The 144,179-nt window shown below is 40.0% G+C and overlaps 2 protein-coding genes across 5 annotated transcripts; one reads left to right on the top strand and one right to left on the bottom strand.

Moving 5' to 3' along the window:
* Positions 1–30,211: 30,211 nt before the first annotated feature.
* Positions 30,212–61,580, top strand: SACS (sacsin molecular chaperone). Of its 2 annotated transcripts, XM_014061077.2 has the most exons (9): positions 30,212–30,370; positions 35,472–35,622; positions 36,945–37,032; positions 38,468–38,553; positions 40,078–40,189; positions 41,454–41,600; positions 42,782–44,264; positions 46,219–46,310; positions 48,489–61,580. In XM_014061077.2, coding segments are annotated over exons 1-9 (13,716 nt in total). In that variant the 5' UTR covers positions 30,212–30,368; the 3' UTR covers positions 60,044–61,580. The 2 variants fall into 2 exon arrangements, with proteins under 2 accessions (XP_013916552.2, XP_087577347.1); XM_087721221.1 differs by lacking the exons at positions 30,212–30,370; positions 35,472–35,622; positions 36,945–37,032; ... (1 more) ...; positions 40,078–40,189; positions 41,454–41,600 and having other exon boundaries at positions 44,253–44,264; positions 46,233–46,310.
* A 5,323-nt stretch (positions 61,581–66,903) lies between these two features.
* SGCG (sarcoglycan gamma) lies at positions 66,904–95,021 on the bottom strand. 3 transcript variants are annotated; one of them, XM_087721219.1, is made up of 8 exons: positions 95,002–95,021; positions 85,194–85,391; positions 83,147–83,248; positions 78,586–78,673; positions 77,637–77,762; positions 73,197–73,281; positions 68,748–68,871; positions 66,904–67,094 (listed from the first exon to the last, which is right to left on the bottom strand). In XM_087721219.1, the coding sequence occupies exons 2-8, from the start codon at positions 85,386–85,388 to the stop codon at positions 66,924–66,926; spliced, it is 891 nt and encodes a 296-aa protein (XP_087577345.1). In that variant the 5' UTR covers positions 85,389–85,391; positions 95,002–95,021; the 3' UTR covers positions 66,904–66,923. The 3 variants fall into 3 exon arrangements, with proteins under 3 accessions (XP_087577345.1, XP_087577344.1, XP_087577346.1); XM_087721218.1 differs by lacking the exon at positions 95,002–95,021 and adding an exon at positions 88,233–88,372; XM_087721220.1 differs by lacking the exons at positions 68,748–68,871; positions 95,002–95,021 and adding an exon at positions 88,233–88,372.
* Between the last annotated feature and the right edge of the window lie 49,158 nt (positions 95,022–144,179).

Genomic DNA, 144,179 nt, shown 5'->3' with positions numbered 1-144,179 from the left:
TCAATCGGCTCGTCACAAGAGTCCATCATGACAGAAACCCCACCCAGCTCTATATAATTACCCCACCCAGCTCTACCCACAACTCCACCCAGATAACACCCACCCACCATCCCCAATCACCATGACCCACACCCTCAGCCACACCCCCACTCAATGTCATCATAGCCTCTTTCCTGGTTAGCCCCATCCGAGCAAAAGAGTTACATCAGAGTAGGCAGTTGCACCCGAGTAGAAGAGTTACATCAGACTAGGCAGTTGCACTCGAGTAGAAGAGCCACAGGCAGCTACAGGCTCAATCGACATCAGAGAGGCAACATCAACATGGCAGCATTAGTGGCATGTAAGCATGGCCGAGGGACATGGTGATGGACAGGTTCCCCCTGGATGGCAGCCTGAGGGCTGACAGTTGCCCCCTGTGTTGGGTGTGAATTCTAGGACCTTTGTCAGTCCTTTCAAGTGGTCCAGCAAATGAGTACTAACATTATTTTTATTTTATTTAGTAACAGAATCTTGCAAACCTGAAAACATTTCTTCTCTTCCTTTACTTTTCCCAGAAAAGAAGGGCGGGTCCCTTCTAAAATGCTTTCTGTGCTCGTTTTGCTTCTGTGAGCTGAGATATCTTCTACATGACAGTTACCTAATCTATGGCTCTTCCTCCTGTCTCCCAAGGTCAATCTTACATATCACTATATTTGTTGACCTAACACATCAAACACTCAACAGCTTAATGAGTTCAGCTGATGCTGGCATCTTGTCCTTGCCCTTACATTCCCCTCTGGGTGCCAGGTTTCCTGGATTAACTGTATGTCTTAATTATTACATTAAAAAAAGATAATTATAACAAGGAAGCTACATTGCTCAAGAACTATGAGAGCACTAATGACTTGTTTTCAAATTTTGAAATGTGTAGCAACAACATTTGCATACGTACACCAGGCAATCAATTCATTTAGCATATAATCTTAAAGCCTAATGTGGATGTTCCAGATTTATTTCTTAAGTTGAATGTAATAACCTATGGATGATGATCCAGTGTGTATACAAAGTAATCATTAAAATGATAGCATAAAGTAAAACTAGTACTGAAAGAGCCCATATATGTATGTACACTACACTGGTACATGCAGTATGAACATCAATGTAATTACACAAGCAGAGTTAGCATCCTATAACCTTGTGGAAACATACCTTTCTGCCGTGTACAGATCACAAAATATAGTTTTCAAAGAAGGAAAAATTATCATAAAAATCAAAAATTATGTGCTAGATTTTTTCTCTCCATTATTTCTTATTTCTATAAATGCATAGCTTTTGCTTGTTAAACAAAGCACCAGTTCAGAGCTGAGGTGGCACAGTGGTTAAATGCAGCACTGCAGGCTACTTCAGCTGACTGCAGTTCTGCAGTTCGGCTGTTCAAATCTCACCGGCTCAGGGTTGACTCAGCCTTCCATCCTTCCGAGGTGGGTAAAATGAGAACCCGGATTGTTGTTGGGGGCAATATGCTGACTCTGTAAACTGCTTAGAGAGGGCTGAAAGCCCTATGAAGCGGTATATAAGTCTAACTGCTATTGCTATTGCTAATTAAATCATCATGCAAACTTGTCACTTGTTTTTGATGTATCCACTGTTTGAATTCAATTTACAATAGTGTTATGTACACATCTATACCTGAAGGATAATATGTATTCATATCAAACTTAGGAATTCCTAATTGCAAATAGATGGTAATTGTTCATAAAATGTTGGAGAAGTTATTTGAGTACTTTAAGTACGATATGTAGCAAAACTGTTTTGGAGCCTGGATAGCTACAGTAAATATTTGTTTACATTCTAGCTTTTTTCAGTATATATCCTACAAAAATATTAAAAACTAGATTCAGTCCAAAGCCAATGATTTCATTACCATTTTCTATGAAAAAAATGTAATAGAATATATTGGGAGAAGAAAGATTCTAAATTTAATCAAAAGTTATTGCACAGCTTAACTTCATTATTATAAAAGATGGAAACCATTAGGATAACTATGTATTGGGAATTTGAACAATTTTTTTGTATGTTGTAAGCATGACTGTGGTTAATTTTGATTTTGCAAACTAGACCTCACTTTTCTAGAAGGTTCAGAGCTGGAAGGATTCCACATTTAAATAAACTTAGTAGCCTTTAAATGCAATATTCAGTAAGCTTTTGGGTGGTTAAAAATAAAATTAAAAGGAAGCATTATAATGCAAACATAACATTAGTGCATTAAATTTCAGAAACAGTAACTAGTTCTAGATTAAATATTTCTATATATACATCATTTCCTTTGGACTGAATAGTGATTAAATAGAAGAGAAATCTCTGATCGGGAAAACTCTCTTTTTGCATGTATTAATAATATGTTTTTAAACAGGGGGCAAAATGCATATGGAAGGGGGAACCATCCAAATTACAGTTCAATACATGAAATAATCAAATAGATCAGTGTTTTTCATTCAAGGTAACACTGGTCACATAAATATACCAGAAATAATTATCTCAGTTTTTCCTTCACCCTTCCAATTATAGTTCTACTGACTTCAATGGACAAAAGAAAATTGGAAAAAAAGAGAGAGATGGCAACATGAAGACAGCTGGAGTCAAATGAACATCTTGCTGCCAAAGCGCTCACATCTTAAACACAAATTACCCAAAGCTAAAAATATATTGCAAATAAAAAACTCAGAGTGAGGCCTTATTGCAGTCAAAGTTTAAAACTTTTTTAAAAAAAACATAGCAAAGACTCAGCTGCTGACATTTATAACATCTGTTACTCAGGTTGCCATTCTTGGGTTGATGCTTGAAAAGAGATGAAATCTTATTTCTGAGCCCCCACCCTGCCCCCATATGCTTCTGAAGTATGCAGGAAAATCATGACCCTAATCTTCCCTCTTCAGTTGTGCTACAGATACATTTTCAGCATTGCAGAGGTTTCAGATAGCACATGGAACTGATACCTCAAACAGAAAGCACTACTCAGCTAAATAAACTTGCTCTGGGGTCATGTTTCTTGCATGCCACTTATATCAGCAAATAATGTACAGCTGGGAATCTCCTGGGCCCCATGATAAAAAGCATATCTGCTGCCTATTGTGCATGAATATTTAAGCAATTCAGCCTCTGCGTCTTAAAACCTTCTGAAAAGCAATTCCCTCCCGCCCTCTGGGAAGGGGAAAATAAAAATCTATATGGAATCACTGCAAGGTTTTAAGTTCAGGAAAAAGTGGGCAAAGAAGAATGTGGCTAATGAAGAAATCAAGTTGGTGTCCATTTATTTTCTTTGATAGTTAATACAACTACAGCGACATGCAAAATAAATCTTGCCAATTTCATAACAGGGCATTAATGCAGATTCTACCAAACTTTGCTGAAGGGGGGAAAAGCCAGCAATGTTTGCAAATTACTTGTATCGCTTCCAGTATCAATGATTTGTCTAGATCTGTGATGGCGAACCTATAGTACGCCTCTACGGGCACGCCAGCCGTCACCCCAGCCTAGCTCCACCTCATATGTGCGTGTGCCTTCTGCCGGCCAGATAGTCTTTGGGTCTCTGCCGTGCATGCGTGGGGGTAGGGCACATGCACGGGGGGCACTCACATTGCATTTTGGGGATATGCACATATGCCCCCCCTGCACCCTATTTTGGACCTGGAAGGATTCCTGCACCAATCTGGAAGCCAAAGCAGGGTGTGGTGTAAGCCCCCACGCCCCATTTTGGGGCTGGAAAGCCTCCTGCACCAACCTGGAAGCCAAAAATGGGTGAGGGGGGATGCATGGGGATGGGGCCCATGCGCAGGGTTTGGGGGTTTTCGTGCATGCGTGCTTTGGGCACTCGGCACCAAAAAGGTTACCCATCACTGGCCTAGATTCTTTTGTAGTCTGGTTAAAAAAAAAAGAGCAGTTCTTCTCCCGTCTGCATTGTTCCTCTTTTATCTTTTTCGGTCATGGAGAAAATCTATGTGGTGGCTAAAAGTCAGCAATGACTTGCTGCCACGTAATTAATCAATCCTAACTCTCTACATTAGACCTTATTAGAGAGTTCTCCTTTCAGGATCAGAAAAGTCTCTGGCCATTGCCCCACCTCTTGTCATCACTGAGACCTTCTGTAATGAATGTATAAAACTGAACAGATCACCACTGTCAATTTTTCCTACTGCACAAACAAAACCAGCGAATGTATGTTCTAAGGAGCTGGATACAATTGTTTCTATGGTTTCCCATCACAATGATGTAAAATCAGAGAGCAATACAGCTGTGTGATGATATATTTGTCAGCTCAACATAATCAAGGTGGAGGAAGGGAATTTACCCTGTTTCCCGAAAATAAGACCTCCCCGGATAATAAGCCCAATTGAGCTTTTGAGTGCATGTGCTAAAATAAGCCCTCCCCTGAAAATAAGCCCTCCCCAAAATATTGCATCACAGCAGCAGCCATGAGGTGACCACGCTCGCCACCTCTGCACTTCAAAAATAAGACCTCCCTGAAAATAAGGCCAAGTGCTTATTTCGGGGGTCAAAAGAAAATAAGCCATTGTCTTATTTTTGGGAAAACATGGTAACTCAAAGGAAATTTAATTCAAAAGTGAAGCTTTTCTCTCTCTCCAAACCAGGCCTGTTAAACTGGTGGCCCATGGGCCCGATGCGTCACGGGCACCCCAGCTCCTCAAAGGCAAAAAAAATATCATGATATGCCATGATACGTCATTGACACGGTCAAGGTTGACACCTGTGTGCCAAACCATCTACTTCTGGTATAAAATATAACTGATCCACCTTTCCCCCCTGCAACTTAGTTTAGTTTAGTTTTATTGAACTTGTATGCCGCCCTATTCCCCGAGGGGACTCAGGCGGCTAACAAACTAAATAGGGAAAAAGGGGAAGTACAAACAACGAAAAGACAGACAAATACAAAACAGATTAAGAACTCATCAAAAGCCGCAACAATTCGAGTGGGGCTGGGAACTCATCAGCCCCCCCAGGCCTGCCAGAACAGCCAGGTTTTAACGGCTTTGCGGAAAGCCTGAAGGGTGGCAAGGGTCCGAATCTCCATGGGGAGATCGTTCCAGAGGGCCGGCGCAGCCACAGAGAAGGCCCTCCCCCGGGGGGTCGACAATCGACACTGGCTAGTTGATGGAATCCGGATGGAACTTCTCCCTGTAGTACTCAAAAAAAGCACTCCAAGATGAAATTCACTATAGCTAATGTGCAGTAGGCAAACTCAAATTCAATGTCTTCTATGACAGATCCGAAAGGGAACCCACCCACTTTTCTGTTCCGTAGGAGAGAAGCCATCGTGCAAACTAACTGGCTACACAGATCGTATCACACTCGTGTTAGAAGTACCAAGGCATTTCAAGGTTGGAAGGATTAGCCGGTAACATCACCATTGCCTGGGGATGCCTAGTTGGGGTTCCATTCATGCCCCCAGCAGGAATTGGAGCAAAGGTTGGGAGCTCATCCTGTCCCATCCCAGTGGCTGGGTCTCGAATGCGGGCTTGCTAACTTCCTACCCAGATCTTAACCACGTGAGCCACTGTGTTACTAGGTTTCATAGATGAAGGAACTGGACCGTGCCTCCAGAAACAAGAGCATCTATTCTTCATGCAATGTGTTTAGGTCTCAAAGTGATGGGAAAGACTTCTGTCTAAGTTCTTTTTTAAAAACACTCTCCAGTAGATCATATTTGTCCAAATAATCTCATGTGGTATACAGATGTCTATGCAGTACAATCTGTACTTCTTGAAAAATACCAACTAGGACTTCCGGGGAGGAACTTAGCCGTCGGCAGTGGCTTAATTGAGCCGCTCCCAGATTTCTGGTTCGTTATCTAATTAAACACCCTTTAGATAACTCAAACTTCAGATAAGAAGATTGTAGTGAGCGTCTCAGCTGGTAAGAACTTTTCCTTGCAGTTTGTGGCTTTTTTTTTCTGCTGCAAACGAGGGGGGGGGGGTTTGTTTTTTTTAAGCTGAGTCATCTCCGGCCAGATTTCTCTGCTGTATTAACGGCACAAGGCCAAGACCCCCCCTTAGGACAAATTAATGAAATTATTTTTTTTCTTATGAAATTAATACAAGCAGAGCTCATATTTGAGAACTTTACGTCTGTTTTTTTAGAAACTCAAGCTTCAGTGTCAATTTTTTTTTTTAAAGATGGCGATTCTCCAGCCTTTGTATTTGCAATGATGATACATTCCAGCAGCTTTTCTAATCAGCTTTTCTAATTATTTCCTTTGAAGAGACTTCCTTATCTAATTAAAAGTTTTCAAAGGCCCTTTGTTGACCCAGAGACATTCCAAACAGGGCTTTTCTCTGTTTTTTGTTTTGTTTTGTTGAACTCTTTTGGCGTAATGCCAGCTCTTTGAAATCCTCCGTAAAATTCTTGGCAAAAAAGGGATAATTTTTTTTTCTCTTCTTGGCATAGTGATTTGTTAAGTGCTTGAAGCAAAGATATTATGGCTTCCAAGTCCAATCCTGCGAAATTACCTCCTAAATCTGCTTCTCCCATACCTGGCACAAAGTCACAGCCCCCACCTTCTATGCCCCCTAGTGGAGATGTAGTAACAAAAGAATTTTTGTTGGAAATGTTTAGAGAATCAAGGGAACAGAATTTGGAAGCTCTTAGAGAGTTCAGAGAAGAAATAAGGAAAGAGATAAGCAATGAGATAAAAGTCTCATATGATAAATTTGATACCAAGATTACCAAAATAAATGATGATATGTTGGGAATCGTAAACGTACTTACAGAATATATTTCTGGAATGGAAGAGAACTTAGAAACTCTCAATGAAGCCAAAATTAATTTGACATCTAAAACCGAAGAGGTGGAACGAAAAGTTGAAAATGCTGAAAAACAAATGATTATGATACAGTATAACCAGATGGAACTTGCATTAAGAGTTAGGGGGCTGCGTGAAGAGAGACAGGAGAACTTAAAGCAGATGTTTTCTGAGGCCTTTGACTGTCTGGTGGGAAGACCGGGATCCTATCTTAATTGGCAGATTGATAAAATTTTTCGCATCAACTCCTGGGCGGCAAAACAAAAGCAACTCCCCCGAGACGTGGTAATATATTTTGTTACAAGAGAATCCAGAAATAAGATATTACAAGAGTCCTACAATACCAAGCTTCAAATTGGCGGACAGGATTTGATGGTTTTGAAAGAGATACCACCTCAAATGCTAAGAGCCAGAAGAGATTATGCTTTTTTGGTGGAAGAGCTCAGAAAGCGCCAGATACAGTACAGATGGGATGCCCCGTTTGGCATCATAGTTACATTTGATAAGCAAAGATATCGTCTCAACTCTGTATGGAAAGCTCGAGATTTATATCATAAGATTTTGAAAGTGGGGCACCCTGAACCATCGGGATATGGAGAAAAACCACAAGCAGGACAAGAGAAACAGCAAACTACACAATCACCAGACAAAACGTATCATCTCCCCCTCCCAGAAGGGCAAGGGGTTAAGGAACAAAGATCTAACCATATGACCACCAGACAAACAGAAAAACAAGCCATAACGCAACAATCTTTACAATTTTCGGCCATTGACCAAGGAGCTACAGCAACAAGCTCAGAAGCTGTGGGAGGAGCTAGACCCAAGGTGAGACAGGCCATGCGGGAGGCTCTAAAAAAGCTTCAGGCAACCAAAAATGACAACTAAGATTCTGACATGGAATGTTAATGGACTGAACTCTCCACAGAAGAGAAAGAAAATATTTCATTATCTTAAACAATCTAAGAATGATATAATTTGTTTGCAGGAAACTCATATCAAAATAACCGATCAAAAATATCTGTCCAATCCCAAACTTGGTCAACACTTTGTGACCTCTGCTACGGAAAAAAAAATGGTATAGTAGTATACTTAAGGAAAGACATTAAAGCTGAGTTAATCGAAGCAGATCCCTTTGGAAGATATATCGCATTAGATTTAATCTTAGAAGGGAAAAAGACACTGCTTTTGGGAATCTATGCTCCTAATCAACAACAAGATGGATTTTATAGAAATCTCCATGCTAAATTAGTACAGTGGGACTTTAAGTCGTGCATACTATTGGGTGATTGGAATGGCGTGATTGACACCAAAAGAGATAAGAAGACATCTCGCCCGAATACTAAATTCCGAGCCAAACTACCCAAATCCTTTTTTGACATGATAGACGACTTCGAACTGCGAGACGTTTGGCGTGAAAGGCATGCAGAAGAATATGACTTTACCTTCTTCTCCGACAGACATCAATCTTTTTCAAGGATCGACTTTATATTAATTACTAATGATTTACTTTCTAGGGTGAAGAAGACAAAGATTACGGCCAGAGTCCTTTCGGATCATAACCCAGTTTGGATGGAGCTGAGAAGGGTAGTTCAGGCTACAAGGTCCTGGAGGCTGAATGAAAATTTATTCAGATATGAAAAGTATGTTAATGATTGTAAAAAATTGTTATCTGAATACTTTGTTTTTAACATGAATAAGGGTACACCTATGGAATATGTATGGGATGCAAGCAAAGCCTATATGAGAGGAGTATTGATAAATATAAATAAAATACATAGACATAAACAAGGGCAAAAACGTAAAGAATTGGAAGAGGAAATTAAAGGGAAAGAGCAGGAATTAATATTGAACCCAGGTGATACAAAGACTAAAGAAGCAATTTCCATATTAAAATCTCAATTTGATATGCTGATTTCTGACCAGGTAGCCACCAGTTTATTATATGCTAAACATAATACTTTCTGTAATGCAAATAAACCCGGTAGATGGTTGGCTTATCAGATCAGGAAAAAAAGGAAAATTCGAAATGTATCCAAATTGTGTTACAGAGGGAAGGAAGTGTTTCAGCAGGAAGAGATCCAAAAGGGATTTCGAGAATTTTTTACAGAGTTGTATAAAGGGGATAAAATTAGGGACTTAGATATAAATAAATACTTAGATAAAGAGAAAATCCCCCTAGTTAGCGAAGAACATAGGTATAGGTTGAACCAACCAATAACCTCTGGGGAAATCCTGCAGGTAATCAAACAATTAAAGCTAGGGAAAGCACCAGGTACAGATGGCTTAACAGCCGTTTATTATAAAAACTTACAGTTAGAAATGGTAGAACCTCTTAGAGAATTATTTAATAAAATTCAATCGGAAGGTAAAGTGCCCCCCTCATGGAAGACAGCGTTTATATCGTTGATACCCAAAGAAGACCAAGATCTTACTCAGCCGAAAAATTATAGACCTATTTCACTACTTAATGTAGATTATAAAAATTTTACCAAAATATTAGCAAATAGGTTAATGGTGGTTATCCAACAACTGATACATACTGACCAAACAGGTTTTATACAGGGCAGACAGATGAAGAGCAATGTCAGGTTAATTACTAATGCATTAGAATACTTGGGAAAGAATAATCAAATCCCTGCCGCATTCATATTTTTGGACGCTGAGAAAGCCTTTGATCGAGTCAATTGGCAATTCTTGTTGAAGATACTGCAAAAAATGCAGATAGGAGATGGCTTTTTAAGGTCAATTGGTGCAATATATCAGCAGCAAAAAGCCCAAATTATAGTTAATGGAAGTTTAACAGATTCCTTTCAAATAGAAAAAGGTACAAGACAGGGTTGTCCTTTGTCCCCACTATTGTTTATTATAACTTTGGAAGTATTGCTGAATAAGATACGGGCTTTGGATGCTTTAAAAGGGATCAAGATCAGACAGCAAGAATACAGAGTCCGCGCTTTTGCGGACGACTTGGTTATAATATTGAAACAACCGCAGGAATCCAGTAAGGTTTTAATGAATACGATTAATCAATATGGTCAAGTCTCTGGATTTAAAATTAATTTAGGAAAAACCAAAATATTAGCAATGAATATGAATACCAAACAGAAGGAAGAATTGGGAGTGATGTTAGGATGTGAGGTTGTTAAAAAAGTCAAATATCTTGGAGTTAATATTTTAACTTCAAATGGGAAATTATACAAGCATAATTATGAACCACTCTGGCATAGTATACAAATGGAGATGAAAAGGTGGGAGAAACTGCATTTATCTTTGTTGGGAAGGATAGCGGCAGTGAAAATGAATATTTTACCAAAATTTTTATTTTTGTTTCAAATGTTACCAATACTTAAAAGAGATGCGAACCTTTTAGAATGGCAGAAGGGTATCAACAAATTTGTATGGGCAGGAAAGAAGCCGAGGGTTAAGATGAAAATAATGCAAGATGTACGTGAAAGAGGAGGATTGAAATTATCAAATTTAAAATTATATTATGATGCAGTGGCTTTATCTGCAATTAGTGATTGGATCCATTTAACCAATGACAGAATATTGAATATTGAGGGACACGATTTGGTATATGGTTGGCATGCTTACTTGTTATTCAACAAAAAACTGGATAAGAATTTCAAAAATCATATTTTAAGAAATGCCTTATTGCGGGTTTGGAAAAAATATCAACATAAACTAAATGACAAATTGCCCATGTGGGCAATTCCTAGACATGCAATTGAAAATATGAATATAGAACAAAAACACGATAGAACCACTTATAGACAACTTCTTAATACAGAAAGAGGGGTGCTGCAATTAAAATCCTTAGAGGTACTTAAAAAAGAGAAGGTAGTTCAAACGTGGTTTCAGTATGGCCAATTACAGGCCAGGTGGAAAATAGACCAAAAAATAGGTTTTGTAATAGCTGAGGATAACTTGTTTAAACAAATAAGAGATCAAAGTTTAATGCACATAAAGAGGATATATAATGTATTAGTACAGATGGACTCAGAAACCGAAATGGTTAAAGATTGTATGATAAAATGGGCTCAGAATATTGAAGAACCTATAATGCTGGACACATGGGAAAAAATATGGGTAAGAAATGTAAAATTTACACAAGCACAAAATTTGAGAGAAAATTTTTATAAGATGTTTTATAGATGGCACTTAGATCCCAAAAAGCTTGCTTCTATGTATTCAAATGTTCAGCCTAAATGTTGGAGATGTGGTTCTTTCGATGCTACATATTTTCATATATGGTGGACATGTCGTAATGTTAAGGCATTTTGGATAAAAATTTGGTGGATCCTGCAAAATATCTTCAAAAAAAGGATAAAATTCACTCCCAAACTGTTTTTACTAGGTATATGTACTGACTTCGTAGCAGTAGAGATTAATTTGGTTCTGTACTTAATAACGGCAGCAAGACTCTTGGTGGCGCAATACTGGAAGAAGAAAGACCTGCCTACAATTCAAGAATGGACTTTAAAGGTTACAAACTTAGCCGAAATGGCAAAAATTTCAGCATATCTTAAAGAACATTCAAATGAGAAGTATAAACGAGACTGGAAAAAATGGATTGATTATATACAAAGCAAATACGGGACTAGGAAATTCCAGATAGCTTATGCTTAAAATTAGTAATAACGTAAATTGTTAAAAATTTGGGTAACAGCAAGAAGCTGAGTTCAATGTAGAGATATTTTAGACTGTGATTGTCAAAAGTTATACCATGTATGGGCTCTGGGAAGTCGGGGGGAGGGAAGGGAGGCGGGGATTTAGGGGGAGGGGGGAGGGGGGAAATATAATATGTGTTAAATTTTAAAGCATGATTGCACTTGTATACTGTGGTTTTTATTAATGTTAGTGTCAAAACAGAACAAACTGAATATATCGGAAAGTAAGAGATACCGAAGGGAGGAGCTGAATGAAAGAAGAAGGAGAGTAGAGAGAGTGAGAGAGAGGAGGAGGAGAAGGAAGGGAGGGAATGGATTAAGAGAGGGAGTGATAGGGTTAGGGTTAGATAGAGGGGGAAAAAAAAACTGAAAAAAAAAATACCAAACTTAGCCATCCAATATAATTATGAAGATTATTGAGCTTTAGCTGCAGGAAATCATCCTGTTTATAGGTCTGTTATAGGCTTTAAAACAAACTGAAAAATGAAGGATGGAGAACTTATCCTTATCTTATCTTCCCCCGAGCCTCAAGAAGCCTTTGATTTGTTTTTCCTCTTACAAATTCCTGCAGAAAAATATGTCTTTTATTTTCTTGTAAAGTCTCATGTTTTGTATATTCATTAATGGCCAGTTCCTTTTGATGCATACTATAAAAAAGGGGAGGGGTTGGGAATAATTAAACTTTTGGCTTCAGGCTGATTGGCTGATGTCCAGGTCATTATGAGAAAGAAAGATTGAGAAGAAATTCACCAACTGGCGAATGAATGGGATATTCATTGACGTTGGCAACTCTGTGAGCCTGAGATTTTTTGGGAATGACCCAGGGGTTCTGACACAACTAATTTCAGTAAACGAACAGATTCTTAGCATAATAATTGCCAAGACCATTTTTTTAAAGATAAAAAAATGATCTTGCAAGTAAACAAACCATATTAGGATAATTGTACATACCAATGCAATAAACCGTTTTCAAGAACTTAATAGGTCACTCACACAGGTCTTATAATTATTGATTCTTCTGAACAGAGGAAAATACATGTGAAAATGTTGACAGGGGAAACAATTTGATATACCGTTTTTAAAAAAAAACTTTGCACGCTTTTTAGAAACCCGTGCCCTTCCCATAAACATGACATAGATTAAACTGAAGAATATGCTTTTTTTTAAGATATATTTTTATTCTTTTTAAACAAAACAACACATACAAAACAAAGCAAGAGAAGAAAAAAGAACAACTTTCCTCCATTTCATCAAGCATGTTGTTTGGTTACCAGTTTTTGTGCATCAATTCTTAAGATTAGGATTAACATCACTGGTTTACGTTAAACATAATTGAATGTTTCACTGTCATTGAGCATTATGTGTTCAAGTTACTTTAAAGTATTATAGTTTCACCTATCTCTAAGGAGGAAAAGCGAAGATTAGAACAAAGAATTCCCATTAATTTATAATATACATTCATATTTTCAATTGACCATAATGTCACCAATCATCCAGAATTCCAAGAATAGTTTCCCATTATTAATTATTAATCCATATAGTGGTTATGTTTTTTTGTTATACAATTATTTTACTAACTTTTAAATCTGTTCAGGAACAATGGAAAATTAAATATATAAACTCTCAGATGAAATTTAAATTCCTAAATAGTCATCTAGTTGGGATGTTGGTTCCAAACTGGATCAAGCAGCAATTTAAGTCACACTTTTCATGCTTCTTCTCCTTTGTTGTTGTTGTTAGTTGTGAAGTCGTGTCCAACCCAACACAACCCCATGGACAACATTCCTCCAGGCCTTCCTGTCCTCTACCATCCTCTGAAGTCCATTCAAGCTCATGCCTACTGCTTTGATGACTCCATCCAGCTACCTCATTCTCTGTTTTCCCCTTCTTGAGGTTCTTCTCCAGTGAGTCCTTCTTTCTCATTAGGTGGCCAAAGTATATGAGTTTCATCTTCAGGATCTGGCCTTCTAAGGAGCAGTCATGGTTGATCTCCTCTAGGACTGACCTGTTTGATCACCTTGCAGTCCAAGGCTTCTTCTGCTACTCCTTTTTAAATGGACCAACCTCCAGTTTTTATGAAGCAAGCTATGAGTATAGTTTCATGAGAAAAAGTCAACAATAATGATCACATCTTAAATCTAGCTCATATTCATCCGTGGCTTTTTTACATTCTATTTTTTTTGTTGTTGAAAACTTGAGTCATATGAAGTGATCCAAGGCTATTGTTTCCTTAGACAATAGCTATTTCATATATTGGTTTTGTTTTGGAAAACTCATTGATTTTTGTAGACACTTAATTGTTTTGAATTTTAAATGTTCTGAATATGAAGAGAAATGGACATTTTGTCCTTTTAGGATTGTAGAACAATTGATTTAGCAAGATTGACAGACTGCTATTTTCTTCCTAGTGCATGATGAACTGAAGAATTCAGATTGCTTTTAGCAGCTGTTATTACTTCCAGGAGTATTACTTTCAGGGCTGTTCAGAAATCTGGAGTATATATATATATAACTGTTTATATGCTTACTTTTCTATTTTTTAGTTATAGTATCTGACTTAACATTTTTGAAATATTTTTCAAATCACACAAGATTTGAACCCCCGCACCCATTTTATATGATCTGGTTATAAGATGGAGGGGAGGAAAAGTGCAATCAGAGTTGCATTATCCTGCTACTATAGCCTCGCTCAATAAACGTTAGTCTTCCTATGTAGTTGATTTCCAGATTTGGTCTATTTTGTAGGGCTGACATTTTGCAAGAATTCACGTAAGAAAGTAAAAATGCACAACATTTGGCAATCAAGAACTTTTGATTGTTCCTAATGATTTAATTAATCAATTATATGATCAAAATTATATTTACTTTTGAAGATTCACAGAATCTTCCTATGAGTTTTTTTTTTTTTTGCAACAACTTTGATTCCCGCAGAATGCATGTCCTATATAGCATTAGCAATAGTACTTAGTCTTATATACCACTTCACAGTGCTTTATAGCTCTAAGCGGTTTACAGAGTCAGCATATTTTCCTGAACAATCTGGGTTCTCATTTTACTGACCTCAGAAGGATGGAAGGCTGAGTCAACCTTGAGCCTGGTGAGATTCGAACTGCCAAATTGCAGTCAGCCGGCAGTCAGCAGAAATATTCTGCAGTACTGCATTCTAACTACTGCAGCTACTACTCGGCTCTTTATATAATTACCTGAAAGTAATGAATTAAAAAAGAATGAAAATGATCAAAAGGTTACATAAAAGTCACTTGAATTTTATGGCTAGTAGTTTGCAACCCATTTTCTTTCCTATAAGTAAAAATATTAATTCATACAAAGGAATGCTGCTATACTCTTATAATTCATCCAGAGAGCAAAACATTATAAGAATCTAATAACTGGACTTCAGCTTTTCCAATTCCTTCCACTGGCCATTTCAATTAGCACTCTTAGGATGCCCAAAACATCTGAATGGCACTAAGTTTCTGTCCTGGACTAATAAACTATCATTTTAGACTGGGCTGTCAAACTCGATTTCATTGAGGGCCACATCAGGATTGTATTTGACCTTGAAGGGGTTGGGGAGGGTGTGGCCAGCATGACATCACTCATGTCGGAGTGTGTGCCTGTGGTGACCCAAGGGCTGCGCCAGTGAAAACGGGCTTCCAAGGACCATTTTTGGCTGGGATGGTCTCCTGCAACCCTCTGCCAGTGAAAATGGAGCTTGGGAGACCCCCACATGGCCCTCACAAGCTCCATTTTCACTGGCAAAGGCACTGTAGGCCAGTCCTTCTCTGTTTCTAGGGCAGCTCCATGGGCCAGATCTAAGCACTTTATGGGCCAGATCTGGGCCCCAGGCCTTGAGTTTGGCACAAACATATTTTAAACAATGAAAACTACCCTTAAACTAATACAGATATGTTTAAGAAGAATCCAATTGTCCTGCAGATTCATTGAAGGAAGGGAGTACATGTAGCTTACATTATCCATGGGGTGAAATTGGAAAGAAAACAATGTGCAAAGGAACTTATAATTAGAAATATGACTCACGTTAGTCAGCTACGTTTTCAGAGTTAATGACTTTCCCAAACCTTCAGTGCCTTCGCTTCAACTTCTGCCTTACTCATTTTCTTTTTTTATCCTTTAGGAGCAAGCTATGATATCAAGCTTATTATCAGACTGAGGGAGGAAAGCAGAATGGATTCAGTCTCTGCCTTCATCTTTAAGCTCTCAGGAGGCAGGAGAACAATAACATCTACATTCCAATTTATTCTCAAGCAAGGGACACATAAACCTAAATAAAAGAGAACACAGTATGATTTTTATTTCAAGTTGCAATACAAATCCATATATTTTCCCATTACAGTCTCCTTCTCTACGGACTGAAACTGAAACTAATCCTCTGAACAGAATGATTTGGAAGAAGCAAGAGAAAAAACATCAGTGAAAAATTATTCAGTTTTAGAAATATATTTTGAGATGATAGACTAACTAACCATTAAAGTTATTTAAAAATTGCTGCATTTATGTTTGCTTTATATTGCTAGTGAAGAACAATCATGCCTGCTGAAAGAAAAGAAAAAACCCCAGGATGTCAGGTAAATTATCTAGCCACTATTGAATATCAGGGTATATCTGAATTTATAAAAATAATCTAATGCTACTTCCTTCTTTGCAAATTCAGTTCAATTGATTTCTCTATAAAATCAAGCTATGCTTCTTGTATTGTTTGAAGAAGCTTTGTGCTATGTATTCCTGATAATATTCTCTCCAGAAATATGTAATAAAGCATTTCATTCATTCATTCATTCATTCATTCATTCATTCATTCATTCATTCAATGATTGATTGATTAGTTGATTGATTGGTTGATTGATTGATTGATTCATTCATTCATTTACATTTCTACCTGCTCATCTTACCTAAATGATTCTGGGTGGTTGAACAAGAAAGGTCTTTAAAAAATGGTGTATTATTACTAAAATAGGTCAAAAAGGTGTTTACATAATCACCAGAAGTCAAACCTGATTTGATTTTTTATTAAATTAATGCAGTTATCTTGATTCCATAACAAAGACCTTTTTTTCTCTAGCAGGTTTAATTTATGTTGCATAAATGTTTTATTATACAGTGGGATCACAATTTAGTAGGGATTGATTATATTATTGAATTGAATTATTGAATATTGACTATATTCAGCGGACCATCTTGCTGCAGTGATTGGTATAATTGGTATTATACCTTTTTTGGTGTGAATAGAACATATAGAACATAAACGGCTTCATCGGTGTTATTATTCAACTTATACAAATAGCTGTAACGACAAATTGCATATGTAATAGACATATAAGACACCATTGTTCCCAGCTAGTCTGCTAAAAAGAAGATGGAATGTATTATAAATATATCAATCATTTTAGGCCTCTCCATGTTGAAGAAATGATGTAATATTTATTCTTCTTCACCTAAAGTCATTTATAAACCTTTGAAAGTCATGTGTAACTGGAAGGGGAGCAAATGATATCATGCACATTAAGGTATTGTACAGCAATATATGAGCATTTTACATATATAATTTATGTCACTTTGTCACTATGGCTTCTATCTGGATCCTATGTTGATAAAATAGTGCTTTTCATTTTCATATAATAAATGTAAATAATTCCATTCCCAAGCAAATATTTGTATTTCAGAACACAGTATGTTTATTTGATGTATAAACTTATACATTGGGGTGTTGTGTGTATATATTAAAGAGAAACAACCTATTTTGGGATAAGTCCAACTGCTTATCATTAGTTATGTCCAAAGATTCAATTAAAAACCGATGTATCATTTGAGGGGATAGTTTTGTCCAAAAGAATTAAATAATAAAACCAAGGGTCCTTATTACACTAATTCATATTATGTTAACTGATGAATACATGGATTCACAGTGAACCTCCAAAATGTGCATTTATTAACACTTTTGTTCTTTCCGAGAATTGAGCATTCATATTATTCAGATAAGCCATGATTGTAGTGGAGTATGGCCAATTGGCCAGAATAGTACAGTAGTCTTTTTTGGCCCCAAACAACAAAGAATATCCTGAAGAAATTTTGGTTTGGAAAAGTAAGCTTGTTCCAACATACAATTCTGATCAAAATGCCATTCCTCGTGGCTGCATATCCTTAAAATATAAGTAAGGTAATCACAGATTTTCTATACAACAGAAAATTGAACAGCTTAAAATAGAAATTGGCCAAGGTAACTCAAATTTATTATGTAGGATCAATAGGGGTAGAAAACAGGGCTATCAGTGGACATTCTTCCATTCTTATGGTCACTCTTCTTTTCTATACAGGTACAAGCAATGGGCTCTCATTCTCCAATTTAACAACTAGAAATGTATGGTGATAAAACTGAAGTTACCCTAATATTATGGGGATGAATATTTCATCATTTTTTGGATTAGTCAAAAAATAATGTCTTAAAACTCATCATGGCTGGTTTTATTCTGCGCACTGAGTCAAAATCAAACTATGTAATAATTTACAATACATGAACCAAAGTAGGATTTAACCTTTTATCTTTGAGTTATCCATAATATACAATAAACACTTGATTCAACACAACACTAACAGTAAGATGTCAGATCAGAATTTGTCATTTATAATAATTTATATCACTTCCATATTTACATAATTAACACAAATTATTTGCAATAAATCCTCAATTTACAAACCTTAGTTAAATGGACAAAACCATGAATTAATGTATATTAAGTCTATCAACTGCAAGTAAAGCCAGTGGTAGTCAACCTGGTCCCTACCACCCACTTGTGGGCGTTCCAGCTTTCATGGTGAATGGTAGGGGTTTTGTCCGATTTATTTATTTATTTATTTATTTATTTATTTATTTATTTATTTATTTATTTATTTATTTAATTTATTTATTTATTTATTTATTTATTTGTATGCCGCCCAGTGTCAGAGAGACTCAGGGCGGCTTACAAGTAAAAAAGGGGAAGGGAAGGACACACAAAAACAAGACAACATTAAAAAAAGCACAACATTCACAACTTAGGATGGGGCTGGACAAATTCAACAGCCCCAGGCCTGCCGGAACAGCCAGGTCTTGATCGCTTTGCGGAAGGCCGGAAGGTTAGTAAGGGTCCGGATCTCCACGGGGAGATCGTTCCATAGGGCCGGAGCAGCAACAGAGAAGGACGTCCCCCGGGGGGTCGCCAGCTGACATTGACCGGCAGATGGAATCCGGAGGAGGCCTAATCTGTGGGATCTTATAGGCCTCAGGGAGGTAATTGGCAGGAGGCGGTCTCTCAAGTAACCAGGTCCGATACCATGTAGGGCTTTAAAAGTAACAACTAGCACTTTGAAGCGTGTCCGGAGACCAATGGGTAGCCAGTGCAGCTCGCGGAGGATAGGTGTGACGTGGGTGTACCTAGGTACACCCACAATTGCTCGCACGGCTGCGTTCTGGACTAACTGGAGTCTTCGAACACTCTTCAAGGGTAGCCCCACGTAGAGATACTGAAGTGCCTTCCTTTTTTTAATTCAATTGACTTCCCTACTTTATAAATCACCATTATTGTGGAACTAGTGGGCAGTTAAATTTTTTTACTACTAACAGAGATACAAAAGTGGGCGGTAGGTATAAAAAGGTTGACTAGCCCTGGCCTAAACAAAAATTATCCCACATTTCTAATGAACATAGTGTTCATTAGAATTGGTCCAAAATGAATCTTAATCCAGCATTTTATAAGGCATACTTAACAACCAAATTCTCCTGGGATGCTTGCAAACACCTCCACTATTTTTGCTCTGCACTCAGAAGTGCCCACAGAATGGAGGACTTTCATCAAGATGACAAAGTGACATGTTACACAGTGTGATGCAAGGACTATTTCTTTTGTATATCTGTGCGTGTAATATCATGACCTATATATAGAAGTACTGTATTGGTGCTGGCATGACTTCAGTGCAATTCTCCTTTCTCCTTCCCCACATTCTTTCTACTTTCCTCTCCCTACATTTAGAGACATGCTATCACCAAAGTAATGCATATGTATTATTTACGGCAATGCTTTCTACTCATAATGCACAACTAACAATATAACGCTTCTGTATGGCACCAAGAAATGGAATATTTAGACCAGAAGCAACATTTTTATGTGGAATAAAAAGTGACTATAAGTTTTCAATTTGATTATATTTCAAAACCCTCCATACAGCATGTTTCAACTGTGCATCAGAATTTAGCTATCATTTATGCCCTTCTTTTAATAGGAGAACTAACATTTGATTTCAAAAGCTGTTCAAGAGAAGCTCAAGAAGCATAATACATTTGTACAGGTTACAGGTCTTGCAGATTAATTGTGGACATCTTAACTTTTCAACATGGGAGACCACCTCTGAAGCCATAATCCCCACTTCCCTTTTAGCAGATGCCAGCACTCTACTTAAATCTTTGGTTTTGGTTTCCTGCCATCTTGAGATTCAGAAAATAGTAAAAATTATTCTGAGTTTGAGGTAGGCTGAACACTGAACACTGCCGTTTGCTCAGGGACATGCTTCGGGCGGTGCATGCTTGATGTGAGTTACATGCGCATGCGAAGTACTGAAAAAATTGCTTCTGCGAATGAACAGAAGCAAAAAACAAGATAGAAATAGAACCAATTCATATGCATGGACGGCCAAATTGCTACCTACTCGGCCAAATTGGTCCGAACCAGTGGGAACCCACCTTTGCTACAAACCCCTCCTCCACCACACTACCCCCAAAGAAAATCCAGCCAGCCCTTGTGAAGGATGCAGACCAGGGGTGGTACTGATTTACCTTCCCTACTGGTTCGCAAATGTGATTGTGCATGTGTTCAGCCTTCCACGCATGTGCTTTGGCTAAAAAAAGTGCCTAAATGGGATGCCATAGAGCCGGGGTGGGTGGGCGGGGCCAGCCACAATTTCTGCTACTGGTTCAGGGGAACCAGTCCAAACTGGCAGAATACCACCTCTGATTCAGACCCATCATTACTTTGTCCACTGTTCTTAAACTCCCCCAAAACATTAATTGCAACCACCAAAAGGAAGCCATATACCTGTAATATAGAGAGTAGCAAAACCTTTTGCTTCACCTCCTAGAAAGCAGAGGTGATAGGCCTATAAGAATAAGAATTCTAGGAGATGATCCAACACATCTGGAGGGCATCAGGTTAGACAAGCACAGGAAGCAAGCAAGGAGGAAAATCTGCCTTTGCTTGAAAGCACGCTCACTCTGTCAGTACCAAGACAAGCTAGCATTAGACATGTGTCAGAACAATAAAATCTGTCTACTCATGGTAATACTAGAATGGATGGATACCAGATTTTTCCTCTCTTCCTTGAACTTTAGAGAGTCCTTTACAAAGAAATTAATTTTCCATCCTGTATTTTATATTATCAAATCAGCAATGAACAACTTCTATATTCTCAGTGGTCTGCTAATATGTATTATGTTGCACAGATTGACTCAATATATATATATACCTCATTGTATAATATCTCTGATCTTAGACATAATTGTAGCATTAGGTACAAAACCAAAGAGAATACTAGCTTACCTTGTATTATAACTAATACAATTCTGTTGTATTTATTTTGTACAATGACAATAAAGATTATACTATACTTACCTCATTCTTTTAAAGATCAACAAAGTAGGCTCTATCCATATCTTTTCATTTTTTTTGAATATTTTTAAATGTTGTTATCACTCTCTGCAGTATTCAGAGGCAGATACAGTCTTCACAATTGGCTGGAAATTGTCCAAGGAAAAAGGTTGGCACAGAATATTATCTCAAACAAGAAGAATCTTGAAGTTCAATTTCTTTTTGGGGCAGCAGCTCTTCAATTCCAGGATGAGATGGTGGAAGAAACAGTTTTCAGAGATGAGAAGGGTGACCCAAGCTTTCTTGTTAGGAAGTGAGGTCTTTGAGAAGTTCTTGAGGGTTCCACCACAAAACCGCACTCGACTAAACCGCGTCCGACTAAACCGCGTAGCTGACGTCATCAACAGGGCGACAACAGCGCGGAGACAGAAGCACGCTGTAAACCCTAAACCTAAAATTAACCCCTAAACCTAAACCTAACCCCCCTAAACCTAACCCTAATCCTAACCCTTAACCTAACCCTAACCCTAACCCTAACCCTAACCCTAACCCTAACCCTTAACCTAACCCTAAAGCGAACCCTAACCCTTAACCTAACCCTAAAGCTAACCCTAAACCTAACCCTTACCTTAAGTTGAATCGGCTTGCTTTCAAAGCGCTATTTAAAGCGCCCTTCTTTCTCCGCGCTGGCTGTTGTCACCCTGTTGATGACGTCAGCGACGCGGTTTAATCGGGCGCGGCTTAGTCGAGCGCGGTTTTGACGCGTCACGGTTCTTGAGAATTCACAGGTTCTTGTAGTAGTAGACTAGCAGCTGTTTTAGGCTCAGGTCATCCAAAAGCATTGCCACTTAGCAGCACAAGTAGCCTATCCTTTGCAGCTTTGAAGCCTAGCTTTATCTCCTCCTCCTAGTTGATATAGGTCCGTGATGACGAACTTGTGGCAAGTGGAGCCATTTCTTGCCCTGTCAGCTCCAGCTAATTTTGGCCTTCATTTCTGGCTTCAGGGAAGCCTCCTGAAGCCTCCGGAGGGAGAAAAAAGGCCTGATGGGCAACCCAGAAGTCAGAAAATGGGCTGTTTCTGTCCTTTGGAGGGCCTCCGGGTGAGCCGGGGAGGCTGTTTTTACCCTCCCCAGGCTCCTAAAAAGCCCCTGGAGCCTGGGGAGGGTGAAAAATGGACCTACCAGGCCAACCGGAAGTTGGAAAATGGGCCTTTTTCAGCCTCCGGAGGGGTGGACGGAGGCTGTTTTCGCCCTCCCCAGGCTCTAAGAAAGCCATGTGAGCATGCGCGGGTGAGCGGCTGTGTGTGTGTCCATGCGTGCATGCACAGGGGGCATGATGTGGGGGGGGTGTCATTAAGTTATGGGGTGGGCAAGCGTGTGTAATAGCACGCATGCTCGTGCTTTTGGCATCCGAGGCAAAAACGGTTCACCATCACTGATGTAGGTTGCTTGTCATGTTATTACAATATTTCATCTGAATATTTGTGAAGCAAATAATCACCTTCTTTAATGATGTACTTGAAGGTTCCAGGAACTCACTAGCTGCATTAGTGTCTGCATTTTCTGCCTTGTCACTCACTTCCATGACATGCAGATTTGTATGAGCCTTAAAATGCAGGAATCACCCATGATTTGCAACAAATGTGTCTTTAGGAGTACCTTACCAGGCTTCTGGTGCAAATCATGGAATTAGCTCTTAGCCTTCTTCTTGATCAGCATTAGGCTAAGTGGCACACACCACTGATTCAATCCATAAGATGAACACCGTCTTCATATTTTCCATTGTTTTTTCTCTCCTCTTGTTTATTACTATGAATTGCATAAGTACCAAATTTTTAACATATTCCATGATTTATTCTTTGCTCTTAATGATCTACCGTTGATGGAAAAATGTGACATTCAGGGTCTTTCCTCCTTCTCTATTTTATTCAATATCTCCATCTTTGTTTGCATTGTGATGGATTGGTACACCTTCTTCATCATCACACTTGATCCTAACTGCAAACATTTGCAGTTGCTACAGACAACACACAACTAAACAGTATAACACCAAACAGTATATGAGTGGATATGTGAATGGTATAAGAGCTGAAGTTGAAAGAATTCAGGAAAGGAAGGAAAGAGAAGATAGGAAAAAATGGGAAAGGGTTAGTGTTCAGCATGCCACTTATGTATTTGACACGCTGGAAATGAGCTTTACCATTTTCTCCCAACTTCCAGAACTTCCTCATATAGATGGAACACTGGGCTCTATTTAACAAAATGAAATTCAGTGTAAAGTAAGGTTTTACACTTAGGCAAGAAAAAACAAACGTACAGTTACAGATTAGGTCGGGGGTGTCAAACTCCCAGCCCATGAGTTGGATGCGTCACATGTTGGCCACGCCCCCACCCAATTTAGCAAAGGAGGAAAAAGTCCAGATATGATACCACCGCAAGTTTGATAGCTCTGCATTAGATGAAACCTGGCTCAATAGTATCTGTGAGAGGGATCTTGCAGTCCTAGTGGACAATCACTTAAATATGAGCCAGCAATATGCAGCAGCATCCCAAAAAACAACAACAACAACAACAACAAAGTGCAATCCTAGGTTGCATTAATAGAAAGATAGAATCAAGATCACATGAAGTATTAGTACCACTTTAAAAAGCCTTAGTAAGGCCACACTTACTAAGTGCAGGGGGCTGGAGGATAAAGCATATGAAGAACGGTTGCTGGAATTGGGTATGTCTAGTGAAAAAAAGGACTAGAGATGACATGATAGCATTGTTCCAGTATTTAAGGGGCTGCTACAAAAAAGAGGGGTTTAAAGCACCAGAAGGCAGAACAAGAAACAATGGATAGACACTAATCAAGGAGAAAAGCAACCTAGAACTAAAGAGAAATTTCCTAATAGTAAGAACAATTAACCAGTAGAATGCCTTGCCTTCAGAAGTTTTGAGTGCTCCATCACTGGAGGATTTTAAGAAGAGACTGGGTGGCCACTTAAATGGAATGTTACAAGGTTTCCTGCACCAGTAGTGGAAGAAGACTTCCAAGGTCCCTATTACTCTGTTAAGCTTCCATGTTGGAGTGTCAGACAGATTTGTTTTGGCAAAAGGTCGTAATTTGAAAGTTCCTAAATAATGTTTATATATCCAGAATATTAAAAATTACTGATGAATGTCAATCTTGGCCCATTTGTATTTAATCTAGCACATGTACAGAAGCTAACGGAATGGTTCTGTGACTCCATAACCAGAGTCCTGAAGATAATTATTTGTTGTTCTCCAGCTGATAGTATTCAGCAAAGCAGTTTTCTTAGATCTGAAAGCTATTTCAATCTATGATAGAATACTGAATAATATATAGATACTGTGGATTTAAATAGCAATTTAAATCATCATCACTACTCTCTATTTCTGCATGAAATATTTAAAATAATGGCATTAAAAATCCATTAAGGGGGCATAAAAACTTGGATTGGATAGAAACAACTGAAAGACGGACATTACTCACTATAGTATGAAAAGTTCCATAATAGCATTGCATTATTTCACATTCAAATGTGGTTGCTGAGTCATTGGCATTTTCCTGCCAACACTGCAGAATCTTAACTGCTGCAGCTGTAAGTCCTTTGCTGCAGTACAGTTGCCAGCATAAGTAAACCCCAATTATTTGTTCAGGTTTATTAGACCTTCTCCTGTCTCTTTCTAACCTGATTCTTTATAGTTTTGCCCAATAACACCTGCTGATGATTACTCTGTGAGGTGATTCCAATTAAAAAACCTAAACAAACAAGCAGCCCCAGCCATTCAGAATCAAAGTGATTGCAAACGCCTTAAAAAAAAGGCCATCGGTTCCTTTGGTTTTATGCTAAAACCCACAAAATTGTACTGTACTTGGCTGCAGTTCTTGGTAGGGGTTCAAGATAGTGATTCAACACAGGTTTTTTCCACCATACTGGTCATACATGCTAATTTAAACCAGTCTTAAAGTAGCAACTCATCAGATGAATGTTGGAGTGAAATGCTATGCTTGGGGGTGGGGGGGGGGAGATCTATCAAAATGGCATGAAGGATTAGGAAAGAGGAAAAGTAATTTTTCTTTTTTAAATTCTAGAGTAAGCAATTCAAACTTTCTGTGGCTGCACCTATTGCAGTAAGCCATGGTTTATAAACCACAATAATTAGCTTGAGGGAGACTTTTACACTCCAACTAAATAAATCACAATTGATCCCATCCTGTTGTAGCAGCACTGGGAATGGCTAATATTTTAGCATTAAACTCCTGAACTTTGCTAGCTGTCCTGATGGTGGAATTTTGGCATACAACTTTCATTCCACAATTTTCACCTGTCGAAATGCTGCTATGCAACTATTAAATAAAACAGGAGCTCCAAAAAGATGAGCTATTGGTTTGCTTTCCAGGCAATCACTCAAAGTAGATGACTCAGGCTATAAAACTTATCTTCATATGGATGCGGATAAAGAAACAGCCAAACTATCATTGTATAATAGTTCTTACTGCAAAAATGTCAAACCTAATAAGTCAGGGCTTGAGATACAATCCCAAATTAATATATGTTGCATTTCATTTAATCAATCAATCAATCAGCTCAATACTGGTTTGAATCTGAAATTTAATTTTAAACAGCATTCTTTCATAATTGTTGACTCTGGTAATGTTACTATTATCTGGGATTTGTATATGTACAACTACTTGGAAGTATCTTGTCCCTGAGAGAAGAGTAGTACAGGGATTAATGTTTTAGCACTGTTTAGCACTTCCAAAACTTACGAAGCCAGACAGGCATTTCTTATATCTACTGTATCAAAGTACTACTTTAAACATGAATTGATCTGCCGCATTAACTAAGCTCTAATGCAGCTCGTATGGTTTTGGCTGGGAATCAGAGGTGATATTCAGCAGGTTCTGACCAGTTCTGGAGAACCGGTAGCAGAAATTTTGAGTAGTTCAGGGAACCGGTAAATACCACCTCTGACTGGTCCTGCCCCCATCTATTCTCTGCCTCCTGAGTCCCAGTTGATTGGGAGGAAATGGGGATTTTGCAGTAACCTTCCTCTGGAGTGGAGAGGGAATGGAGATTTTATGGTACACTCCCCCCTGCCATGCCCACAGAACTGGTAGTAAAAAATTTTGAATCGCATCACTGCTGGGAATACGATTCAAGCTGGGAATGCGATTCAACGAGGAGCCGAGGTGGTGCAATGGTTAAATGCAGCACTGCAGGCTACTTCAGCTGACTGCAGTTCAGCAGTTCGGCTGTTCAAATCTCACTCAGGGTTGACTCAGCCTTCCATCCTTCTGAGGTGGGTAAAATGAGGACCCGGATTGTTGGGGGCAATATGCTGAGTCTGTAAACCGCTTAGAGAGGGCTGAAAGCCCTATGAAGCGGTATATAAGTCTAACTGGTATTGCTATTGCTAAATCTTGTAGTTTCAAAAGCATGCTTTATTGACTAGGTTAGTAAACCCTGCAAACTGTGATTTATTTCACAAACCAGGGTTTCACACAATGCGTGAATCCATTTGTTAAATGATTTCCAGATTTAATGAACAGTTGCCATACGTTCTATCAAGATTGATCATGGCTGGATGCAGATTTTATTCTAAGGATGCTCAGGTACCATCTACCAATAATTGGTGCTGTTATCTCCAAACTGTCAATGAAAAGTAAAAACAGATGCTCAAACCAGGTATCATAAATATCTTTGTTTCTTGCAAAACAGTTCATTCATAATTTACATCTCAGGTCAGAGGGAGATGTGGAAGAACAGATAACACAGGTACCAGTTCTTACTATGTTTAGAACTTTTGCATAGGAAATTGTGACACTTTCACTATCTCAGCCACTGAGATAGTGACTGAGCTAAAGGAGAAGTGGCTTATTCATTCCTGATTGGGGAAGTTATCCTGAACAGCTTGGCTAGAGCTATCAAACAGTATTTCCTTGTCTAAATAGAAAACAAAGCATAAGCAACGCAGCCATTTTCTAGGCCTACTTCATTTCCTTACCATTGAGAGTGTGTGGTTAGGAACGGAAGATTAGGTAATAATATTTTCATAAAGCAGAAGCTCTAAAATTTCATTTATTTAAGGGAAGCATGAAATGCATGGTGACTTGTGCTACTAATAAATCTCAGTGCAGTTTTCAAGAATGTTTCTGATTTGAAAAAAAAAATCCACCTTAGAAAATACAATTCCTTTTCCTTAAATTCCCTTGTGTATATTTGTATTAAGATCATTATGTCATTGTTGTGAGGAAACTGTTTTATTGGAAGAAGTTTGAACTATAACAATATAAATCTTTCTTAATTAAAAATAGGTAGGCTATAACTATTCTTGTTTTTGCAAAAATAATGCCAAATAAAATGTTATAATTTTTTATTTGATTTGGACACAAATGTTAAACATATTACAGACTTTTGATACTTTCATATTGAATGGATACACTTACTGAAATGCCACTTTCATCTCTGCTTCTATTGATAATTTAACATTCTTTACATTCTATTCCAGATTACAAATAAAAGATACAGCTTTTTATTATAGCATACAAATCAGTTTTAAGAAATCTTTACCTAAGCAATGTTTCAATTTTCCTTTTGGAAATGCTAGGTACTATTTGAGATCAGGTACTATTTAAAATTATGAAGCCTCAATGTTTTTTTTAAGACATGACTAGATATGTATGTACTGTCAGTAAGTCCAATACATGCTTAGAAATAATACTAAAAGTAAGAGATCAAATATTATTCATTCATTGAGTAACATAACCAAGGTACAGTAGGTGATGAACTATTTGGTTTGTTTGCAATCTTAATTCTTGTATGAATTACGATATAAAGTGACATTTTATTTATTCTTCCATTTCTTTCCTTTTGTGTTTTGACTGTCTAGATTTTAAGTTGACTAGTAACTGTTTTTCTGTAAGACTCAAAATAGTGAAAAATATAACAATAAGATAGAGCAGTGTTGCTGGGGAATTCTGGGAATTGAGGTTTACACACCTTAAAGTTGTCAAAATTGAGAAACACTGCAGTAGAAACTCAGTTTCTGTTGTCATATGTTGAAATCAAAACATTAGGGAATAAGCAGTTCACCGCAACCTTCCCACTTAGAATGCGCGGGGGTGCTCTCATTGCATTTTGGGGGGTTTGCGCATCTGCACTTTGGCCACTCAGCACCAAAAAGGTTAGCAATCACTGACCTAGGTTTTTAGGTGCTCCAAATATGAAATGAAGTATAGCTCTAATATGTGTGTGTGTGTTTGTGTGTGTGTGTTGCATTTGTGCTGATAAATAAATAAATAAATAAATAAAATAAATCAGCACAAATGCAACACAAATGTAACAAGGCAACATTAAAAAAAAAGGCTTTCTGTCTGGATGGCTCCCAGAGTGGGTCAATAGACAGAAAAGGGAAGCAATATGCTCCCTCCCATATTTGGGCATACCAGGAGTTGTGACACAATATATACACACACACACATATACATACATACATACATATGCTTTCAGAGGTAGGCTTAGGCTTGTTTTCTGATCTATGTACACTGCAGATATGATAGAACTGAACATAAATTCAAAGCTGTTCCTTTAAAAGCACATAGCAAGGGGAAGCTCACTGAAAATAGTAACACTTCTAAGTAGACTTACAGGAGCAACTGATTTTTGCATACTACACTGCATTTTTAATTGACATGGTTCTGAAAATGCATTCCCCAAGTGACATTATACTTGGCAGATTCTAAAAGCAAAAATAAAGGAAGTGGTTTTACACCTGTAGACTTTGGTTAACCCCGCACTTGCCAAGAAAGAGCCCTCTTTTGTACTGGGAATAAAGTTAAGGTTAGCTCTCAGAAGAATTTAGCTTCCCCATGCCTATTATGAAAATGCAGGCAGTCCTTTGCATTTTCTGGAAGCTGAACAAATACAATGCGGTGTGGAGATGGGGTCGTTTATGTATGTGGCTCAGCAACCCTTGTGACCTCTAGGCTGGAGTACTGCAAAGTGCTCTACATGGGGCTGCCCTTGAAGAGTATTCGGCGACTTCAGCTTGTCCAGAATGCAGCCGCACGAGCGATCGTGGGTGCGCCTCGATTCACCCACGTAACACCTATCCTCCGCGAGCTGCACTGGCTGCCTGTTGGTCTCCGGATTCGCTTCAAGGTGCTAGTTGTCACCTACAAAGCCCTTCATGGTATTGGATCTGGGTACTTGAGAGACCGCCTACTGCCAATTACCTCCACTAGACCAATAAGATCCCACAGACTAGGCCTCCTCCGAATTCCATCAGCCGCCCAGTGTCCACTGGCGACTACCCGGAGGAGGGCCTTCTCTGTGGCTGCTCCGACCCTGTGGAACGAACTCCCCGTGGAGATTCGTACCCTCACCACCCTCCAGGCCTTCCGCATAGCCCTTAAAACCTGGCTGTTCTGACAGGCCTGGGGCTAAAGACTTGTAACCCCACTCCGAATGGTATGATTGTTGTGTTTTTTAATTGTGTATGGTTTTTTATGTTCTGTAATTTTGTTTGTTTTTTTCCCCTCCTTTGAACTGTGAGCTGCCCTGAGTCCCTTTCAGGGAAAGGGGCAGCATACAAATAAAGTAAATTCAAATTCAAATTCAAACAATAAAGAAACTCAATAAATACCCTTTTGTCATTTAGAAAACAACGGCCGTACAAGATAAGGGCATTTGTGTACGTACCCTCTGTGGTCAGGAGTCACACAGTGGTGGAGGGGAAATGAGTAACTGGCAAACCGTATGGAGGCGCTCTGTCTATGTGTGTGTGTGTGTGTGTGTATGTGTGTGTGAAGTGTGATACACCGGGGTCAGGATTCCTCCACGTTTCGCACCCAGCGAGCTGAGTGCTATAAACCCTGCAGCTGTCGCAGCCCGAAGGCAACGCCATCTGCTCCCCTTTCCTTTGCCCTAGCCGCCCTCCGTTTGACCCTTTACTACTCAGGCCCTCCCCTCCACCGGCTCCCACCTCCCTCCTGCAGAGACTCTCCTCCCTCCCTCCCTCCGGCCTCCCTCCGTCCGTCCTCTTAGGGCGGTCCCTCCTTTTCCCCCATGTGCGGAACCGGCGGCGCGGCGCGGCGCTGGGTGGAGGAAAGCGCGAGGCCTGTCTTGATGCTGCGGCTAGTGGATTTTTAGCCTGCCTCCGGATAGGCGGGCGCCGCGGTGACTTTCAACAGCCTGCCCGTCACGGAAAGGAGGCTCGGCCCGCGAAGGAGGCCGGCGAGGAAGCTTGGAAGGGCATGTGAGTGAAGCTGGGGGGCGCGCACTTGGGGTGCCGCTTTGGAGAGCCGCCGGAGCCCCCGGCGCGTTCCAGGCGCCCCTGGCTGGAGCTGGTCTCTCGCCCCCGAGGATGGCGCTGCGGCTCTCGGCTGAATGGGGCGGGGAGTGGCTCCTGCTGCAGCAGCTTGGGAATGGCCGTTACCCGGCTACAATGGGAGCCGCGTTTCCTCGAGAGGATGATGTCCTGGGTCGGAAATATACCGTCGCTTGCTTCATAGCCCCGGGCTCTCCGTTTTCCTGCGGCAGGATCCCCAAACCGGGGCGCCGCCTCTGGTTGGCGACGTGACACATTGGGTGACAGTGGATCTTTATTGCCCAGCTTGCTATTGTAACCGTTGCTAAACTCGTGCTCTTCGGCTGTTTTGGAATTAAACCTGTCCTAATGCTGTCCGGGAATTATCTGGAAGAAGCACTTTAGAGGGTGGGATATATGTTTGTATCTGCATTGAACATTTCCATCTTGAGGTGTAGATTCAAGCCCCCAAACACACCCCAATATACATATACTGGATTTTAGGGTGGCCCAGGAGGTCTTCTCATAATTCTGTGTTTTGTTTCCCTGGGATCTTTAATGCTTAGTATAGTAGGGTTAAAGGAATATATGTGGATCTGTCTGTCTGTCTGTCTGTCTAATCTATCTAATCTATATATCATATATCATATCATATAGAGCCGAGGTGGCGCAGTGGTTAAATGCAGCACTGCAGGCTACTGCTAGATCAGCAGTTCAGCGGTTCAAATCTCACCGGCTCAGGGTTGACTCAGCCTTCCATCCTTCCGAGGTGGGTAAAATGAGGACCCGGATTGTTGGGGGCAATATGCTAACTCTCTGTAAACCGCTTAGAGAGGACTGAAAGCCCTATGAAGCGGTATATAAGTCTACTGCTATTGCTATTGCTATTGCATATCATATCATATCTATCTATCTATCTATCTATCTATCTATCTATCTATCTATCTATCTATCTATCTATCTATCCATATCCATCCATCTATCATCTACCTACCTACCTACCTACCTACCTACCTACCTACCTACCTACCTACCTACCTACCTACCTACCTACCTTGTAACGTCTGGTGTGAAAGGCCCACACCCACCTCTGCATTGTTATTCAGCTGATAGTGCTACTCCTGGCACTCTACCACTCCCTCCTAATGATGCTTCTGCGGATTGGAGTAAAGAATAAATGCACACTCCTGGAGAATAAGAGACAAGAGATAATCCCCCTAGAACGGAAAGGGCGCTAGAGAGGTTTGAGAGAAATTCCTCTCACGTTTGTAAGGGCGAAGAAACTTGGATTGAATGAGAAATGCTTGAAAGATGAAAAAATTGTATTGTATAAGCTGAAAGCTGATAGTTATACACAGCCATACAGCAGGAGATGATCTATCTGATGCCTTTATATCCCATTTTCCTAGGAGTGTTTAAGGCAATAAGTAACTTTTAATAGGTAAGCACACCAGTGTGCCTACCGTCCCTGTCCTACTGTCCTCATTTATTCATCCCCATTTCCTGTGTTCATGTCCATGTTTATACTTATACCTGTTATCTTTTACATGTTTGACGAACTAACTAACTAAATAATAAATAAACAAACATCCCCCCCCCCCTCAAAAACCTCTGAAAATAGATCTGTGCAGTGCAAAGGCAATTCTGTAAAGCAGTTGTGTCAGTTTGGTAGCTGCCAAATTGTCCTGGGAAAAGATACGGTTGCTTTAAATCAGTGTTTCTCAACCTTGGCAACTTGAAGATGTCCGGACTTCAACTCCCAGAATTCCCCAGCCAGCATTCGCTGGCTGGGGAATTCTGGGAGTTGAAGTCCCGGACATCTTCAAGTTGCCAAGGTTGAGAAACACTGCTTTAAATGGTTTCAGACAGGTACTATGTATGAGCCCCAGGCGCTGAAAAGCATCTTCATGGAACAGAATCTGAACACATTTATGTTAAGCAGAGAAATACACCTGACCCAAAGTATAGGCCTCAAAGGCTGAGAGTAAACTTATACTTGGTTCGCTGTGCCACACTGATAGCTTGCAGTTGAATTTCCCATGTAAATATATTACAGTAGGCCTTCATTTAATAACCATTAGTTTACTAACTCTTCAAATCTACAACAGCCCTGAAAAAAGTTCTCACACACTCTGAGAACTGTGCATCCCCACAGTCACATGATGAAAAATTTGGCAGCCCTCCATGTGTTTACGATAGTTGTAGCATCCCATGTGGGCCATGTGGTTGCCATTTGCTGCCTTCCCAGCTAGCTTTTGACAAGCCAAGTCAATGGGAGAGACTGGATTTGCTTAACAACTGCAATACTCAACAGCTGCAGTGATTCATTTATCAACTGTGGCAAAAAAGATCATCAAATCAGGTATGACTCACTTAACAACCACCTTGCTTAGCAATGGAAATTCTGATGCCAATTGTGGTCCTGAGTCAAGATACAATTTTCTGTGTTTTCAATACATATTTCCCATACACATGTATGTTTTTATCATCATTTTTATGTATGCCTTGATGTTGCAAGTTTTGGGAACAGTCGAAAGTTGAGGCAAATGTGCTGACAATCTATGAAACAAACAAAAACACAGTATATAAAGCTGGGCTGCCTTGATTCCTATTTTCTGTAGTTGTGACATAAATGTGAAATATGTTCTGTTCAAATATAGTAAGGCTCCTCAAAATATTTTCTTAGTAATCTAATCCTTATTGATTGGTAGTCTTTCACTGCTACTGCAGTGGTTTATTTTCACCTTTTTATTGTGCTTTTCATCAGAATACAGTAAACAATGGGCTTTTCTTTATTATTATTCTGACTGGCTGAAGATTTATAGTTACATTGCATACTTTCAAATGCTATAATTTCAACACGTTGCCAATTTTTAGTAGCTTGTTGAGGTGTTTTAAGAAAAACACTTGGTTCTTATCTCCTGCAATTGTTTGCTTCATTTCTTACATTGTTGGGCATGGAAATTAATGTTTTCCTTTCCAAGGCCACTTAAGACATTTCTGTGTTAGGTGGAGAACACAACCATTCTATTTTTCTGTTAAGTCTATTCAGTTATCTGCACATTAATGCCTTGTTACCTATAGCTGCAGGCAAATTATTAAGTTCAATGTTTCCTTACTAACCCATACTGTTTAAACTTTTGTAAAGAGTTAGGAAAAGATCTTTTAGCTGTAGTTCAGTTTATAGAAAATTGAGGGGAAATAAATAGAATAAACAGAGTGTTGTGTATACATTTTGCAATATTTTATCAGAATAGAATAGAATAGGCTGGAAGGGACCTTGGAGATCTTTTAGTCCAGCCCTCTACTCACGCCTTTTAAATATTGTGAGCTTTCCACAGTTATTGTGGTAAGATGAACAGTCAATAAATTGAATGAATAAATGAAGGAAGGAATAGGAGATAGGAAATTTTGAATTTTGAAACAGCAAACACCATGATTATTTAGAACAGTGTTTTTCAACCTTTTTTGTGCAAAGGCACACTTTTTTCATGAAAAAAATCACGAGGCACACCACCATTAGAAAATGTTAAAAAAAATTAACTCTGTGCCTATATTGACTATATATAAAGTAATTTTCCCACGGCACACCTTACACTATGTCACGGCACACTAGTGTGCCACGGCACAGTGGTTGAAAAACACTGATTTAGAATATATCCTTGGTGTGCTATATTTAAAATTATGGGATATGGCTCTGTGTGTGTGTGTGTGTCAATGTCATATGCGTGCGTGCGCACACACACGCACACACACACACACACCTAAAACTGTTCTCATAATTTTTACCTGAGTGAAATGATGCATCATAGGGCAACATTTTTTTTAAGAAAGGTACCTCAAATGGGTTAATGTACAGAATGCATCCAAAATCTGGCATTCATGACTCTCAGGGGAATGAAATTAAGGGAAATTGTAACTGCTTTATTGCTACTGGACTGCAGCTGCAATGACACAATCATTTTCAACTTTCTGTGACAGTTTCCCAGCCACTCTCTCAATTCCTTGCTCATTACCTCACCCAGCAGCAGCCACACCTGCCTAATGGGAAGGGGGAAGAAAGGGAGGGAGAGAGGAAGGAAAGAAGGAAGGAAGGAAGGAAGGAAGGAAGGAAGGAAGGAAGGAAGGAAGGAAGGAAGGAAGGAAGGAAGGAAGATTTCCTTACTAATTTCCCACAAGGAAATTCCCACTCCGACTGTGTTGATTTTTTTGCCTATTCTCTTTCTCTGTTTTTGGTTATTCTCTTTCTCTGTTTAGGTTAGGAAATATTTATGAAAAGACCCAATGGAGTATTGATTGTCTAATCACTGTTATACATTGGCATATTATTAATTGCCCTGGTTTAGAAATGATTGAACTGAAGGACATACGGAATGGAAAAATATGGTTACAATAGATTTGGAATACAGTTCTTTCAAAGAAAATTAAAAGATGCAGAGAGTATTTAACAAAAAAATGCAAATACAGATGTCTCAACAAATATTAAATTATTTATTACAAAAGTAGAAATAGAGAAATATTTTATTTGGGTTAAGAAGATAAATCTTACAATTATTGATAAGTTCTGAGAAAGAGTACTGAAAAAAGCACTTATCTCGAAGCAGAGATAGCCATTTTATAAAATGACATAATAAAAGGAACATGGTCTTATTTAACATTTTGTCAGTTGCTCTGCTCTCTCAAATCTCTGAAAGCACACATGATAAATTTGTATTACCTTATAAACTTAAAGTTTTAATTAAGTTATAATTAACTTAATTATCTCATAAAGTTAAAATGGATGATTGCATGCAATTGACTTCAAAACAGAGGAAAAAAGTACTTTTAAAGACATAGCTCGTATCTAAAATTTATAGTAACTAGAACTGGATATCATGTTAGTTTCCATGGATATTAATATAAAAGAATTATGCATTGAGGGTTAAATGGCAGAAACCCAATTTACAAACTTTGCAAAGACTTTGGGAAGCTTATAAATGTGATTTGCTCACAGTGCTGTATTCGATGAGCCTTTAATCTGATAGTATTTATTTCTTCCTTGTTAATTAAGGTCCATCACAGTGATTGTTCTTCATGATTATGTGGGTTGCAGAACCTTTGAGGTACCTTATTCAACACATCTGGGAGCCATAAAAGAGTTAATTTATCTTGAAACGGGTTTTCCAGTAGCTGAGCAGTCTCTGTTCTACCAGGGAAGAGAGGTAAGGAAGAAGTTCCAATGGACACTCTCCCACTGCAGTCAGAGGTTGGTTCCTACTGGTTCGGACCGGTTTGCCCGAACCGGTAATGGTTTGACAGCCTGGGTCGCTGGAACCCGCAGTGACCCAGGCCTTCTACACTCCCGAACCTGTTCTCCTACAGTGCCGCCATCTTGATTTTCAGTTCTGCCAATGTGCAGAACAATTGTAATTGCACAAATGTAATTTTTCTTTTTTTAATGTTTTGCACATGTGCAAACCTATTTTTGTGCAAATGCACATGTGCACGTAGTTTGTATCTGGCAAGCATGCGAGCGAAGGGAGCGCACGCGCGCAAAACTTTTCACGCACCGAACCAGCAGTAATACTGGGAGCAACCCACCCATGCCTGAAGTCACATGTCTGTCCTTGGCACCATTGTCACATCTATGGCTGTTTGCAGCATCCCTTCACCTTGTTTTGTGATGGTTTTGCTGAAAACCACCCAGTTTTTGGCAAAAGCACATCATAGTGAACAGTGGATTTGCTTAACAACTGTGGTGTTTCTACTTATAACGGCAGCTTTTGCTTAACAACTGTCGTAAAAAAAGGTAAAATGAGGTCGGTCACGTGATCAGCTCATGATCATTACAACTTATGACTGTAATGGTGATGCTGCATTAGGGTCACAACTGAATGTGAAACAACTAGTCCTCAACTTGCAACCATTTGTTTAGTGACTGTTCAAAGTTACAACGGCACTTGAAAATGTGACTTACGACCGTTTTTTAAAGTTATGACCATTACAACATCCTCATGGTCACATGACAAAAAACTGGATGCTTGGCAACTGGCATATATTTATGATGATTGCAGTGTCCTGTGATCACCTTTTGGGAGTTTCTGACAAGCAAAGTTAATGGGAAGCCAGATTCATAAGTTAGTGTTACTAACTTAGCAACTGCAGTGATTCACTTAACTGTGTCTAGAAAGGTTGTAAAATGAGGCAAAATTCAAGTAGTCTTCAATAATTTGTGCCAAAAGTTCTGTTGTGAAGCAAGAAGTTGTTAAACTTCTTGCTTCACAACAGAACTTTTGGCTCAGTTATGATTATAAGTTGAAGACTACTTGTGTGGATATTTCTATCCTATTAACGGGCTTGTTGCTTCACAACATAAGCAATAAAAGTACTTTTTATCAGCATATAATATTCTATATCTCAATGATTATTTTAAAGGTGGCATTTGGTAACTGTAGCTATTTATTGATCGGTATCATATAAAGTAATTAATTGTTGATGCTTATTTAGGAACACAGAACGTGAAATAATGTTCTTTTTCTTGTAGTTGTTCAATTGGGCCACGGTTGGGAACCTTCAGTCTTCCCAGAATCAAGTATTTCTAAATCTTTTGTCCAAGGGCCTAAAAGGAGGAGGTATAGTAAATTATAATATGCTATCCATTCATTTCTTTACCTATTCATCTTTCCTTATTCATGTTTTTGTAGTTTTAAAAATTGAAATATTCTAATGAAAAAATGCAGTAGACAGTCTTGTGTACTGTAAATAAAATTTATTTATTAGTAATTTGATATAGAAATAAATATCTCAAATTCTAGCAAAAGCTTTAGCCTGTTTCATGAGCGTGTGTTTAGTTTGATATTGCTGTTCAAATGTAACATCTTACCAATTTTTTTTTTTTGCCATAACCATTATTAAATTTTTAGGTGCCCATGCAAAAGTACTTGTCCTATACGTGCTTATGAGATTGGATTTGTACATCACATAAACCATAATATACATGATTCATTTTAGGATAGTAAACTAGTTTGAGGTCATAGTTATATTGGCTTTTGTATTGCTCCTATAGCAGTGATGGCGAACCTGTTCGGCATCGAGTGCCCAAACTGGAATGCATGCGCATGCAAGCGCCCCGGAGCACCGGAAACCCAAAGACCAGCTGGCCAGCGTGTGCATGCCTGTTTTTTGGCTGTTTATTGCCGTTTTGGGGGCTGTTTTCACGCTGAAAAGAGAAGAGCAGCTGGTGATGGCACGCGTGCCCACAGAGAGGGCTTTGCGTGCCACAGGTTTGCCATCATGGTCCTATAGCAAAGCAATTTATACGAATATGGACACTTAGATTTCTGATTTTCCAACTTATTCCTCCTTTGTTTTTATTGTACGCCAAGACCTTTATAATCAACCCTAAGAAGTATAAATGCAATTTCCATTTATATATATATCTATATAAAAATAATTAAGTCACTACTTGACAAAATAAGCTACAGATACTTTATTCATCTTTAATATTGGCTGTTTCTGGTGTTTTTAAGAAACCATGGCTTTACAGGGTGTAGCTTTCTGTAATGAGCGCGGATGTTATTGTGTACTATTTTTATGCAGGTTTCAACATTGGATTTCTCTAGGGAAATGTTTGCCCCGGATTTCCTTTTTAAAATATATCTGGGTTTGATCCCACTATTTTTAATCTCCACAAAACAGCTCATACAGTAGTGCCTCTGGAGCAATATGAAAAATTAAGATGAGGCCTATCCATTCACTTGGCTTTGATTCATAAGTGTTCATGAGAGCTACAATCTGGTTCCCTATTATGAGCAACACTACTCATGTTGCTCATAATAGGGAACCAGATTTGGGATTTAAAGGGTTATTTCTTTTTTCACTTTTGTTTATACGTTTTATTTTAATTCTCTGATTGTTATTACTATTTACCTGATTTTTAACCAGTCTTTTCACAGAACAGCTTCCAGTAAGTGAGATTGAGCTGTTACTGAGATTCTTCCTATAAACATCTGAGATCAATTCTGTATTTCAAATGCAGGAGTACCAGTTTTATTTTATTTTATTTAGGTCGCTTTGGGCAAACTACTCCTCCACTTGTTGATTTTCTTAAAGATATTCTAAGAAGATACCCAGAAGGAGGGCAAATTCTCAAGGTAATTAAAAGTATTGTACCTATCTAATGTTGTTGTTTGTTAGTTATGTAATGTTGTTTGTCAGTTCAATCTTTTTACTATTTCCAAAAAATTGTAGCGAAATGGGCATAGACATTAAAGCAGTGGTTCCCAAACTTTCTCAGTCCACCGGTCCCCTTGGTGCTACAAACTGATCCTCAGTGCCCCTTACCCAGTGGTGGAATTCAATTTATTTTACTACTGGTTCTGTGGGCGTGGCTTGGGGAGGTCATGTGACTAGGCAGTTTGCACGAGGGAAGGAAGATAGTAACAGTAAAATTCAAAACTGTAACAATTAATTGCACATTTATTCAAAATCCAATTTAAAAACCTTTTTAGTTAATGTTAATTCAACAACATTGTTGAACATGATCCAGTGATACCAGGTTTTCAAAATCTGATAGTCATTTATAAAGAACCTTAGTCACTAGTAACTTAGTGAACGCAGTAAAATTTAGTAACTACTTCACTGTTCAGTAAATTCTTAATATGATGGATGCGCTTGATGAAGTGATACCAGAAAAAAATGTCTTTTCAAAGGAAGTGGCCATGCAGGAAGGCGTCTGCCGTTGCATCACTAGGTCTCCCTGCAGCCCCCTTTGCGTGCTCGCCTTCCCTCAAAACCTGCTCCGCCTCACCTTTGGCCTGCTCTGCGCTTAATGAAACCGGCGGGGCCTGGGCCGAAGCAGCCGGGATGCTGCAGGCTTGACATGCGGTGGGTGGGTGGGAGAGAAATAGAGGCTCTAACGGCGGGATGGGCGGCGCCCTTCTTCCGTGCTGCAAGCTGGCAAGGGCTGCTGCTTCAGCGCAGACCGGCAGGGAAAGAGAGGCAGCCCGTCTTCTGCCTCCTCTTGCAAAGAGACTCCGCAGCCCTCCAGGACCCTCCTCTCTCTCTCTCTCTCTCTCTCTCTCTCTCTCTCTCCCTCCCTCCCTCCCTCCCTCCCTCCCTCTCTCTCTCTCTCTCCCTCCCTCCCTCCCTCCCCCTCCCTCCCTCCCTCCCTCCTGGGCTTAGGAACCCGCCTCTCCGCTCTCCCACTTCCGGGCTGCAAAGCAGACGGGAGGGCCAATACGCTCGGGCTTTAGCCTCAACTCGCCGAAGGAAGCTCGGCTCCTATGTTGACCCTGAATCGCTTTTTTCAATCCGGGTTTTTAAAAAATAAATAAATCAGGGAGGAGGGGCAGAAAACGGAATAGCCAGGCAAAGCCCTTGCTTCGTGGGTAAGGATTACAAGAGGAGCTCCCAAGCAGGAAGAAGGAGCCTTGGGAAAGAAACGAGTTGGCTTCTCTGCTTTGATTTTAAATGCATAGGTGTGCGTTTCTCTGTTTTCTTCCCTATCGCTGGTATGAGGCTCTCGCTGGAGGCTGGATGGCCTTTCTGGGGCTTGTTATTTACACACAACACACTCTATCCCCTTCTATGGCCCTGTCAGTACTCTAATCAATTGAGCTTTGGATTAATATGAATTAGAATGTTTTAATGTAATATTTGATTCATTCTGTTTCCAGGAATTAATTCAGAATGCAGAAGATGCTGGGGCTACAGAAGTTAGGTTGCTCTATGATGAAACTCAATATGGAACAGAGAGCCTCTGGTCTAAAGACATGGCTCAATACCAGGGTAAGATCTCTTTTTCAATTCTATTTTCATGTCTGAATTATTTGTTTTCTTACATCACCATGAAAATATGAAACAGCTGCCAAAGAAGCCAACACAGTTCTAGGCTACATAAACAGAGGGATAGAATTAAGATCATGTGAAGTTTTAATATCACTTTATAATGCCTTGGTAAGGTCACACTTAGAATACTGCATCCAGTTTTGGTCGCCATGATGTAAAAAAGATGTGAAGACTCTAGAAAGAGTGCAGAGAAGAGCAACAAAGATGATTAGGCGACTGGAGGCTAAAAAATATGAAGAACGGTTGCAGGAACTGTATATATCTAATTTAATGAAAAGAAGGACTAGGGGAGATATGATAGCAATGTTCCAATATCTCAGAGGTTGCCACAAAGAAGAGGGAGTCAAACTATTCTCCAAGGCACCTGAGTGTAGAACAAGAAGCAATGGGTGGAAATAATCAAGGAGAGAAGCAACTTAGAACAAAGGAGAAATTTCCTGGCAGTTAGAACAATAGCAATAGCAGTTAGACTTATATACCATTTCATAGGGCTTTCAGCCCTCTCTAAGCGGTTTACAGAGTCAGCATATCGCCCCCACAGTCTGGGTCCTCATTTCACCCACCTTGGAAGGATGGAAGGCTGAGTCAACCTTGAGCCGGTGAGATTTGAACCACTGAACTGCAGATAACAGTCAGCTGAAGTGGCCTGCAGTACTGCACCCTAACTACTTGCCTCCAGAAGTTTTTAAGACACAGGGAGTTGGACTAGAAGACCTCGAAGGTCCCTTCCAACTCTGTTATTCTATTCTATCATAGCAAATTGTAAAATTCCTTATGTGGGAGGGCTCTGCCCGTAAAGATAGCAAGCGTAGCTCCTTGAGGATGTGCTCCAGCACAAATCCAAAAACTTGGAAGACAAAACCTCTAGTTCCAGTGACCAACCCAGATTGGATCCTGCAACATTAATCTGGGACATATATTCACCTTCATTCGTGAAAGATAGTAATATTGAAACAGAAGCTCATAGACAATTGTACTATAATTCCCTTTGAGATATACATAGTTATACTTCTCCTAACCCCATTTCTGGTCTGATGGAAGAATCTTACATTGGGATTTTACTAGCAGGTAAGGAGCCCAAAATAACGCTTGCCATTGCAAAATTCATTTTCACAGCTTGTAAAATTTGCACATTGTTAAAATACCTTATGCTGCATTGGTAACCTAACATTTTTGAGTGTACGTTGCTCTTTTCCCTCTCTAGGTCCTGCACTTTATGTGTACAACAATGCTGTTTTCACTCCCGAGGACTGGCATGGTATTCAGGAGATAGCAAGGAGCAGGAAAAAAGATGATCCCCTCAAAGTGGGGAGATTTGGAATTGGTTTTAATTCAGTTTACCACATTACTGGTATTTGCGATTATGTTTTTGAATGCTTTAGAATTAACATTAAGCCGTATTATCTCTGTATGCACTGGGATTTGCGCTGGTTTTTTTAGAAGTTTATTTTAACATGAATATAGTAAGAAAAAAAATGTCTACCAGAAGATCTCTTTAAAAACAAGAATGAATAGAAGATGTCTAAAGTATTGGAAGACTTGAGAGATTAGGAATAGACCTTCACGAAGAAAAGCTCTCTGTGTGGTTGCCAGTTGTGACACATAGTTAAAAAAAAAAGGGAGGGGGATATGGCTTCTGAATTGTTTTGTCATTCTTAATGGGGTTAGAGCCAGTATGGTCTAATGCTGTGAGGGTGAACCCATGGCACGTGTGCCCAAAGCGGTATGTGAAGCCATGTCTCCTGGCACACACGGTCTTGCCTGTTTGTCTTCTGGGTTTTTGGTGCGCATGCATGCACGATGATCAGCTGTCCTTCGTGCACTTGGCAGTGCCGAAAACTGGTGTGTGCATGCATGCTGGCCAGCTGATTGTTGGGTGCTCATGCACGCTAGAAGCCAGAAGTTTGGTTTTCTGGAGCGTGATCCCTTCGCGCAAGTGGCAGTGCTGAAAACCTGCCTGTGCATGCACACCGGCCAGCTGATCATCAGGCGTGCATGCGTGCTAGAACCCGGAAGTTTGACATTTCCAGAGCGCGATCCCTTCATGCACGTGGCGGTGCTGAAAACCTGCCTGTGCATTCATACACACTGGCCAGCTGATCGTCAGGTGTGCATGCGCGCTAGAACCTGGAAGTTCGGCTTTTCTGTAGCGTAGACTTGGTGAGCATGTGTGTGTGAGTGCAATGTTTCTGCGCAACCTTTTTGGCACTCGATGCCGAAAAGGTTTGCCATCACTGGTCTAATGGTTAAGGTACCAGGCTAGAAAGCAAGAGGTTATGAATTCAAGTCCTACCTTAGTTATGAAAGAAAGCCAGCTGGGTGACCTTGGGCTAGTCACTTTCTCAGTTTATCTCGCTTCACAGAACAGTTGGTTTGGGAAAAATAGAAGAAGGAAGGTGTGTTGGATAAGAGAAGAAAGAGAAGGAGGGAGGAGGGAGGAAGAGAGAGAGAGGAGAGAGAGAAGGCTTCAAAGTGTTTATTTTTGTACTTAATGCAGACATCAAAGTACATATTTCTGCTTTTATCTTGTAGATGTTCCTAGTATATTCAGTGGTGACCAAATTGGAGTGTTGGATCCTCATCAAAAACTTTTTGGACCTTCTGAGTCAGGCCAGTGTTGGAACTTGAAAGATGACCTCAAAGAAATCAATGAACTAACCGACCAATTTACACCATTTGTTGGTGTGTTTGGAAGCACAAAGGAAACCTTCAAAAGCGGACATTTCCCTGGGACCTTCTTTCGTTTTCCTCTTCGCCAGCAGCCTTCCCAGCTGAGTAGCAATCTATACAACAAGGATAAAATCCTAGAATTGTTTGATTCATTCAGAGCGGACGCTGATACAGTTCTTCTATTCCTTAAAAGTGTGCAAGATGTGTCCTTACATGTTAGAGAAGCTGATGGAACCGAGCGGCTTATTTTTAGAGTTACAGCCAGTGAAAACAAGGCTTTGAAGCATGAAAGACCCAACTCTATCAAAATTTTGGGAGGTGCAATAAACCAGTATTGTAAAGGCATTCCAAGTAATAGTATAACATGCGTGACGTACCATATAAACATAGTTTTAGAAGATGAGAGCATTAAAGATGCACAGAAGACATCTTGGTTGGTATGTAACAGTGTTGGCGGACGAGGCATATGTAGCGAATTGGACTGCTTGGCGGATGACTTGAAATATATCCCAACTATCGGTATAGCCATGTCTTTATCAAGCAGCGGAGAAGAAAAAGGAGCCGAGGCCCAATTATCAGGAAGGGCATTTTGTTTCCTTCCGTTACCTCCTGGTGAGGAAAGTAAGACTGGCTTGCCGGTTCATGTTAGTGGGTTTTTTGGTCTAACAGACAACAGAAGAAGTATAAAATGGCGAGAACTTGATCAGTGGCGAGATCCAGCGGCCTTGTGGAATGAACTTCTTGTAGCCAATGTTGTCCCGGAAGCCTATGCAACTTTGATACTGGAAGCCATTAAGCAAATGGAAACAGAAAAAAATTCAGATTTTCCTTTGTCAGCTGAGCTAATTTACAGATTGTGGCCCCAAAAAAACACAACAAAAGTTCATTGGCAGCCAATTATAGAACCTCTTCTGAAAAAGTTATTCCAGGAAAAAGTTATTCATTCCATCAGTGGCAACTGGGTAAAGGTAGAGGAGGTATATTTTTCAGAAATGGACGAGAGTTTGGAATCTACTCAAGCTGTGTTAAACTACCTCCAGGAATCGGGAAAAGAGGTTGCTAAAGTGCCAGATAATATTGCCAGTGCAATCAATCTTGTGATTTCGGGTATAAAAGCTGTCAAGAAAGTGACTCCAGGAACAGTACGACACGTGGTAAGGAAATCTGAACACAAGGGATCTGCCGATGAGAAACTTTGTCTCCTAGAGTTTGTGCTTGGCGATGGAAATTATAGCGAACTTATTGGATTGGAGCTCCTGCCGTTACAAAATGGGAATTTTATTTCATTCTCTTCGTCGGCATCAGCTCAGGATGCAGTCTATATCACTTCAGAAACTTACCCAAGGTACAACCTGTTTTATAAATGGTGTTAATAATAGTTTCATTGAAATATTGATAGTACTACAGGCAGTCGTCAGCTTACGATCACAATTGAGCCCAAAATTTCTGTTCTGTCAAACGCTTGTTAAGTGAATTTTGCCACATTTTATATCCCTTCTTGTTGTTAAGTAAATCACTGCAGTGGTCAAGTTAGAGACACTGTTAAGTGAGTCTTGCTTCCCCATTGGCTTTGCTTGTCAGAAGGTTACAAAAAGTGGGTAGTGAACGCTGGCACATTGCACCCATCGTAAATATGAGTCAGTTACCAAGCGTATGAATTTTGATTCTGAAGCAGTTGTGTGAAAAACAGTCATAAGTCACTTTTTTCAGTGTTGTGTAACTTAGAATGGGCACTAAATGAACTGTTGTAAGTCGAGGACTACCTGTATTTAATTATAATGTTTAATAGTTTAGTCTGCTTTTACCAGCAACATTTACTTGTGCAGACTGAGAAGAAAGCTTGCCCTGTGCTTTCAAGTGGCCCACTTGCCCCCAAGTGTTACTTGTTACCTGCAGTAGAGACGAGATTGATTTGTATAAGACCTTCGGCTTGCATTCAGGGATGTCAAACTGAAGGCCCGGGGCCCAGATCTGGCCTGTGGGGTACTTAGATCTGGCCCGTGTGGCCGCCCTGGAAACAGCAAAGGACTGGCCTGCAGTGCTTATGCCAGCAAAAATGGGCTCTCAACCTCCGTTTTCAGCCGCCATAGCCTCCTGCAACCCCCTGCCAGTAAAAACTAAGCTTGGGAGGGCCAAACTCGAGCTCCCTTTCCACTCGCAGAGGGTTGCAGGAGGCTATGGCAACCGAAAATGGAGCTCAGGAGCCCGTTTTCGCTGGCAGAGCACTTGGGCCACTATAGGCGTCCCTAACAGGAGTGATGTCAAGCTGGCTATGCCCACCCTGGCCCCTCCACCCCGCCCCCCTGAGGTCAAACACGACCCTGATGCAGCCCTCAGTGAAATGGAGTTTGACACCCCTGGCTTAGATGGAAGGAGTAAGTCCCATCACACTGCACACAAGCTATTATCTTCACTAGCGCCTGAAATATTCTATAGCAAGAAATCACAAGCTAGAACTGTCGGTACGAAGCTATTGGCTGAAATATAATCCTGTTTGCGAACTACCGGCAAAGTTGTGACTTATATTAGTGCCTGCTGCCAATTACCTCCACCAGACCGATTAGATCCCACAGACTAGGCCTCCTCCGAATTCCATCCGCTGGCCAGTGTCGACTGGCGACTACCCGGAGGAGAGCCTTCTCTGTGGCTGCTCCGACCCTCTGGAACGAACTCCCCATGGAGATTCGCACCCTCACCACCCTCCAGGCCTTCCGCAAAGCCCTTAAAACCTGGCTGTTCCGACAGGCCTGGGGCTAAAGAACCGTGCCCCTATCTCGAATGGTATGATTGTTGCACTTTTAAATTATGTATTGTTTTGTGTTGTTGTCAAATTGTCTGTATCCCCCCTTCCCTTGTTTTGAGTTGTGAGCTGCCCTGAGTCCCCCTCGGGGGGAAAAGGGTGGCATACAAATGAAATAAACATAAACATTTAGAACTATCTTTCGTTGATCCTGAAAAAGGTATGTAGAGTAAGGGCTAGTTGGTATTTTTATGGGAGCCCATCAAGCCCTTCCCAAATCTGTAGGCGATATTGGGAAATTAAAAAATAAATAAAGAAAAAAATAGTGTTATATGATTTTCATCTTTTCTGTAAAAACATACTCAGAAATTGAGTTAACTAGAGGAAGTAGTTTATGGAGGCTGAAAAAAATTACCTGGTTCATTGAGGGAGTTGGCAGGTATTGTGAAAAGGAGCAAACCTTTTTATTTACTCAGATTCTATGAAGAATCCCGATATTATTACATGACTAATATAAATTATCAAGTTGATCAATACTCTGTTTTTAATGACTTACTAGGTCCCTCTTCCCAGGTCTTGAAGGAAGATTACTTGCTGATAACCTGAAGCCTCAAGTTTTATCTGCTTTAAAAGAAGCTTCAAAAAGTAGAGGTAATATATGTCTATCTTGTAATTTTTTTTAAAAAAATGCAGCAAACTGAAGTAGTATTATTCGGTTACAAAGAACATTACAAAAAAGATAGAATTCAAAAAGGAATGTAAGTAAAAGGAAATCACTTTATGTATCCATGTCAGTTGATTATCAACTATTCTTGTTCACAATAGCAATTTAATTGGTTTATAATGAAATGAAAAACACATTCTGTCTGTAAAAATGAAATCAACAAGAGAGTGAGGGTGACAGAAACCCCAGCATGAATTGGTTAAAGGCAAAACAGTATAAAGTGCAATTGAACCGGAGAAAGTCTGATTACATAATCTATTTAAATTACCAATTCAAATTTGTGGTTTCGATGATTCCTTAATAAAAATGCTATATTTTTTTTGATACAGAAGTTGAAAGATTCTGATAATTAGCATTGTTTGGACAGTCACCTGGGAAGCATTTCTGTGTATTCTGGTTCATACAAATTCATATATTGTAGGAGTGAAGAATCCCCAAATAAATCATATTTCCATAATGCCAAAACAGTATACGGATTAATATCACTTGGATTTGTTTGGCACTTCAGAACCATTAGATACCCCCAGTCAGTATATGGCATTATTATAACTCCAAATAACAAATGAAACTTTCCCCCCCCTGAAAATGCATTTTATTGTATTTTAGCCCAACAACTTCTTTGGGGAGTTAAAGGTAGGATGGTTGTCTGAATGAATTGCTGACTGCTGAATTGAAATCTAACATTTGTATGTGTTGGTTTACTGAATATTCTGCTCGTATTGAATGTCAGATTCATATTCCTTTCCATGCTGGTTGACTTGTGCTTTTCAAATTTAATTGACTAACTCTACTTAAAGCATATTTGAGAAATAATTGATACCATTAACTTGTCATGCTTATAATAGTATTCAGAATTGCATTATTAAATATATGATTCATGTTTTATGTACATTCATAATGAGCAAAATTGGACTAATAATTAGTCTGGGACTTTATAAGATAGATGGACAGAAATTTAGCTAATAAAATTGAGGATTTCATCTTAACATTTTAGAAGAGATGCAGATGAAACTAAAGAAAAGTGAAATGTGTGTATGTGTATGTATGAGTGTCTTTGTCATATACATTTCAGGTTTTGTAGGAAACATATGATATCTTGATATTCAGAGGTCAGCAGTATAAAAAGTACCATGATTTTATTCATGAGCCCTTATTATAAATGATTTAAATATGGCACTTAAAAATTAGTCATAAATAGGTTTGATATTGCTGTTTACAATTCTTTCATTTTGAAAGTTAGATTTGCACTAAAAATATACCTGCAGAGTTTTTTGTAGTGTTGGTAATAATGAAAAATAATAGTTTACACAAGTATGAATCACTGTTTATAGCATTAATCAGATTTTTAAGCTTTACATTGAAAATCATGGTGCAGTTGTGCAGATACGTTCATTTGCTTCCTTGGATTTAATAGTTGTACGAGTATATCTAAATAATCACAATATCACATAGACATTAGTTCTGCTGTGAATGGAAGCCGTCCCTCAAGACATGAAACCTAATTAGGATATATTGCTGAGATGCATATCTAGGTAAACATTGATAGAATTCCATTACTTAAAATTTGCATTCTGTTAAACTTTCCAGATTAATGTAAGAGCACAATAGGCAGATCAAGGAAGAACAATAAAAACTTGGAAAGTGCAGTGGCAGAAAAAGGTATCTTACACACTCTGTTATCTGTTAACTTGAACAAAATACAATGAATTTTGATAGCCTCAAGAGTCTGCATATGCCAGCGGTTGCCATTTTTCATGCTATGAAAAGGTACATGACTGAAGAGCAAGTGATCTGCTTGATGAAAAAGGAGCATGAAAATTTTGTTAGAGCCAAGCACATCATTACATGCCATTTTGTGGGTTACAATAACTACTGATCTCTCTTGGGTTTCTAGCATGCAAGATATAATCAGATAGTATACTTCTGCCTAGTATAGAATTAGAAGGCTACCCGGGTGCTGTTTTTGTCATTTGTTTGCTTTTTTTGTGAGGGGGGGAAAACACAAAGAAAGAACGTTCTTTGATTTATTTTTCTAAAAGATTTTCCAAACTACTTTTCAGTATTACTAGCCTTTTTTGTTTGTTTGTTTGTTTGTTTCATTTCAGGAAGACAGTGTACTCAGTTGCAACTTCTAAATCCTGAACGATTTGCACGGCTCGTCAAAGAGGTTATGAATACTTTATGGCCCAGTTCAGAGATTACAGTGCAATGGTTTCCTACTTCTGATAAGAATCACCCACCTGTTTCATGGCTCAAAATGGTATGGAAGAATTTGTATATACATTTCTCTGAAGACTTGTCTCTATTTGATGACCTACCACTTATTCCGAAGACATTACTAGACGAAGAAGATGCAGTAGATCTTATAAGATTAAGGGCCCCATCGCCAATTATTCTAGATGATGGATCTGAAACGCAGCTCCCAGAATGTTTACCTGAGATAATTGAGCAACTTGGTGGGATTGTTCTTAAGAAACTTGACCCTTCTATTCAACATCCACTTTTAAAGAAATATATACACCCCCCGTCTCCACATATAGTTTTACAGATAGCGGAAAAACTTCCCTTACAGAAATCGGTAAATCAGGTTACCTCGTTGCCAACGTCACACAAAAATGCACTCAGAAGCTTCCTTGCTAGTTTGACTGATGTTACTGAAAAAGAGAAGAGAGTCATGAATGAGCTAATGATATTTAGGAAAATTGAGCAACCTCTTGATGAAGGCAGTGCTTTCACTGCTCTGAAAGTTTGTAAGGTACTGCATCACAATGCCAAACTTCCACCAGATGTAAAATTCTCTGTTTCACTGGTTGACAGCAGTGATGAAGCCACTATTCGTTTAGCAAACATACTGAAAGCAGAACTGTTGAGAACCACGGACTGCATAAAGTTTATTTTAAAAGATATGCAGAATGATTTTTATTCTACTGACGAAGCAATAAAAATTATGCTATGGATTCTAGAAAATTTGACTTTCCTCAAAAATGAAAATACGGAGGTGCTGGATTGGTTGAAACCATTGAAATTTATTAGAATTTCAGAGGAAAAAATGGTGTCTGCCAGTGAACTTTTTGATCCCGAGGTGGAAGTATTACAAGACCTGTTTTATGGGGAAGAAGAGCTCTGTTTCCCCCCTGCAGTTTTTAAAACTTCTCCAGATATTCTACACGCTCTGAGATTAATAGGCCTAAAATCTGAGAACAGCTTAGAAGAGAAAGATATTTTATGTGTAGCCCATAAAATTGAGAAGTTGAAGGACTCTACTAGTACAAGTCAGGATTCACTGATAAAAAAAGCGAGAACTTTGTTAATGGTTTTGAACAGACGTTCATTACTGCATTCACTTGAAACAAAAGCCACATTGAAAAAAATTAAATGGGTTCCAGCTTGCAAACAAAGGCCTCCAAATTACCCAAGTTCATTAATTTGGAAAGGTGATCATTGCTATTTGTGTTCACCACCAGAAATGTGTGATATATCCCAAGCTACTTTAATAGGTTCTTCTGTTCCCCTTGTAGAAAGTGTCCAGCCGAGTATTGAAAAAGCACTAGGGATCACCATCAAACCTAATGTCAGGTCAGTGTTAAAACACTTCAAAGTGGTAGTGGACTGGCACAGTTCCAAGAAGTTTACTGACGAAGATTACTATCAGTTTCAGCAAATCTTACTTGAGATTTATGGTTTTATGCATGATCATTTAAGTGAGGGAAAAGAAGCTTTTAAGGCCTTGAAATTTCCTTGGGTCTGGACTGGTAAAACGTTTTGCTTACTATCTCAGGCAGTAATAAAATCCCCACCCGATCTTGATCTCCAACCATATCTTCATAGCGTGCCAAAAACCATGGCTAAGTTCCATCAGTTGTTCATCAGTTGTGGGTCAATTGAAGAACTGACCCCAGATCATGTCTCCATGGTAATTCAGAAAATATATCTCAAAAGCGAACAGTCTCTTACTGAAGAAAAGAGTAAGCAAAATCTTCACATTATGTTGAATATTATAAGGTGGCTGTACAGTAGCCAGATTCCAGCCAGTTTAAATACGCCGGTTCCACTATATTGTAGCAAAAAACCTTTTAAACTTACGATGAAGCCAATCCACGAATGCTGCTACTGTGATATCAAAGTGGATGACTTAAATGATTTGCTTGATGATGCTATGGAGCCAATAATTTTGGTTCATGAAGATATTCCCATGAAAACTGCAGAATGGTTAAATGTGCCATGTCTCAGTACTAGGTTGATTAATCCAGAAAATATGGGGTTTGAACAATCAGGCCAACGAGAACCGCTCACAGTAAGAATTAAAAACATTTTGGAGGAATATCCGTCTGTGTCTGATATCTTCAAAGAGCTGCTTCAGAATGCCGATGATGCCGATGCAACACAGTGCAATTTTTTGATTGACATGAGAAGAAATAATGACATAAGGGAAAACCTTTTGGACCCAGGAATGGCGGCTTGTCATGGACCAGCCTTGTGGTCTTTCAACAATTCTGAATTTTCCGACTCAGACTTTCTAAATATAACACGGTTAGGCGAGTCCCTAAAAAGAGCAGAGATTGACAAAGTTGGAAAGTTTGGTTTGGGATTTAACTCCGTTTATCATATCACGGACATTCCCATCATTATGAGCAGAGAATTTATGATCATGTTTGATCCAAACATCAACCATCTCAGTAAACATATACGAGATAAATCTAATCCTGGGATCAAGATAAATTGGAAAAAACAGCAGAAGAGACTTCGAAAGTTTCCTAATCAGTTTAAGCCATTCATCGGTGTATTTGATTGCCAGCTACCTTTGACTGTGGAGGCACCTTACAGTTATAAAGGAACCCTTTTCAGGCTCTCCTTTAGAACTCAGCAGGAAGCTAAAGTAAGTGAAGTCAGCACCACCAGTTACAACACTGCAGATATTTATTCTCTTGTGGACGAGTTTAGCATTTGTGGGCATAGGCTGATCATCTTTACTCAGTGCGTAAACTCAATGGTCTTGAAATATTTGAAAGCTGAAGAAGCCAACCCTGAGGTGGCTCAAGACACTGTGACTATTAAAAAAAAACTATGTCCATCCAAAGCAATTACTACCCCCTTTACAAGCGTTCTAAAGGAAGCTGCTAAACTCATGAAAACTTGCAGTATCAGCACAAAAAAGCTTCCCACTGAATCGCCAAAGTCTTCATGCATACTACAAATAACCGTAGAAGAGTTTCACCATATCTTTAGACGTATTGCTGATTTGCACTCCCCGGTTTTTAGAGGGCCGGAAGACGACACTGTTTCGTTCTTTGAAATGGCTAAAACGGGACAAACCAAAAGGCCCACGGATGAACTGCCTCAGAAAACAGTAGATTCTACCACATGGCTTCTGTGTGCTTGCATGGATACCGGAGAAGCCTTAAAATTCTCATTACATGAAAGTGGACGAAGACTAGGATTTGTCCCGTGTGGCTCAGTAGGAGTTATGTTGTGTGAAAGACAGGATCAAAAATGGACCGTGAAATCCAATTTCTGCAACTTGGGAGAAGTATTTTGCTATTTACCTCTTCGAATTAAAACAGGCCTACCTGTTCACATCAACGGTTCCTTTGCCATTACGTCAAATCGAAAAGAAATCTGGAAAACTGACACAAAAGGAAGGTGGAACACTGTATTTATGCGACACGTTGTAGTAAAGGCCTATTTGGAAGCGGTGGTAGTTTTACGCAACATGGCTATGTCTGGTGAGCTAGAAGATTACAATTGCTTTGCAGTGTGGCCTGATCCGGATTCAGTGCATGATGATTTTTCAGTTATATGTCAGGGATTTTATGAAGAAATAGCCCACCCAAAAGGCAAAGAAGGAATCAGAGTGTTTTCTGATGGCTCATCTTGGGTGTCAGTGAAGAATGTCCGGTTCTTGGATGACTCGTTGTTGAAACGACCTGACATAGGAACTGCGGCTTTCAAGATTTTTCTTAAATACCTTAAAAAAACAGGTTCAAAGAATCTTTGTGCTGTGGATCTTCCTTCTTGGGTCAAAACAGGCTTTGAAGAAGCAGGGTGTAAGCAAGTGTTACTAGAGAATACTTTTTCAGAGAAACAATTTTTTTCTGAGGTATTTTTTCCCAATATTCAAGAAATTGAGGCAGAACTTCGTGATCCTTTAATGCACTATGTACTGAATGAGAAAATTAGGGAATTTTCAGAAATACTTTGCGTTACTCCATGCATTCCGTGTTCTCTGACTGAACATCCTTTGATGGTACCTTCCAGACTGATCCACCCTGAAGGTCGAGTTGCAAAGCTTTATGTTAAAAAAGATGGAAGGTTTCCACACGGAACTAGCCAAGATTATCTTAATCCAATAATTCTGGTCAAATTAGTTCAGTTAGGCATGGCTAAAGAAGATATTTCGTGGGAAGACTTGTTAGAACGTGCAAATTCTGTGGCAGAAATCAACAGGACTGATCATGCGGGAGCCTGCTTGAGAAGCAGTATACTATTAAATCTCATAGATGAAAAACTTAAAAACAAAGATCCAAGAGCTAAAGATTTTGCTGAAAAATTTCAAACGATACCATTTCTCCCGTTCCTCACAAAACCCGTAGGCTTCTCCTTACAGTGGAAGGGCTCCGAGTTTGAACCTGAAACTATGTTTCCTGCAGTGGACCTCTACACAGTTGATTACCAAGATATACTTTGTCTACTGAAACCCATACTTAATGAAAATTCTCATTCCTTTAAAGGATGTGGGACTATCCCCTTGGCTGTCAAAGAATTTTTAGGATTGCTTAAGAAACCAACTGTGTCTATGGTTATAAAACAATTAAAAGAAGTCGCAAAATGCTTCGATGGAATTACTTTGTATCAGGAAAATATCACCAATGCTTGCTATAAATATCTCCATGAGGCCCTACTGCAGAATGGAACCACAAAAGCAACCATTGTTGAGGAATTGAAAAATTACAGTTTCATTCTAGTTGAGAATGGTTACGTTGACTCCACAAAGGTAGCTTTTCACCTTAATTTTGAGGCAGCACCACATCTTCACCAGCTGCCTAATAAATATAGAAATAATTTCCGCGAGCTCTTTGAAAGTGTAGGAGTACGTCATGCTTTTATGGTGGAAGATTTTGCTCTAGTTCTTGAAGCAGTTGATCAGGAAAGAGGAGGGAATCCACTCACAGAAGGGAATTTTCAACTTTGTAGGAGAATCATCAGTGAAGGAATATGGAGCCTTATTAGGGAGAAGAAGCAGGAATTCTGTGAAAAAAAGTATGGAGAAATTTTGTTACCGGATACTCGCCTTGCCCTTCTACCAGCCAATTCTTTGTGCTACAATGACTGTCCTTGGATAAAAGTGAAAGATACAAAGGTAAAATATTGCCACGCGGACATTCCTAGAGAAGTAGCAGTAAAGCTTGGGACAATACCTAAACGACACAAAGCCTTAGAACGCTACGCATCAAATATCTGCTTCACTGCTCCTGGAACTGAGTTTGGACAGAAAGAAAAATTGACCAGCAGAATTAAAAGTATTCTTAACGCATATCCATCCGAGAAAGAAATGCTGAAAGAGCTTCTTCAGAACGCCGATGATGCAAAAGCTACGGAAGTCTGCTTTGTGTTTGATCCTCGGCAGCACCCAGTCGATAGAATATTTGATGAAAAATGGTCCCCCCTTCAGGGCCCGGCTTTGTGTGTCTTCAACAATCAGCCCTTTACTGAAGATGACGTTAGAGGGATCCAGAATCTTGGTAAAGGCACTAAAGAAGGTAATCCATGTAAAACTGGTCAATATGGAATAGGGTTCAATTCTGTGTATCATATAACTGATTGTCCTTCTTTCATTTCTGGAAACGATATTCTTTGTATCTTTGACCCTCATGCGAGATATGCTCCAGGGGCAACATCTATTAGTCCCGGACGCATGTTTCGGGACTTGGATGCGGATTTCAGGACCCAGTTCTCTGACGTGTTGGATCTTTATTTAGGAGACCACTTTAAACTAGACAACTGTACAATGTTTAGATTTCCACTTAGAAATGGAGACATGGCAAAGGTTTCTGAAATTTCTACTGTGCCGTGCTCTGACAGGATGGTACAGAATCTTCTAGACAAGCTGCGTACGGATGGTGCAGAACTTCTGATGTTTTTGAATCACATGGAGAAAATTTCTATCTGTGAAATAGAGAAAACAACGGGCGCCCTTAATGTTTTATACTCTGTCACTGGCAAAGTAACCGATGGGGATAGACTGAAACGAAAGCAGTTCCATGCTTCTGTAATTGACAGTGTAACAAAGAAGAAACAGCTGGATGAGATACCTGTGCAGCAGATCACGTACACTATGGTTACGGAAGACTCCGAAGGCAACCTTACAACTTGGCTGATCTGCAATAGGTCAGGTTTCTCAGCCATCGACAAAGTTTCAAAGAGTGTGGTATCAGCACATAAGAACGAGGATATTACGCTTTTCCCTCGAGGGGGAGTTGCAGCATGTATTACTCACAACTATAAAAAACCACATCGGGCATTTTGTTTCTTACCTTTGTCTTTAGAAACTGGGCTTCCTTTTCACGTGAATGGACACTTTGCTCTGGATTCTGCCCGGCGAAACCTGTGGCGTGATGACAACGGAGTTGGTGTCCGAAGTGACTGGAATAATAGTTTAATGACGGCACTGATAGCACCGGCCTACGTTGAACTCCTAATCCAACTGAAAAAGCGTTACTTCCAGGGAACTGATCCAACCATGTCAGTTTTACAAAACGCGTCTGTCCACACTATGAAAGACACTTTGAAAAAATTTCTATTATTCTTCCCAGTGAATAGACTTGACTTGCAACCGGATTGGTATTGCTTAGTGAAAGCCGTATATATCTGTATTCACGAGGAAGCCAAACGTCTCCTTCCTGTTGTGCGAACTCCAAATCTCGATGGTTCTGATTTGCATTCTGCAATTATCATCACTTGGGTTAATATGTCTACCTCAAATAAAGCCAAGCCATTCTTTGACAATTTGTTACAAGACGAGCTGCAGCACCTCAAAAATGTTGAGTACAACATCACGACGCGCAAGACTGTAGCAGAAAATGTGTATAGACTCAAACATCTTCTCTTAGAAATTGGCTTTAACTTGATTTATAGCTGTGATGAAACTGCAAATCTTTACCACTGTCTTGTGGACGCTGACATTCCTGTGAGCTACGTAACTCCTGCTGATGTTAGATCCTTCTTGATGACATTTTCTTCCCCGGATTCTATTTGTCACATTGGGAAGTTGCCCTGTCGCCTTCAGCAGACAAATTTAAAACTTTTCCACAGTCTAAAGCTTCTTGTTGATTACTGTTTTAAAGACGCAGAAGAAAATGAGATCCAGATTGAAGGATTGCCGCTGCTCATTACGCTTGATAGCGTGCTGCAGGTATTTGATTCAAAACGCCCAAAGTTCTTAACAACCTACCATGAATTAATTCCATCTCGTAAAGATTTGTTTATGAACACCCTTTACTTGCGGTACAGCAATATCTTACTCAATTGCAATGTAGCAAAAATATTTGATATCTCCAGTTTTGCTGACTTATTGTCGTCTGTGTTGCCAAGAGAATACAAAGCAAGAGGGTGCATGAGATGGAAAGAGAACTTTGCAACTGAATCCTGGCTTAAGAATTCATGGCATTTTATTGGTGAGTCTGTAAGTGACAAAGATGACCAGGAAGAGGCAAAAGCAACGTTTGAAAATGTGATTGAGATCCTGAAGGATTGGACATTGCTTCCGGGCACAAAATTTACTGTCTCCTCTAATCAGCTCGTTGTACCAGATTGCGATGTGCTGCTTCCTCTCAGCCTTATGCACATAGCTCTCTTCCCAAATTCCCAAACTGATAAAGTTTTCCATGCTTTGATGAAAACTGGCTGCATTCAACTTGCATTGAACAAAATCTGCTCCAAAGACAATCCTCTAGTTCCCCTGCTGTCAGGACATACAGCAAATATAGATAGCCCCTCAAGCATCTTAAGAGCTATACATTATATGATTCAAACTTCAACATTTAAGACAGAAAAGTTAGCTGAAAATGACTTTGAAGCCCTTTTGATGTATTTCAGTTGCAACCTAAATCACCTGACTTCTGAAGATGACATAAAAATTTTGAAGTCCCTTCCTTGCTACAAATCTATCAGTGGACGATACATTAGCTTATCAAAATGTGGGGTATGCTATGTACTTACAAGGAACATTCCCTCCATTGAAGTGGATAAATGGACACAGACCACTTCAGTTGCTTTCCTGGAAGAAAAAATCCACTTAAAAGATTTGTACACTGTGCTAAACTGTGTTCCAGTAGATGATCTTGAAGTGTATTTAAAGCACCTTTTACCAAAGATTGAAAGCCTTTCCTACGATGCAAAGCTAGAACATCTGATTCATTTGAAAAATAGGCTTTCTAGCATTGAAGAATCATCGGAAATGAAGGAGCAGCTGTTTGAGAAGTTAGAGAGCTTTTTGATCATTTATGATGCATGCAATAGACTAAAACCTGCCAAACATTTTTATGACAGGACTGTAAAAGTCTTTGAAGTTATGCTTCCTGAAAAATTGTTCATACCTCAAGATTTCTTTAAAAAATTGGAACAGCTCACAAAACCAAAAAACCGTGCTGCTTTTCTGACATCATGGGTAGCATTGCTTCGAAATATGGGACTAAAGCATGTTATTTCCCAACATCAGTTATTGCAGTTTGCTAAAGAGATCAGCATGAGAGCAAACACAGAAAATTGGACCAAGGATACTCTGCAGAATACAGTTGATGTCCTCCTTCACCATATATTTCAAGAAAGAACTGATTTATTATCTGGAAACTTCCTTAAAGAATTGTCTTTAATTGCGTTTTTATGTCCAGAACGCGCACCTGCTGAAATTGTTAGATTTCATCCACAATATCAAGAGGTTAATGGCACACTTCCTCTTATAAAATTTAGTGGAGCCCAAGTAAACCCTAAATTCAAACAAACGGATGTTTTGCAACTTCTTTGGACTTCATGCCCTATACTTCCAGAAAAAGCCACACCTTTAAGTATCAGAGAACAAGAAGGAAGCAGTCTTGGTCCACAAGAACAACTTGAGCAGGTTTTAACAATGCTTAACGTTAACTTAGATCCTCCTTTAGACAAAGTTATAAATAACTGTAGAAATATATGCAATATAACCACTTTGGATGAAGATATGATAAAAACGAGGGCTAAGGTTCTAAGGAGCATCTATGAATTTCTTAGTACAGAGAAAAAGGAATTCCGGTTTCAGCTTCGAGGAGTTGCTTTTGTGATGGTTGAAGACGGCTGGAAGTTATTGAAGCCTGAGGAAGTAGTAATAAATCTGGAATATGAATCTGACTTCAAACCTTACCTGTACAAGCTTCCTTTAGAACTTGGCACATTCCACCAACTATTTAAACACCTAGGCACTGAAGATGTCATTTCAACAAAGCAGTATGTGGAGGTTTTGAGTCGCATATTCAAGAACTCTGAGGGAAAACAGCTTGACCCGAATGAAATGCGTACTGTTAAGCGGGTTGTTTCTGGCCTTTTTAAAAGCCTTCAGAATGATTCTGTCAAAGTCAGAAACGACCTTGAGAATGTGCGAGAACTGGCTCTTTATCTTCCAAGCCAGGATGGTAGATTGGTCAAATCAAGCATCTTAGTTTTCGATGATGCGCCACATTATAAAAGTAGAATACAAGGAAACATTGGTGTCCAAATGCTGGTGGATCTTAGCCAATGTTACTTAGGGAAAGACCATGGTTTTCACACTAAGCTGATAATGCTGTTCCCTCAGAAGTTGAGGCCTCGCCTTCTCAGTAGTATACTTGAAGAGCAGTTGGATGAGGATTCACCTAAAACTTGTCAATTTGGAGCACTGTGTTCACTTCAGGGCAGGCTTCAGTTACTGCTGTCTTCTGAACAGTTCATTACAGGGCTTATTAGAATCATGAAGCATGAAAATGACAACACGTTTTTAGCCAATGAAGAAAAAGCCATCAAACTTTGCAAGACTTTAAGAGAAGGCTTGAAAGTGTCTTGTTTTGAGAAGTTGCAAACAACCTTGAGAGTTAAAGGTTTTGCTCCCATTCCTCATAGTAAGAGTGAAACATTCGCCTTTTTAAAGCGATATGGAAATGCAGTAATACTACTCTATATACAGCACTCCGATAGCAAAGACATAAATTTCCTTTTAGCTTTAGCAATGACTTTGAAATCTGCCACTGATAATCTGATTTCTGATACTTCCTATTTAATTGCAATGCTGGGCTGCAATGATATTTACAGAATTAGTGAAAAGCTTGACAGTTTAGGGGTCAAGTATGACTCTTCAGAACCATCAAAACTTGAACTACCTATGCCTGGTACCCCTATTCCATCTGAAATCCATTATACTCTTCTCATGGATCCAATGAATGTATTTTATCCAGGTGAATATGTTGGGTATCTTGTTGATGCAGAAGGAGGTGATATCTATGGCTCTTACCATCCAACATATACATATGCCATAATAGTGCAAGAAGTAGTAAGAGAAGATGCTGAAAACTCCAGTTTTTTGGGGAAGATTTATCAAATTGACATCGGATATAGTGAATACAAAATTGTAAGCTCCCTTGATTTATACAAATTTTCAAGACCCGATGAGAGTTCTCAGAGCAAGGACAGTGCCCCATCTACTCCAACAAGTCCTACGGAGTTTCCAGCACATGGACCAAGGACAATTCCCCCTCTTTTTCCTGGCAGGGAGAGTCATAAATCATCATCCTCGTCCAAACATCATTCCCCCAAAAGGACTAAGGCAAATTCTCTACCAGAAATTTTAAGGGAAGTTACCTCAGTGATAGAACAAGCCTGGAAACTTCCAGAATCCGAAAGGAAAAAGATTATAAGAAGGCTTTATCTTAAGTGGCATCCAGACAAAAATGCAGAGAACCTTGATCTAGCCAATGAGGTTTTCAAGCATTTACAAAACGAGATTAACAGACTAGAAAAGCAGGCATTTATCGATCAAAATGCAGACAGGGCATCCAGGCGGACATTTCCATCCTCAGCTTCTCGATTTCAGTCAGACAAATTTTCATTTCAAAGGTTTTATACTTCGTGGAATCAAGAAGCCACAAGCCATAAGTCCGAAAGACAACACTCTAGAGAAAAAAGTCATTCCTCTACCGGCCCTTCATACTCACAGCGATTTTTTGTGCCGCCTACGTTCAAGTCTGTTGGAAACCCCGTTGAAGCACGTAGATGGTTGAGACAAGCTAGAGCAAATTTTTCAGCGGCCAGAAATGATCTTCACAAAAATGCCAATGAATGGGTCTGCTTTAAATGTTACTTATCCACTAAATTAGCTCTGATTGCTGCTGATTATGCAGTAAGGGGTAAGTCAGATAAAGACGTGAAGCCAACTGCATTAGCACAAAAAATTGAAGAATATAGTCAACAGCTTGAAGGTCTTACAAATGACGTCCACACACTGGAAGCCTATGGAGTGGATAGCTTAAAAACTCGCTATCCAGACCTCCTTCCTTTCCCACAGGTTCCAAATGACAGGTTCACTTCGGAAGTTGCCATGAGAGTCATGGAGTGCACAGCATGTATTATCATAAAACTTGAAAACTTTATACAACAGAAGATTTGACAGATGTTAAAGATACGATGGGTTCATGCCATATTTTTCACCATTTTTTAAAAAAGCTACTTTTTAGTGGCATGTTCTTGTAGGTATGTCATGTCAGATGCCTTTGTTTAACAGGAATGGAAGTCATTTGTTTATCCTCAGAGAAGGTAATTGCTATAGCTATGATAAGAGTACATTTGAGTTTACTTTTGTTAGCAAGAAGTAGTTACTAAATATGAAGGAATAAAATGTGATTTAATTGTGTAGTTACTGTACTTCAGAGAATACACAGGTTTTAGCAGATTGTAATAAATATATTCTGTGTTGATTAGGGAAAAAGTAAGTCATCCTGCAGACTTAGGTAAGCGAATCTGTCCATTTCTAGAAAGCAGCAGAAGCTACCTTTATAGCTGAGAAGTGTTGTGCAGATGAAGTCATGAATCTTTCCGTAGCTGCTTATGATTACAGGCCGAAAGTTGTGCCATCCTTTGCAACATTTCCATGAGAACTTTAATCTCTTTCACTGAATGCCATGTTCTGTCCTCAGGCATGCGGAGTTAAGAATATAGAGACTTTGTAAAAATCTGAGCCTATTACCATATAGTGGAATATGTATTTAAATATTTATCAGAGACTGGGCTGTAAAATATTACACAATAAAGTGGTACAATTAAGAGGGATAAAGTGCACTTTATATAACCAAAGTGTTGGACCAGTGTTTCTAAATCTTCGCCGTTTTCAGATCTGTGGACTTCAATTCCCAGAATTCCCCTTGCTACCTGGGGAATTCTGGGAGTTGAAGTCCACACTTCTGAAAGTAGCCAAGGCTGAGAAACACTGCTTTGGACTATGGTTAGTAAAATTTGCTTGTATATATTCATCCAACTTTTTCCCAAGAGGTGTCATTTTCAGTGTACTAATGGAAGACTAAGTATATTATTCTTTTTTAAGAAATTCAAAAATCTATGGAGAAAATTTCTGCTGGAACAGTCTGTATACATTTGTTTGTTATGGACATTCATTTTATTCCAAATGGAATATGGTTATACCTCTGCTGCATTCTCACATGCAAAGATTATTGTGGACTGCACATCATTTTAATCCTACTTGTTTAATGACTTTTCAACACAGTATATTTTCTGTATAATTTATTTTAGGTGCTTTGGATATATTCACATCTTTGGTTGGATGAGAATCACATGTATATTACATATCATTTTCTGTAGGAGTTTTTGAAACTGCACACCAAACCATCTTTTCAGACCTTGCCTTGATTTAGCTTTGTGTTGTATTTTATTTTTTTTAACGAGTCACCATTAGAAATAATATAAAAATTAATGTATTTTGGTATTCAGTGGGGTATTTTTTAAAAATACATTTTAAATGGTGCTGCAATGTTACGCTTTTTTATTTTTTGTCTCACACAGTGTCACATAAAGAAATTTGAGTTTTTTGGTTCATACGGTTTCTTTTATAAATTGTTATACTTTTGATAATGCCATGTAAATTATTAAATATTTGTAAAACAAACTTGTACCAATAAACCTGTTGTAGTTAGTATTGTATTCCATTGTATAATGGTTGTAAATTTCACTGATTAGTACACTGAAACGATCATTTCACTTGAAACTGTAATTTGCAAAGCAAAACAAAGAATAATTATAGAGAAAATAAAATAAAAACAATTGCAATACAAAAAAAAAGGGGGGGTAGCTCTTGAAACAAATGTAAAATGGTGTTTGGAAAAATAGCTCAGCAAATTCTAGGCTTTGATTGCAAAGCCATGTGATTATTTCCGCTGCTAAGTGCCATAACATAAAATTTAATAATAAAACTCAAAAAACTCCTCAGGCTGCGTGTGTGTTGGTTTTCAAATCATTTGTTTTACCAGTAGTGCTCAGGGGAGAACACACCTGCTCACCTCTCAGCTCAACACTTTTAATTATTTTGTTGTTTTGCTTTTGTGAGAAGAAAATGGCAATTTCCAAATGGTTGCCTTACCTTTGTTTACTGGAAGGGACCTCCTGAATGAGCACCAAACTGTAATTCATGGGTTTGAAATAGGGAGGGGTGTGTGTGTATGTGTGTGTGTCAATTTGAGCTTCCAAAAATTAAAAGTGGGTGAGTTAGGATAACAAACCAAAAAAAAAAAATCCATTCCTGTTTACCGCTTTTGCAGGGTTGAAACTTTAGTATTAGAACTACTGGAAATGGAAAGGTCCGTTTAGATGATTCACTGAAGGAAATATTACCTTGTCTCTTGCTTTTGAGAAAATAGGTCATATCTTGGATTTGCGCTTTATGTAATATCTCAATTCCCATATTTTTGTAAAAGAAAAAGTTTTCTGTTCATTTATTCTTTCATGCATGCATGCAAGCAAATAAATTCATGTAGCAATCTCCCTTAAACAGGCAGCTAAAAAGAGTAATACATACACACTGTAAAATAGTAGAAATAATCTATATATAGTTGAGGCACCCTTATCTGTACCAGTGTAAAAGCAAACTGCACATACCAGACCCCTGTATTTGAAGGAAGAACCAAATCTTTAGAGTATTGTGAAAGTCCAGGAGGAAAACAGGCAGAACAAACATGCCTCCTAGCTCTCATCAAATTACGTTCCTTCCCAGAAGGGACCTAAGGTAAAGGTTCCCCCGCACATGCGTGCCAGTCATTTCCGGCTCTAGGGGTAATGCTCATCTCTGTTTCAAAGCCGAAGAGCCAGCGCTGTCCAAAGACGTCTCTGTGGTCATGTGGCCAGCATGACTAAATGGCAAAGAGATATAGTGCACTGTTAACCTTCCCACCAAAGTGGTCCCTATTTTTCTACTTGCATTTTTACGTACTTTTGAAGTGCTAGGTTGGCAGAAGCTGGGACAAGTATCGCAGTGGTGAAATTCAATTTTTTTTTACTACAGGTTCTGTGGGCGTTGCTTGGTGGGCATGGTGTGGCTTGATGGGCGTGGCAGGCAAAGGATACTGCAAAATCTCCATTCCCACCCCACTCTGGGGCCAGTCAGTGGTGGCATTTGCAGGTTCTCCAAACTACTCAAAATTTCTGCCACCAGTTCTCCAGAACCTGCTGGATTTCACCCCTGAAGTAATGGGAGCTCACTGTTACGTGGCGCTAGGGAGTCGAACTGCTGAACCGCTGAAGGGACATGAACTGCTGAACCGCTGAAGGAACCTGAAGTGTGCCTAATTGTGTGAAATCTGGTGGGATAAGCAAAACTCACTATAGGAAAGCATTCCCACAATTTAACTTGGGCCTGGACTATTTGAGGCTATAAAGATGACAACTGACATCTTGAATTGCTCCTGGAAACCAGTGCAGCTCATGTAGCAGTAATATTACATGGGCATCATGTGCTGTGTCCAAATATTCTACAGTATACTCCATTCAGGAGTAGTTGAATCACCCAAATGTTTTTCAAGGGCGATGTAGAGCATGTTGAAATAGTCCAACTAATAGTGCAACTGGGCTTAAGTATGTGTGACTCTGAGCAGTGCCTCCTGATACAGGAATATAATTGATGTACCAAATGGGTTAAGTCTCCTGGCTGTAGTGCCAACTTCTGCTTAAGCCACATGCATGAGTCCATAAGGACCCCGTATTGCACACCATTCTGTCTGTGGGAATGTTACCTCTTTCAGAGTTTTTTTTTAAAATGGAAAATCACCAGGTGGCTGTGGGGTTTATGTGTACATGCACTAAAACCCACAGCCACCCAGTTAGGTTTATGGGTGGTGGTTCAGATTCTCAGAAGGGAGATGTTGCATTCTAGAGGAGGAAGAGACAATGCAGTTTAGGTGTGTGAGAGAAAGAGGGTGAAGCTGGCTCCTCCCTAAATAGTTCCCTTATGTTTTATGGGGCATGTCTGCTTTAGTTTGGCAAGATTTCGGCTTATAGGTAAGGAACAATAAAGACATCTGCTTAGAACATGGGCGTCAAACTTGTGCCGTCACGTGAGGTTTCACAACGTTTTCCCCATTTGCTGAGCTGGAATGGGCATGGCCTGTGCATGGCCATGCCCATTTAGAGCCGAGATGGCGCAGTGGTTAAATTCAGCACTGCAGGCTACTTCAGCTGGCTGCAGTTCTGCAGTTCGGCTGTTCAAATCTCACCAGCTCAGGGTTGACTCAGCCTTCCAACCTTCCGAGGTGGGTAAAATGAGGACCCGGATTGTTGTTGGGGGCAATATGCTGACTCGGTAAACCACTTAGAGAGGGCTGAAAGCCCTATGAAGTGGTATATAAGTCTAACTGCTATTGCTATTGCTATGGCGCATCCGGCTCGTGGGCCACCAGTTTGACACCCCAGCTTAGAAGAATAGCAAGGTGTCTTTCTTGGCTTTTGGAGCCTAACCATTTGGCTGGAAGCCTTTTTTTCTCCTTCCAGACTCACAGCTTCCAGGCCCTGGAAAAGACAACGTCACTTGAACAGTCTGAGGAAGAGATCTATACCTGAATTTTATCAGCATATTGATGATACTTCACCTATGCTGATAGACATGTACCAGAGGTTTCCTGTAGATTTTCAATAGAAACTCGGAGAGCAAATTGAGGATGAGGTAGGATTTATTACAAACTGACAGCATTAAGCAGCAACAGAGAAAACTCAGTCATCAAAGCTCCCACAACCAGGCTTTGGGGCTGAGCACAAAGGCTGAAACACAACATAGGAAAAACAGGGAGGCTGCTTTCCCCAGGAAGAGCTCATCTCCTGTCCTCCACTCTATGTTCCCATACCTACCATATTTTTCGGAGTATAAAACACACCTTTCCCCCCCTAAAAAGGGGGGAAATTTGGGTGTGTCTTATACATCGAATGTAGCCCCACACACCCACTGCCCCCCGCCCTTTGGCCTCTGCCTCCCAGCAATTTACCTCCTTGCAGCAAACGGGAAAATGGGGCTTGCGGAGGCGGCAATAGGTTATGGCTATCCCTGCAGCCTGAAACAGCTAATGATCGGGAGGCCCATGCTGAAATTGAAAGTGAAACTTGCTGTTTGCTACAGGAGGCAAGTTGCTGGGAAGCAGAGGCTGTTTTTTTTTTCTTGTGTTAATCAGGCTGTTTGCTGTTTGCTGCAAGGAGGTAAGTCAGTAACTATGAATGCCTATAGAATGTTCAAATTATTAGACTTATTTTTTAAAGACTGCTTTATTATTGTTCAAGACAACTTAACAAAATGAAGAAGCTTTTAAAATAAATGTTTGATCTGAAAAGGCCCAGTGCTATTGTATCTTCTTTTAAATAGCGGAGAATAACTATACTTCCAGAAAGCCGCATCAATTTTAACAGCATCTGTACAAGTATTGTCTGAAATGTAACACCACAAACAGTGTATATCATCGATATTGTTTGTTGTTTGTTGCAAGGAGGCAAATTGCTGGGAGGCAGAGGCAGATTTTTTCTCCTTGTTTTCCTCCCCAAAAGCCAGGTGCATCTTATACTTCGGAGCGTCTTATACTCCGAAAAATATATTTTTAGTTACCGGTTTGGGGGGTAGCTGTGAAATGATTAACAAATCCAACCAAGGAATAATTTCAAAGTAGCTAACTTGGCAGGTTTTTTTCCCGCTGTTCCCTTACTTAGTTCCAACTCTTTAGACATAGCCACTGTCAGGTATGCCAAGACAAATGCAGGTGAAAATATTTTTCACATTTGTTTCCTAGCACTTAGTAACTCTACTAACCCAAAGAGTATTCTGCTTATTGATAGGGTTTGGGGTGAGTGAAGGTGAAGAAACCTAAAGGAAAAATAGTGTTATGAGAATACACAGGGCTTACAGCATAGTCCTACTGCCCTTTACACAACATAAATAACAGCTTTGGGAAATTATTTTTAAACTGAAACACTCTTTGTTTGGATTATTGAGATGTTTAGTCATCATGGTGTTCCCTTGGCAGGTTACCAAAATATGCAGATTGATCAAAGTTTCTTTTTCACATTTCTGTTAAAGCTTGATAAATAAGGAAGGTCTTGAAACAATCCCCTAAAAAAATCAGTAGATTTTGGCAGTAAATTGCTATTCTATCACTGATGACCTTGGAGTTCTTACAGAAGCAAAATAGGTGATTCATTTAAACAAGACTTTAAATTGTTAAAACTCAACAGGCACAGTGAACAAGATTAAAAGTATCTTCAACAAAAAGATTAATAAAATAGCTGCCCGAGTGGATATGGCTGTTTTCTTAAAAGACGAAGATAATAAGACTGAAAGGAAAGCATCCTATTCAAGGACCTGAATTCTTTTCTACTCAATTTTTGTTAAATACAGGAGGTAGTCCTCAACTTATATTTATTTAATGACTGTTTGAAGTTACAGTGGAAAAATGGATTTACGATCGGTCCTTGAACTCAAGACTGCTGAAGTGCTCCGGTGGTCATGTGATCAAAATTTGGGTACCTGGCACCCAGCATGTATTTATAACTCAGATCAGATAATCACCATTTGGGACCTCCCCAAGGGGCTTCCAACAAGTAAGTCAATGGGAGACCCTAGATTTTTTTTAATGATCACAATGATTTGCTCAAGGATCACAGCAAAAAAAAAACAAAAAAACCTGATGAAATCGGTTGTGATTCACTTAATGATTGCATCACCTGGCAATGGAAATTCCAGTCCCATTTGTGATAGACAAGTTGAGGACTACATGTAGTTAAAAAGCCATAGTAACAAAGCAGAAAAGATAATATAATCAAGAAACCTAAGACGAAGAGAAAGGAGGAGTGCAAGCTACAAATGACAAATCATATGTTTATCCACCTGATATCTGATAAAACTTAAAATCACTCATGTTTTCCAAGCAATTGAATTACATTATCCAAATCTTCCATTTGGTGGTTTTACAAACCAAGAAAGAATGCCAAGGGAAATCCAGTTGTGTTCTGGTGCTTTATTGACAATCACGACTGTGTTGTAAGCAAGTAGAAACTACATCAGCCACCGATAAGTATAACCTTCCATCTGGGCAAGCACAAATTTCATAGAGTCCTTCAGATGTCCCGGATTCTCCATTTGTTCCTTGAAGCAAATCTGGCAGTAGCAAATTTTGAGCATCAATGATCTGCAAGAAAAAAGCACACACATCTACTTTGTAGCTGTAGTGTTAACAGAGAGAACTCTTGTTCTACAACATTTACCAGGTAGAACTATCCAATTGGTTTCAAATATACCCCCAGTAACAACTTCAATCTATAAAGGAGAGAGAAATGTTTAAAAACCACTGGCAGAATGGGCCCACTCTTTCCTTGGATTCATTACTGAGCAATTTGATGGAAGCTTTACTATGAGTTTGCAAATGAAAGTTCAAAGTCTCCTTTACATTATTCAATATGAGCTAACATAATATTTTTTATATATAGCCTGGGAAACCACTCTGAAAGCACTGTGAAATTGTTGATGTAAATTTCCTTTAGGTGGTGCCCACAAACTTAGCAAAGTATTTCAACTTGCCCCTTCCGTTAACCCAAAAGAATTGTGCTCCAAATTGTAAACATTTCAGCACGCGGCTGCTTTCCTTGATTTAAAACATTTATGTCCCCCGTTTCCTCAAAGAGCTCTAAGGCGAAAGAGATCTATTTTTGCCACTTTTTTTTATTCACAACAAACATGTCAACCTGAGAAATAGTATTTGGGTCAAGGTGTTCTATTTCAGTATATGAAGAAGACAATATTGTCTGTTCTTAATTGGAAAGCCAATCAGCACCTTTTGTTGGCTGCATAATACTTTATGCACATAGAAAGTTTCTATTACACATTTCTAATGCATTTCTAGTGCATTATCCAGGGGGACTTTATTGGTAAAGCAGAGATTCTAAGGGTTGATAATGGGATTTTAAGAAGATGATGTGCCATTTCATAAGTTGGCTACTGCAATGAGTGTCACTGGTTACAAAATATTAATTCACCAGAAGACAAACTGGTGAATATGTTCCCCCTTAGCCTCCCAATCACCTTAATTTATTTTTGCCTTTTTAAATTTTATCTCTCCCTTCAGCATTACCACAGCTTTATACTGCTCAATCAAATTGTGCAAAACAGGAATCTTTCACTGAAACTGTTCAAATCTCTCTGTGCAGGAAATATAAGGATTTTAAAAGACATGAAACATTTGGCAAAGTAAGGATTTTAACATGGGAAATTAATAACATTAAATAGAGAACACTGCATTTAAGGGAAAAAAAATATCCCTTTGAATACTATGTCTCCTCTCACTCACCCCCCTCCTGCATGCTGTTGAGATTTATAATATCCTAAGAACATCTTAAGCCTTTATATAAATTATATATTTCTAAAGGATCAAATAACCTTTGTCACAAATCTGAACTTTTCAAGGTCAGTAGCAGTGGTGAAATTCAAAATGTTTTTACTACTGGTTCTGTGGGTATGGCTTGGTGGGTGTGGCTTGGTGGGAGTGGCAGGGGAAGGATACTGCAAAATCCCCATTCCCTCCCTACTCCTGGGGAAAGGATATTGCAAAATCTCCATTCCCATCCCACTCTGGGGCCAGCCAGAGGTAGCCGGTTCTCCAAACTACTCAAAGTTTCGGCTACCAGTTCTCCAGAACCTGTCAGAACCTGCTGAATTTCAACCCTGTGGTAATCTTTATTTCCTGGAACTAAAACTGATAGTTTGACTCATGTAGCAATCACTCCCCTTGAATACCAACTGTAAATAGGAAATGTATTGATGTTAAATAAATCTTTTAACATCTCACCATCCCATTGGTACTTTGGAATGCGATATCCAAATGAGAGAGTCCGATAAGATCTCCATTTTCTGCTTTGATGTGAATTCCTCTCGGAGCATTCATGGTGAGAGATCGGGTTGGTGATTCGAGTCTGAAACCAATCATAAGAAGCGTTATCTTAACAGTGCAAAAACGTATCTTCTATTTCAAAAGATGCATGTCTCTTCAAACAATAGCTGGGTTTTGTAATAACATCTTCAAAGCGATTTTGGAGGGAGATTTCCCCAATGTGATGTCATCCTGCCATCTTAAATTCTTATGGTAAAATGATAATCTCAACATTAACTTTCCTAGGAGAATTAATTCTTAGGAAGTTCTCCAAGCCTGATCTATATCGTCATCTGTGTACAGCAGCAATTCTCAATCTAAGCAACTTTTAGATGTGTGGATTTCAATTCCCAGAATTCCCCAACCAGCTGGTCTATAACATGGCAGCTTAATCATTTGGGTTGACTGAGTAACTTTATGATTGCAAAGGGTCACACAACCCTTTTTAGAAACTAGACTCAAATTACATAATTTTCTATAATGAGATGAGAGGTAGTCGCTGTAGGCTTGTATATATATTTGGAAGCAGTGAAAGCCCCACTTTGAGCAGCTGGCGCTAAAAATCAGTTATTCCAATTTTCTATTAAATTGGAAAGTACATCAGCCGTGTTAATGTTATTATGCAAATGACACAAACTGCATCATTTACTTCACTTTACATCATTTTATAGATTTGACAAACTATGTAAATGCAACAGGAATTTTACTACTTACGTTTGATGTCTGTTGCGCTAAAGTAATTACTAATCTTTTAAAACCTAGCCCGCAAATTAATTCACAAATCCTTAAACCTCAAATGTCAAGTAAAGCTATTTGTTATTTTAAAAAAAAATCATTTAGACAATAGTCATAACAACATGTTATGCCAGAAAAGAGGCCAGAAAAGAACTGCAAAACTTTTGATATGCTTTCTAGGTTGTTTGAAAACTTAACCGCAATGAAGTTGTACGGAATCCAGCTTTTGCCCAATGGATTTCTATGGGAGAGTTAATACCTGCACATATTTTAAGAAAATAATGCAACATGTGAATTTGTTACTTGCTTTTATATACCAATTTGATTTGCTTTTTAATGCAGGAACATTACCAAAGAAACAAATGGATGTTTTGTTTGGATGGAACAATTTTTCAAGATAGCATTATTATTTTTTTCAATTGGCAAACAGCCAATCAGAGACAATACTGACCCTCAACCAACCCACGGACCCCCCCACAACAATTCTCTGTTGACCCTGACCTGATGTAATCTCATCTCAAGACCCATCCCAAGACCCTCACTTGAAACACCCACACCTGAAGCCCTTATGAACAGAATAACACTGATACTGAAGGTGTTACCTAGCCTGGTAATGAAATGTTGTGAAATTTCTGAAACCAACCCACAAACTCAGAGAATGAACCTTCACCCTCATCCTACATCCGAGCTACGGATAGTTGCACTATTGCACAAGCAACAAGCTTGAGCTGAAGTAAAAAAAATAGACATTTGAACCTTAGAAAATATGGACCAAGTTTGGAATAGAAATGATACTGATGTATCTTCATCCAGGGCCCCCACAGTTTTCAACAATGAAGAGTCATTGTTTATATTTATCTGCTGTTTCATGGAATCTACTGCTTTAAATCTTACAAGTAGTATATAAACAATCATTCACACCATTCTGTCTTCAATTAACTGGCTCTGTTTATTTAGGGTTGGATGTCTGATTTTATTCCTTTGAAAATTTCTAATTTCCGCACTCTATGTATGTATATATTGATTGATTGATACATATTTTAGTATGTTTACATATTTTCTTGTTACCATTTCTTGCATATGATTTTATATATGCACACACATTGATCAGGTTTTGGTTTAGTTAATGTATTAATGTATAAAACAAAACATTCTAACATTTTTAGTAAATAAGGATCACTAGAAGGAATTCAGGTAGTTCTTGACTTAACTGTACAACCACAATTGGGACCACAATTCTGCTGCTAAGCAAGACAGTTGTTAAGTGAGTCATGCCCAATTTTATGACTTTTTTGCCACTGTTAAGGAAATTACTGCAGTTGTTAAGTGAAACTTAGTCATTAAATGAATCTGGCTCCCCCCAATTAACTTTGCTTGTCAGAAGCTGGCTGAGCTGGTTGCAAATGGTGATTACATGACTCTGGGACGGGGATGTGATTCAGCTGGTTTGGAATGGTTTGGGCAAACCGGATGCTAATTTTACATCTGGTTCGCCAAACCAGTAATTGCAAGGACTGGCTGGCTCCGCCCACTCCACTCTGCTCCTCCTAGAAGTCTCCATGCAGCCTGTTTTGGATACCAAGTAAGTGCAGGGCCCACGCGGAGGCTCTGGGAGGGTGAAAAATGGGCCTCCAGGAAGTTCCAGAAGTCCAGAACCTGGCTCGTTTCTGGCCTCTGGAGGGCCTCTGGAACCTGGGGGAGGCTGTTTTTGCCCTCTCGAAGGAAAGCCTCTGGAGCCTGGGAAGGGCAAAAATGCTTGCCTGCCATGATGCAGGAGGCCGAGTAGGCCATGCCCACCATGGCTGCACCCACCCAGCAATCAGGCAGAAAACTGGTTGCTAAAATTTTTGAATCTCACTCCTATATACAATCATCACATATAGGGTACATGTCAAGCTCCTGAATTTTGATCACATGACCATGGCAATATTGCAGCTGTTATAAGTGCAAGGATTGGTCGTAAATTCCTTTTTTCAGTGCTGCTTTGAATGGCCACTAAATGAATGGTTGTAAGCCAAAGACTTCCTGTATGAGATTAATATACCACCATCTATATTTAAAGCATTTACACCATGGATGCCTTCACAATATGTGTACTTTTCTGTAATTCAATGCAAGTGATCCCTCAGAATTTAGCAGTGTCTGGTAGCATGCGTTCTCACATTGCTTCTTTAGCTGTCTTACTATACAATATGAAGGTGGAAAGTGATCTTAACAATAGGATTATTTCATCAATATTGACCATCCTTTCCAATGTTAAAGTTCTCAAAATTGTGAATATTCTTTTTCTTGGAATATTGAATATTGTCCTGTATATTTGGGAACTAAATGAGAACTGCTCCTATTATCTGTTATATTACGTAGCTACTCAGTTTTTTTAAAAAAAAATAATAATAATGAGTGGTGTGGTGACCTAGTGATGAAAATGCTTGCCTCCCATACGGAAGGTTGAGAGTTCAATCCAAGCAGCAGATATTCTCATCTAGAGTGCAAAGAAAAAATATCCGCTGTGAACTCAGTGTGGTGTCAGGAAGGGCATCCAGCCAGTAAATGCTCAGTCCACCCAGTCGCCCCAATTTTACCCCGAATTAAAGGATAACAGGGTTGTAAAAGGGAGTTTTTAAATTAGTTTTCAATAACCAATGTGGTAATGTGGAATTTGATTCCTTGTTTCTCCCTAGTACTCCTTTTCAGTGGTGGGTTCCTAACCGGTTTATAATCAGTTTGCTGAGCGCGCGCTTTGCCGCGCGCTCATGCACAATTGAATGAAAATTAGGAAAACAGCTGGGAAGCAGCAATTCAAGCTGCTGCCCCAGATCAGCTGGGCTTCAGAAACTGGAATAAAGGTAAGTATTACTCAGAGTTGGGCAGGTGGGCCCACTTTTTAAAAAAACAGAGAACTGGTTCGCTCTCTGTTTGAAGGCAGCACTACCGGTTCAGGAGAACCGGTCCGAACCAGTAGGAACCCGCCTCTGCTCCTTTTCCTATTGGGTTCTTTTTCCGTATATTACTGATTACTTACCGTGTTTTTCGGACTATAAGAGGCACCTTTTTCCCTCAAAAAAGAGGCTGAAAATCTGGGTGCGCCTTATACACTGAATACAGCATTTTTTTTGCCTCCAGAAACCCTGCCCCCTTCACCAAAATGGCCGTGCAGAGCCTTTAGGACACTTTCAGAGTGCTCCTTGGGGCTGGGGAGGGCAGAGATGAGCACAAAACAGGCCTTTTTTTGCTCAATTTTGCCCTTCCCAGCCTCCAGGAGCACTCTACAAGCCTCCTAAACGCTATGCATGTCATATTTTTGAAAAAAAGGGCCCATTTTTGTGAAAAATGGGTAATTTTTTGCTCATTTTGGGGGGGGTCCACCCCCCAGGAGCACTCTGCAAGCCTAAAGGCTATTCATGCCCTTTTTTTTTAAAAAAAGGGCCATTTTTGGGACACCTGCCAAGTGCAAAAACTTTTTTTTTAATTTGCCTCTTCAAAATCTTGGTGCGTCTTATACTGCGGTGGGTCTTATACTCCAAAAAATACGGTATCTTACTGCTTTACAAATCTAGCATTACTAAGGAATACAGCAAAAAAATATATGAGAATAATAATAAACATTTACTCATTTTGGAGAGATATTCTTACTTAAGTGTTAGATTTTTGACATCCTCTCCCACACCTTGAACAAGTGGTGTTTCTACAGAATGTTCGCAAAGGGCACCTTCTGGACCTGAAGCAGAAAAAACAAAACAAATGATTGTCACTTTTAAATGTCAAATTAAGTGCATTATTAGTGGAAAACAAGCTTTTCGTAACCACTGAACAAAATATCCAAAGCTAATTGAAAGGACATACTGTCTTTTAAGCATCTAAGATTCCTCCATATTTTAGGTACTCTGATATTTGTCCTGGTTTAAATATTTGGGATTCTAATGTAACACTCTGGGCTTTGGAAGTTTTGTTCAGTATTAGAATAGCACATGTTTAGGTAAAGGTCCCCCTCGCACATATGTGCTAGTCATTCCTGACTCTAGGTGGCGGTGCTCATTTCTGTTTCAAAGCCGAAGAGCCAGCGCTGTCTGAAGATGTCTCCATAGTCATGTGGCCGGCATACTAAACACCGAAGGAACACGGAACGCTGTTACCTTCCCACCAAAGGTGGTCCCTATTTTTCTACTTGCATTTACATGCTTTCGAACTGCTAGGTTGGTAAAAGCTGGGACAAGTAATGGGAGCTCAATCCATTATGAGGCACTAGGGATTCAAATCACCGGACTGCCAACCTTTCTGATCGATAAGCTCAGCGTCTTAGCCACTGAGCCACTGCATCCTTTAGCACATGTTTAGAAGATGTTAAACCCAGACATTCTCATAACTGAAATGGAAAATTAAAGATATATGGAAAAGAAATATTGGATATAAAAGTTACCAGGCAGTAAAAATCCTGCTTAGAGGGATAACCTAACTGGAGCAATTTACCCACTGGGTAACAAAAAGCTATTTGACTTATACATATTCCTCGACTTACAAGCACAGTTGGGACCAGAATTTCCATTGTAAGTCATTGCCATTTTAAGTTGAATTGGACCTGAGTTTGCAACAATTTTTACAACAGTTGTTAACCAATTGCATGGTCATTAAGTGAATCCAGCTTCCTCGATAGGTTTTTTTTTTGCCTAAAATAGCCCCCCCCCCCCAAGGCCAGCAATTCATATGATGGCACAATGCTGTAACTGGTCTTAAGTCAGTGGCGGATTAAGGCTCACTGGTGCACTAAGCACTGACAAATCTTGTACATACTGTACAAATCTTCATTGGTTTTTTTTCTTTCTCAACTTTTTGGTGCCCCCTTGGGCCTGGTGCCCTAAGCATGTGCTTAGTCTCCTTAATGGTTAATACACCACTGTCTTAAGTGCGAGATGGTTGCCAAGGGCCCCAATTGCAATCACGTGCAGGTCCCAAGTTATTTTTTTTTAGAGGTCATTCTAACTGTAAATTACCGTTAAACAAAGGGTCAAAAGTTGATAACTTCCTTTAAAAGGGCCTCCCCATTTGCTAGTCCTGTTGACCTGATCTACCTGTTGGCTAATATGGAACTACACTATATTGCCAAAAGTATTCGCTCACCTGCCTTTACTTGCATATGAACTTACTATAAGTGACATCCCATTCCTAATCCATAGGGTTCAATATGATGTCGGTCCACCCTTTGCAGCTATAACAGCTTCACCTCTTCTGTGAAGGCTGTCCACAAGGTTTAGGAGTGTGTTTATGGGAATTTTTGACCGTTCTTCCAGAAGCGCATATGTGAGAACACACACTGATGTTGGACGAGTTTACGTGGCCTACCACGTCGTGGCTGAGTTGCTGTCATTCCCAAACACTTCCACGTTCTTATAATACAGCTGACAGTTGACTGTGGAATATTTAGGAGCGAGGAAATTTCACGACTGGATTTGTTGCACAGGTGGCATCCTATCACAGTTCTACGCTGGAATTCACTGAGCTCCTGAGAGCGACCCATTCTTTCACAAATGTTTGTAAAAACAGTCTGCATGCCTAGGTACCTGATTTTATACACCTGTGGTCATGGAAGTGATTGGAACACCTGATTCTGATTATTTAGATGGGTGAGCAAATACTTTTGGCAATATAGTATATGTTAACCTATATGTAAACTTGTTTGGCTGAAAACCACAAATTGTTCTGTACATGGGAAAGGGACTGAATCAGACAACTGTAACCGATTCAGTTCTGTATTTTTGCTCACTCATTGTATACTTCAGCCTACCACTCTGTTGAGGAGGCCAATATGTTATGATCCCTTATTAAGAGGCTGTAAGAGGTTTTTTTTTAATGAATTTCCTCCATAATTTGACAATGGCGCATTTCCTCCACCATTCCCGTCCTCAGAAGCCAATTTGCAAGTGAGTAAATACAGTTTTAGAAGTAAGGTACCAAAGGTGATAAAAATCTCACTCTCGGAAATCTGTTTGGTTCATAGATAGAAGCTAGTTTCCAAGCCAAAGAAAAACTGATGTGCATTATTGTCGGATCCAAAGATCGCATAGGTCTTTCACACTAGGTCATTCAATATGTTGCACAAATAATTTTTTTAAAAATTAGAAATGGTGGTAGACTTTAGGAGAAATCCTTCCATACTACAACCACTTACAATACCAAACAACACAGTATCAACAGTAAAGAGCTTCAAATTTCTAGATTCTATCATATCTCAAGACCTAAAATGGACACCTAACATCAAAAATGTCATAAAAAAAGCACAACAAAGAAAGTTCTTCCTGTGCCAACTCAGGAAGCTTAAACTGCCCAAGGAGCTGCTGATACAGTTGTACAGAGGAATCATTGAGTCTGTCATCTGCACCTCTATAACTGTCTGGTTTCTGCAACCCAAGACAGACACAGAAAAAACAATTACTACCAACCTGCCTTCCATTGAGGATCTGTACACTGCACGAGCCAAAAAGAGGGCCGGGAAAATATCTACAGACCCCTCGCATCCTGGACATAAATTGTTTCAACTCCTATCCTCAAAACAATGCTATAGAGCACTGCACACTAAGACAACTAGATATAAGAACAGTTTTTCCCATAACACCATCACTCTGCTAAACAAATAATTCCCTCAATACTATCAAACTATTCACTAAGGCTGCATTACTATTGCTATTAGTCTTCTCATCATTCCTATCACCCATCTCCTCCCTCTTATGACTGCAGGACTGTAACTTTGTTGCTTGTATCCTTACGATTTATATTGATATTGTTTCCTGATTGCTTATTTGTATTCTTATGACTATCATTAAGTATTGTACCTTATGATTCTTGACGAATGTATCTTGTCTTTTTATGTACACTGAGATCGTATGCACCAAAGACAAATTCCTTGTGTGTCCAATTACACTTAGCCAATAAAGAATTCTATTCTATTCTAATTCAATGCGGCACTTCATTCATCAGCCAAATAAATGATTTTACAACTTCAGTATTCAACTGAGCTTGTTGCCTAATTTTGACTGATAATTCTATGTCCACATCCCATAATTTTCTTAGCAACAGCAGAAATAATCTGCTATATCCTTGTTCTGGGAAGATTTTTTTGATGTTCCAGTGTTGCCAGTGGTTTTCCATCCAAGGATTAACCAGATCTAGCCCTGTTTTCTTCCTTCTTTTTTTTAAGATGCTACCCAGCATCTATTTAAAAATGAATTACAAGTAAAAAATAATAATTACCAATTAATCAAAATAAATATTTTTAGACCTCAAAGTAAAACACAATTTTGAAGATGTTTAATGTAACATTTTAGCTAAAAATATCAGTAATAAAATATTCAATGCTCTCTTAAATTCATTAATAAACAAACTAGCTGATAATCCGGCATTGACTGGATATTTACTGTATTTTTCAGAGTATAAGACCCACAAAGATTTTGACGAGGTAAATTAAAAAAAAAAATTGCACTCTGCAGACCTCCCAAACCCTCTGCACGCCTCGTTTTTTTGTGAAAAATGGGACATGCAGAGAGTTTGAGAGGCCTGAAAAGTGTTCCTGGAGGCTGGGAGGGTGGGTGGCAAAAACGAGCAAAAAAGGCCATTTTTTTTGCTTGTTTTTGCCCTCCCCAGCCCCCAGGCCCCCTAAAGGCTATGCAGGTCCATTTTTGTGAAGGGGTGGAGTTTCGGAAGTCAAAAATGCTGTATTCAGTGTATTTTTCCCCTTACCAGAGGGAGTCCCTTGTGGAGTACGATGAAGCCGTTACCATGGCAACTCCAGTGTGCTGAACAGTAGAAGTCATTTTACTGCAGTACAGTAGAAGCCGTTTTAAGCCACAACAGGCTGTATCTTAACAGAACACACACCCTGAGGGGTTGTAGGGGTGTCTTACCCCCACAATATTTTTCTCCAGAGGGTAAGTCATCTGTGTACCACGTTTGGTTGAAATTGCTCAAGGTGTTCCAGAGATATGCTGTTTTTATATACATTACTGTTATTTATACAACCAGTTTCAGATTACAGTCTTCATCTTCACAATAACATTTTTTGTAGTTTTAGACTTGCAAACAAACCTGTGACTCGAAGTTTCTCTGTACCAATTGCAGTGTCACTGTCATGCGCAGTAAAAAGAGGTTTTTCATCAAAATTCACAGAGTTGATCTGAAATAGTTGACTATGAAACTGTACCATATCCAGATCTAAAAAAGACAAAACATTATAAAATGGACTTTCTTTGTTCATGTTTTAAAAATACATACCTAAGCACACATCCTCAATGTTGCAGTATATAATTATATAATTGCGATGCTAAATGTGTAATCTTAGGCTCAGTAATTTGTGAGTAAGACTCGTTACATTGATCAGTTGATATATATATATTGAACTACAGTGCAAGATTAGCATCTGGTTATGTTCTCTCTGTCTGGTTCCTTTGATCAGAAAAAGCAGAGTGTTCTAAACCAAATGGAAAGACAAATTTTGTAGATATCAGCATGCAAAAGTATAAACATAGCTCTTTGTGAATATATACAATGTGGATAAAGTAAGCTAAACTATAATTCCAGATGTGATATAACTTGAAATTCTTAATATGCAGCATCTTGTCTCTTTACACAGAATCTTTAATCCAAACGGCTGTATTTTGAATGATGAATTTCTATCTAATTTATATTTTTTAAATAATTTATATAAATTTGATATTAATATCTTCCCAGGAATTAAACCACTAAAGAAATTTATAAATGAAGGGAAATTATTCATATGTTCTTTTTTTGATAATGACATAAAAGTATTTTTCTTTATTTTAGGTATTTGACTAGCCAGGGCAACACACACACACACACACACACACACACACACACACACACACACACACACACACACACACACACACACACACAATATTATACGAGATCATAAATATATATCAGATATTGTACAGGATCATAAAAAGATACACATTCATTTGTTTGGATATAAAACTTTCAAAATCCAAACTAAAGCAAAATATATTACACCTACCTACGCTTAATCTGCCTGTGACATTTCCATCACTATTGCGTGCATTCAAAGTCACATTATGAGAAGACTGCAAAAGTAAGGGTGAATCCTAGGATTAAGAGAAAAAAGAATGTAAATATTTAAAACTTTTGGATAGACCTTACTGAAAAGTAAAAAACACATTCATTTTTTTCCAACTCTTACGATATATGATCAGAGGTGGGTTCCTACAGGTTCGGACTGGTTTGTTCGAGTAGGTATTAACTACTTAGATGCTGCCCACACATCCAAACTGGTTCTATTGTGGGTGGCGCCATCTTTATTTTTGCTTCTGCGCATGCGTAGAACAATCTCCATTGCAGAAATGTAATTCCCTCCCCCCTTTCTTTTTAGGTGTAAATGTGCATGCGCGCCGGACCGGCAAGTAATACCGGTAGCAACCCACTCCTGTATATGATGTATATCTTATATAACTTACAATGATATATGTTATGTTATGTTATTTATGTTATGGTACGGTAAGGATAGGATAGGATTGGATCTGTGAGTAGAATGCAGTACTGAGGCTACTTCTGCTGACTGCCAGTTGCCTGCAATTTGGCAGTTCAAATCTCACCAGGCTCAAGGTTGACTCAGCCTTCCATTCATCTTTCCAAGGTGGGTAAAATGAGGACCCAGATTGTCGGGGAAAATATGCTGTGACTCCGTAAACCACTTAGAGAGGGCTGGAAAGCACTGTAAAGTGGTACATAAGTGCTATTGCTATTGCTATTGCTATAGGATAGGATAGGATAGGATAGGATAGGATAGGATAGGATGGGATGGGATGGGATGGGATGGGATGGGATGGGATGGGATGGAACAAGCAGGACTGCTAATTAGAATTCCTTACAATGCTTGGCTTTATTCTTTTGTGTGCTGTAGTTTCTCTTTTTTAATCTTTCTATATTTCATGTCTGCGTAGTTCTTGACACTATTTTAATATCCTCTGTCAGGAAATTCTGAGCATTTCAACAATGCGAGGGCATTTCCAAAATTAAGCTGAAGCCTAATGTCTGTGAAATCTACCCTCCTACTTTTCTTTGCTCCACAGGGGGGGGGGGGGGGAAGTCGTTGCAGGGCCTGAGAAATAGTCACTACCATCCTACATCTACCTTATGGACATGGAGCACAAGAGACCTTGTAGGAAGAGGAAGAATGCTGGCATCTGAATACACATTGTGCATATCCTGTTTGAATTATTTGTGGGAATGTCCCTACCTACATTTTACTTCTTTTACTAAGTGCCACTTCAGTTACTGCCAGTGTTCTCATTCCTAATGGCTCACTGTAGCATAACTCTTGATTACAGCTCTTATTTAATCACCAAGTGTGTGTTTCGATGTCACACCAATTTTGCATCTACATTTACTTCACCTGTCACCATGGTTCTATAAAAAAAAACTGTTGAATTTAATCCATATGTTCCACAAATCCAATCATTAGCAAATATAAGGCCCAAGTAAATCATCCCAGATTTGATTTGAATTAGATATCTGAGAGTCAGCAAAAACATCCACTTGGGTTTAAAATTCAAGATTCAGTAACATGCCATTTCAATTTTAATCCCCTTGATATTTGATTTGAAAAAAAAAGTTTCCCCATCTATTGTAATGGAAAAGTATCAACATGCCCATAGAAGCTTAATGTTTTTGGAATAGGAAGAGCAGAATTCCCGTGAAAGTAATTCAGCTGAAGACCTTCAAAACTTTCACTACAATATTTTTTTTGAAATATTTGTCTCCCGCAGATGTAGCAAGCCCAACCCATCTTAAATCTAAAATTTACAAGACAACCATCTGCCCTGTTGCACTGTATGGCAATGAATGCTAGATAGCAACAAAAGGGACCAAAAGCTATTTCCATGCTATGGAAACGTGAATGCTCTGTTGGATATTGGGCATTGAGCCGAGGTGGCGCAGTGGTTAAATGCAGCACTGCAGGCTACTTCAGCTGACTGCAGTTCTGCAGTTCGGCTGTTCAAATATCACCGGCTCAGGGTTGACTCAGCCTTCCATCCTTCAGAGGTGGGTAAAATGAGGACCCGGACTGTTGTTGGGGGCAATATGCTGACTCTGTAAACTGCTTAGAGACGGCTGAAAGCCCTATGAAGCGGTATATAAGTCTAACTGCTATTGCTATTGCTATCTCCCTTCTTGACCACATCACAAACGACACCATTTGACAACATTTTGGTGTGGCACCAATTATAGAGAAGATGAGAGAAAGCCGACTCTACTGGTATGGACATGACCAGAGAGCAGCACCTTCCACCGTGACCAAGACTGCTCACCAACTAGAAGTCAATGGCCGGCGACCTCACAGGTATTCAAAACGGAGATGGCAAGATATGCAAAGATATGCAAGCCACGGGCCTGTGCCCTGGAGACACAGCTGACTGTGCAAAGTTAGCATTCAATGCAGTGGTGGGATTCAGCCAGTTCGCACCTTTTCGGGAGAACCAGTTGGTAACTTTCTAAGTAGTTCAGAGAACCGCTTGTTGGAAGAAATCTCCTTTTGTTCTTTTCCACTTTACAGGGCTAATCCTGTAAGGAAGGCGGGAAGGAAACATTCTAGTGTTGTTTCTAGCCTAATCTTATTGACCTGCTTACAGAAACTGCCTCTCCGGTTAACCCTTATTACATTGTAACAGCTAAGGCAAAGCGCCCATCGACCTGAGTCACCTTGAGTTGGCCAAGCCCACCCAGTCACATGACCACCGAGCCCCACCTACCCAGATGCTCTACATGGGGCAGCCCTTGAAGAGCATTCGGAGACTTCAGCTTGTCCAGAATGCAGCCGCGCGAGCAATTGTGGGTGCACCTCGGTACACCCACGTTACATCTATCCTCCGCGAGCTGCACTGGCTGCCTATTGGTCTTCGGATACGCTTCAAGGCACTAGTCGTCACTTATAAAGCCCTTCATGGTATTGGACCTGGGTACTTGAGAGACCGCCTACTGCCAATTACCTCCAATAGACCGATTAGATCCCACAGATTAGGCCTCCTCCGAATTCCATCCACTGGCCAATGCCGACTGGCGACCACCCGGAGGAAGGCCTTCTCTGTGGCTGCTCCGGCCCTCTGGAACGAGCTCCCCGTGGAGATTTGGACCCTCACCACCCTCCAGGCTTTCCGCAAAGCCCTCAAAACCTGGCTGTTCCGACAGGCCTGGGGCTGATGAGTTCCTGTCCCCGCTTGAATGGTATGTCTGTTGAGTTGTTTTAAATTGTGGTATTGTCTGTCCATGTCTTTTTTCCCCTATTTGTATCCCCTACCCCCCCCCCCTGACTTGGGTTGTGAGCCGCCTTGAGTCCCCTTGGGGAAAAGGGCGGCATAGAAATATAATAAATTCAATTCAATTCATTTCAATGGTCATTAGGGCAGAGAACCAGTTGTTAAATTATTTGAATCCCACCACTGATTCAATGATCCAAAAAGCGGACCCTGCACCTGCGGGAATATGCTAGGAAAATGTAGCAGGTTGAGGATAGTGCTGGAAAACATAGCACTATTCAAATGATTGTGCAAAGAATTTCAATTGTGCTGTAGCAATGTGGAAACTGCCCTGTTCCAAATTCATTTTTTTTAAAAATCTTCAAAGGGGAATATCTTGCTTTTCCACTTGCTTTTCTGGAGTGCTTGATCCCTGGGCTTTCTTGAATGCCAGGAGAATTGGAACATCCTCCGTTGGAAAGCTCGGTCATTCCTGGGAAAGACTCCCTCAACACTAGCAGGTCTCAGCTGCGTTAGGAAACAGCATTTTCTAAAAACAGTTAATTTATAATCTTTAGCTTGGTTCACTTTTACTGACAGGTGTAAGCATACCCTAACAATGCAGAATTTAAATGTTGGTTCGATACATGAATGCACTTTCATTCTATCAAAGAATACATACTGACTTGCCTCTCCCATATTGCGAGAGCTAAGTTGAATGCTCATTTGTGTTAGCAAGATAAGCACAGATGTGTACTATTCCCTTAGTAGAAAACCAAAAATGTTAAAAGTTATGGTTAGATATGTTCAAGGAGCTGCAAACTGAGAAGATGAATGATGACTAGTTAAAATTTACCTTGGCGGCACAAAAGAGCCCTAGAAATTCAAAATATGGGGAAAAAACATATTGACTAGCTATGCTACTGAATCAATCGAAGAATTAGCATTCTTTGTGTATATTTGTTGAAATGGAAAGAGAAATTACAGAACTGAATATTGCTGGAACAATGCCAGAATCAGCAGGAAAAAAAACATCAGATCTGTGCTGTGTTTCAAAGTAAACACCCTGAAGTATTTTCAGGCATGTGGTATATATTGCTGCTTTGAATCAGGCCTCTCCCTCAATTTCAAAGCAAAACTGCTTTGTAGGGCTGATTTTATTGAAATTCTATCAAATCAAAACAGGCTCTGCATCACTCTAGTAAATATGACTTTTTTTCCAGACAAACCACCGCCCATTTCTTTGTGTATTTCATCAGAAATAAACCTAGTTAAAAATCAGTGGGATTTGTCTCCAAATAGCTGTGCATAACATTGTATTGTTACCTTTCTAGAGTGAATTTCTTTGGCATGTAATGGATATAAAAATTCAGACTCTCCTTCCAGACGAAGCCCATCGCTATTAACCTGTAGGTATCCCATTCCAGCCTGCAAATGCAAAACGCATTTTAAATATTAGTTGTCTAAGTCATTGTCAAATTCTTTTCAAAGACGCCACATTAATCTTTTCCCAAATACCGCATGATTTATTCAAGGCAGACATCCCTGATGAAATAGAAATTCAGAAGATAAATATGTTTTGGGTGGAAGAAAGGTGATCATAAAAACATCTTTTCACACAAGGTTTTGATCAGGGGTGGTATTCACTTACTTTCCCTACCGATTCGCAAATGTGAGAGCGTGCAAGTGCACGCACGCTTCGCTTGCATGTGCCCTGTCCATGCATGCGCTTGGCCTTCCGTGCATGGACTTTGAGTATGCGCCTGGCTTGCACGCAATGCATGTGGCTTGAAAACGTGCCTAAATAGGATGGTAGAGAACCAGTGTGGGTGGGCAGGCCCATCTGCCATTTCCACTACCTGGTTCAGGTGAACCAGTCCGAACCGGCTGAATATCACTTGTGGTTTTGATAAGAGCCGTCTTCAAGAATATCCAACCAAGAGGGACTGCACTTATAAAAAGGTGCTGTACACAAGGATGTCTTCTCCAGTCCAGGTACCAGCAATGTGTACACAAGCCCTCTTCAAAAAGCTGTAATTCAAAGAAACAATGTAAGTTGCGTGACAGCAAGGCTAGAGGTTGTCCATTTCCTCCTCTTCTCCTTTTGGAGTAACCATACATTATTGTTATTTGAAATGGCACCATACATTCATCATTGTTGGCATGCAACTAAATCTACATGGTATCTCTCCCATTAAGGATTTAGATATTTGAGCACTTCATTAGTAGCACTTCATCAGATGAAACATTTCAGTAACGGACTCAGAAATGACAGTCACATAAGAATTGAAGAATACATTTCAAATAATACCAGTCAATGAACACAATTCAAAGCATGTTAACAGTGCATTAAGTAAGGCTTACTCTAAAGTATATTTAAGATTGCAGCCTCTGGCTGAGATTATATACAAGCAATGGTGAACCTTTTTTGGCTCGCGTGCCATAAGTGGGGATAGTGCAGGGGAGGTCGTGCGCGGGCGTGCCGCACCCATAATGCAACACGTGACCACCCCAGTGCACATGCGCGCATGAGAGGCGCTCCCCCCCATTTTTTGCATGTTTTTTTCACCCTTCCCAGGCTCCAGAGGCTTTATAGGAGCCTGGGGGTGGCGAAAACAACCTCCCCTGCCCCCCGGTGGCCCTCCAGAGGCTTCAGGGAGCTTTCCTGAAGGCTCCAGAGGACTAAAAATGACCCTGCAAGCATAGGACCGTTTTTAGTCCTCCGGAGCCTTCAGGGAAGCTTCTGGAGCCTCTGGAGGGCCTCGGGTGGGGGGAGGCTCTTTTTGCCCTCCCCAGGCTCCCATAAAGCCTCTGGAGCCTGGGGAGGGCAAAAAATGGCTTTTAAAAAGGCTGAACTCAGCTGGCCAGATTCACACATCAGGCTAAAATAAAATTTAAAAAACACATAAAGACTTGGTGTGATATACAAACTCAGCTATTGAAATAAGATAAAAGCAGGGGAAAATATCACATTTGCTGAAAATAACTATGTTAAAACTAGGTATTGTATTGTGTTTTTGTTGGTTTTTATATAGGAATTCCCCAGGTTTTGAAAATTATTTCCAAAATTCCTCTAGGGTAAATACACTGAAGGATCAGAGGTGTGTTCAACTGGTTCTTTCCAGCTCAGGTGAACCGGTAGCGGTGGCTGCAGGAGGCTCCACCCACCCACCCCAACTTAATGCACGAGCACTCCGCACGCGCAGAAAGCGGTGCGCATGTGCAGACATTTGCGAACCGGTAGGGAAGGTAAGTGAATCCCACCTCTCTGAAGGATGTTTTACAGAGCAGAGAAAACCTTAGATGCAACAGTAAGAATATAAGCAAAAGCAACAGCAAAACCCAATTAAAGTGGGTGGGGGGGGACACTTACTGTTGAAAACCACATTACTTTAAGAATCCAAATTGTCAGAGCAAGATTCACAACTAGGATGATGATCAAGAGGAGGAGAAATAAATAAAGGCAGCGTTTTCTCCAGCCATAAATGCCAACATTGTAGGTATACTGAGGATCTGGTCTCTGTACGTCAGTACCTGGGGTTGCTGAAATATACTCTTCACGTACCATCTGCTACAGGGGGGAAAAAATGATACAATTAACCAAAAATAAATATTTCATACAGGGCATTCTACTTCCGGTTTGAAAACGGAACAACTATTAATTAAAAGTAGATTTCTAAGAAGTAAGAATTTAGCACGCTGGGTTGTTCTGCTGACCCTCCCCCAGACAAAATAGTGAGGCATTGCTGATTAATAAAACATGAATTATGTAATTTCATTTAATAATCATCTCATTCTACGAGCGATTAAATATTTGAAATAAGGTATTTGAGGGCAAAGAAAAAAAAATGCAAATAATTCAGGCTGGCATGGAATAAAAAGCAACAAAAAACTTAGGTAAAGTTTCATTTGAGTGAGGCTACAGATTGTCCTCACATGATGATCCTAACAACCCTGCCAATAAGCAATGTGGGGAAAATGACATGTGACTGCTTTGCTTAACACTGGCCATTCCAGCAATCACAGCTGCTGTAGCTCAGTGACTCCCACAGCCTTGTTAAACATGCACAACATTAGGATGCAAGTCATTCTTGAAAAAAGTAAGGGACTTTTTATATTCCCTAATATATATAAATATATATATATATTCTGGAAAGAATACATTTTGATAAGAAGGAATCTAACTATTTGTGCCACTAGAACATAGAACCTGATTCTCAAGAGTTGAGTATGCCATTCCCTAGATTCGTGATGGCGAACCTCTGGCAATCATGCCAGATGGGGCACTCAGAGCCCTTTCTCTGGGCACGCATGCCGTCGCCAGCTTCTCTTCTGGTTTCTGATGCGGCGGCCTGCTGGTCTTTGCAGATCCTGAAAACCAGCCCAAAACACAGCCTGAAAACGACCTGAAAATGGCTAAAAAAAAACAGCCAAAAACAGCATGTGCACACTGGCATTCTGGTTTTTGGGTTTCTGGCACTCCGACACATGCACATGTATGCACATGAATGCATGTTCCAGTTTGGGCACTTGGTGCCAAAAAGGTTCTTCATCTCTGCCCTAGATAAAACTTTAGGGACACCTAAATATAAATAATGATATAAATATAAATATAAATAATAATATAAATAATAATATAAATATAAATATAAATAATAATATAAATATAAATAATAATATAAATATAAATAATAATATAAATAATAATATAAATATAAATATAAATATAAATATAAATATTAATATAAATAATAATATAAATATAAATATAAATATAAATATAAATATAAATATAAATATAAATATAAATATAAATATAAATATAAATATAAATATAAATAATATAAATATAAATATAAATATAAATATAAATATAAATATAAATATAAATATAAATATAAATATAAATATAAATATAAATATAAATATAAATATAAATATAAATATAAATATAAATATAAATATAAATATAAATATAAATATATATATATATATATAAATATATAAATAAATATAAATATAAATATAAATATAACTATATCATCTATATCTATATCTATATCTATATCTATATCTATATCTATATCTATATCTATATCTATATCTATCTATCTATCTATCTATCTATCTATCTATCTATCTATCTATCTATCTATCTATCTGGTGCCCAGGCATATTCAAGAATTATGTATCAGAAACTTATTGGGGCTGACTGGGATATGCAGTTGGCCTTCCAAGGACGCAATATTAAATACAAATGATTAGAAACATTTGCTGGCATCAAGAGAAGAACCTATAGATTTACTGCAGACCTCTATACTATGTTTCCCCAAAAATAACAGGTCTTTTTTCCCCCCCTGAAATAAGCACTAGGCTTTATTTTCAGGGAGGTCTTATTATTTTTGAGGGGCAGGAGGCGGTGAGTGTGGTCACCTCATGGCTGCTGCTATGTTGCAATATTTTTTGAAAAGGCTTATTTTGGGGGGAGGGCTTATTTTAGTGCATGTGCTGAAAAGCCCAATTGGACTTATCTGGGGAGGTCTTATTTTCAAGGAAACAGGGTACTGCAAACCCAGTCCTAGATATTCAATTGACCTTTTACTGACTGTGTCCAAACAAAAATAAGTTATGCGGTAGCATTTTTAAAAATAAATCAATAAGGGAAAAAAAATATAAATTATAAGTTATTTCCCTATTACCCCAGTTGGTCGCAGATGAATTTAAGGAAATCTGGAGGATTACATTAAGGGAAGTTTCTTCAGATTATTCCTAATGAATGCCGGAATTGTGATCCACTAATGGAAACAAGTTTCCTTAAGTTATAATATTAAAGTGCAACAAGTATTTGTGGAACTAAAATGTAACTAATGCATCATGCAAGCTAGTTAACATGACTGACAAATAATACACAGTCTCCATGAAAAGACAGCTGAAATTATATGATTGTATACCCAAGTCCTTATATGGCAGAAGTATCCATTATTAAGTAACATGATCATTTTTTTCCATAAAAGATCAGCCTTGCAGTTAGAGCAGGGGGGAAAAACCCTGGAAACCAGCAAGGAAAAGAGGCAGCTCATTGCATGAAAAGAACACTATTCCCCCCCCCCCACAAAGAAATAACATTTGCAATTTTGATATTGCTATTTATTTCACTGCACATATGCAATGCCACAGACACAAAGTTAGAGCCAGATGTTGCCACATTTACCCAGTTACTATAATCTAAACTACAAAAATAACTTGTGTATTGTATTTCAAGTTAATATAATAGCAATCTAACAGTAGGAAAAAAAGATAGAGGGGCTGCAAGAATTATCACTTAAAAAAAACACAACCTATTAATCCTTTACATTAATTGTTTCATAATTTATAAACACCCATGCAAATAAAGTTCGCCTAAAAGACTTACCTTGGAAGATTTTAAATAACAACAGCAGAAATTGCAGATCTAACTCAGATCAAACGCCTTCAGCCTGACAATGAATTTCTACACTTGTACCCACAGTGGAAAATATTTTAGGCGTGGCTGAACTTGTTTACATGTTTGGTCACATTTCACATTCCACCCCCTTTCACTAGCGGCACAGACGGGGCTAATTTTACTCTATGACAAACTAGCTGGTGCTGCACTAATGCTTTAGGAGGTGAAAGGCTGGATATAATTCGCATTTTCAAAATAGCACACACCTCTTATTAGAATGTTACTCACACTACCCTGAAGAGGGGAGAAAAATCCTATCGAACTGTTAGCTATTTAAAAAAAAAACCACTTAATTTTGCTCATATTCAGTTTATTGAAATAAAAGTTCAGAGATTGTTGTATATATACAACAACAGCACACAACTTTTGAGGAAACACAAACACGCAAGTAATTTAGAACAGGGCTGTCAGACTCCTGCCCCATGGTTCAGATGCGTCACACGCTGGCCACACCCACGCCCGGTTTAGTGAAGGGGGAAAAACACATCCGTCACGTGACTCACAATGTGAGTTTGACACCCCGGATCTCGAAGTATATGCTTACCCAAAATAGGTAAAACCAAGGCTAAGAAATAAGTAAGCTCCGGAGAAAAACTATATCTGATTTAACTGAAATATATACTGAATGCAATTACCCTGCAACTATTATTTCCTAATTTTCCTGTTCTGTGAAATTAAGATTTATTAATAGTGAGAAACCTTCTCAATTTGGAGCAATGTGCAAATAGCTGGGCTAGGGGTTTCAAACATTTATTTATTGAACAAACTCATGCAGTCTTTATTTAGCAAACCCAACTTGGAAGGCTCACAAGAGTTATATAAAGCATTAAAATAAAATAAAAACAAGGAACGAAGAAAGGAAGGGAGGAAGGGAGGGAAGAAGGAAGGAGAGCACATGCTATCAACATTTAAGTACAAATTTTCCCTTCACTCAAACACACATACAGTATATACACAGAGAGACAAAATGATCTTAGCTTTTTTCCCTTTCTCAAAGCCAGGAGTGGGAATCTTTCAGTGGCAGGTCAGGATATCCATTTTGGGTGGTGGCTGCGGCTATAATAATTGGGTAGATAATATAAAGTGGATAAAACCAAGATTTTCTGTGGATTTTTGCCTGGAAAGGCTGTTGGGAGGTGGGGCGAAGTTTGTGAGTTTTTCTATGAGCCAATACTACAAAGGTTTTCACACAGTGAATCACACCTCAAAATGTCAGGTTGCTAAGTCTAATCTTTAGCAATAACTATAATAAAAATAGCTTCAGGGGCTGCAAAAACAGACTTCAGCATTTTTAAGAAGGACATTGGAAACACAAGAATCATTCCTTCTCAACAATTTATTAGTTTTATACTCCCATTAGCAGCAGGAAAATTATAATGTGGTTTGCTCCAACAATTGGTAGGCTGACTGGTGAGAATCTTTTCTGCTACTAATGACACGCTATAAGGAAGATTTATTCCTGCCAATTCTATTATCTTTTTGTTTATAGCTCTCTAATTGCTGGCAACTTAACAGGGTACGCCTTCCTATGATCAATTGTCTTTCAACAATAGAGATAGTCTTTAAATTACGACCAATTGTTTAGTGACCATTTGAAGGTACAGTGGCACTGAAAAAAGTGATTTGCAACCTGTCCTCACAATTAAAAGTGTTGCCGTGTCCCCAGGATTGAATGATAGCAATTAGGGCACTTGGCAACTCTTGTACATTTACAATGGATGCAGCATCCAGCAATCTTACGGTTGCTATTTGAAACCTTGCCAACTGGTTTCTGACAAAAACAGTCACTGGGGAAGCCTGCAGGAAAGGTTACAGGTTGCAGTTCACATGATGTTTTGCTTAACAACCATGACAATTTGTTTAACCATTGTGTCAAAATTGTTGTAAAATTGGATGCAATCATGAGTGATGCCTCGCTTTATGAACCGCTATTGAAATCGTTTTATCACTAACTTGTCAAAGAACTGGGGTGGGGGGAGGGAAAGGGAGAAAGAATGCAGATGTGCCAGAGATGGATCATTGGAGCCAAGAACCCACCAAGGCTACTGATGCAGGTGTCTGACCAAGAAGTGAACAGTTCTCAAAACAAAAGGATGATTCATAATTGGACAATGTACCAACTAAGGGGGGGGGGAAGGAGAAGCTATTGTCTAAGCTATTGTTCAACATATACATTGAACGAGAAAAATCAGAATTGGTTTTGATTCTTCAGTACCGAAATGGGGTCTCCAATAAAAGTTTGCTTTTGGGATTTCAAAGTTCCTGAGAGTGTCTACTTTCCTTGGGTTTGCTAGTCGGACTGTTGACAAATAATTGAAGGCTGGGAAATGGGCACCTTATCATGTGCCATTAGGGCTATTAACCCCCTAACAATTAAAAGCAACACACAACCAAGCACCATATAAATACAATGTGTAGACCAGCCCAGTTCCCACATTTTGGTGAGAGAGAAGTTTCCTAAGGATGGGCACAGAATAAACCTTTGGTCCCGTGATAGACTGAAATTAGATCCTGAATCACTGCTTAATAATGAATTTTCCAGTTCTTACTGTGGTTATAGATCAAGTACCAAACTGAATTTCTAAAATCTCCACTTGAGAGAAGAAGAGTCAGCACAATATTATGTTATATTGGGAATAAAAGCAATTTTAAATGAAAAACTACTTGCATTCAATAAATAACAAATTTTACTTGAAAGGGATAGACTAATAAAAGTTACCGAGTTTCCTCACTCTATGCCAGTAACCCAAATTTTACATATTTGGAAATCCTGCAAGAGAAGGAATTTAAAGTACACTTTTTAATCACATTAGCTACAATGTTCAATTGACAAAATAAGGAAAAAAGCTTAGAGATTATTAAATGAGTTTTGGATAACTGGAAAACTTGCTCAGTATTTTATGAGCTTTAATATTGCCCTAATATGGATATTAAAAAGGGCTGTTATATTTCTGCTGATTAACACATTGGCCTCCCCTAGATTAACAGTTTGAATTGCCTAGCCAAGTGGAAGTGTAGCTTGTGGGGAAAAAAACGTAAGATTCCCATTCTTCTGACCCACAAGCTAAATAAAGTATTTTTTGGAGTCTAAGACACATCTTTTTCCCTCAAAAAAGAAGGTGAAAATCTGGGTGTGTCATACATTGAATTCAGCATTTTTGGCTGCCTGAAACCCCATCCCCTTTGCAAAATGGCTTCACATCGCCTTTAGGAGGCTTCCAGAGTGCTCCTGGGGGCTGGGGAGGGCAAAAATGAGCGAAAAATGGGCCGCTTTTTGTTGGTTTTTGCCCCCACAGCCCCCAGGAGCACTCTATAGGCCTCCTAAAGGTTCTGCATGCCCTTTTTTTTTTTTGACAAAAAACGGGCTTGTTTTCATGAAAAATGGGCCGTTTTTGGGAGGTTTGCAGAGTGCAAAACCTTTTTTTTTAAAAAAATTGCCTCTTCAAAATCTTGATGCATCTTATATTCTGGTGCGTCTTATGCTCCGAACAATATGGTGGGTCAAAACAGGATGCCAGTCCTGATGAATTTTATTTCCCTTTCATTGGGAAGAGTGGGAAAGAAAAATAAAAGCAGTCTATAAATGGATATTTAAGAATAAAAATAAAAGCTGCAACCCACTTTTCACTCTCCTGGTTTTAGAGGTGAAGCAGAGACAAAAGTGATTCCTCTGCAAAATGTTCATTTCTACTTGACTCCCAACCAAGGCTTCCAATAGTGAGCAAACTGAGGCCCCTGTTAGGTAGTTCCACCTTCCATTTAGTAGCCCTTGGAAGTGACTAAAAGAGTATCACGAAAATTGGATATTGTGGTGTTGGAGTAAATTTTTGAGAGTCTCTTGGACTGCAAGGAGATTAAATCAGCCAGTCCTAAAGGAAATCAATCCTGACTATTCTTTGGAAAGACAGATACTGAAGCTCAAAGACTTTGGCCACCAAATGGGAAGAGAGGACTCCTTGGAAAAGACCTTGATGTTGGGAAAGATTGAAGGCAAAAGATGAAGGGGACAGCAGAGGATGAGATGATTAGATAGTGTCATCAACACAATGGACATGAGTTTGGGAAGATTCTGGAAGACAAGAGAGGACAAGCAGGCCTGGCATGTTGTGGCCCATGGAGTTGTGAAGAGCTGGACACGACTTAGTGTCTGAATAATAACAATAAAATTGGGTAACAAATTGGAGTAGACAGTAGTATATTAACCATTAAGCAGACTCAGCACGCGCCTAGGGCATCAGACCCAAGGGGGCACCACAAAGTTGAGAAAGAAAAAAAAACCCAATGAAGATTTGTACAGTATATACAAAGGAGGGGGACAACAAGATTTGTCAGTGCTTAGAGCACCAGTGAGCCTTAATCCGCCACTGGGGGTAGAGCAGTGGGGCACCAGGTGCAGTGTCTCTGTATGCTGGTTTGTGTGTTCCCCAACACAACTCTCACAACGCTTCTCTGAACGTACTTGCTCTCCTAACGGGGAGCTTACCTAACATTTACTTTATAAAATTTATAAAGCAGAGTTACAGCAAACCCCTATCGCCCACCTTGAAAGCTGGAACACCCACTAGTGGGCGGTAGAGAACAGGTTGACTACCACTGATCTAGTTCACAGCCCTGGCATTTCATCTACCATTCAAGTTGTAATCAGGTCTGTGCTTGCTTAACATTTTCAGGGTCAGTTAGGTGCTACCCTCTGCTTTTACCATTTGAACACAAGCCACAAGCATGTTTTCTTTTAAATGTGAAAAGCAATGGGCATTGCTTATCACAGCACAATTGCAGTATGGTATTTTTAAGGAGACTAAAATACTTAGAAAAAGGAAATATTACATTGCCATAGACACTTGGCACAGGGAATAGCCATAGAACTTGATGAGAAAGCTTGGCCTAAAAGAACTGGCCACAGAATTGACCAACAGGTTTGCCAGAAGATGATTTGTTATATGAGGAGCAGAATCATTTTAACTTTTAGAGCTCCCTGGACGAAAGGAATAAAAATGTAGAAGAGATGCAAATAATTTTGATAAACTGGAGCAAAGTTGTACATACCACCTTAATCAAGGGTAAATACAAAGATTGGGAATGTGTTGGACTACATTAATCTTCCCAAAATCTGTAACTAGGATTCTTGTGTTGAAGAGCACCCAGGAATAGAGAAGATTGTGCTGGACAGATGGGGAATTTACAATCTACAATCTATTGCTTTATAAAGCCTTAGTAAGGCCACATCTGGAATACTGCATCCAGTTTTGGTCACCACATTACAAAAAATATTTTGGGACTGTGGAAAAAGTGCAAAGAAGAGCAACGAAGATGATTAAAGGCCTGGAGACTAAAACAAGTGAAAAATGGTTGCAGGATTTGGGTTTGGCTAATCTAGAGAAAAGAGGGATGGGGGTGGGGGGGACATGATAGTAGGATTCCAGTATTTGAGAGGTTGCCACAAAGAGGAAGGGGTCAACTTGTTTACCAAAGCACCTGTAGGCAGGACAAGAAACAATGGAGGAAACTAATCAAGGAGAGACGCTACCTGGAACTAAAGAGAAACTTCCTAACAGTAAGGACAATTAATCAATGGAACATCTTGCCTTCAGAAGTTGTGGGTGCTTCATCACTGGAGCACACACTAGATACAAACTCAAGGTAAACCACACCAAACTCGATTGCACAAAATACGACTCCAGCAACAGAGTGGTCAATGCCTGGAATGCACTACCTGACTCTATGGTTTCTTCCCCAAACCCCCAAAACCTTAGACGGTCTCACCCCATTCCTAAGAGGGGATGGGGTGTACATAAGGGGCGTACATAAGCGCACCAGCGTGCCTAAAGTCCCTGTCCTACTGTCCCCATTTATTTGTACCCATTTCCTGTGTTCTTATTTATGTTTGTTCTTATTCCCCTTATCTTATACATAAGTGACCATGACCCGTCAAAACCGCGGAGGACAAAATCGCGCTCGACGAAAGCGCGCATTTGACGTCATCACAGCGCGACGAAAAAAATTACAAATTGAAATAAAATTAAAATTAAAGCAAGTCGATTCACATAAAGGTAAGGGTTAGGTTTAGGGTTAGGGTTAGGTTAAGGGTTAGGGTTAGGTTTAGAGTGTTAGGGTTACGTTTAGCGTTAGGTTAAGGGTTAGCGTTAGGTTTAGCGTTAGGTTAAGGGTTACGTTTAGGGTTAGATTAAGGATTAGGTTTAGGGTTAGGTTTGGGGAGGTTAGGGTAAGGTTTTCGCTTTATTTTTACATTTTTCGATCACAGCGCGATATTTTTGTCGCGCTGTGATGACGTCAAATGCGCGCTTTCGTCGAGCGCGATTTTGTCCTCCGCAGTTTTGTGGTGGAACCATAAGTGACAAGCTAAATAAATAGATAAAATTAAAATTAAAAAAACTAGACCGTCCCTTGTCTGAAATGGTATGGGGTGCTGCTTGAGCAGGGGCCTGGACTAGAAGACCTCCAAGGACCCTTCCAGCTCTATTTTGATTGATAGATAGATTGATTGGGGCCTCCAGAGATACAACGTTAGATGTTAACTCTCCTGAATCCCACCGCATCCTCAACCAGGAACCCACGACTTCTCCGCTCTCCCGCAACCCTAAAACTTGCTTATTCCGAGCAAGCCCCGTTAGTGTATTTTACTCCTCAATAAGTCCGCTTAGGAGAGTCAAACGTGGCAGAGAGGACCGGGCTTTACCTGCTCTTCCCCACGAGCGTCTTCCTCAGGGGGGCTGAACGAGGGCGAGCGGAGTCATCGCATCTCCCTACTTCGCCGGGCGAGAGTGTCGTGCGCGCCTAGGATCCCCAGCCTTCCTCCGGCGGCGGTTCCCTCCCCTTCCTCCCCTCGCAGCCCAAAAGAGCTCGTCCAGCAACAACCGCGGCTTTTTCGTCTGGTCGGCGCAGCTCCGTACATCGCGTAGGAGGGGAAACGCTCCTTCAGCGCCCGCCATTCACCGCTGGAGAGCAGCGGGCGCCAATTCCTCTTGCCCCGCTGTTCCTTTAGCCAGCAGATTCCGGGCGCTTCGCTGCGCGCAAACCGTGCGTCTTGCTCGCTTGCCTGCAAAAACAGAAGCGCCGCTAGTGGTTTAGCCAACGCAGCCAGCGGCTCTGGAGAAAATGCACTTCTTCCCGATCTCTTAACAATCCCAAAGATCCCCCCCCCCCCAAAAAAAGGCTGCTGGATTTTGTTTTTCCTTGAAGACGTTTCGCTTCTCATCCAAGAAGCTTCTTAGTTCTGGCTCAGAAGAAACTCCTTCTCAAAAAACAAAACCCAGTTTGCCTTTTGAAAAAGCACCTTTGGGACAACCATGACCTGGATCCGGGGTCTCCAACCTTGGCAATTTTAAACTTGGTGGACTTCAATTCCCAGAATTCCCCAGCCAGCAAAGCTCCCAGAATTCCCCAGCCAGCAAAGCAAAGCTGCTGGGGAATTCTGGGAGTTGAAGTCCTCCGGGCTTAAAGTTGCCAAGGTTGGAGACCCCTGACCTGGATGACTGAGAATCTCCATAGGCATGCCCTTTAGCAGGTTGCTCACACTTGGAGGCTTTTTGCTGTCCAACAGCAAAGAATCTGGTGGTAATTTTTGCAATGTGCCACTCTCTTGTAACTTGAACTTATTGGAAAGTTGCTGTATTAATTTTGACCCAGAGGGTTCATTAGTTCCTTCTGATGGCGATGCAGTGTTCTCTTGAATTATATTATTGTTATTATCTCTTGTATTCATTAAACATGAAACTCAGTCAACTGTTTTATTATTATTATTGAGTTTATGATTATGATCATGAACATTGATCATCGCACAATCTGTCAGATGTTCAGGCTGGGTTTGGGATTTTTGTTTACCTCTCGAGCCCTTACCAAGGACCTGGGATAGGCAGATCTGGATGTCTGACACAGTTCCAGATATCGTTGCAGGATGGAAGCTGTCCCAAGTAAAGCCGTCTTCTGCAATTGACTGATGATGAATTATTATTATTGTTGTTGTTATTGGAGAAGGCTTTGAGGAAATGTTGCTCCTGGTGAGTGGACACATCCCTGCAGTTTTGATGGTAAGAATGAAGAGTAACAGAGTCGGGAGGGACCTTGGGGGTCATCTTGTCCAACTCCCTGCTCGAGCAGGAGACCCATACTAGGGATTCGAACTGCTGACCTTTCTGATCGACAAGCTCAGCGTCTTAGCCACTGAGCCACAATTGAGAAGTGGGTTTTCCATTGCCTTAAAGGCTGACAGAGAGTAACCAGCCCGAGGTCACCTAGTCTAGTACCTTAACCACTGCACCAGACTAGCTCTCACTCTGAATTACATACCAATGGGAATTAACAGAAAGGTAACAGAATGTATGGGACAATATTAGAATGCAGTTACACAATATTCTGATGTACTCACTTCACCTTAACATGGGAACAAGTATTTTACTGCTGAGAGCGTCTTGTTGGAGAACATGTTTTCTTGGCAACATGTTTGGAAGTGGTTTGTTCTTTCTGGTGCTTCTTCCTGGAGCTGTGAGAGAGTGACCCAAAGTCCCCCAGGTGCCTAAATCAGAACTCAAACTAGAACTCACAGTACCCTACTTTCTAGCTCAGTGCCTTTAACCACCATGCCAGCTCTCAGTTTCTATGTTTAATTCCCTAATTCTGTTCCAACAATTAATTTTGTTTAAAGCATAACAATTATAAAACAACATGGATATATAATGCTGGTCTGGATAGATTTTAATTGCAGAATATGTCAGACTCCATGGACGAGATTAAGGAATCAAGAACTACACCAAAGTCAGTAAACTGTCTTTAATGCTAATCTGTGTAAATATAGAAGCCTCAGATTGCTCACCCTCATTTATAGCGAACCCATTAAAGCAGTAGCTGTCTGAACAACTTAAAATATAATCTTCCCAAGTTTCTTGCCACCAGGTCTGAATTGCCAATTAACTTTCCTTCTGTCCCTTGATTGCTTTTATCTTCTTTCCATTCTATTCCTTCCCAATCCCTTATTGTTTTAAGGTTGAATGGGTTTTATGGATTTCTAATAGATGTATATTGTAAGCTGTCTAGAGACATAGAGACCTACCGATCTTGGCAATAAATCAGCAAAAGCACATGTATAAATTGGATGCACACAATCTGCTAAATCGCAGCATTTTGGTTTTTGAAACTGCAGCCATGTTTGTACAACACGCTAAACTGAAACCAAGTAAATTATGTTGTGTTATATGAACCAGGCCATAGAGATTTGACTTTAAAATGTGTCTATATCAGACTGTCAGTGTCTGAGAAGTAAAAAAATAAAATCTATAGCCCAGAGGGTTACAATCTACAATCCTCAATCTATTGTGTAAGGTGGGTGCCGTATACTTGGATGAGTAGCGAAACACCTTCAAGGAAAAAAGTCCAGTTGGCTTTTGAAAAAAAAAAAAGAAGCACTTTTGGGATTCCCTTACAGATGACTTTTATTTAGGTTCTTAGAGATTTTTTTTATTGCACTGTCCTCTTCATGTTTTCAAATGCAGTTCAGATATTCCTAACTGCTGTTACCTTCACCTACTCTGAGACCTGGGCAGGGGTGGGCTGCTGGGGGTTCGCATGGGTTCGGGTGATCCTCTAGTTAGGATCCTGCCTAGCTCGGTGAACCCCCAAATGCCACCCCTGGCTGGCCATGCCCACCCCACCCACCCACTCCTCCCTACCTTGCTCCTCCCAGGAGGAGTCTCCATGTGGCTGTTCATCATGCCAAGTAAGTGCAGGGCCCACACAGAGGTTCAGGGAGGAGCAGAAATGGGCCTACCGGAGATTCTGGAAGTCTGGAAATGGGCCTGTTTCTAACTCCAGAGGGCCTCCGGAGCCCAGGAAAAGCAGTTTTCGCCCTCCCAGACATTCAAGAAAAGTCTATGGATCCTGGTGAGGGTGAAAAACAGGTCTACCATAAGTTCCAGAAGTCCATAAATGGGCCTGTTTCTGGCCTCCACAGGGCCTCCGGAGCCCGGGGAAAGCAGTTTTCCCCTTCCCAGAGGCTCAAGGAAAGCCTACGGAGTCTGGGGAAGGTGAAAAACGCTCCCCCCGCCCATGGTAGGAGGGCCACGCCCATCACACCCACCATGGCCACGCCCACCCAGCAATGGGGCAGCGAACCTGTTGCTGCAATTTTTGAAGCCCACACCTGGACCTGTGCCATCAGTGCCTGAGATTTTAAGCCATTCAAATTGACAAAATGTTTTTGTTCTTTCTACTTTGAAACATTCGCAACCTGCAGTACAGTCTCTTTTTCATTAATCTTCATAAAGCTAAAGGGGAGTTCTGTGCTCACAAGACCCTTCAATTATTTTATACTCTACTCAGGAACAAAAAATTGAACATAATTAATCTTCATCACTTTCTAGTCTCAAGATCAAACATAGGATCTGTTATCCGTTTAATTTTATTCTCCCCAAAATACAGGAGGATTTCAAGTGGAAAACCACAAATAGTAACAGAGATGTGAAATCCCCTCCCTCTTCATATAAAAATGATGTGTCATTGGGCACAGTAGTTTCAATGTTTATTTCAAACAACATTAATGTTTCTCTTGAGTGAACTCTTCTGCTGACTTTCTGCTTCAATTCAGTAGTAATTCATGGAAACTATTAGTTTCGCCTACCAACGTTTCTTCAAGATCCATCCAGAATTCATAATTAATAACTACTCAGTATTGCAGATTGTTTCTCATTACAACTACGCAGTCATCCAGTGCTGAACTTAATGGAACTATCATCAATTTTATTATTGCCATTTAAACAGAAAGGAAGGCCCAGTTTGATATTAATGCACCAGGTTAGAAACTGGAAAATATGATTTCTAGCTCAAAAGAGGCAACTGGACCAGAGGTGGGTTGCTCTCGGTTCGGCCCGGTTCGACTGAACAGGCAGTGGTATTTTGGCCTGGGTTGTAGAACCGGCAGCGATCCAGGCTGGCCACGCCCCTGAACCAGTTCCCAGTCACTGCTGCTGTTGCCGGAATGTTGTTTAGTAGTGTATGCACGTGCGCAGCTCACTGTAAATTGTTCTGCACATGCACGAAGAACAATTTACATTGAACTGGTGTGCACAAAGTGAACCAGTAGTAAAACCTCTGAACTGGACTTTCTGGTTTTTCTTTGAAGATGTTTCGCTTCTCATCCAAGAATCTTCTTCAGCTCTGAAGGTGTTCATCCCAAAATGCATAGCTAAATATCTATGGAGATTCTCAGTCATCCAGCTCGCGGTTGTCCCAAAGGCGCTTTTTCAAGAGGCAACTGGACTTTCTGGTTTTTCTTTGAAGACATTTCACTTCTCATCCAAGAAGCTTCTTCAGTTCTCAGAAAGCACTTTTGGGGGCAACCATGACCTGGATGATTGAGAATCTCCATAGACGTTTAGCTATGTGTTCTAGTCCCTCCTTGGGCATAAAGCCAGTTTTATTGAGTGGAAAACCTATAAGTAGGAGCCTCAGTACTCTTAAGTATGATGCTGATAATTTTATTTAATCTTCTTAGGAGGAATGGTTCTTTCAGAGTGTTGATCCTTGGTCTCCTTGTGATGATAGAGGAGAAAGAGAATGCAAAACATTCCATTACTAACCTGAAGTTTGAGTTCTTAGGAAAAGTTAGATCATTAAGAAGAAAAACAGAACCGTAAGAGAAAGCCATAGTAAAATAATGTAATTATTTTTTTATACCTCGACTAGATGTTAAAGTCAAACTATGGCTGCTGTGAAGTTCTCACCTGCACTTTCTTTTCACTGCATCCTATATCAGGTAATTTTGGTGCACTGCAGTCAGCTCAGCAAACAGGAACATCTGAGGGAATTAAAATAGTGAAAGAACTCTTGAGATTACATTTTAATTTAGGAGTTTGAATAAAGTATTAATGGATTCCATCATTTTTACATACTCCACTGTGTCTTATTCCTGATTTCCAACACTCAAGCTGAGAAGCGCGGCGAGATAAAAGGTTATTCCTTTCGCAAACAAGATGAGCATCTTCAAAAGATTTCCCAGCAGTACAGTAACCCAGTAGTTTCAGCAAGGTCATTTCCTATGAGAAAAGGAAGATGCTGGCAATGCGAGATAATTTGTGTGCTTCCTTTTTTTGCCCCCCAGAAGAGCTGCTAGGACAAAAATAAAGCATAGAGTATGTGGAGCAAACTTGGCAATCACAGATGGCACCAGGCTCTTTAGAAGTGGACAAGCAATTAAGCAGGTGTGATTGTCTCATGTTTCCACAGCAGCACAGTTAAAAAAAAGATCGAAATAATGACAACAGACATAACAACCAAGCAGAGGAAGATTCTGAATCTCTGTCTGTCTGTCTGTCTGTCTCAAGGAGCCGAGGTGGCGCAGTGGTTAGGGTGCAGTACTGCAGGCCACTTCAGCTGACTGTTATCTGCAGTTCAGCAGTTCAAATCTCACCGGCTCAAGGTTGACTCAGCCTTCCATCCTTCCGAGGTGGGTGAAATGAGGACCCAGACTGTGGGGGCAATATGCTGACTCTGTAAACCGCTTAGAGAGGACTGAAAGCCCTATGAAGCGGTATATAAGTCTAACTGCTATTGCTATTGCTGTTGTCTCTCTCTCTCTCACACACACACACACATGCATATAATATCTTATATCTCATAGATAACACCAAGATCGTGAGAAGTGATAGTGTATCCCACACAAAATAGAGACTGGAAGGGAGATAAAGAGAGCGAAAGAGAGAGAGGGGAGACAGGAAAGAGAGAAGCAGAAGGGAGGAAAAGAGAAAGAGAGAGAGAAGGCATGGAAAGAGGGGAGAGGAGAGGGAGAGAGGAAGGGGAAATAGAGAAGAGAGAGATGGTAGAGGGAAGAAAGGAGGTAGGGGGGAGGAGAGAGGGAGTGGAGAGGGTTGAAAATGAAATAGACTATAATATGGTGTATGGAAAGCAGAAGAGCAAATAAAAATTGATGGGGCTTGATGGCAAGAGGGATCAATATTGAATATTCAAAAAAATGTTGGTTAAGATGTAATGGTATACTTTGGATTATATTATATGTATGTTAAAAAATAAAAAAAACTTTTCAAAAAAAAAGAAGTGGTAGTGTATAGTACCGCTCTATATGGCACTAGTGAGGTCACACTTGGAATACTGCATCCAGTTGTGGAGTTTTCTGTATGCTTTTTATTTCCCTCTGTTTCTACTCCTTCATTGTCTTGCCCCCTCCTTCTTTAAATTCTTCTTTAGATATCTGCTTCTCTGGATTCAGAATTCTATTTAGGCTTGATTGTAATAATTGTAATGATTTATGCATATTTTTTATAATTTCACAAGTCCAAAACCAAGTTTAGGGTTTATATTTGAGTGAGTTTGTCATTTTTCTACTTTCTCCTTTCTGTCCAAAATTGTTTCAAATAAATACTTTTTTGGGGGGCTGGTGTTTCAACCCTTCATTATCCCAATCTGACCGTCAATATTATTTATGTTCTCAAGATTTCTTTGCCTTTTCCAAGTTTGATTTATAGTTGTGGGTTAGATAAATTTTCTTACCGGTCTTTCATCTCTTCTGTACCTTCTGTACATTTGCTTTGACAAAAAGTCAGCATCTTATCAGCCATATTGCAGACTGCCATCTGACTCTGATTCCTAAGGCAAATCTCCGACCTGCGGGGGACCAGTTGCCTCTCTCTGGGTCTGAGGAGATGCTGCCCTTCTTCACCCCCACCTCCAGTGTGGGTTCTAATCCAAAAAGGATCTCACAGATGTTTTATCAGACAGGATTCATGTGAGGCTCTTAAGAGCCCACGCACCCCATGTCTGTCCAGTTGAAGAACTTCCTGTGGACTCCCAAGCTCCATTTTTTGCTGGCAGAGGCACCGTGGGCCAGTCCTTTGCTGTTTCCAGAGCGGCCCTGCGGGCCAGATCCAGCCCCTGGGCCTTGAGTTTGACAGCCATGCCCTAGAAAAAGTCCAGAAAAAGGCAACAAGCTGAGGTGGCGCAGTGGTTAGGGTGCAGTATTGCCACTTCAGCTGACTGTTATCTACAGTTCAGCGGTTCTAATCTCACCAGGCTCAAGGTTGACTCAGCCTTCCATCCTTCCGAGGTGGGTGAAATGAGGACCCAGACTGTTGTTGGGGGCGATATGCTGACTGTGTAAACCGCTTAGAGAGGGCTAAAAGCCCTATGAAGCGGTATATAAGTCTAACTGCTAAAACAACAACAACAACAACAACAAAGGAGTCTTAAAGCTAAATTGCATCATGAATGTCTAAGGGAACTAGGTATGTTTAGCCTAACGAAGAGGTCTAGGGGAGATATGATAGCCATCTTCCAATATTTTGGAGGGTTGCCACAGGGAAGAGAGTGTCAATTTGTTCTCCCAAGCACCTGAGGTCAGGACAAGAAGCATAGTTAGAAGCTTGTCAGAGAGAGATCTAACCTGGAACCAAAGAAGAGCTTTCCTCCTGGAAGAAATATGTGCTGGAGACTTTCAAGAAAAGATTGGATAACCATTTGTCTAGGATGGAATAAGGATTCTTGCCTTGGGCAGAGGGTTGAACTAGAAGATCTCTAAGAGCCTTTCCTGTTCTATGATTCTATGATGTATCTGTACCTATAAAGATCAGGATCATGTAAGCAATGATATTTTTGGTGACATAGTCAAATGGTTGACTTAGTAGAAGCAGCATAGGAAGGGGATTGACACTTTTGAACTTTGTTTTTGGAGAAGACTTCTGAGAATGCAATGGATAGCCATCAAATGGACTATTGAACTAATCAACCCTGAATTCTCACACAAGACATAAATAATCAAGCTCAAACTATTCTGTTTGGGATTCATTATCTGAAGACCTAGCTCTCTGGAAAAGGCTGTAATTCTGGAAAAGGTAGAAGGAAAGAAAGAAGAGAACAACCAGGGGTGGGATGCTGGGGGTTCGCATGGTTGGGGTGATCCTCTAGCTAGGATTCTGCCCAGTTTGATGAACCCCCCAATGCCACCTCTAGCCTGCAATGCACACCCCTCTCCTCCCACATCACCCCTCCCTCCCAGGAGTCTCCCCGTGGGCCGTTCATCATGTCAGCTAAGTGCTGGGCCCGCTGAGAGTCTTGGGGAGTGGGGGGAAATGGGCTTACTGGAGTCTGGAAGTCTGGAAACGGGCCTGTTTCTGGCCTCTGGGGCCCAGGGAAGCAGTTTTCACCCTCCTGGAGGCTTGAGGAAAACTTCTGGAGCCTGGAGAGGGTGAAAAATGCTGTCCCACCATGGTGCAGGAAGCCGACTAGGCCACGCCCTCCATGGCCATGCCCACCGAGCAACGGGGCAGCGAACCCATTACTGCAATTTTTGAAGTCCAAACTCTTTTGGCTTATCTTGAGTGCAGAGGTTTACAACCAAATCTATATATATATATTTCCACATACATCGATTAATAAAATTAATAATGGTTCAGGAAGGTTTCTTTTTTTAAAAAAGAAAAAGAAAAAAATCTATTCATTTTATATATTTCTTTTTCTCTTCTACAGTGATTAATGTGCCTATATTCTGCACTCATTAATGTCTTTTTTATATTTAACATTGTGGCTTTAAAAGCTCTTGAGACATATTGCAGGAATAGATAGAATGTATCAATTAGCACAAAATAAAAAGGAGCATTTTGCTGCAAAAAGAAAAGATGTTCCAAAGAGGAAAAAAATCTAGAGAACATTATATACTTATGTGCACATTGAATAAATCAACAGAAATCTATTTCTGGAACAATGTTAAATAAATCTATCTACGCGGTGTGCATAGTGCTTTTAACCATATAAAAGAAGAGACAATGAGTAAAATAGACAGCGGAGGAATAAAGAGAATAATTAGCCTCTTATGATACAGATCTGAGTGACTCCAATATAGTTTTAAGTACTGTCAGAAACATTTACTGCTTAACCCACAAATGTCTACTCAAAAGTAAGATTACTACCATATTTTTCGGAGTATAAGACGCACCAAGGTTTTGAAGAGGCAAATTAAAACAATTTTTTTGCACTGGAAACCTCCCAAAAACGGGGTGTTTTTTGCAAAAACGGCCCCATTTTTTTTCCAAAAAAGAGTATGAATAGCCCTTAGGAGGCTTGTAGAGTGCTCCTGGGAGAGTGCCCCCCCCCCCAAATGAGCAAAAATGGCCCATTTTTTGCAAAAACCAGCCTGCTTTTTTGTCAAAAAAGGGCATGCATAGCCTTTAGGAGGCTTGCAGAATGCTCCCGAGGGCTGCCCCCCCCAAAATGGTCTGTTTTTTGAAAAAAAATGACATGCATAGCCTTTAGGAGACTTATAGAGTGCTTTTGGGGGCTAGGGGGGGAACAACAAGTAAAACCCAGCTTCCTTAAGGCTATGCACGGCCATTTTTGCAAAGGGGGTGGGGTTTCGGGAGGCCAAAAATGCTGTATTCAGTGTATAAGACACACCCAGATTTTTACCCTTTTGGGGGGGGGGGAAGGTGCGTCATATGCTCCAAAAAATATAGTAGTTCTTTATTTTTAAACTGGAGTTGGACAGGATGCCTCTTCCTGCCACTGAAAGAAATCAAATTGCCAACTGATAAAGTAAAAAACTCTAGTATTTAAGGAATTACTATTATTCACATGAAAACAGTTATGAAGAATAATAATATATTATGAAAATATATTTCCATGACATAACAGAATACAAAGCTTCTTCTCTGGTAACGTTGTACTGCAAACTAGCATTCAAAATTTTGCCAGACCAATTCTCGAATACAGCTCATCTGCCTGGAATCCACACTGTATATTGGACATTAATACAATTGAGTGAGTCCAGCGGTATTTCAGGAGACAAGTACTCCACTCCTCTGCTCACAATAGAATCCCTTATTCCACCAGGCTTGAAAGTTTGGGCTTGGACAACCTAGAACTACGCCAACTAAAGTCTGACCTAAGTATAGTACATAAAATTGTCTGCTACAACGTCTTACCTGTCAATGACTACTTCAGCTTCAACTGCAATAATATACAGCAGGGGTGGGTTTCTCGCCCCGTTCCAACCGGTTCAGTTGGAACGGGGCCGGCGGCGTCCTCGTGCACGTGCGCGGTGCACGCATGCGTACTAGCGTCTGCACGACGCTCCAGCTGCTCCTGGAGGATCGTGCAGGTGCTGTATGCGTCCTGCGCATGCGTAGAAGCGCAGAACTCGTCAAAACCGGGTAAGGACCGCGGGCGGGCGGGCGTGCCCTTCGTCGTTCCCGGAAGTTACTTACTTCCGGGTTCGCCGACCAACCGGTTCGCAGGGACCGCCGCGAACCGGTTGAAACCCACCCCTGATATACAGGCAAACAATTATACAAGCTCCAAACTTGACTTCAGCAACAGAGCAGTCAATGACTGGAATGCACTACTCAACTTTGTTGTTATATCCTCAAACCCCCATAACTTTATCCTTAAACTGTCTACTGTGGACCTCACCCCATTCCTAAGAGGTCTGTAAGGGGGCGTGCATAAGTGCACCAGCATGCCTACCGCCCCTTTACTATTGTCCAGATTTATTTGTCCCCATTTCCTTTGTTCATCTCCGTGTTTATATTTATACCTGTTATCTCGTACATGTTTCACAAACTAAATAAGCTAAATAAATAAAATATACAACCATGAGTTGTGGAATAGCCCCTTTCTTTGAAACTCTTCTAAGCAAAATCTCTTTAAAAAAAAACAGAGTTCTTCTTGTCTTCTTGCTCTGTTATTAATATTGTCCTTGGCATGAATTCCAGACATGGATAAAACGTGTGTAGCCTCTGGAAGTCGAAAGGCTGAGAAATCCAAGGATAAGAGAAGCACAGCTACAAGGCTCTTTAGCAACCAATTGCAAATTGTTTCAGATCCAGCATATTTTAATTCATTTATTTTGGATTTACACACTATAGTGGATGTCAAAAATGGAGGGGTTTTCCCCCACTTCTGTTTTCCCCCTCCTCAATTCTACCTGCTTCTCCCCAACTTTGGAGCAAAGTGCTATAACTCCAAGACCACTATTGATAAATCTTCAGTTGCAGCAGATTTGAGTTATATGCTCAGCTTCGATCAATAAAACATTTTAGGATAATAGCAATTTTATCTCTTCCATTAATCTAATTAAATTGACTAGATATCAGGTATGACATGGTCTTTTTCAATATTATTATGCTGCACTAAGCTGCATAAATTATTATTCAAATTATTCAAAGTATTAGATTAATTAGACTATTTACTTGTCTAGACTGTTATACTGTATTCGATTTTCAGTAAAAAGATATGATGGGCTCAAATATTTTTTTCATTTTGCATCAGTACCCTATTGTGTTCCATTATAAGAAGAAAACATTTCATCAGCAAAATAAACCCAATTTTATATGGGGAAAAAATAACATAGTAAATCTTCCTCTCACTAAAGATATGTCTCTTTGTACCTGTATCCAGAAAAAAACAATGTCTATACATTTTCTCTAACTTGATACAATTATTTTGTTTATAATTACCCTGTAGGTGTTTCTGCATTATGCAAATTTACCATTAGATGAATATAAGGAAAAAACTTGAGTCTATCTTCCTCCGTTATTAGAATAAAAAAGGGAAATACAATTTTATAAGAATGACAATTTTGATAGATGAGGAATTGATTCTAGACAATTCATTGTCAAGTCAATTTTCAGAGCTGTTTATTTTGCTGTTTATTTTTTTAATTAATATAGGGCCAAGATGATCTTATATATGCAATCTTGATTTTGGTTGCACTGCCTTAAGGATTTTGCAGCTTTTTATTTGTGCCTATGGCAGGATTTCCTCATAATATTCAGGAAAATTTAAAGGAATTATTCCCATTCTTATTCAAGCAAATCCCTGTGGGAAAAAATCAATATGGTGGCCATGAATATGTTACTGAAGACCAAGCCTTTTGTATGCGCATTGTATGATCCCTCCCCCCAGATATCACAAAAATATTTTCAATACGTGAAAATATTGAAGGAGAATTGATGTCTTGATATTAGGGAGAAAGGTTGAAATTGGCAGTTGAGAAGTTACTGTTGACACTGGTCCAAAACAAAATGAGAAAAAGTTGAGGGGGCATCAATGACCACATTCTTACTTTTGTATGATTTTGTTTGCTTGTTCAATTCAGAAGCCACATTAATCACAAATCAAGTGATTTTAAGTTATGTACAACATGTTGAAAAAAAATAAAATTTAGTATACTACGACTTCATATATACAGTGTAGAAATATTCTGTCCTAGAGTTAATTAAAAGAGCCACATTTTAAAGGATTTCCTAAACAAAAGGATTGGGGGCATTCAGATTTTGGGGAAGATACTATTCCAAAGGGTATGTGTGCAGCCACAGAAAAGACACATCTAGAGGTTCTACAAGGTAATGTAACTTTAATAATGGGTCTTGCAGTATATTGTCTGTACTAGATCCAATAGGATAGTCAAATACAAGAGATGAAGTCACACAGATAATCAAAGTTCTTATGAAGAACCTGGACTAGTGAATACACCTGAAGCACATTGAATTCATTGACAAGGAACCAGACAGAAGCATTTACATCAGGGGTGGGTTCCTGCCAGTTCTAACCTCTTCTATAGAAGAGTTCCACAAATCTACAGTGCCATTTAGAACTGGTCCCTCCCCCTGCCCGTCTGCACATCATCAAGATGAAGAGGGAAAGGAGGAATTCTGGGAGTTGAAGTCCACAAGTCTTAAAGCTGTCAAGTTTGAACACCCCTGGTTTTTTTTTAAAGGGTTAGGGGTGCAAGGGTCTTGTAACTTGACAGTTTTAAGTCTTGTGTGCTTCAAATGCCAGAGTTTCTGAGCCAACATTTTGGTTGCTAACAAGAGCGTTGTTAAGTGAGTTTCACCACATTTTACAAGTTGGCCATGCCCACCCACTCACATGGCTGGCAAGCCACTCCCACCCAGTCACATGGCCAGCAAGCCACTCCCATAAAGCAGGCCACACCTGCAGAAGAGGTTCTAAAAATTTTTGAAACCCACCACTGATTTACATGTTGTAGTGTAGCACTGGGGAGGTGAAAATAACCATGGCCTGATGAAGATGCAGATGTCAGCATGTGGAACTGTGTTGCTATTTGATTGGATGCCCCAGATTATCAGGCTACCCAAGTGTAATTATGAATTGCAACCGATCCATAACTTCTGCTGGGCTCATCAGCAATGTGGGTCATTGACCACTGCCTTAATGCAGGAACAAATGACTTTGTCCTCCTCCCACTCCGAGTCCATTGTTTTCTGGCCAGAGGTGTTATAAGCTTTCAGAAAAAAAAATGTTCTCAATTGCTTCATTCTATTCTAGCAGCAGAACAGTACTGGTTGACTGAGATGCCTGGCATGCATCTCTCCCACTCACTCCCCCCCCCCCCACAACTATTTGTTAGCAGTTGCTGGTGTTTTAATAATCTACAATGGCCCAACAGTGGCCCATTAAGTCAATGAGCCACTATCAATCCTCAACGTTCATGCCCCATTCAACCCTTCCATATGCCAGTGAGTATACTTTTTGTCTCTGCTCAAGCTAGGTGAAGCATCATCTCCTTCTTTTCCACCCTCTACCCACCATACTATTTTCCTCCCACTCTTTTTTTTAACACTGGAACATTTATGCTTTGCTTTTATGCAACTCAGCTGTCATTTCTTTCTTGCTAGAGAGTTTCTATGAGCCTACAAAGGAACGCAGGAACCAAAACACAACTTGTTCCTTATTGCTTTCATTACTGAAGTACCAAAGGGGGTACCGAGATAGGGCAGTGTTGACAAACCTTTTCAGCACCGGGAGTGTGCATGTGCGTGCCGGAAACCAGAAGAGAAGCTGCCTGGTGAGCATGCGCGCCCTGGGGAGATGATCTTCCCGTTTCTGGCACGTGCGTGCGCACCGGTTACCCAGTCTTCTGTTTTCTGGCATGCATGTGCATGCGAAGACCAGCTGGCTGTGCGCATGTGCATGCCAGAAACTGGAAGAGCAGCTGGGGCGCATGCGTGTGCCGGGAACATCATCTTTTGGTTTCTGGCACCTGCATGCTCACCGGCAATCTGGTCTTTGTGTGCACATGCATGGCAGAAACCGGACGACCAGATGGCCAGTGCGTATGCACATGTCAGAAACTGGAAGGTCATCTTCCTGGTGCGCGCATGGTGAAGACCAGCTGGCTAGCACACCGGAACCCGGAAGAGCAACAGTCAAAAGCTCACGTGCCCAGAGAGATGACTCTGCATGCCACTTCTGGCACATGTGCCATAGATTCGCCATCATGGAGATAGGGTCAGCATTAGTATTGAAGTATTAGAGATCATATGGGAAAAAGCAGAGGAGACATCCATCCATATGACATTTGGGGAAGCAAAGCAAAGACAGAGAGGATTTAGTAGGAGGACAGAAAAGGAAGGTCCTCACAGACCAGTTCATATAGAAATCTCCATTGCTGGGAAGGACCAATCAGATCTTGGTGTGTTTATAGTTTTGACTAAGCACCACTTCAACCCTATTGTCAAGTCACTGGAATCTGGGCCACAATTTCTGAAGTGGGGTCAAGGAAGTGACAAGAACAGGAGATAAGTAGTTTAAATGGCAGGGAAAAATTGCCTTTAGTGCATGCTTTGGTTTACTCCCGGAGTTATGGTCATATGTGCACAAAAAGTATGTCATAAAAGAAAAAAAAATTCTAACGGAAAAAGAGTAACTAAAATTGCTTTGGTAGTTCACTGGCATGTTTTAAATGGCCTGCTGCACAGCAAATTGCTTTTGAAACTAAGAAAAGTTAGCAAAGAATTTCAAGACAATGGGTGGTTGGGAAGAGAAAGAGAGAGAGAGAGTGAAAAAGAGAGGAATAAAAAGAAAGAAAAAGAAAGAATAAAAGAGAAGAGAAAAAGAGAGGAAAGAAAGAAAAGAGAAAGAAAGAAAGTAAGAGAGAGAGGGGGAAGAAAGAAAAAGCATGAATAAAAGAGAAGAAAGAAAGAAAAAAAGAGAGAGGAAAGAGAGAAAGAAAAGAGAAAGAAAAAAGAAAGAAAAAGAGAGAGGAAAGAAAGAAAGAAAAGGAAAGAGAAAGAAAGAAACTAAGAGAGAGAGGGGGGAAGAAAGAAAAAGAATGAATAAAAGAGAAGAAAGAAAGAAAAGAAGAGAGAGGAAAGAGAGAAAGAAAAGAGAAAGAAAAAAGAAAGAAAAAGAGAGAGGAAAGAAAGAAAGAAAAGGAAAGAGAAAGAAAGAAAGAAAGAAAGAAAGAAAGAAAGAAAGAAAGAAAGAAAGAAAGAGAAAGACTTTTTACCTGTATAAATGAATGTTTGGATCAAGGCCATAAATCCTTTTAAAGTCCCCTTTTTTTCTATAAGCAATTTGCACATCTGGAAAATGAGTACAAACCAGTGCGTTTATATATGCCCATTACTCATTAGATAATGCCTCCAGAGATACCATAATTTCCCAGGTGCTATTATCAGCAGTTTAGAGATATTTGTGAGACCATAATCACAACCCCTTTCATCTGAACATGGGGAGTTCAAGTGAAGCATGAGATTTCTTGGTTATGATCTGTGGAGAGGGAGTTTGTTGATTCAGTCACAGGGCTATGGAAGACGGAAATTAAACATTAAAAAATGACAGTTTCACTTTCTAGAAAAGATTAAGTTCACTGATCTTATCTTTGGGGTACCTGAGGGGGGAAAATACAGGGAAAATAATAAATACCTAACAATAAAGTTCTCCAAGAAGGTACTCTTTGGAAGTCCTGGGATTACAATTCAGGAACTTCCCAGCTGGGATCCAGGGGTGGGTTGCCGGGGGTTCGCAGGGGTGGCTGGCCTCGCCCACCTCACCCCTTCCCTGCCAGAGTCCCTCATGCGGCCCATTTTGGTTGCAGGTAAGTGCAGAGTGTGCACGGATGCTCGGGGAGGGCAAAAAATCGGACTTACTGGAAATTTGGGAAGGCCTGTTTCTGGCCTCCAGGAAGCCTGGGGAGGCTGTTTTCGCCCTCCTGGAGGCTCAAGGAAACCCTCCGGAGGCTGGGGAGGGCAAAAATGCCCCCGCCCCCACCATGGTGCAGGAGGTTGACTAGACCACGCCCACCATGGCTACGCCCACCCAGCAACCGGGCAGAGAACCCCTTGCTGAAATTTTTGAAGCCCACCCCTGATTGTTACAATATACTTAACTGGACTCTGCATTGAGGAAAGCTCTTGCAGATTGAAAATGTTTACAATTAAATCAAACCTGGGTATCCTAATTTTAGGAGGGAGGTTTGCTGCCATCCTTTGAGTTTAAAAAACACAGTAAAAAGTCAGACCTTTTCTTCCATTTGATCAGTTTAGGATGAAAGTCGTGTTTAATTTCCTAGATTCTCTTTTGAGTTCAGATGGGTGCTACTGTATGTATGTTTTAACTTTTATATTATGATCAATCGATTTTATGATGGTTTGCTACTCGGAGTCCTTTATTGAGATGGCCACTATACAAAATACATACATGTATACATACAACTTTAAAAAAAGGTAAAGGTTTCCCTGTCCAGTCGTGTCCCACTCTACGGCGTGTTGCTTATCTCTGTTTCTTGGCCAAGGGAACCAGTGTCATCCAAAGACCTTTTGCGTGGTCATGTGGTCAGCATGGCTATACACCAAAGCAGGGGTGATATTGACTTCCCTTCCCTACTGGTTTGCAAATGTGAGTGCATGGACCACCTCCACGCATGTGCACAGCCTTCTGTGCAAAAGGGCCTCAATGGGATGCTGCAGAGCCAGGGTAAGTGGGCGGGGCCACCCACGATTTCTGCTATTGGTTTGGGTGAATCAGGCACATCAAATGATGTTAGCTTCCCACCAAAGTGGTAACTATTAATCTACTGGCATTTGCATGCTTTCGAACTGCTAGGTGGGCAGGAGCTGGAATAAGGAATGGGCACTCACCCCTTGGTGCAGCTGACAAGCTTGTCAAGAACCAGATGCAAATATCCTTGTAGAGCCAAACATAAAATCCTAACAATGGGGCAAGAAACATTAAGTTGGGGTGTGTGTGTGTGTGTGTGTGTGTGTGTGTGTGTGTGTGTGTGTGTGAGAGAGAGAGAGAGAGAGAGAGAGAGAGAGAGAGAGAGAGAGAGAGAGAGAGAGAGAGAGAGAGAGAGAGAGAGAGAATATGAATTTAGAAGTATTTCTCAACCTTGACAACTTGAAGATGTCCTGACTTCAACTCCCAGAATTCCCCAGCCAGCATTCGAGTTGAAGTCCGGACATCTTCAAGTTGCCAAGGTTGAGGAACACTGATTTAGAAGCATAGATCTTTTTACATTCCATAAAATATTTGGACTTTCAAAATAGAACGCCAGTGCCCCCTGGCGGTGGCAAAGCCTAAATTATATATTTTTAAAAAATAAACGCAAATAGATTAGGACAGTGATGGTGAGTCTTTCCGGCACTGAGTGCCCAAACTGGAACTCTCTTGTGTTTGTGTGTGTATGTGCGCGCATGTGCACTGGAGTCCCGGAAACCTGAAGACCAGCTGGCCAGTGTGTGTGCATGCACTGGCCACCTGGTCTTCGAATTTTTGGCTCACACATGCCCACCGGCCAGCTGGTCTTTGGGTTTCTGGCGCTCCGGCGCTAAGACCAGCTAGTGTGCTGGAAACCAGACAAGCAGCTGGCGATGGTGGGCGTGCCCAAAGGGAGGGTCCATCACTTGATTAGGAAATCATTGTTCTATTTTATATTCCACTGTTTTAAAACAGATCGTGTCAGAGATCTTTTAAACAAATAAATCATATTTGACCATTCTATTAAATGATAATAAAAATAAATTTCACGTTAAAGGATTGTGATGCTTCCCACAAACTCCAGATTAAGAAGAAAGCAGTAAAGAATTTAGGAGAGCTGTCCGACGTGTTTTGAACAACTCCAAATAAATGGAAAAAAATAAATCTCCAAAAGAGCATCCATGGAAAGATACATGGGGGAAAACATCTCTAAGAGGGAGGCTTAGTTTTGTTCAGACAAAAGTTATGATTTATCCCATGGAGGAGGTGAACATTGTAAAGATGCCAATTGTCACCAAGGGAGCTAGTTTGATTCAGATTCAACCCCCCCCCCCCCCCCAATGACTTTGACAGAAATCATAGGGTGACTTTGAACCAGTCGCAGCCCTAGATGGAGACGTCAGAAAAACTACTAGCTACCAATTCACATTATACAAGCATCATAGATTACAGTCCACGGCTTTTAACAGATTAACAGAGTTGGAAGGGACCTTATAGGCCATCTCATCCAACCCTCCCCACCCCTGCTCAAGCAGGAGACCCTACATTATTTCTGACAAATGCCAATCCAATCTCTTCTTGAAAGCCTCCAGCGATGAAGCTCCTACAACTTCCGAAGGCAATTTCTGTTCCATCGGTTGATTGTTCTCACTGTCAGAAAGTTCCTCCTTATTTCTAGGTTGAATCTTTCCTCAATCAGTTTCTATCCATTATTCTTTGTCTGGCCTTCTGGTGCTTTGGAAAATAGCTTGACTCCCTCCTCTCTGTTGCAGCCCCTCAAATATTGGAAGGCTGCTATCATGTCTCCCCTGATCCTTCTCTTTACTAGACTAGCAATGCCCAGTTCCTGCAACCGTCCTTCATATGTTTTAGTCTCCAGTCCCCTAATCATCCTGGTTGCTCTTCTCTGCACTTTTTCTAGAGTCTCAACATCTTTTTTATAGTGTGGTGACCAAAACTGGATGCAGCATTCTAGGTTTTATAGAGTGTTATTAGTTCTTCACTTGATCTTGATTGTATCCCTCTTAAATTCTTAAATGAAGAGGCCATCCTGCAGTTGACTAAATCTGAATTATATGTCTATCTGTGTGATATATATATTTGCATTTATTTATATTTCCACCCTTTGAGAGAGCAGCTTAAAAAGCAAATATTTATTCATGTGATTTTGTTGATATTTATTTTGAGATGAGGGAATGTTGAGCAGCTGAAAGCAATCTTCTCTAATCTGACATACATTAGGAATATTGATTATAGGTTGGTGAGAAGTAGCTGGCTGGGTATTGTGGAGGGGGTTAGGCTGATTGCAAAAGCTTTTTTCTTTTTTTCTTTTAGAATTCAGTTCAGACACTCCTCACTTAACAACCTTTTGAAGTTCACAAAAAAGTTGCTTACAACTAGCTGTCAAAGTTACACCTGTCCCACTCCTCCCTACAAACACCATGGTCATGTAATTGCATTTCAGATGCTTGCCAACGAGCTCGCCTTTATGACCAGTTGTAGAGTCCCGTGGTTGTGATGCCATGATGTGCAATGTTTTCTGCCATTTTTTTGGCAGAAAATGCCATTAAAAGCTCATTGCGTATGCTTGATTCACTTAATGAGCACGTTTGACAACCGTGGCGGCTTATTTTACAAGCGTCATAAAAATGTTCATAAAATCAAGTCAGGCCATGTGGTGACCCGCTTAACAACCACAGTGTTTTGTGACAAAAATTCCTGGCTCATTTGTGATCATAAGGACTACTTGTATTTCAGGAGGACAAGAAATCAGAGTATATAATTGAAATTTAATGTGTCAACCTTCCTGAAGTAGAAATCAAATTACTTTCAGGATGAAAGATTATTTCTATTCTATTCTATTCTATTCTACTCCATATCCGTATCCGTATCCGTATCCGTATCCGTATCCGTATCCCTATCCCTATCCCTATCCCTATCCCTATCCCTATCCCTATTCCTATTCTATTCCACTCCATGTTTTCTACCCTGCCATATGTCACCAGACAAAATGTTTGGTCAAAACCTAAAATAGGTGGAGAAAAATACCTTCAATGGTTATACCCACATATTACTGGATGATATACATGCCAAGCATGTAATACCAAAGAGGGTATTTAAGTGGATTTTATATGAATTCCAAGCTTCATTCATTTTTTTCTTCAGTTTTCCCTTTCTAAAGAGCTGACCGGCATAATGATGGTTGCTATATAATGACTATGTAGAGGTGTCTGCTCATGTGGGAGGAAAACCTTATTGGAGGTTTTGGACGATCCAAAGATTCCTTATTCCTGGTAGAAGAGGGACATTTATTCACCAATCTCTCCCGGCCTTTTCAATCAATGGCTAGGTAAAGATTCCCCTCGCACATTATGTGCTATTCATTCCTGACTCAAGGGGGTGGTACTCATCTCCATTTCAAAGCCGAAGAGCTAGTGCTGTCCAAAGACGTCTCCGTGATCATGTGGCCGGCATGACTAAATGCTGAAGGCGCACGGAACACTGTTACCTTCCCACCAAAGTGGTTCCTAATTTTTGTACTTGCATTTTTTTACATGCTTTCGAACTGCTAAGTTGGCAGAGGCTGGGACAAGTAACGGGAGCTCACTCCGTTATGCGGCGCTAGGGATTCGAACCACCAAACTGCCAACCTTTCTGATCGACGAGCTCAGGAACTGAGCCACTGTGTCTCTTAATCAATGGCTAAGCAGCACTTATTTGCCAATGAGTCTGGTTTTTTTTCTGCTGTACAGAATTAGCAAACTGTGCAACTAAGAAGAATTTCAACAAAAGGCCAAATCTGCTTGTAGATAAAACAATGCAGGTTTTTCTTATTAGAAAACTAGAGATCCCCCTCCCCTCCCCAATCAATTGCATGGTTCTGTCTTTTGTGCATGTACCAGGCCAGTGGTTCCCAAACTTAGCAACTTTAAGACTTGTGGACTTCAACTCCCAGCACAGCTGGCTGGAGAATTCTGGGAGTTGAAGTCCACAAGTCTTAAAATTGCCAAGTTTGGGAACCACTGTACTAGGCTACTGGGCTAAATATAATTTTATTTTTTATAATGTTTAGAGTAATATGAGTGGAGATGGAATCAAAGGCTCTTACTAGAGGTTATAAATGTAATCTGCATTTATAAGCATTGCTTCAACATTGAATAAATAAGTAAGCAAAATAAAAATTATAATTCTAACCAAGTTAGTTGGAAATGGTTTCTTCTGTTGGAAGAAATGTCCTTCTGGATTCAGCTCCCAGTGGGGAAAAAGACACTGGAAACATGGAGGCTGTTTGGAAAGATCGTTTTAATGGTGGACAGGATCACATGACTTGAGCTCCTAAACAGAAAAGTGGGATCACATGATTCCAGATGTTGGGTGAAGAAGAAAAAAGACAGTGAGATGCTGAAAATTCCTGGCTTTATGCCCTCTCTGGCCTTTGATCTTGATCTTATATTCTGATTGGGTTGTTAGACTCCCATTGGGCCATGCAGGGGCAACTCTGTAGGCTGTATTTTGAGTCCAAGTTTGGTTGAGCATTGCTTCTTCCCAGGTGCCCTGTGGTGAGATGGGTAAAGGGCTAATACTATCATGCCTTAATCCCATCACCCTGGAACTGAAAGCGGGGGATCTTTGTTATGTAGAATAGACTGACTCAGGCATTTTAATGGCCCATTGACAAAGGTGCGGGCTATTAAGAGTGAGTCTGCTTCCTACCTAAAAACATGTTTCTCCATTTCTGATCTATGTATAATATTCTGTTTTTTCAATATTTCCCAGGATATTTCATTCTTCTAGGAGAGGGATGGGTTCCTACAGTTCTAAATAAGTTATTACATAAGTCCAAAGCCAGGCCATTTGGTAAAATATTATGTAAATGTGTGAAGAAAATCTTTAAATGTACATATTTGTTGAATACCTTTCTAACTCATTTACTTCACTCATGTAATGGGCTAGTTTCCAGTTCATTCCTGGATGCCATTCAAGATTCTGTTATTAATCTATAACCCTGTTTACGATTAGAAGCTGTAGTTCCCAAAGGTGCACTGTGTTTCATGCATTGTTGCCCAAAGACCATACGTTGTCATCAGAAACCTTGCTTCTGAACAATGTGGTGCAGTGGTTAGAATTCTAATTGACTATTCACTTCAGAAGTTCGATTCTGAATGGCTCAAGGTTGACTCAGCCTTCCATCCTTCTGAGGTGGGTAAAATGAGGAGCCAGATTGTTGGGGAAAATAGGCTGACTCTGTAAACCGCTTAGAGAGGGCTGCAAAGCACTATTAAGTGCAGAAGTGGGTTCCCACCGGTTCGGACGAATAGGTAGTAACTTGGCGGCCTGGATCACTGGAACCGGCAGCGACCCAGGCCTGCCACGCTCCCGGATCGGTTCTTCTACAGCTGGGCCATCTTGTTTTTAGGTTCTGCGCATGCGTCGAAAAATTTTCATTGCAAAAATTCATTTTTTCCCCATTTTTAAGGTATTGCGCATGCACAGACCTTTCTATTTGCAAATGCGCATGCGCAAGGAGCATGCACCGAACCGGTAGTATGCCGGCAGCAACCGACTGCTATTGCTCCTCTAGCATGGTGGCCTGTTGAGTCTCGTGGGTGGCTACTTGGTTTTGGACTTCTGTAAAGTTCCTTCCCTGAAATTGATTTAGAGTGGTTCCTTTTTGATACCAGGCAAAGTCCCATCCCTTCTATCAAATCTCTTAACAGGGGTGGGCTTCAAAAATTTCAGCAGCGGGTTCTCTGTCTGGTTATTGGGTGGGCGTGGCCACAGTGGGCATGGCCTAGTTGGCCTCCTGCACCATGGCAGGAGCCCTGTTTTCGCCTTCCCCCGGCTACGGGCTTTCCTCAAGCCTCTGGGAGAGCAAAAACTGTCTCTCCGGGGCTCTGGAGGCCCTCCGGAAGCCAGAAATGGGCCCATTTTCCCCCTCCTCAAGCCTCTGCACAGACCCTGCACTTACTGTACCTCACATTCAAAATGTGAGGCCGCCTGGAGACTCCTGGGAGGGGGGTGGGTGGGCGGGGCCAGCCAGGGGTGGGATTTGCAGGTTCTCCAAACCAACCATAACGTTAGCTACTGGCTCTCCCGAACCCAGGCAAACCGGTAGCAGCCCAGCCCTGTCTTTTAAGCATAGATAAGTTTCCAATGCTGTTTTATTTTCATGCTAAAACTAATTGTATCCTCCCCTGCTTTTAGTGGATTATTTTAATTTCTGACATAAAGTTGATCTTTATGAATTTTGCAGGGGTTTTCTTGATTTCTGAGACTGACCAGAAAAACAAGAAAATAAACGCATTTGAACCATTTCTTAAAACAATATAAAGATATGATTTTGATTAGAGAGTAAAGAATTCCGGGACATCTGAAATTTTGGAACAATGTAAAAAAAACTAGTTGGCTCATCCTTATAGATTGTTATGTTTCAGCAGCTGTACTCAATAACACCTCGAGGTTCTCCTATGGTAGCACTCAAGATATTTATAGGCACTTTGAGAGTTCAACAATATATGGATATAAATGAGGCAATGGGACGTCATAATACCAGTGCAATTATGCCTGGGATCATGTGTGCCAGCTTATGCGGTTACATTGTCACCATAATATATTGCATTATTAAAATGTCACAAAAATATACTCCTGGTGAAATAAACTTCTCCAGGTTGCCTTTGATTGTAAAAAATCTCCACACTGGTAATATTTAATGCATAACAGGATGTGGATACATCTTAATTTAGCCAAAGTTGTCATTTCTGTAATTGTAGGCTGCGTTGCCAAGAAAAACAAATGGTAAAATGAAACGCATGAACTACGCACCTTAGAAAGATGACGTTAAACCCAAAATGTAATTGCTCAAGGTCATAGGAGACGTGAAGTTATAAGTTGTCTGTCCGTGCTGATGATATTGTGTGTGTGTGTAGATGTATCTCCATCTGTATCTCTATATCTTTATATCTATATCATCTACAATATATCTATCTTTTTTCTCCATCTCCATATGCATTTGTATGCAGTCTTGAAAGTATATCAATAGGCACATAAATATACACATACACAAATGTAGACAAATGTAAATTTTATTTTGGATCACAATTACCCAATGACAAGGAAAAGGTTTTTGAGACTGTCATAAAACAATTTTTTCCAACCTGATGACTTCCAGGTCTGCTGAAATGTTAGCTTCCAGTATTCCCTGCAGAAGTCTTCTATAGCACCATTTCTTCTATTTTGATGGAGATAAAACTCTTGACAAAGAGCTTGATATGCTCTTTTGCTTATGAAAGCCACGTCCATATTTTAAAATTTCATGATTTCTCCAGCCTTTACAAAGTACTCATCCTTTTTATTTTTAGCAGATTTGAGTGAAATAAAACAAATGTGAAAAATCTTCATGTGACAATACAGTGTAGACTCCTGCAGCTCCTTAGTACAACAAATGAAAATACTGAGCAAGTGACATGTAGATTTTAACAATACCATGAGGTGGAGCTGAAGTTCCAACCAGGGGTGGGTTCCTGCCAGTTCTAACCTCTTCTATAGAAGAGTTTCCACAAATCTACAGTGCCATTTAGAATTGGTTCCAGCTCCCTCCCCCCGCCCGTCCGGACATCAACAAGATGAAGAGTGAGAGGAGGAATTCTGGGAGTTGAAGTCCACAAATCTTAAAGCTGTCAAGTTTGAACACCCCTGGGGTTTTTTTCCCTAAAAGGTTAGGGATGCAAGTGTCTTGTAACTTGACAGCTTTAAGACTTGCACACTTCAATGCCAGAGTTCCTGAGCCAACATGACTGGAGGAGGAATTCTGGGAGTTGAAGTCCACAAGTCTTAAAACTGTCAAGTTTGAACACCCCGGGGGGGGCGTGGTTTCTAAAGGGTTAGGGGTGCAAGGGTCTTGTAACGTGACAGCTTTAAGACTTGCACACTTCAATGCCAGAGTTCCTGAGCCAACCTGATTGGAGAAGGAATTCTGGGAGTTGAAGTCCACAAATCTTAAAGCTGACAAGTTTGAACACCCCTGGGGGTTTTTTCCTAAAGGGTTAGGGCTGCAAGGGTCTTGTAACTTGACAGCTTTAAGACTTGCACACTTCAATGCCAGAGTTCCTGAGCCAACATGACTGGAGTCGGAATTATGGGAGTTGAAGTCCACAAGTCTTAAAGCTGTCAAGTTTGAACACCCCGGGGGGTGGTGGTTCTAAAGGGTTAGGGGTGCAAGGGTCTTGTAACTTGACAGCTTTAAGACTTGCGTGCTTCAAATGCCAGAATTTCTTTGCCAACATTTTGGTTGCTAAGCAAGAGCATTGTTAAGTGAGTTTCACCACATTTTACAAGTTGGCCACACCCACCCAGTCACATGACTGCCAAGCACTCCCACTCAGTCACATGACTGGCAAGCCACTGCCACCCGGTCACATGGCCCGCAAGCCATTCCCACACGGTCCTATGGTCAGCAAGCCACTCCCACAAAGCAGGCCACACCTACAGAAGAGGTTCTAAAAAAATTTGAAACCCACCACTGGTTCCAACTATTTATTTTGTTTACCTATTTGTCCAACAATTCTGTACAAAGCTTATTATAGTCCAAGTTGATGCATGAATTTGAATAGAGAACTTGCAACAATAAAACTAATTTTGTGAAAAAATGGTCCCCCCCCCCTCAATTGTTACAAGACAATATGGGGGACTGCAGGATAAAAAGGAAAGACATTTTTAGGTTGACTGTTCATCTAACAAAGAAAAACTACTCCAGTTTGAATTAAAAGTATATTAAATTTCATTTGTATTGAAACATTTAAAAAGGTGCCAATATATCTTTTTACTCCTAATAGAGCCAGGCATCATCAATTAAAAATAATCCGGATTAAAGGTGATTTGAAAGACATTCAGTGGACAAATCTGGAGAGCATCTTCACTTGAGGTAAACGAAGTTGCAGAAAACAAAAACAAAATGTTAAAAAGTTATGATATTGGTATAGTTACTTACCAAGCACATCTAAATTAAATTAAAGTAACCAAAATATCTTTATAATCCCCAGGGCATGTCACAACCTTTGAGCACCATTTAATGTTTGGAAATTGAAAGTTGAAAAATTTGACTTCCCATACTAGACATGTCCATTTTACTTGATATAAGGCAGGGACCAGCCATTGGAAATTACTGATATTTATATTCCCTTTCCAAAACTCAATTTCAGTCTCACTGAAATTTCAGACTGAGTTGTTTTACGTTTTTCATGAATAATTTCATAATGCTGTTTCAAAGGCCAATGAAGTTAAATATACTCTGCCTCCCACACTGTAGCCAGTGTGAACTCCAGCGAGTTTGGTTTGTCTTTGCGATGGACAGCTAAGAATAATTTCTCAGTTTGGCTACAACCCAAAACGTTGCTTATACTGTCTGCGTGAATAAAATAATTTGGCTGGAAAGCGAAGACATGAAATCCAACATCTCTGGAGGACACAAGGTGCTGCTGGATTCGCTCACTGATCACGGTGTGTACATTAGAAGGGAGATAAATGATAAGCACAGAAGACTTCATTGGTGTCCACGCACAGTCTGGAATTTTAAACGTGCAAATTTTAAAACTGCAGAAGAGCCAGACCACACAGTAATCCGAGGGAACAAGTTAGAACGTTGCTTTATCAACAATGCCTTGGTCACTTTCTTCTTCATTCATGCTCTTCCACAAAAGAATGAGCAACCCCAAGATTGCCCCAACTGACCTTAGCTTAAGCCTTGATCATTGCAGAGGTGGTATTCAGCCAGTTTGGACCGGTTCACCCGAACCAGTAGCGGAAATCGTGAGTGGGCCTGCTCATCCATCCCGATTCTATGCTGTCCTATTTAGGAACGTTTTTGAGGCTGGGCACATGTGCCGAAGGTGCAGTTGCGAGCAGAGTGCATGTGTGGACGGCCGGGTGCGTGCGCAGAAGGGGTGCGTGCGCTCGTGCGGCAAACCGGTAGTAACAAAATCTGAAACCCACCGCTAGATAATTGGGCCAAAGCATAAATGGGTAGTATCAGCAGTGACAATGCTATTAAGCAGCTCTGTGCTCAGGTAATAGCTGACGATCATAAAAAAAAGCCTACAACAGTGCCCAAACTGGAGTGCGTGCCAGCATCCTGGAAACTCAAAGACCAGTTGGCTGGTGCACATGTGCAGAGCCGAGGTGGCGCAGTGGTTAAATGCAACACTGCAGGCTACTTCAGCTGACTGCAGTTCTGCAGTTAGGCTGTTCAAATCTCACCGGCTCAGGGTTGACTCAGCCTTCCATCCTTCCGAGATGGGTGAAATGAGGACCCGGATTGTTGTTGGGGGCAATATGCTGACTCTGTAAACCGCTTAGAGAGGGCTGAAAGCCCTATGAAGCGGTATATAAGTCTAACTGCTATTGCTAACTGCTATAAGAGCAACCAAGATGATTAGGGGACTGGAGACTAAAACATATGAAGAACAGTTGCAGGAACTGGGTATGTTTAGTTTAAGAGAAAGAAGGACTAGGGGAGACATGATAGCAGTGTTCTAATATCTCAGGGGTTGCCACAAAGAGAGTCAAACTATTCTCCAAAGCACCTGAGGGTAGAACAAGAAGCAATGGATGGAAACTAATCAAGGAGAGAAGCAACTTAGAACTAAGAAGAAATTTCCTGACAGTTAATCAGTGGAACAGAAATTGCCTCCAGAAGTTGTGAAAGCCCCAACACTGCAAGTCTTTAAGAAGATGTTGGATAGCCATTTGTCTGGAACGGTATAGGGTTTCCTGCCTAGGCAGGGGGTTGGACTAGAAGACCTTCAAGGTCCCTTCCAACTCTGCTATTGTATTGTATTGCATTCTTTGGGTGCGCTCCAGCCAGCTGGTCTTTGGGTTTTCGGGGCTCTGGCACGTGCGAAGATCATGTGTGCTGGAAACCAGAAAAGCAGCTGGCAGTGGAGTGGGTGCCCAGAGAGAGGGCTCTGAGTGCCAACTCTGGCACACATGCCATAGGTTTGCCATCACGGGCTTACAATGTCCCAGTAGAAAGAAGTTCTTCTGATGTTCTTTGCAGAATACTGTATGTAAGTGAATGAGTTAAATCTCTTATCTTCAACAATGCTGAAATAAAATTTCTCAAATGGGACGTTCCTAATTACATGCTTGACATTTGTTTCCCCACATCACCATATAAAAATGATGTCTCTTTGCCAGATCTTTTCTGCATAAAGAATGTGAGTATTACAAGTGTCGGCTGGTGCAAAGAACCAGGACAAATGGAGTCAATGATAGAACCAATTCAGTTAGTTTGATGTGTTTCCAGATTTTAATTGGATTTCCTATGATTTTTTTTATTACCTTGGGAGCACCGTATATTAATTATCTGATTAAGAGGAGAAAATCATGCATGATACAGTTAGAAGAGTAGCATTTCTGTCAATGGAGCACATTCTTCTTTTTAGCAGAAATGAGGATAATCTAGCACAGTGATGGCTAACCTTTTTGTCATTGCGTAGTGAAAGCGTATGTGTGGGGGCGCGCCAGCGCATGCATGGGCCCACACCAATAATGCAATGCACATATGATTCCCACACGCCCTGTTTTGGGCCTAGTCGGCCTCCTTAAAGCCTCCTGGGAGTAAAAATGGTCCACACCCAGTTTTGGGCCTAGTCAGCCTCCTTGAAGCCTCCTGGGAGTAAATATGGTCCACACCCAGTTTTGGGCCTAGTCAGCCTCCTTGAAGCCTCCTGGGAGTAAATATGGTCCACGCCCAGTTTTGGGCCTAGTCGGCCTCCTTGAAGCCTCCTGGGAGTAAAAATGGTCCATGCCCAGTTTTGGGCCTAGTCAGCCTCCTTGAAGCCTCCTGGAAGTAAAAATGGTCCACGCCCAGTTTTGGGCCTAGTCAGCTTCCTGGGAGGAAAAATGGGCTGCATGGGAGGGCGGGCGCCCTCCCCCGGTGTTTTGAGCCTCCAGTCTCCTGAGAGCAGAAACAGGCATCTGCACACAACCCTGTGCATATGCATGCAACCCCGCACATGTGCTCACGACCCCTGCGCAGGCACATGCACCCTCCCGCCTCCGCACATGCATGCCTGTCTCCCGCATGCACTCCGCCCCCCCCCACATGCGTGGCAGAGACCTGCATGTGCGATGGAGCTGTGCTGAGCAGTGGCTTGCATGCCATAGGTTCGCCATCATAGCAATAGCAGTTAGACTTATATACCACTTCATAGGGCTTTCAGCCCTCTCTAAGCAGTTTACAGAGTCAGCATATCGCCTCCAACAATCCGGGTCCTCATTTCACCCACCTCGGAAGGATAGAAGGCTGAGTCAACCTTGACCCGGTGAGATTAGAACCGCTGAACTGCAGATAACAGTCAGCTGAAGTGGCCTGCAGTACTGCACCCTAACCACTGCGCCACCTCGGCTCTATGGATCTAGCATGTTCAGGGAAGGGGATATTGAAGCAATTTTAACTTCCTTCTGCAACCTTCAGTTTCAGCCTTGTTCCTGGAATTATCCCAGTAGTAGCTATGGGAGCAGAAGGCAGCGATAATTAGTGGAGAAAGAGATTAAATTAAAAACACCTTTTCTTTTGCTTTGGTGAGTAAGAGATCATTAAGCCTTACGTAGGATCTCTGGGGCTCTAAAGCTCTACAATATTCCAACCCATTGTTATACAGGTGGCCCCCGACTTACAAACACAATCGAGCATGAAATCTTTGTTGCTAAGCGAGATAGTGGTTAAGCTTTGCCCTACTTCACGACCTTTCTTGCCACAGTTGTTAAGTGAATCACTGAGTTGTTAAGTCAGTCACACGGCTGTTCGGTGAATTTGGCTTTCCCATTGACTTGAAATTCCTACCAATATTGAAGAAAAAAGTAGGATACATAAACAGTAGGAGAACTCCATGAACATGGCAAAATCTTGTGCTTGTTTTGTTTTTTCTGGTTTTGATATTAACACTAAGCATACAGAAATAATTCCATGAAATGTCAGACTCAATGTGGGAATTTCCACTATGCATTAGAAAATCTCAAGGCGTATTCCTGCTTTCAGGAATTTAAAAAAAAGCTTTTAAAAAATTATTTGTCTGAGTGGTTTGATTGAATAAATATAAGGGGAACATATTTTTCTTTGCTCTGTATTTACTTTGAAACATGTTTTTGCGTAGGACGTACTGTTCACATGATCTGAATTGTTTTAGAAAGATGCTTTGGCATGTGTTGGAATAAAACTCAAAAGTTAGAATTATTTGGAAACTTCAGTTTCAGAATGACAAGCTATTTCAAAATCCCAAAGCTTTTAGGATTAAAGAAAAGATACAGCAGTGACAATATTCTTAGGATATAACAGTATTATCTTTTGAGGGTCTGATTAATATAAACAAAATTATGGAAGTTTATTTTTATTTAACCTGCCTAACTTTTGTTTTTACTGTTGTGTACTTACAGTTTCCTCTCTGGTCCGTTTGGCTAGAGGGGCGTGTCCTTGTTTCTGATTGGTTACCTGTTTAACAGCTGTGAAACAGGGCTCAGCTGTTGCCAGTTAGCTAAAACGAAATGTGAAGTGCCACGTTTGGCAACTTGTTAGAAATAAACTGTTAGCTGACTTGAAATCCTGGCTCGCCTCTGTTTGTCTGACCGCTTTCTCCCAGCTAGAACACTTATATTCTCTGTTATCTACATCATAGAAATGAACGAGCTACAGGCAGCTAACAGCCTATGAATGCAATTGCTATTTAAACACACCCCTCTAGATTTTAAGCAATGAAAATTTATTTGCACTATTAGATTTCCCCGCTGTCTTTTTTTTTTTTTTTTTGATTCCCAAAATGACTTGAGGTAATTATCTGAAAAAGCTTGAGATGCTGCCTTAATGGAAGGGGGAAGCTCTCTCTCTCACACACAAACACACCATTTTAAAAACTACATTTACAGCTGACACATTATAAAAGGAAAAGAAAAGGCATTGGGAGAGGAAAAGTGCATGGAATTTTTGATGTTCTGTCTGTCTTTCTATTAACTTTTACTGTTCTTCCATGTCATTGTTTTATTATCTGTAAAATATTCATTCATTCATTCATTCATTCATTCATTCATTCATTCATTCATTCATTCATTCATTCAGATCTCACTTTATGATGAAGCCAATTATTTTTAGATCCTGTTAAAAGAAAGGATGTTTTGATATGATACAGGTTAAGTATGATAGATTCCCCAAGATTTATTTCCGCTTCTACCAGAGGTGGGATTCAAAAATTTCAGCAATAGGTTCTCTGTCTGGTTTGCTATCCGGTTACTGGGTGTGACCATGGTGGGTGTGGCCTAGTCGGCCTCTATACCACGGGCGGGAGGTGTTTTTGCCTTCCTCAGGTTCCGAAGGTGTTCCTCGAGCCTCTGGGAGGGCGAAAACTTCTTCCCTAGGCTCCGGAGGCCCCTCTGGAACATCAGAGAGGCCCGTGTTACCCCCTCCCTGAGCCTCCATGAGGGCCCTGCACTTACTACGCATCCAAAATGGCTGTGTGGAGACTGGGAGGAGTGGGGAGCATGGGAGCGGTGGGGTGGGGTGGGAGGGGCCAGCCAGGGGTGGGATTTGGAGGTTCTCCGAACCAGCCATAACGTTAGCTATGGGTTCTCCGGGTAACCTGTAGCAGCCCACCCCTGACCGAGTATCACCTGCTGCTAGGAATGGGATGTTTAGCCAAGTTCCCAGCTAACAGTTCAAAGGCCGGCGGTTTGCCCATGTCCCGACACATTTCTGAAGACAGTTTTAGCGCTCATTTTGAAAATGGGTCACAGGTACAATTTTAGGAAATCTGCCTCTCATTCCTCCAGCGTTCTTCCTGGATCTGCCAGGAATCTGTCACCTGTCTGCTCTGTTGTTTTTCTAAACAACATTAACCCATGTAATATAAAGAACCTGTGCAAAACTTCACAAAGCTTTAGAAAGCTCTGATCAGGCATTATGCAGACAGGTGTCTCTGTAGAAGCCTAGTGTCTACTTCTAACATTGCTTTTTGTCACTTGCATATAAAAAATAGACTTTGATCTACAGCTATAGCATCTGCAGAGCAGTATGTCCTGAAAGGCAATGAGCAGACAGGTTGATACAAGTCTTTCATTGCTCTCTTTAAATAACTAGTTGTTGTAGTGAAACAAAAGGGCTAAAATAGATTTAAAATTCGCCATTAAATTCGCCATTTAAAATGGATCCTGGTTAAAGTCTTCATTAAAATGTTAATGATTAAAATATTCAACAAAGGAGTTCTGAGCACACAGTTGTTTTTCAGTAAATATCATGCACAAAACATAATTTTTTTTGTTAAACCATGTCATTTTCTTGGAAACAATAATCCCATTTTGTTTAGGCCAACCTGTGGAAGATCTTTGTAGTCTTTCTCAATTCTGCTCATTCAAATCTTTTTATAACTGAAGGCAATAAATCTGAGAGTGGGAGTGAGTCCTACTAAAGAAGAAAATAGGGGACTTTCCATGTTAGTCTTTCACAACCTGGTCAAGAATCTTCTTTTGGAGGAGGAGCCAATGTCGTAACGACATGACGTGCGAACTTGGAGCTCCAAGATCACAGTCGATACTTTTGCTGCTGGACAGTATTTTTGGACCTAAACCATCCCGAAGAGATGGTGTCAGGGAAGAGTACGTCCTGCTGATATTAGGGACACTGCAAAGTCCCTGATTGATCCAGGAGAATCTCTTTTTGCTGGTGACAGAAGCGCAGCCATTGAAGCTGCGGAAGTTGGGACAGCTCCGGAACGGGAGGAAAACGGAAAGAGAAAGTGTGTCCATCTGGTGAGGAAATCGTATTATTATAAAAGAGAATATCCCCAAAAAATTAAAGCTAAATTAAATTTGAAAACAGAAGCGGTAAAATTAAGCTACATTAGACAGTGTGTTATGCTTTTTTATTTTCTTTTATGGATGGAACTTTTGCAAATGTTTCCTATTCTTTAAATTGAATGAATTAGTTTTTCTTCTTCTACTTTTTATATTCTTTTTTTATACATATGGATTAAAATCTTTTTCCTTATTTTTATAATGCTGGATTGGATGATTTTTTTTGCTTCATTTAATAATTTTGTTTTCTTTAAGCTTGGAATATAAAGAAGATATAAAAGGAATACAAAGAGGGCTGTAATAACAGAGGGAAAGGAAGTAACACTGCCACTTGGAGGCTGGAGGCTTGGAAATATTGTTTTTTTTCTTTTTTCTCTTTGATCATTTGACTTTGCATTTCAAGATTCTTCAGCTTGTTTACAGAGAGAAAGAGGGAGAAATGGCTGCAGGGAGAGCGGCGCCCGAGAGAAGTGGGTAAAAAAAAAAAGAAAAGAAAAACCTTCCGATGGCTGAGCCTCTTGGCCCGGGACTGAGCCTCCTCCTCGCCGCGCTGCCTGCAGAAAAATGGTGTGCGTCAGTGCGTGCACGCGCAGGAGGGGAGGGAGCCGAGCGGAGAGAGGGAAACCACTGCCTTCTAAAGGCCACATCGGGAACGACACTTCAGAGAAATAAAAACTTTTTTTTAACGGCATCCTTTTTAAAATTGTTTTCTTTCTTTTCGAAAATCAGGACTTTTTGAACACGCTGTGGGACACGGGACAAATTATTAAAAATCGTGACTGTCCCACCGAAAGCGGGACGTCTGGTCACCTTAATGTATATGTTTCTATGAACAATCCAGCTTTCCACCAACCAACTGCCTTCCAGAGTTTTGGATTAAAGAGAGATGCCCTCAAGTTGAGCTCAGTTTTAATCTTCAAGCAGTTTCTTGGCAGGCAGAAGAACATATATGAAGGGTAGCAGATTGGAGAAAGGTAACAGAGCCAATGAAAGAAATGAAGTAAAAGTAAATTAAATCCTCCTTCTCATCATGTTCCTATGGGCTTAATGGACACATAATGTAAATCCCCACTTGCTCTACTTATATTACGGATGTAATTTTGTAATACTTTCAGCATGAACCAGATGAGATTAAAAGTTTCCTCTTGCAAAGACAACCTTGTGTAATTACAGCTGGTAAATGGTAAGTGAAGCTAAGGATGGAAGGTTTTTCTTTCATTCTTAGTAGCTCTTTAAATTGTTAAGACTCAAGACAATAAGTGCTTAATATTGATAGTTTCCACAACCATTTTGGGTTGTTTGAGGTTAAGAATGTAGGTAAACAGAAGTTTCTGAGGTGAGAGAAAATAGGATTTTGAGGTAACAAAAATTTCTGAGGCAATAAAAAGTACATAGAGTCAAATTTATGGCAACAATAAGGCCATCAGGTGGAGCTCAAGTCTTTTTGTTGCCCGAAGAATATATTAATGCTTTATATACACAGAAGCTGCATGGACAGACATTATTTCAGGTGGCCTGATGCCATTCTCTTGATACTAGGATATTCAGCTATGAAGACCACATAACCTTGCTTTCTGTTACCATTCTCAGCCTGTATATACCTTCATACTCTCTGGGATACCTGTTTCACTTGTCTGAAGGCCCTGAAAATCCCATTGTAAAATAAACTAGGCATTGCTAAAATACAAGGAGAAGATGCAGTGAATTCCTGGGTCATTGCTGATTAATGTACTTTACCATGAAAGTTATTTCTGAATTAGAAGAACAAGATAGCCACACAGATTATGCCCAATTATGTCTCTGATTTTCTTTTTCTGCCTTCCCAGTCCTGATACCATTGAAGGACAATTCATCCACATGTTTATATCAAGGTTGGTGAGGAAGATTATAGGGCTGAAGGAGAGAAAAACTGAATTTGCTGACTATGTCTCATTTTCTCCTTGTTTCAGCAATAAATGCAAAAGTAATTGTGAGATAGCTACATGGTTCTCAGGCAGAGAATTTCTCATCATTTGCTACTTGGAATTCATTTGTCTGGACTTCAAGGAACCTGGACCTTTTCATAACAAAAAATAGACCTAGCAACATTTTAAAGGTTTTTCTTCCTTTCTTTCCCTCTTCCCTTTTGCATCATGTTTTCAGTCTGAAATGCTTTAAAAAACCCCTGTTCTGAAAGCTCTTTTAGCAGAAAAATCTGATACAATTCTTTAAATAAACAATAACTGTTAATTGCTTAAGTTTGTTATGATCTCAGGATTAAGAATAAACTTGTAAAATTTGTTTTTAAAATAGTCTTAGGAACGAGGAACATTCAAGTAAAGCAATCAATCCAATCCAATTCATTTTGTGGGAACATATTAAATCGTTTTAATAGCATGTTTCTTATGTGCTTTACTGTTGCAAGCTGGTGCATGTTTTTAAAGAAGTGGAATAAGGACAAAAGTAATTAGGACGTACTTGTTTTCTTAGGAGGCTTAATATATTTATTTATTCCTCAGTTACTTCTAACGCTAGTTTGTTTTGTTTGTGGCAGAACAATCTTGAGTTTCTTGAAGGGCCATCCGAGAATGGGATAAGAATCCCACTTTAGCAATGCAAAGCAGCCATGGGGAGAATTTGTCACAATCTCCAAGATCTACTGCCAGGGAATTTTCAATTGATAAGCGGTTGACACATTCAAAATTGGACTTTGGGGGAGCAAAAATATAGGCTTCTGGCCACAAGGCCTCAGATTTTTTTTCTCCCTTATTTATGATGTCTCTAAGATACATTTTGCCTTTCCATTGATTTTAGAAGGAAGGGATTTTTTTCCAAATGTGAGAACAGATAGGTGAAAAACCACTTCTTGATGTACTTGTGATTCAGAATGTGGATTTTATTAAACTCTGAATTTTTCTCTTGATAAGATTCGGCTTCCAGGCAGTTAGGAAGGAATTTCTGTGAAAATAATGAAACCATAGGTATGGTTCTGTGCAGTAGCCATCAAGCTACAACTCATGCGTGACCAGTTCACTGTCCATCTCACCCTGAACATGCAATTGTTTGACACAATATTTCAGCAACTCTGTCACAACATTTCCTGCTCCTCATGGATCACAGATTAGTGCCTTAATCTAGGTTGATGCTAGGTGAATTACGATGACGAGATGTGATAGTTTGAATAAATTTGGTGCAGCACTAGCTACATTACTTAATATGAGGCAACCAGATCAGCAATTAAGATAGTTAGCAGATAAAATAAAAACGTAATTGAAGTACTTTGTAATATGTAGTTTGCTATTGGCTTAGCATCCTTTAAGAATCAGGGCACTTTTGGCTAAATCCACAAACCAAGGTTGAACAAACATGGCCTAGTGTTATAGGTAAAGGTTCCCCTCACACATATGTGCTAGTTGTTCCCAACTCTTGGGGCGGTGCTTATCTCCGTTTCAAAGCTGAAGAGCCAGCGCTGTCAGAAGATGTCTCTGTGGTCTCTGCTGGCATGACTAAACGCCAAAGGTGTACGGAATGTGGTTACCTTCCCACCAAAGGTGGTCCCTATTTTTCTACTTGTATTTTTACATGCTTTCGAATTACTAGGTTGGCAAAATCTGGGACAAGTAATGGGAGCTCACTCTGTTACGCGGCACTAGGGATGTGAACCACTGAATGGCCAACCTTTCTGATCGAAAAGCACAGATTTGTGGGTGTGGGGACAAAATCTTGAACTTTCAACTGGGTGGGTTAACCGGGAAGCTTTCAGATTTGGGTTTTCCCAGACATGCCAACATGGCTCTCTTAATAAATTGGAACTTTGAGCAATACTTTGCCTTGGACTCTGATTTACTTTTGGATGCTATTTGGAACCCTGACATATACACTTATTCAGTGACTCATCATATGTTCAATTTTGCAACCTGTCACCAATTTATGCTGGTTGCCAAACATCCAAACTGCAATCACGTGACTGTGAAGATGCTGTGATGACATGTGAGAATAAACTTTGAACCATCACTAAGTGAATGGACTAGGCGTACACAGAGGTAGGATTCAGCCGGTTTGGACCAATTTGCGTGAACCAGTAGTTCCAGCCTTTTGCTAGTCTGTCCTATATTTCCTTTGTTTGAAGCCCAGACGATAGGCACCGCAGAGCAATTGCCACGCCTCAGCTGTTTTACTCACCAGAGCTTCAGTAGAAGATAAGTTTTAGAGCTGTTTTGAAATGAACTGTGAGCATGCAAAGCGCATGCTCAGCGAACCGGTTGTTACACTTGTTGAATCCCAGCACTGGGGCTACAATATTGCATTGTGAAAGTAACTGAGCAAGGCCACATCTTACATTGGCTTTCAGGTAGAAGATTCATTCTTTTTGTGTCATGCAGAAGTTTTAAAGCAAGCCCCCAAATCTCCTTCCGTTCACAGAAGGTGTCATGGTTTTTTCCCCCTGTGCTGATTTACAACAGCTTCAAGGAGCTTCCAATCTCTTATTCCTTATGTACCCCCCCTCCCCCACCAGCCACAAACTTTTGTAAACTGGAAAATGAAGGCTGATCTGAGGCTAAAGTAGTGATGAAATCCTTCATTAGTACCTCATTTGTAATTTATATCCACTGAAGTAGCTGACAAAGAATCAAGTCACCCATTTCTTAGAAAAGCAGCCTTTGAGGTCACTGAACTGGATTAATTATAACCATGTGTAAAGCAAAGCCTGTCTCTGTGTCAATTATCAGCATTTGATAACTAAAATTATGACCAGCTCTGTTCTTCTTCAAGATGTGGCCATTTATCTTTTTTTTTTAAAGCAAATATGCTCGCTAGAGAATATACGGTAGATAACTAGCAGTGCTTATTATTTATTAAATATAATTTTGACCTAGGACATAGAAACTCGGTTATATAAATGTAAGCTGCGGGAAGCGAAATCGACTTCTGCAAAAATAAACTTTTGGCCTTATCCTTCTGTCTTTAATTATTATGGGTTTCAAAATATCTGCTCTATTCACCAAAGAGCTATTGAAATGTAAAGTAAAACTGGGATGGTGAGGTTAGTTTACTTCTGTTGGACGAGAGGAGGTTATAAAGGCTACCAATAGTTAAGCTATGGACTTAATACATAAGTCTCTTTTTCTAATTAATTCAGTCTTTGTGTTTAAGAGCATTCTGCTTCCATCAGAGGTGGCATTCAGCTGGTTCGGACTGGTTCGGGTGAACTAGTAGTGGTGACCGCAGGTGGGCCTACCCACCCACCCACGCTGGCTCTATGCTGTCCTATTTAGCCACGTTTTCTAAGCCTGCGTGTGCTCATGAAGAGAGCGTGCATGCGGGGGGCAAACCAGTAGTAAACTTACGTGAAACCCACCTCTTGCTTCCATCCATCAAAGTGTCCATGATCTTTCAGACTTGGAAAAAATATGAATTGCATTTTCTAATGCATTAATGTAAAGAGCTTCCCTATATAGCCTAGTTTTTGTATTTATAAGATTAATAAGCCATTTTTAAGATAAATCCTCCCAAGGCAGTGTAAAGCAAAAGCTAAAAACTCATGAGAAAACAATATGAAATTAACAACAATTTCAGTAACAGGTGGCCTTCATCTTACAAATAATTGTTTAGTGAAAAAAATGGCTTATAACCAGTGGTGGAATTCAAATAATTTAACAACCAGTTCGCCCAGGGTCAGGTTGGCTGTCATGGGATGTGTGGCCCATCCCTCAATTTACAACCACTGTAAATTGTCCTCCAGCTCCACTGCACATGTGGGACAAGTCTCCTGTGAAGGCCAACCTGATCCTGGGCAAACTGGTTGTTAAATTACATTCCCCACACTATCAAAGTGGATCCTGGGTGCTGCACTGCAGGGGAGAAAGGGGTAACGGAACAGCTGGCACAAGAAAAGAAGGTGGAGCAGGGAGAAGAAAGAGGGAAAGCAGCCTTCTCCTTGAAATGCACAACTCACTTAGCAACCACCTTGTTTAACAAAAGAAGTTTTGGTCCCAGCTGTGGTTGTAAATTGAGGACTATATATATGTGTAGTTCAGAGGTGGGTTTCTATTGGTTCGCACCGGTAGTAATAATTTGGCCTGGGTCACAGAACCAGCAGCGACCCAGGCTGGCCACGCCCCCGAACTGGTTCCCCAGTTTTCACTGCCATTGCCCGCATGGTTTTTATTAGTTTCTCATGTTCTTCGCGCATACGCAGAACATTTTACATTGAACTGTGCACATGTGCGCGAAACAAACTGGTACCAATGCCGGTAGGAACCCATCCCTGGTGTGAGTAGTCTTTAAATATGTACTCGGATACTGCATAAAGCAAGAATCCGCAATCTTGCTTGAAAATGGCAGGATGTGTAATACTTTTATATAATTTTTATTTAAGGATTTTTTAAAAAAAGAATAAAAATAACAAATTTTTGAAACAGAAAAATAAGGAAAGGAAAGAAAGTGATAACTTTAGAAGTCTTTATATTTAGAAGTCTTTTTTCCTTTCCTTTTCTATCCTTCTTTCTTTAGAAAACATAATTTTTTGGCTGCTGGATACCATTGATTTATATGTCATAGCCCACCTAACCACAATGTAGGGCACCAGCAGCCTTTGCTATGGAAATATTACAGAGGTTAATATTCAGTAAATTGAGACCTTCAGGATGTGGTCATTTCCTCACTACAAAATAACTGATGAAGAATCCAATAATGTAATAGTAGGAAAAATTTTAAGGATCATGAACCACAGAGCAGTGAAGGCATTATAGAGAAAGTGGAGTCAGGCTATTATTTTTGTTTTCTTTTTATCTTCTTTTGTTTCTTATATTGCTATATGTATGAAAACTACTTGATGCCAGCTTTCACTTTCTTGTCCATTTTCAATTAACAATTGAATGCTATGAGGAGTCTGCAAGAGTTTGAAAATATTGGACGAGAATTTAAGAGCTAGATACTGTCCAATGTTACAGTAATGTATTACACAGGTGAATTGTGCAATTTACCTGTTACAACCTAAAACAAGGCAGCCTGCCTTGTCCCTGTAAAACAATGTTTCTCAACCTTGGCAACTTGAAGATGTCCGGACTTCAACTCCCAGAATTCCCCAGCCAGCATTTGGCCTGGGTCACAGAACCCATTTGCTGGCTGGGGAATTCTGGGAGTTGAAGTCCAGACATCTTCAAGTTGCCAAGGTTGAGAAACACTGCTGTAAAAGAACAGAGAGCAGGATGTCATAATGTTCAGTTACAGCTATTTCTGTACCAATATTTTCAGGTAAAAACACACCTGTTTAAAAAAAAACCAGAAAGGAAGTCAGAGATCAAGACATACAAGAAGTGGCAACAGACATTCCTGAAAAGGCCAGATTTTAGATAATGGTTGAGGGGGGAAAAAAGCAACAGGAAATTAGGGCTGGAAGAGACAACAAAAGAAATCATTTAAAAAAAAATCTTCTGGAGATTAAATAGACAACATTACACAAGAGAAGAATTTTGAAACCTATTAAAATTCTTTCGCACTGTGTTTTTGCACAACGGTTGATTTACTTTTGGGACTGTAGCTAAGTTGGAAAGAGTTGATGTAAACTTAATTTTTTTGGCTGCCTAGCTGGATTTCAACTGGATTTTACAAGGAATATTTATTTATTGGGTGATTAAGGGTTCTCAGCTGATTGATTATCTCCCTTAACGGGTGAAATGATTAAGAAGTTAAGAGCACGCATTGCATTTTATTAAAGGTCATTTTGGTTCTACCAAGTTTCTGTATCAGAAACTAAGATATATAAACTAAGATAGCTCCTCAGTGGTGACATTATGTTTATTAAATGTTAAGTGATGTTATAATTTGTTCAATACTTGATAGCAATAGCAATAGCAATAGCAATAGCAGTAGACTTATATACCGCTTCATAGGCCTTTCAGGCCTCTCTAAGCGGTTTACAGAGAGTCAGCATATTGCCCCCAACAATCTGGGTCCTCATTTTACCCACCTCGGAAGGATGGAAGGCTGAGTCAACCCTGAGCCGGTGAGATTTGAACCGCTGACCTGCTGATCTAGCAGTAACCTGCAGTGCTGCATTTAACCACTGCGCCACCTTGGCTCTTTGTAGGAAGGCTGAGTCAACCCTGAGCCGGTGAGATTTGAACCGCTGACCTGCTGATCTAGCAGTAGCCTGCAGTGCTGCATTTAACCACTGCGCCACCTTGACTTTCAAAGAGACCCTCCTATTGATGAATTCCAGGCTATATACAGCTAATTAGTTGATTAAGTAGTCCAGCAGGCAGATGAAGACCTTTAATCAGTGGCTGAGACAGCAGATTTTATTTTATTTTTTTAAACTATAAGAACTTTGTTCTTCAAAACTCGGGTTTCTCAAGGGGGCTTATAAGAGACAAAACTCAACCAGCAAACATCCAAATAATTCAAATTTAAAATAATTAAAATACAGGGCTTCAATAAAAATTAAGTTAAACTAAAACAAATGAATGAAATTATGGCATATGATTTTGATGCTTAGAAAAAATAGATTATAGAAAAATGCAAGTAATAGTAAAACAATAGAGTAAAGGGTTAATTTACAGTTATTAGTGCTGTGAAAGAAAATCGGAAGTCACTTATATTTTATTTTTTTCTGCACCTTTAGCTTTCTCTTTTTCTTCTCTTTTTTCTTTTCTTCTCTCTTTGTTCTAAATATTAATTCTGGTTATTTTTTACCTTTATGCTTAAGGCATATGTGTGTGTATGTATTTACATTAATTAATTAACATGACTCAGGAATAACAATTTTGCTTGGCACCAAAAAGAGAAACCTAAAACCAGAAGGTGACCTTATCAGGAAGGGCGCATTGTGACATGGAGCTACGATTAAAAAGACTGGCTTTGGGATAATTGCAGCAGCTACCCACAAGGGCATGAAGATAACATAAAGGATGTGAATATGATCTCAGGTTATGGGGAAACATACTGGAAAACACAGTAGGATCCCATGCCTTTTTAAAAAATAATAATAATGAAGCCTTAATTTCTTTACTGCTTTCTGTTTCTGGTGAAGCTGCTATTACATTGCTAAGGAGTTTAGATATAATTTGACATTCAGCTCTGTATCATTTGACATTCAATGATATATTTCTGGTCTTTGAAGAATTTTCTGTCTGACCCGAAATCCAGACACGCAGGTTCAGTCCCATCACCTCACTCACTAAAACAATATCCTATCTTCTAATTTACTCCAGGTGCCTTAGGTTTTACTCCTTATCTGGAAAGTACAGCAATAAAAAAAAATCTGTAAACTGTGCTGTACTATCATGTGAATAACAACAAAAAAGATTTTAAGAAAGCAAGCCCACCTGCTTTATTATGATCAATTGATCACATTTTGTATGTTTTTACAAGAACAAGTTATGACTCATATAACCTGCAGTAAATTTCTCCACTTACATACTGAAGTTAAAACAAAAAACAACGAAGCCTATCGGGTGTTTGACAACTAGGTCTTTGTTTGAACTTTAAAATGCTTTCATAATAGAATCTGGAGAAGGAATTCAGAAGATATTCAGCTCACTATGTTTGCGAACTCAATAGTTCTTCAGCACATTGTTTCATTTCTAGGAATAATATATCTAAGTTATTGTAGAGATTATCCCCTGTAATCATGTCCCCTTGACATCCCACTGCTTCGTCCTGGAAAAAAATTATCTATGTGGCTGCTAAGAGTTGAGACCAACCTGATGGTGTGTAATTAAACAATCAATCATCCCATTTTTAATTCTTGCTTTTAATCTGTTCTAAAATGTTTATAAATGGATTTTCATTTAATACCTTCACAAAATCAGCTCTTGAGATTATTTACAACCTACCATACACTCCAACGAAACCAAAAACTTCAGATCTCAAGCTGATCATGCTTCCTAAGTAAAAGGTCTCAAGTTTTATCTGCATTTTTTAAATATGCTCACATTACATACATCATGCACAGGCTGAAAACATATTCCTGGATGGCAGATGATGAACAAGAATTGATTGGTTATAGAGTAAACTTATGGCACATGTGCCATAGGTGGCTTGCATATGCACACGCCCTCATTGTGGGCATGCGCGTCGGCACCCGAGCTCTGTTTCGGGTCTCTGCCACACATGCGTGCATGCTGACCAACTGGTCTTTGGCACCAATGCATGGGGGCACACATGCGCAGGGCATGCATGCACAGGGCATGCATGCACGGGGGCACATATCCATGGGGAGCATGCATGCACCCACACCTGTGCATGCACCCGTACATGTGCATGCACCCGTAACTTAAAGTTTGGGCGCATGTATGCACTTTGGGCACTTGGTGCCTAAAAGGTTCGCCATCACTGTTATAGGGGAATTATTTAGTACTCTGACATTTCCAAGTTAGGATTGAGAAAGAACTTTGTCCAAAATTTCCTGGAGAAAAATTCTATGCTCATGAATAGCTTTGGATTTCACTAATTTTTGCCATAAAGTCATTTTCAATTCTAGTAACCACAGACAGAGGTGCTAGATGATAGAGAGAGAGAGATAGTTACCAATAAATGAGAATATTTGTAGCTCAGGGTTGACATGAGGAGTCCTTGATGCTCTCTGAGCTTGCTTGTTTTCTTGTAGATGTTTTATCATTACCCAAACTAAAGTAACATCATCAGTGTTAGTAAGAGGTACAGCTTTCTGTTAGTTTATATTCTAGTGGTTTGCCTGTCAGTGTTGGGTAATGAAATGTATGCAAGAGAAATAATTAGACAGACAGACAGCTCCAAACTGGCTCTTTGTAGTATATCCTGGTTTAAACTTATCAATGTACACAACAACTGGTAACAATTAAACTGCCCTGAGAAATATATGTGGAAGAACCTCTATTCATATACATTTATTATGTACCAAATAATAAAATGATTACTTTCCATTTTACTTATGAGACCAATTTTCAGCTATGGAATAAAAAAAGGTTGAAAAAATAAGAAATCTTGTTTTGCCGTCAAAAGTCTAAAGTAAACTTGCTGCACAGCTGAACTATCTAGAAACCTAAGTGGGCCTTATGAAGTTCCTGAAGATATACTGTAGGATATTGTTTAGAACTGCAATGTCAGAGAGAGCACTGGGACTGCTAATGTTTTTAGGGGGCAGACAGTAATTGAGGTTTACACGTATGTGGTTTGGTAAGGTTATCTACATTACTTGCGGCAAGCCAGATAGAGATAAAATTACTGAGAACACATTCATTCTGTTCTGTACAGTAGTTTGGACTCTATCATAACACCATCTGATTCTTGTGAAGGTAACGTTCTAAATATATTTACTTAAATGAAAGAAAACCACATTAAAAATCAATGGAGCTTAGTTTTAAGTATGCCTGCAAACAATTGCACTGAGATTTGCATTCCTATCTAGATTTGGAATAAGAATTCAATGGGACTTTCTCCTCAGTAGAACTACACAGTAGGGCTATAAATTAACCTCAAGACTGTCTGATCCTTGACTATATTATTTATGGAATAAGAGCCAGTGTATAACATATCAAGTAATTAGTACTATAATTACAATTTTAACAAGATAGCAAATATCAGACCCATCTGGTGGGTCAAACATAAGAATGAGTTAAATCTTTTTCAAAAATCCTCTCTACTTCCAGCAGCAGAGAGAAATATCTCCTCAAAGGTTTTCTCCCTCCTTTTTAAAAATCTTCCCAGTTTTTTTTGCAGAAGCGCCACTCAGCCCTTGGGAATAAGGGCAAATCTTCCCCCTTTTCCCATTTAAATGGCTGTGTGCGTGTGTGTATGTTCCAGCATAATTCTGGAACTCCTCAAGCAATTTCAACCAAACTTGGTACACAGATGACTTACTCTCTGGAAAATAATACTGTATGGGGTAAGACAACCTTAACACCCCTTGGGGTGTGTGTTCTGTTAAGATACAGCCTGTTGTGCCTTAAAATGGATTCTAATGTACTGCCATAAAATGGATTCTATTGTATAACGCAGTGGAGTTGCCATGAAAATGGCTTCACAGTACTCCACAAAGGGGCTCCGTCTGGTAAGGGGGAAAATCCAACATTAGAAATTACATTTGGTCTGGACATTTTCCCCTATAAATAAATACCCAGGCAACACCGAGTTATCAGCTAGTTCTATATAAAGAACAGTGATCTGATACTACTTAAACTTTGACAAAAGAAAAACATCCTGCAACTGGATGGAGAAGATGAAAATAATAGTGAATACACAACCTATCTTTCAATGTGCTGGCATACACACATGGTACAGGTCAGAGGTGGTATTCAGCAAGTTCTCACCAGTTCTGGAGAACCGGTAGTAGAAATTTTGAGTAGTTCAGAGAACCAGTAAATACTACTTCCGAATGGCCCTGTCCCCATCTATTCTCTGCCTCCCAAGTCCCAGCTGATCGGGAGGGAATGGGGATTTTGCAGTATCCTTCTCCTGCCATGCCTACCAAGCCATACCCACCAAGTGATACCATGCCCATCAAGCCACGCCCACAGAACTGGTAGTAAAATTTTTGAATCCCACCATTTGTACAGTTAGTCCTCTAATTTATGAGTGTCTCAGAATTTCCATGGTCACATGATCAAAATTTGGGACCTCGGCAACAAACATGTATTTTTAATGGCTGAAGCATGCAGCCATGATGTGATCATCATTTGTGACCTACTAAGCTGACTTCTGACAAGCAAACTCAAAGGAGAAAACTTCACTTAGCTATCCATATGATTCACTCAACAAGTGCAGTGATTTGCTTAACAACCATAGCAAAAATGGTCATAAAATCAGGTGTGACTACCCTAACATCTGCCTTGCTTAGTAATTAGTACTTAGTACTTAGAAAAGTATTCCTTTTCTCTCAAAAGTGCTTTTTCAAAAGGCAACAGAACTGCCGTGTTTCCCTGAAAACAAGAGAGGGTCTTATTTTCTTTTGACACCGAAATAAGTGGCCTTCTTTTGCGGGAGGTCTTATTATTTTTGAGGTGCAGGAAACAGTGAGCATGGTCACCTCATGGCTGCTGCTGTGCAATATTTTTGGGAGGGCTTATTTTCAGGGGAGGGCTTATTTTAGTGCATGCGCTCAAAAGCCCGATTGGTCTTATTATCCAGGGAGATCTTATTTTCAGGGAAACAGGGCAGGATTTTTCCTTGAGGAAGAAGAGGTTTTGATTCTCATCCAAGAAGCTTTGTCAGTTCTGACTGGATTGTCCCACCTCAGAATCTCCACAGATTTCTCCCATTTGCTTGCTAACTGGGCTCTCTGGAAATTCATTAATGGAACATGAGAAGGAACACTTTTTCCACATTGCTGCTAATTCTGAAAGGTAGGATCCATAAATTAAATTAAAGGTAAATAGGAGCCACTGAGTGCCATAAAGTTTCTGACTGAAATTGGCATTGCATCACTGTCTATATTGGCTATTATTTCTTTAAATTTAGTCTGCTAAAACTAATTAATATTTTACTTACGCCACTATAAAATATGTAAGCAGATTCACCACACTGGCAGTAGAATTATTTTCTATATTCTCACTTCCTAGATTGCTTTTGAAAAGAATGATTTTTTAAAAAAATGAATTTCTAGGCTCCACGTGACATAAATTCAGTTTATTGCACAGTGACATAGGCTTGCTGTGCTGCACATAGCACATTAACAAGCAATAAATCTTCTCTTGCTAATTCATTTTGTGCTGCAGAGATCAGATTATGGAAAGTTAAATCATGAGACAAATGCTAATGCACCCTTGAGCCTGGAGCTTGTCCAACTGAACCTGCAGCAGCTGTTGGCCTAATTAAGCCAGATGTGTGTTAAGTAGAAATGGACCTCCCAGGAGGAAGAGTAACCAATTTTAGATCCCTAGAGAGCACAAAGTACCAGGCCAGTATAATATTTCTGAAGGGAATATCACTCCAATTTTACTGTTTCTCAGTTCATTAATACCATCTTGATTATCATCAGCTAATGCTACTTTAGTTGCAGAGAAAGAGAAAACGGGCAATCCAAAAGGACAATGCTAACATATGCTTTCTGTTCTCTCTTTCAGATATAGCATTTAATCATTTCATTTCTATTTGTTCAACACATTCACTTTTAGTCTGCAGCCATGTTCATTTCCCTACCATGCCAACTTTGTAAAGGGCCTCTATAAAAACTGAAGAAGCAAAAGCCTTTTTATAATTCAGTAATTAATAATTTAATAATTCAGTAATTATCCATCCATCCATCCATCCATCCATCCATCCATCCATCCATCCATCCACCCACCCACCCACCCACCCACCCACCCACCCACCCACCTACCTACCTACCTACCTACCTACCTACCTACCTACCTACCTACCTACCTACCTATCTACCTATCATCTTATCTAGCTGCATAAGGGAAATTAATATATGTTTGAAAGAATATTGTAACATTTTGTGAGTTAATAAATACACTTATGTACACATACTTACATATGTAGCAGTGGTGTTATTCAAATAATTTAACAACTGATTCTCTGCCCTAATGAATGGCTGGGTGGGCGTGGCTCAGTGGTCATGTGACTGGGTCAGCATGGCCAACTCAACATCACTCACGTCAATGGGCACTTCGCCTTAGCAGTTACAATGTAATAAGGGTTAACGGGAGAGGCAGTTTCTGTAAGCAGGGCAATAAAGATTAGGCTCGAAACAACACCAGAATGTTTCCTTCCTGCCTTCCTTACAGGAATTAGCCCTGTAAAGTGGAAGATTTTTTCCAAGGAGATTTTTTCCAACAACCGGTTCTCCGAACTGCTTAAAAAGTTAACAACCGGTTCTCTCCGAATAGGTGCAAACTGGCTGAATCCCACCAATGACATGTAGGAATCTTTAGACTCTAGTCTAACGAGTGTCTTGCTGATACTTTGAGTCCCAGAATTGTAGTGAGGTTGGAGGAGATTTGTAGAAGTTGAATTAGTTTATATTTTAAACTGGATGCCTACTAAATAAATCATATCTCTGGTGATACTTACACATATGCTTAGGTGCTTAGATCTGGCCAACGGGCTGCCTTGGAAACAGTGAAGGACTGATTTGTGGTGCACCTGCGAGCAAAAACGGAGCTAGGAAGGGCCCCATGTGTGGAACTCTGTTTTCACTGGAAGAGCACCTGGGCCACCATAGGTGCCCCCAACATGAGTGATGTTGAGCTGACCACGCCTACCCTGGCCATGCCCACCCGGCCCCCGAGGTCCAACATAACCCTGATGTGGACCTCAATGAAATCGAATTTGACACCACTGTCATAGACAAAAGGGGATCTATGTTGTTCCTTGGGGTCAGAAGTGATGGCTCAGTGGTTAAAAATGCTTAGCTTGTCAGTTAGAAAACTGACACTGCATCAGGGGTGGGTTCCTGCCAGTTCTAACTTCTTCTATAGAAGAGGTTCCACAAATCTACAGTGCCATTTAGAACCGGTTCCAGCTCCCTCTCCCCGCCTGTTCACACATCATCAAGATGAAGAGCGAGAGGAGGAATTCTGGGAGTTGAAGTCCACAAGTCTTAAAGATGTCAAGTTTGAACACCCCTGGGGTTGTTTTTCTAAAGGGTTAGGGGTGCAAGGGTCTTGCAACTTGACAGCTTCAAGACTTGTGTGCTTCAAATGCCAGAATTTCTGAGCCAACATTTTGGTTGCTAAGCAAGAACGTTCTTAAGGGAGTTTCACCACATTTTATAAGTTGGCCACACCCACCCAGTCACATGACTGCCAAGCCACTCCTATTCGGTCACATGGCTGGCAAGCCATTCCCACCCAATCACATGATTGGCAAGCCACTCTCACCCGGTCACATGGCCGGCAAGCCACAAAGCAGGCCACACCTACAGAAGAGGTTCTAAAAATTTTTGAAACCCACTGCTGCACTGCATGATGGGATGGGCTCTGATCCTTGCCCTACCCTCCTAGCAGTTTGAAAGCATGCAAATGTGAGAGATAAATAGGGACCACAGGTGGGAAGGTAACATCGTACCTTGGAGTTGGACATGGCTGGGAAGGGAAAACTTTTACCTTTATGTTGTTCTCTAGTAGAAAATGCCTTGGAAATATTGGATTATAGACATCCAGGATAATGTAGTAAACATATGGCACCTCATCATCTTCCTTGTTTCCATCACCCCAAAGAAAAGGGTAAGGAATACAAGATTGGTTCTCTTCCTATGTGATAGGCTTTGGAATCTGATGGTGCTTGAATTTTGATCTTCCAGCATAAAGCTAAAAAACTGTTTCCTAAAATAGAATTGCACAAGTTTTAAATTACAGTCCAGTATAATGGACATGAGTACTCCGCAGTCATGCATTT

The sequence above is a fragment of the Thamnophis sirtalis genome, unplaced genomic scaffold (assembly GCF_051295495.1).
Source record: "Thamnophis sirtalis isolate CommonGarterSnake01/CBP01778 unplaced genomic scaffold, rThaSir2_p1.2 scaffold_8, whole genome shotgun sequence".
Classification (NCBI taxonomy): Eukaryota; Metazoa; Chordata; class Lepidosauria; order Squamata; family Natricidae; genus Thamnophis; species Thamnophis sirtalis.
Note: the sequence above shows the minus strand (reverse complement) of the source record. Positions and strands in the feature narration are given on the sequence as shown.

Bases quoted from the DNA above. Each gene is read 5' to 3' on its own strand.
- SACS (XM_014061077.2), top strand. The intron at 41,601-42,781 runs GTATTTGCGATT...TTTATCTTGTAG, and splicing joins TTCAGTTTACCACATTACTG to ATGTTCCTAGTATATTCAGT. The intron at 44,265-46,218 runs GTACAACCTGTT...ATGACTTACTAG, and splicing joins ACTTCAGAAACTTACCCAAG to GTCCCTCTTCCCAGGTCTTG.
- SGCG (XM_087721219.1), bottom strand. From the start codon at position 85,388: ATGGTACGTGAAGAGTATATTTCAGCAACCCCAGGTACTGACGTACAG. The intron at 77,763-78,585 runs GTAGGTGTAATA...TGTCTTTTTTAG, and splicing joins CACAGGCAGATTAAGCGTAG to ATCTGGATATGGTACAGTTT. The intron at 67,095-68,747 runs GTGAGATGTTAA...TTTTTCTTGCAG, and splicing joins TCCAAAGTACCAATGGGATG to ATCATTGATGCTCAAAATTT.